The 144,179-nt window shown below is 33.8% G+C and overlaps 6 protein-coding genes across 7 annotated transcripts in view; 1 reads left to right on the top strand and 5 right to left on the bottom strand.

Annotated features, from left to right (window-relative positions):
* Nucleotides 1-10,205: 10,205 nt before the first annotated feature.
* Nucleotides 10,206-19,439, bottom strand: lgi2a (leucine-rich repeat LGI family, member 2a). The gene is made up of 8 exons (XM_073836819.1): nucleotides 19,146-19,439; nucleotides 18,898-18,969; nucleotides 15,343-15,414; nucleotides 14,216-14,287; nucleotides 14,055-14,126; nucleotides 13,727-13,896; nucleotides 11,741-11,905; nucleotides 10,206-11,669 (listed from the first exon to the last, which is right to left on the bottom strand). Exons 1-8 carry the CDS (start codon nucleotides 19,367-19,369, stop codon nucleotides 10,852-10,854), a joined length of 1,665 nt encoding a protein of 554 aa, XP_073692920.1. The 5' UTR covers nucleotides 19,370-19,439; the 3' UTR covers nucleotides 10,206-10,851.
* A 6,647-nt stretch (nucleotides 19,440-26,086) lies between these two features.
* Nucleotides 26,087-48,250, bottom strand: sepsecs (Sep (O-phosphoserine) tRNA:Sec (selenocysteine) tRNA synthase). Its single transcript, XM_073837255.1, has 11 exons — nucleotides 47,897-48,250; nucleotides 45,243-45,397; nucleotides 45,004-45,122; nucleotides 43,170-43,328; nucleotides 40,838-40,991; nucleotides 38,371-38,473; nucleotides 38,159-38,288; nucleotides 34,638-34,729; nucleotides 31,942-32,035; nucleotides 29,949-30,039; nucleotides 26,087-26,686 (listed from the first exon to the last, which is right to left on the bottom strand). Exons 1-11 carry the CDS (start codon nucleotides 48,008-48,010, stop codon nucleotides 26,440-26,442), a joined length of 1,458 nt encoding a protein of 485 aa, XP_073693356.1. The 5' UTR covers nucleotides 48,011-48,250; the 3' UTR covers nucleotides 26,087-26,439.
* A 4,757-nt stretch (nucleotides 48,251-53,007) lies between these two features.
* On the bottom strand, nucleotides 53,008-101,762 carry aco1 (aconitase 1, soluble). Of its 2 annotated transcripts, none has more exons than XM_073835596.1 (21): nucleotides 101,688-101,762; nucleotides 78,859-78,992; nucleotides 78,607-78,775; nucleotides 78,387-78,524; nucleotides 72,680-72,749; nucleotides 72,397-72,580; nucleotides 69,635-69,774; nucleotides 69,342-69,513; nucleotides 67,804-67,904; nucleotides 67,592-67,708; nucleotides 65,325-65,484; nucleotides 63,368-63,503; nucleotides 61,735-61,819; nucleotides 61,490-61,646; nucleotides 61,260-61,384; nucleotides 60,564-60,668; nucleotides 58,902-59,044; nucleotides 58,617-58,764; nucleotides 56,751-56,873; nucleotides 56,320-56,505; nucleotides 53,008-54,635 (listed from the first exon to the last, which is right to left on the bottom strand). In XM_073835596.1, the coding sequence occupies exons 2-21, from the start codon at nucleotides 78,953-78,955 to the stop codon at nucleotides 54,519-54,521; spliced, it is 2,673 nt and encodes an 890-aa protein (XP_073691697.1). In that variant the 5' UTR covers nucleotides 78,956-78,992; nucleotides 101,688-101,762; the 3' UTR covers nucleotides 53,008-54,518. The 2 variants fall into 2 exon arrangements, with proteins under 2 accessions (XP_073691697.1, XP_073691696.1); XM_073835595.1 differs by lacking the exon at nucleotides 101,688-101,762 and adding an exon at nucleotides 87,467-87,694.
* Nucleotides 101,763-105,642: 3,880 nt separating this feature from the next.
* Nucleotides 105,643-115,193, bottom strand: LOC141330934 (leucine-rich melanocyte differentiation-associated protein). The gene is given in 5 exon segments (XM_073835745.1): nucleotides 105,643-105,985; nucleotides 110,839-110,916; nucleotides 112,643-112,834; nucleotides 113,285-113,539; nucleotides 115,086-115,193. Coding segments are annotated over 4 exon segments (636 nt in total). The 5' UTR covers nucleotides 113,506-113,539; nucleotides 115,086-115,193; the 3' UTR covers nucleotides 105,643-105,840.
* Nucleotides 115,194-116,860: 1,667 nt separating this feature from the next.
* Nucleotides 116,861-122,357, top strand: ppp1r15a (protein phosphatase 1, regulatory subunit 15A). Its single transcript, XM_073837491.1, has 3 exons — nucleotides 116,861-117,048; nucleotides 119,363-120,191; nucleotides 121,921-122,357. The coding sequence occupies exons 2-3, from the start codon at nucleotides 119,376-119,378 to the stop codon at nucleotides 122,134-122,136; spliced, it is 1,032 nt and encodes a 343-aa protein (XP_073693592.1). The 5' UTR covers nucleotides 116,861-117,048; nucleotides 119,363-119,375; the 3' UTR covers nucleotides 122,137-122,357.
* Nucleotides 122,358-133,493: 11,136 nt separating this feature from the next.
* The window catches only part of acer2 (alkaline ceramidase 2), a 16,815-nt gene continuing 6,129 nt past the window's right edge, over nucleotides 133,494-144,179 (bottom strand). Inside the window, exons 4-5 of the mRNA XM_073835671.1 lie at nucleotides 137,795-137,932; nucleotides 133,494-133,751 (exon numbers count right to left, since the gene is read on the bottom strand). Coding sequence (XP_073691772.1) covers nucleotides 133,565-133,751; nucleotides 137,795-137,932 — 325 coding nt within the window. The 3' untranslated portion in view covers nucleotides 133,494-133,564. The remainder of the gene's footprint in view (nucleotides 133,752-137,794; nucleotides 137,933-144,179) is intronic.

Here is a 144,179-nt window from a genome sequence, read left to right as displayed (position 1 = left end):
CAGACAACGGACTAAGACTCTGCGTGTGCCTGAGGGCCGCCGAGTACCTCTCGCTCTGGCTGGCGACCAGACAGAGGAAGACTACCTATCCTCGTGTGCCCGAGGGCCGAGGACCACAGGGCCTTCTTGTCCGCGGAATGCTAGACAAGGGCTCCTTCTCTTTCCACCTTGTTTTTCCTGACACAGCGCAAGGTGTGGAAATTATGGGGGCGTTGGTAGTCTCGTTCCCCATAGCGTTTCCAGACGCGGCTCGAGTTCCCGGAAGGGAACGTCTCGGGTTACGTATGTAACCTTAGTTCCCTGAGGGAACGAGACGCCGCGTCTCGGACCATAATTCCCGCACCCTGCGGCGCTCGCTTCATTCCTTAAAGAGCTGCCGCGGGCTTCAAACGCACGTGCTTTATACTTCCCGGTCGATGACGTCACCGCGCCTGTGACGTCACTCCCTTCATTTCATTGGTTGTTAGACATGATTCAGAGTGCGGCCCGCCAATGGCTTTCCCCATAGCGTTTCCAGACGCGGCGTCTCGTTCCCTCAGGGAACTAAGGTTACATACGTAACCCGAGACGTTTTCCATTCATAAAAGCTTTTCCCCTCTGTGTATTTTTCAACAGCTTGAAGGAGCTCCTCATCAACGTTACGACAGTTCTCGACTTCTTTCTGGTTCCCCAGTTTTTTCAAATACTCCACTCTCCTGACAGGATTTCAAAAAATATCTTCAGCTGATAAAAAAATATTATCTAGATAGAATACAGTTTCCCCTTTTTTCCACTATAAAACTATAATTTGTAAGCAGTGCTAATACTCTCTGGCTTGTACCAAAATTTCAGATCATGAGTTTAATAAGGTCATGAGGTTGGTTAGTTTACAGTGATGAATATCATTGCCAGATCAATAGAGTATTTTACCTTTCATCAGTCCAGAAGAAGGGGTGTGCGAGGGTTTGCTCCACAGTTGGTCTCTTGTTTGGATCTTCATTGATCATCCACTCGACAAGATCCTTCGCTACATCATCATCCAGATGCTCCAGTGAGTATCTTCCTTCTAGAATGTTGACTTCACAACGTGGACCTTTACCAAACGGATGGTGTCCTCTAGAGAGAATGTAGTAGACTAACATCCCAGCAACCTTCAAACAGATTACAGTGTTACCAGTTTAGAATTTTCACCAAATACAATAAAAAAAAAAAAAAACGTATTTAAGTCAGCAGTCTGATTTAGAATATTTTAATAATATTTTTTAAATTAGTTGTAATAAACTACTGACTTAAAAGGAGAGGAGAGACCACCTGAATGTCAGAGCTCCTCTTGTACCCAGTGTTGACCTCCTCATCTATGGTCTCCTTTGCCTTCCAGAATCTAGTTCCAGCAATGCTTGTTCGTAAAGTGGTTTGGCTGAGGTTCAGTCGACGACTTATGCCAAAATCAGCCAATCTGGCTTTTCCATTTATGTCTAAGAAACAGGTATTTTAAACACTGTCATTTTAAAGAACAAACTTAGTTTTTATAAACTAATTAAACATGGAAAATTTGGTTTAACTCCTACCAATCAGAACATTTTGGGGTTTGATGTCACGATGGAGCACTTTGGTCTTCTGGTCGTGTAAAACCTGTAAACTGCAGAGAACTTCCTTCACCAGCTTTTTCAAAACCAAATTTCTCTCAGCGCTGTCATCTGGTAAATGATCTTGGATGTATTCCTCCAGTGTGTACTCACAAAGCTGAAGAACAAGGTATCCAAAATGGGCATCCTCTGCAAAGTCCACATATCGCACAATGGAGGGACTGTCAAGTTCTGGAAGTCGCAGAAATTCCTCCTCATTTCTAAGGACTTGGTAATTAGACTTAATCATTCGTTTTACAGCCACCTCAGTGCCGTCGTCCCTCAAACCAAGGAAAACTTCTGTTCCATCACTTCCTTTAGCAATCTGAAATTCATCAGTGAGTACAAGAGTAAGGTTTCCCAACTTATATGTCTTGCTATCGTCAATGTTAGCTAACTTCTGAAGTTTGGACCTCCAGCGACAGCTAAATTGAAGCCACCTTCTTGAGATATTTGGGCTTTCAGCAGGTTGTGTGAACGGCTGCACACTTGAATTTGATTCCTCAATGGATGTCACTACAGTGTCTTGATATGGTTCCTCTTTATCTTGCTGCTCACTTTCTTGTGATCCCATCTCTTGCTGGATTTTCTTCTTCTTCTTTTTCTTCTTCTTTTTCCTGCTCTTTTCCTGAGCTCCAGTCTCCTCACATAATCTATCTCCTGCTCCTGGAGGATGTTTAAGTGATATGTTCAGTTTTTGTAGCTTTTTGTTCATGGCTTCATCCTCTATCTCTGCAGCATTAAGTATTCTCTCTGGGACTGAAGACAATCCACACACTGCAACAAGTTCAGGAGCAATGTCATATATATGGGCAAAAAAACTATATGTCCACATTCCAATCAGACTTGAATAATCAAGACATGTGAGAGGCAATAGACTTTTGCACAACTTCTCATAGACAGAATGATTTATTCTTAGTTTCTGCTCAGATGTCTTCTGCATCATTACATTAAGTATCTTTAGTATCAGATGATTAATTTTTTCTCCTTGTGCATTTCCAGAGTTCTGAAGTCTGTTTGTAAGAATTGACACAAGATCACTGAATATCTGAGAAGAAACACTTTCACTGACACACAAAGCAACATTTAAGCAGTTTAGTACAATCAGCCAGTTTTCCTGTAGGATTCTTGGGAAGCGTTTGATGACTCCCTCAATGTATCTGTCAGCGCTCTTTGTATCTTTTAACCACTTGATGGCACTCTGATGAAACTGCTCTGCACCTTGACCAATGACACTAAAGTAGAGCTCAAACAAAATCAAGCGAACAAAAGGATCCTCTTGAAAGAAATGTTTATTATAAACTCTGTAAACTTCTGTCTGTTTTTGTGTTTGTACCGCATTAAAAAAAGAAAAAGATATGTATACTTTCTCAGACACTTCACCCTGTGAAGATAATTGATGAATCATTCTCTCCACTTTTTTATCAAGTTCTAAATTCACCCCATAGTTCATTATAGGTAAAGCTCCAGCCTCTATAAGAGCTTTCACAATGTGTTCACGGTCATGATCAACAGCACATTGTAATGGAGTAAACGATTGTAACTGATGTCCATTTGGGTCCGCTTTTGCTGTAAGTAATCTTTTCACGATACTCAGTGGAACTCCAGTTGTAAATGCAGCATAATGTAGAGGAGTTCGTCTATTTGTTGAGGGTTTGTTTGGATCAGCTGACTCTCCAAGTAGATAAGAGCAGATTTCTTCATTTCCGCATATAACTGCTGCGGTTAATAGAGTTACATCATCTTTCCATATTTCAGAAGGGTACAGTCCATTAATATCTCTGCCTCTAATTAATTTTCTAAGCCTGTCTGGCTTATTGTCTATGATGCATTTTACTAGAGGGTCTGTTTTTCTTGGTCCCACTGGAACCGGAACTGGAACTGGAATCGAAACCGGAATGTTTACTTGGATCTGGAATGCCATGGATCTTCAAAATCATCTCAAGCAATCTTCAAATCTGCTCAGTACAATCTGTGGAGAGACATTAATTACCACAATCTTCACAATCTCTTATTTCAATGTTTTTCTTTTTTGTTTTTAGAAGTAGTTGTAAAAAACAAAACAAGTAATAATGATGCAGTCACATTTATCATTGCTCTGCAAAATTTCATGAGAGAATGGTCCACTGATGCATGATGAAGAGGACATTCATAATAGGAATGTCAGGAGTTTTGTGTGAGGGCAAAAAAATTCCATTGGGTCATGTTCAAGTTAATTACGCGGATTTGACATGTTGACCAAAACAAAGCTGCTTTCTTTATTAACTGTAAAATTTCACTGAAATATTGTTGATCTGCCTGCAAAAGAGCAAAATTGTAAACGGTAATGTCCAAACATTAACCAAATGTTATTTTTGGTTACATTTGGATTTTGCCTTTTAATTGTGCGGATGTAGCTAAGGTCCAAAATATAATATATACTAAGTATATTGTGCTAAAGTCAAAATATTGCAAGCACACTTCAGGTGCACTTTAAATATCTTGCATTTAAAGACTGATATTATACAGATATCATACAATCCATATTAATACTGCATTTAAAACACATTTTAGGCATAATATTAAGAAATGTGCATTGTGCAATATGGAAATAGCCTACTCCAAATAAAGATTAACGATAATTTTATATCAGGATGTCTTAAGTGGAATGTCAATAAATATGTTAAAAGATTTGAAGTACTGTATATTTAGAATGAAATAAATGTATTTTAAATAAATTATGGCATATAGTTTTTTTTTTTTTTTTACTAGGTTGTTTGCCAACAAATATTGTAATTATTTAATTGTATAGATGTTTTTGTCAACATTTTGTTCAAATCTACCTTCATTAATTGACCCTTTCCTTTTGGAGTTCTATTGAAGTTTATTTTTTAACCAACACCTGTTTTACTGATGTATAGATAGAAAACTCCACACCCTGGAAATGAAACAATACGCCCTTCCTTGTTCTTACACTGAGCCAGATCATTTACTACAGGATCATGAACAAAACAATGTATTCGTCAGTTTGTTGAGTACAACCATACAGTACATTTACAACACAAATATTATTAAAAAAAAAAAAATGCTGAGCTCTTTACAATTGCTTACCTGCAGCTCAGTCAACTGTTGAAGCGTTAGGTGTTATAAACCTTCTCCTTAAGCAAAGTCTACGCACTGTAACAAACAAATCAGTTTTATCTGCAACACTAAAGAGATGTTTTAAAAGAATAAACTCGACAGAACCACATTAAAATTATACACAGTTTGATTAGAAAAGAACAGGGCTGAGTTTCTGTGGGAGCAGTTTTATTGTAAGATCTGTAAGAAGTGCTCAACAAACCAGTCCTATATAAGGGAAAAGCTATGAAAAGGAGATCCTGGTGACTGCTGGCACATCCGTGACCTCCTCATCCACTGTTATCAAATATTTTTGTTGGTATCAGCACCAGTTTACTATCAGCTAAAATTAGTATTATAATACTCTAAATAATACTACTTAATAGATCAAATCAAAAAACATGATTAGAATAGTTAAAACTGTTTTTTCTTTGTTGCTTTTAAGCCAATTCAGACAGCATTAGAGTACCCTCTACAAGTCATGACAATAACTCACTTTTGCTTCTCATTCTACAACATCCCATTTTTTCCATAATATACCGTTACACTATTACATTAGCCTACGATTACAAAAAAAACCATTACCGTTCAATTTTACAGTTTTTTCATTTCAGTGGTTATCTACAAATAATGTAGGCTAATCATTATTAGAGCGTTTCACGTAAATATAAAATTTATATATATATATATATATATATATATGTTTATAGTGCCTTAAGGAAAAAATCATAATTTTGTGTCATATTTACATCCATCACACATCAGTTTAACAGTTTAAATAAAAATAAACGAATAAACCATGCTTAGAAAAGCAAGAAACTGTACTCGAGATCAACGACAAATGAAAACAATAAAACTTAGGCTCAAGAGTCTGTTACTTTTTAGTCTACTTACAAAAACTCCCCACGGTCTTCATGAAAATGAAACTATACGCCCTTCCTTCCTTTTTCCTAAACGTCAGAATACGTCATTTCGTTCAGTAGTATCAAATACGGAAGTGCATTAAATTAAGGTATTCTTTTAGTAAGACAGTTATTTAATTCCAATGGGTATTTGTTGTTATATACTGAATTTTTTCAAAAATTCCAATTACCAATTAAACCAATAGAATTTGCTATTGTTCTTGACGCAATTCCAGAGTGTGACGGTACCTTTAAAAAAGCTATGGAAGTGTCTTACAAAATGCATGTTTTGGAAAGATTTGAGCTTAATATTTCACTGTGATGTTTTTGGCAGTGGAATTATTCAAGTGGAGTTATAGTGGTGCCTTCATAAAATTTTATAATTTTTTATACATTTCAAATATAAATATTAAATATAAAAATAATAATTACATCATAATAATTTGTTTGATTTAATTTCCATAGGTACACAATAACCTGAAGTATATGTAGCTACTGTATTTAAAACAAATACGTTTTTGTTTTGCAGTAAAACCATCATGAAACAAATGAACCCCCTTTTTGAAAACCAAGAGTGATACAGTTTTATAAATTGCATTTTACTTAAATTATGAGTTAACCATTAAATAATAATCAGTGTTCAAACGCATTTATTTAAAATTAGTATTCAAAAACATGTCTAACATTTAACAATGAAAAAACAAGTCAATGATTTACAAAAGACATTATATGATCAACTAAGTTGTTCTTTGTCATTTTTTTAATAGGACTTAAAGGAATCATGCTTTTGCAGTCTGCAGTCTGCAGTCAGCTGGCAAAACAGTATGGAAATGCGGTCCTTATTTTAATGCATTTGTTAGCTAAATAAGTCAGACATTCAACATTGATGTCATTAGTAAAGTAAAAAGCAAGTTTACATTGATTGCACAGAACAAAAAGAAAGAGTATTCAAAATCATTCACCTTGATTTCATTTCTCTTTTAATAGACATATAATGTTTTTAAAGGTTTGTGCTTTTGACAATTTCCCTGTATTGAAGCATAGATGATCTTTTCCATTCACAAAAGACTTAATTCATGAATTCAGTACATCCGAACACATAAACCCACACATTTCTGCCTAATGAATGCACAAATGAAATGTAAGTTTTGATTTGTTTCACTCTTAAACAGGTCCTGATAAATATGATAAAGGTGATTATTTTAATTGACTAATTACTTGACAGAACTAAGTCCGCTGACCAAAAGAGAGACACGATTTAAATAAATACTGAAAAACTGAGGTAACTATATGTCTCTAAACATGATAGGATTGCATGTCACCTGTATCACTATTTGTTCTGCATGCCTGCTCTGAAAATTAAAAAAAAAAAAAAAAATGTTGCAGACATCATGCATGGTATCAGCTGTTGCAGTATATAGGTACAGGTGACAAGTGCAATTCTTTTCTGCAGTCCATGCATCGTACGTTCTGCAGAAATGTCCTCTGATTCAGCAGGAAATGTTCTATTACAGGCCTACTATGAAGATCAAACCATTCTGAACATGTAGCGTGGAACAAAAGTTAATTTTGGATCAATCGTTACAACCCAGTTTAAGCCCTAGAACTAAACAGAATGTAGTGCTGCAAAAAAAAAAAAAAAAAAAAAAAATCAGTATCCTTCAGTAACCAATTCTTACATTTTTACTTTTGGTATTATTTGTATAAAACAATATTATTTGTATATAACAATTATTATTATTTGTACAAAAAGTACAAAAGAGTACAAAAAGGAAAAATGTGTAGGCTTATAACGGTGGAGAAAAACTTCTGCTTTAGCGCGCGCTTTTTGCTTTTATAGAAAAGGAAACTGAGCGGAAAATGCATTTCACAATGAAGAGAAAGAGAAAGAGAAAGTTTTCTCATGCACGCCTAAACACTTTTCTTTCAAGTAGCTATGCAGTCCATATCAGCGTGCTTATTCATGTAAATGTAACATTTAATATAACTGGTTTGTGTGACTTTGTGATTAAATTTATAGTTGTTAAAGACTGACAATGATCTGTGATTGCTATTGATAAATGTTCGGCCGAAGTCTGATTAAATGCTAAAAATTACGGCTGTCAAACAACATGTTTAATAGTTAAAATTACCTATTGTAGGCTACTCCAACACATCGAAGAACTTTCCATTCGTAGAAGCAGGTCTATCGTATTGGTCTCTGCATCGTTGAGGTTGACCTTGATACTAATCCGCTATCCGATGAAAGAGTGTTATAACTTCCTTGTTTTTGCACTTTGTACACGTCATCCACCCACACCTACTTCAACTTATCAACACCGTTGATGCAACCCCAAACAGCATCCTAAAACTAGGTGACGATGCAAGGTTGCTTAGCACTGCAAATACTAAAGTACAGACTCAAACTTAATGTATGTGGCCAATCCAATCGATTTATCTGTACCCAGTATTGTTATTCAATTTTACTTTGATAATATTAAAATCACCCACTTTCCAAACCATCTTAATTTCTTCATTCTTTCAAAACTGTACATTTTGTCAGAAACCAGGGGCCTCATTTATAAAACTTTCTTACGCACTGATTTGATCTTAGAGTGTTCGTACGATCAAATCCACGTCAAAGTACAGATTTATAAAAACCGTCTTTGACGTGGAAAAGTACTTATCTCCACGTCAGATTCCAGCTTGGCGTACGACCGTTTCCTTGTGGTAATGCCTGGTATTGCTGATAGTTCAGCCTCACTATAATTTGATTTCTTGCACTCCTTTTTACTTGCCATTGTCACAGAGTTTTTGCTTTAGGAATGAGCTCATTTTATATGTTAATTAATTAAGCAGGGGCGTTTCGACGGCGGAACATTCAGCTGCACACAATTCCACGATCATTTGTGATTTATAACCGAATGACTGGCGGACGCATGGATTTCGTGGTACGTTCGTTTTCTCTGAATCGCTCTTACGATCAAATCAGAAAAGTTCTTAGATAAAATCAAGGATGGTTTCTACGCAAGTCTTTATAAATGAGGCCCCAGGTGTTATGAATCAATAACCAAATGATAATTAGTGTTCATAAGCATTTATTCACATTAGTATTCAAAAACATGTCTAACATTCAACAAATGAGAATAAAAACAATGATTTACAAAATTAAAATTCTATTTTTGCATATCAGATTAAGCTAAAACCATTATGAATAAGGACATTATATGATCAAGTAAGAGTTCTTTGATTTTTTTTTGTAAGATTAAGGTATTGAATATTAATAGCTGAATATCATGCTTTTGCAGGCTGCAGTCATTATTTAGGGTTGTGTTGTTCTTCTCTTCGTATCCCAGCTTGCAAAACAGTATGGAAATGAGGTTCTTATTTTAACACACTCAATATCAAAATAAGTCAGACATTTAACATTCGTCACTAGTACTTGAAATAAAAAGCTTTTTACATTCATTGCACAATATATCTCCAAAATCCACATTTTTAGTTAACCACATTCTTGAAGTTGTATTGAGTAAGATTAAGTCACTTTCTGTTTTAACAGACGTATGATCATTTTAAAGGTTTGTGCTTTTGACAATTTCCCTGTATTGAAGCATAAATGATCTTTTTCTTTCACAAAAGGCTTAATTTTTCGATTTCATTACAACCGACCACATAAACACACATTTCCTAAAACCATACAACTGAAATGTAAGTTTTGATTCTGTTCATTTAAACTCTGAGATGGTCCTGATAAATATGATGGAGGTTAATTATTAGACATTACAACTTAGTCCACTGACCAAAAGAGAGATATGATTTAAATAAATATTGAAAAATGAGGTAAAAATGTCTCTAAAGATAACAAGACTGCATTTGTCACCTGTATCACTATTTGATCTGCATGCCTGCTTTGAAAATTCTATTTTTTATTTGTTGCAGCCACATCATGCATGGTTTCAGCTGTTGCATCCAGAGTTTTAAAAGGCTCTCAGAGTTAGTATATATTATTATGTAGAGTGATTTAGGTAGTTACAGGTGACAAGTGCAACTCTTTTCTGCAGTCCATGCACTGTATGTTCGGCAGAAATGTCTTCTGATTCAGCAGGGCTGAGGAAAATGTTCTATATGTTATATAACGATTCTAATATATTAAAACAAATGTCAAGGCTCTCCCAGAATCTATTTAAAACTACACAGATGCATGATGTAATACTTATTACTGTGAACCTGATAATGCCATATCACTTCCCAGGCCTTTCCAGCAAAATGTCCAGCTGCTAAAGAAGGGGCTGCTGACGTGCCTTAAAGGAGTAGTACACTTTCATAACAACAATGCACAGATAATGTACTCACCCCCTTGTCATCCAAGATGTTCATTTCTTTCTTTCCTCAGTCATAAAGAAATTATGTTTTTTTGAGGAAAACCTTTCAGGATTTCTCTCTTTATAATGGATATGGATGGCGCCCCGAAGTTTGAACTTCCAAAATGCAGTTTAAATGCAGCTTTAAAATGCTCTAAACGATCCCAGTCGAGGATGAAGGGTCTTATCTAGCGAAACAATTGGTTATTTTCTAAACAAATTGACAGTTTATATACTTTTCAACCTCAAATGCTCGTCTTGTCTCATCTCGGTGCAGCCGAAGTCTGTGTGATTCGGGTAAATACAGTTAGGGTACGTCTAAAAACTCCCATCTCGTTGTCTTCCCTAACTTCAAAATCGCCTTAGATCGCTGCAAAAAGGTGATAGTGTTTACAAAGTGAACATACAAAGAAACTCAAACGCCCTTTACAAAAGAAGGTAAAAACCGCATTGTAGGACGATTTTGACATTGAAGACATAAACGAGATGGGAGTTTTTAGACATACCCTAACTGCATTGACGAGGATTATATTGACTACACATTCACTGCGCAGAGTCGAGACAAGAAGAGCATTTGAGGTCAAAAAGTAGATAAATTGTCAATTTGTTTTGAAAATAACCGATCGTTTCGCTAGATAAGACCCTTCCTCCTTGGCTGGGATAGTTTAGAGCCTTTTGAAGCTGCATTTAAACTGCATTTCGGAAGTTCAAACTTCGGGGCTCCATCCATATCCATGATAAAGAGAGAAATCCTGAAATGTTTTCCTAAAAAAAACACAATTTCTTTACGACTGAGGAAAGAAAGACATGAACATCTTGGATGACAAGGGGGTGAGTACATTATCTGTGCATTGTTGTTATGAAAGTGAACTAATCCTTTAACTGCGACTGTGTCCTAAACAGCACTCAAAGACTCAGATCAATGATGATATGCTCATAGATCTGTGTGCTGCCCTTAAAACTGGAGGCAAATAAGAAGTCCCTCCGGTCAGTGGAGACCACAGTGAAGGAACGTGGAGCCTGGATGTAGACCTCCTTGAAACGCTCAAAAACCTTCTCCTCAGCATCCCACAGGTAGACCTGCGAGAAGGTGTAGTCGCTTCCCAGAGCCAGGTAGTACCTTTCTTTGAAGGTAAACGGCTGCAGGATCATGGACCCTCTTGAAGGAAGGGCCTGAATCTCGGAGAACTCCTTAGCAGTCCAATGCAAGACTTTGGAGTCGCCGATGTATCGGGTCATGGCCAGATAAAGATCCTCCTTGATCCAGAAGGCCTTGACAGCGACTACATCTTCCATGTTTGGGATCTCCCCTTGCAAGGCAAACTTCTGAGTGCTCCTGCTCCACTGGTAGATGACTGGTACTTGGGAACGACTCGCTAGGATAAGATGGGCCTTGCCGTCCAAATTGACGAACTCTGCATCGGTATCACGAAACCATTCGTGAAGCGACTGGTAGGAGTAGAAACCCTTGTCGTTCCATTTGTAGAGGGTGGAAAGACCAGCCTTCGAGCTGTCAGCGATGATGAAGAACCATTCGTTGCCGATCTGAAAGGCCTCGATGTCATTCGGCTTGGAAATCTTGGAGACCTCAATGTCTTGGAACTTTGTGAACTTGCTTTGGTCTTCGTCAAACTTGTAGATGTGGGAGCCACCAAAGAGTTGCGCAACGATGACAAACACCTGGTCCTGGATGATCACAGACTTGCAGCCAACTATGGACTGACCTGAGATTAAAAGAAAACACATTGCATGAGAATTTTTTGGCCATACTTAATCCTTATCAGCATGACTGTACCTGTGATGTTGTCGTAACTCCTGAAGTTCATCTCGATGTGGTCCCACTGGAGCACCATGCAGCTCTCTATGTTGGGAGCAGCGATGGCCACGTACACGTCGTTCTTGTGGGAGAACGTGTCCACAGACAAAGACTCCGTAGCCACAGAGTGAAGAGGAATGAAATCTGGACAATACATGGTAAAAAACACATTACTAATTCTGTTTTGCATCTCATCACTGTTATGCTGCATGAAAACACTAAAGAGATATAAATAGGTTCAGATACAGTATCTCACAAAAGTGAGTACACCCCTCATATTTCTGCAACCACTTTAGTATATTTTGTACATTGCTCTCCAGCAAGATTGCCAAGACTATTAGAGGTTCAGTAACACCCTGAAACCGAGTTACACTACAGTGGTCAGAGTCATACAGAGGTGTTTTAAGATGGGTTCTATTCGGAACAGGCCTTGCAAGGGTTGATCAACGAAGTTATGTACTCTTTCTATGTGTCAGGTTCAAAACCTGGCTTCACAAAAACAGATGCATGAGTGCAGCCAGTATTGCTTTAAAGGTTGCAGAAGTAGAAGGTCAGCTTGTCAGTGCTCAGACCATACGTCGCACACTGCAACAAGTCGGTTTGCGTAGGCGTCATCCCAGATGAAAGCCTCTTCTAAAGCTGGCTCACAAAAAATCCCGCAAACGGTTTGCTGAAGACAACCTGTCTAAGAGCATGAATTACTGGAACCATATCCTGTGGTCTGATGAGACTACAAGATAAACTTGTTTGGCTCAGATGGTGTCCAGCATGTGTGGCGATGCCCTGGTGAGAAGCACCAAGAAACTTGTGTCTTGCCTCCAGTCAAGCATGGTGGTGGTAGCATCATGGTCTGGGGCTGCATGAGTGCTGCTGGTTCTGGGGAGCTGCGGCTCATTAAGGGAAACATGGATTCCATTATGTACTGTACATTCTGAAGCAGAATATGATGCCTTCCCTCCAGAAACTAGGCAGAACGGCAGTTTTCCAATAACCACCCCAAACACACCACCAAGTTGACAACAATAATGGCTGTAGTGATCTTTGTTTTGATTTTTTGTGTCATCCCATAAAATTGCCATTACCGTAACTGTCACTAACGAAACATTTGGTAGCGTTTCGGCAGTAACATCTTTGGCTTTTTGGGGTGTTATCCCATAAAATTGTCACTACCGAAATATATGGTGCCTTTTCGGTAGTAACATCTTTGAGTTTTTTGGGTGTCATCCCATAAAATTTTCACTACCTTAACAGTCACTACCTACCGAAACATTTGGTGCCGTTTCGGTGACATCTTTCACCGAAACATGTCATCATTGTTTTGGTAGTAACAAAAAGTAACATTATCTGAAATATTGTTAAAAATGCAATTGTTATATTTTTTTTTTATAAAATAGCAAAAATATATATTTACAATGTAGGTGTCAGCTAAATCTTAATAGGTCAATATAACCCTTCTTAATTAATTATGCATTTCTGTAGTGACAAATTTGAGGAAAGGACAAATATTCCAAAACCTGAAAATACAATATGAGAATTAACTGCACAATTACTAGAAATGTGTACCTTGGATATTATACAGTTTGAGTTTGCACACATACACATTTAAAAAAAAAAAAGACATTTCCAACTCTGACTTTGGACCAAGTCTGTAGAATGGCCCATATACAAGATATATGCAGATATACGAAATGCATCAGATCTTTTCTTCCATATTGTGATGTGCATCTGAGTGTAATCAGAATGTATCAAAATAAAAATAAAAACTCATTGGTTGTTGATTTGATTCATAGATATTCCACTCAAGTTTAAGCAAACTAAATGAGTCAACAGAGAGAAGTCATTTGACCGGACATTTTCATTAAATATCACAAGGTCAATAAAAAAAAAACAGCTATAAATAATAAACAAAATGCAGTGAATGGTATTTATAGTCTGCACCCAGCATGCACATGCTCATTCACATACCTGTAGAGATGCATTCGTTATGTAAGCTCGCCATGTCATTGAGCCGTTTGCCCTTCATCTCCTCAGGACCGGCGCAGAGGACGTCTGATACAGTGGCGTTCGTGCTCTTCAGCCACAACATCAGCCACTTCGCTCGACAATCACACTCAAAAACATTGCCCCTCAGGTCTCTGCAAGGAAACGTACATGAAAACATCAATAAGCATTGAACTTCTTATACAGTGTACATTTCTATAGGCTTAAAAAGACATTTTATCATATCATATTCGATGCACTCTACTATAATACAGTTATTGCTAAGTAAGCAAATACAGAAGCCTAGACTCACAGCTCTATCAATGAGTCCAGATCAATGAAAAGATCTCTGGGCAAAGCTTTAATGTTGTTGTTTGCCAAAGACCTGTAAGGGATACAGCAACACTTTAGAGTAAAGCAAAATAACTGGCAAATGTACTGTACATCCTCTTAATATGATAAAAAGTAACGTACAGATGAGTCAAATCCCTAAGTCCTCTGAAAGAGTATTTTGATGTTGTTTCAATCTTGTTGTTTTCTATAAACCTGCAGAGAGAAAATTAAGAGTAGAAAGTAAATAATTGATGATTGTCAGTGTATAGTACATGAAAAGGAGCCATTAGGATTAACTGAAACAACCATTAAAACATTAAATGTATTCATTTCAATTGAAAACATCTAAAACTGAAAAGATATTTCAATATGTAAACATTCAAAATCAGAGCTTCCCAATATATTCTTCGCTTAAATTAAGAGTTTACTCAAAGATGTACTATCCAAGATGTGAATGAGTTTGTTTCTTCAACAGAACTGATTTGGAGAAATATAGCATTACATCATTTGCTCACCAATGGATCCTCTGCAGTGAATGGGTGCCGTCAGAATTAGAGTCCAAACAGCTGATAAAAACATCACAGTAATCCACAAGTAATCCACACCACTCCAGTCCATCAGTTAACATCTTGTGAGGTAAAAAGATGCATGTTTGTAAGTAACAATTCCAACATTAAGGTGTTTTAACTTTAAATAGTCACTTCTGGCTATTATTAAAAATATGAGTCCATAATAAGTCAAAAAAATGCTCTCACATTAAAATCCAGCCACATATTTGTTAATGTTAATGTTAAGACCTTTTTCGCTTGTAAACAGTGCTTCATCTGAGCACATTTCTCTCCTGTTTCAGACAAGACTACTTGTTTTTTTTACAGTAGAAAGAACATTATAGATAGAGGACTCTTGTTTTAGCCAGAAGCAACAGTTTGATATTAAAAACGTCTTAATGATGGATTTATTTCTTACAAACATGTTGCTTTTCACTTCACAGGATGTTAACTGATGGGCTGGAGTTGTGTGAATTAGTTGTGATGTTTTTATCAGCTGTTTGGACTCTCGTTCTCACGGCACCCATTCACTGCAGTGGATCCATTGGTGAGCAAGTGATGTAATGCTACATTTCTCCAAATCTGATGAAGAAACTAACTCATCTACATCTTGGATGGTCTGCGGGAGAGTAAATATTTGCATTTTTGGGTGAACTATTTCTTTCATCTATAACATAATGACTTTTTTAAAGAATGAAATAACAATTAAACAAAACTCACAGATACTCCAGGTGCGGGAGGCCAGAAAATGCATCGTCTCTTATTGTGGTGAGGGCATTGGAGTTCAGCAACCTGTCAGAGTTTACAGCCACAATCATTCCCAAAAATCATTATCGTTGTAATTATACCAAGCCAAGGCTGTGTGTTTACATTGCAGTGCAATGCACACAGATAAAAAGTGCCCCGTCACTGTCAGTGAGTGCCGGGACAGGCACATATTTCTCTATATCTCGACGTCAGTGTATCAAATCGCTGACATCCTGCAATACGCCAATGACAGCATGGAAAAGTCACTAGAGTCACTGTGTTCTCAGTGTCAAGAAAACCGTCACTATCTGGAAGCAAATGTGCCCTGACTTATTAAATAGCTAGGGGGGGGAGTGAAAAAAGCCTTTCTATTTGTCATCTGTCACCTTCAACTGCTTCGTTGAGGAGTACACTGGATTCCAGTGCTAAATAACTGAGGACAAAACACGTTTGAAAAAATAGTTCAACTAAATTTCTACTTAATGGCTAAATGCATTATTGTATAGATATGCCCTATAGACCAGTCCCTGTTGTGCAAAACTGGATCGTTTTTGGTAGATTTTGTAGATTTTTGGTAGATATTTTGGTAGAACTGGCCTAATCTGGTAGGTGTTTTCTTTTTGCAATACCATGCAAATGCACACAAAAAAAATTGTGACTCTGGACAACAAAGTAAGAAATTAGCCTGGGTATATTTGTAGCATTGTGTTAAAAATGATCAATTTTTCCATAATGGCAAAAATCATTAGGATATTAAGTAAAGATCATGTTCCATGAAGATATTTCCTACTAAATATATCAAAACTTGCATTTCAAACTTCATTTGGACAACTTTAAAGGTGCCCTCAGCTTCCAGATTTTCAAATAGTTCCATCTCAGTCAAATATTCTCCTATCCTAACAAACAATATATTAATGGTAAGCTTGATTATTTAAAAAACAAATTGACCCATATGACCAGTCTCGTGGTCCAGGGTCACAATTATTCTCCAATTGTACATTAGACAGCTAATTTAATCCCAAAAGCTGTCTGTTTTTGAGGTTATCCAACACTGCTGTGCAAAACTGGACATTTTTGGTAGAATTGGTGTAATTCTAAGACGCTTTCTTTTTGCAATACCATGCAAATGCAAATTTGTGACCATGGACTACGAAACCAGTCTTAAGTTGCATGTGTATATTTGTAGCAATAGCCAACAATACATTGTATGGGTCAAAATTATCGTTTTTTTTATGCCAAAAATCACTGGGATATTAAGTAAAGATCATGCTCCATGAAGATATTTTGTAAATTTCCAACCGTAAATATATCAAAACTTAATTTTTGATTAGTAATATGCAGTGCTAAGGACTTCATTTGGACAACTTTAAAGGCAATTTTCTCAATATTTAGATTTTTTGCACCCTCAGATTCCAGATTTTCAAATAGTTGTATCTTGGCCAAGTATTACAAACCATACATCAATGGAAAACTTATTTATTCAGCTTTCAAATGATGTATAAATCTTAATTTACAAAAAAGAAAGCAGTCTGTTTTTGTGGCAATCCAACACTACTGTGCAAAACTGGACTGTTTTTGGTAGATTTGATAGAATTTTGGTAGAATTGGCATAATTTGGTAGGCGTTTTCTTTTTGCAATACCATGCACATGAAAATTTGTAGCGATAGCCAACAATTGTATGGGCCAAAATGATTTTTCAAAAATCATTAGGATATTAAGTAAATATGTTCCAAGAAGATATTTTGTCAATTTTTTCAAAACTTAATTTTTGATTAGTAATATGCATTGCTAAGGACCTCATTCGGACAACTTTAAAAGCAATTTTCTCAATATTTAAATTTTTTTTTTTTTTTTTTGCAGCCTCGGATTCCAGATTTTTAAATAGTTGTTTCTCGGCCAAATATTATCCTATCCTAACAAACCATACTTCAATGGAAAGCTTATTTATTCAGTATGAATCTCAATGATTTACCCTTATGACTGGTTTTGTGGTCCAGGGTCACATTTATTAAAACACTCTTCAGTATAAATTAAATTGTTTTTAATCCACATTTTTTCTTTTCAGTTCAAATTAAAGATTTTGGTTTATGCAAATATGACTGAAAACCCCAGAGCAATTTAATCTACGAAACATGATCAAATCTATAAATTGTTCTACAAATGCAAAGTTTACGAGAATATGCATTGCTAAGGACTTCATTTGGACAACTTTAAAGGCGTTTTTTTTTTTTTTTTTTTCAGATTCCAGATTTTCAAATAGTTGTAACTAATCCAAATATTGTCCTGTCATAACAAACATCAACATGTATCAGTGGAGAGCTTATTTATTCAGTATGTATACATTTCAATTTAAAAAAAATGGCTGGTTTTGTGGTTCAGGGTCACATTTATCAAAAAACTCTTTAGTATAAGTTTGTTTTTAATCCACATTTTTTCTTTTCAGTTCAAGTGGAAGATTTTGGTTTATGCAAATATGACTGAAAACCCCAGAGCAATTTTCTTCTGTGACACATGATCAAATCTACAAATGCCAAGTTTACCAGAAGCACATATTCCAAAGTGAATCAATATCATGTCATACACATTTGTGATCCTGGACCTCAAAACCAGTCTTAAGTAGCATGGCTATATTAATAGCAATAACCAAAAAACACACTGTATTGATCAAAATTATCAATTTTTCTTTTATGCCAAAAATAACTATTAAGTAAATATATCAAAACTCAATTTTTGATTAGTAATATGCATTGCTAAAGACTTCACTTGGACAACTTTAAAGGCGATTTTCTCAGATTCAAAATTTTCAAATAGTTGTAGCTCAGCCAAATAGTGTCCTATCCTAACAAACATCAACATGCATCAGTGGAGATCTTATTTATTCAGCTATTTATATATAAAAAGACCCTTATGGCTGGTTTTGTGGTCCAGGGTCACATTTATCAAAACACTCTTTAGTATAAATTAAACTGTTTTTAATCCACATTTTTTTTCTTTTCAGTTCAAGTGGAAGATTTTGGTTTATGCAAATATGACTGAAAACCCCAGAGCAATTTTCATCTACGAAACATGATCAAATCTATAAATTGTTCTACAAATGCAAAGTTTACGAGAATATGCATTGCTAAGGACTTCATTTGGACAACTTTAAATGTGATAAATAGTTGTATCTCAGCCAAATATTGTCCTGTCATAACAAACATCAACATGCATCAGTGGAGAGCTTATTTATTCAGTAGGCTATGTATAAATTTCTATGTAAAAAAAAAAAAAAAAAAGGCTGGTTTTGTGGTCCAGGGTCACATTTTTCAAAACACTCTTTAGTATAAAATTGTGTTTAATCCACATTTTTTCTTTTCAGTTCAAGTGGAAGATTTTGGTTTATGCAAATGTGACTGAAAACCCCAGAGCAATTTTCTTCTATGACACATGATCAAACCTACACATGCCAAGTTTACCAGAAGCACAGTTCCCAAAGTGAATCAATATCATGTCACACACATTAGCTTAGTCAGATGAGCTTCACTTACAGTAACTGTAAGGATGGGATGTGTGAGAACATCGCCTCCTTGACCTCAGAGAAGGTCCCATTCACAATACTCCTGCAAAACACCAGTCATATGAGACAATCATGACAAGCCTGACACAAAACGAGACCCTGTTACATACATTAGAATAGGAATATAACAGCAACCTGGTGCTGAAATGCTATATTTCCACCTTCAAACACATGTGCAGCCTACTAAGTGATCTAATGCAGAGGCTTGTGGAGACTTACAGTGAACTGACATCGTTGGGAATGAATCGCGGGACATACGAAGACCCGACGCAGATAATAGACTCCTTGGAGCAGCTACACGAGGACGGGCATCTAAAAACCTTTTTCCCCGCGCTCCCTAACAAGGCTAGGCATAATACCAGCGCCGATATGATCAAGACAGTCCGCATGTTGTTCGTCAGGCTCGCATGTGTGAATCCGGAGCAGATCGCCGTCGCCGTCATCCACCCTGCAGCATCAAATGCAGCACTGAAGCTCCTGACATCAGCAGTTCGGCTGCAGCTCTCTCCTCTCAGGACTTATTTATTTATTAGGGCGCCCAATAACGGCGGATGCTGGTTAAACATCCTCGATGATGATTACTGTTATACCTACACTATGTAGCAAATGTTCAGTCAGGAATGCTGATGTATATGCAGTTATTCTAAAAAATAAATACATTTCTCTTCCATTTTAGAGAATGGAGAGATTTTTTCTTCTTGTAAAATTTGAGGAGCATCATCAAAGTCCACATGAAATCACTCGCAGTGCAGTTTTTCTTTTCTGTGTTAATGTATTTCCTGCTGAGACAGGATATTGAGGTATACAGTATATGCAATCCTTCTGATAAACATAAAGACATTTTCTCTTCTATTTTAGAGAATGGAGAGATTTTTTGTCTTGTCAGTTTTGAGGAGCATCATCAAAGTCCACATGAAATCACTCGCAGTGCAGTTTTTCTTTTCTGTGTTAATGTATTTCCTGCTGAGACAGGATATTGAGTATATGCAATCCTTCTGATAAAATTAAAGACATTTTCTTTTCTATTTTAGAGAATGGAGAAATTTTTTCTTTTTGTAAATTTTGAGGATCATCGTCAAAGTCCACATGAAATCACTCACAGTGCAGTTTTTCTTTTCTGTGTTAATGTATTTCCTGCTGAAACAGGATGTTGAGGTATATAGTATATGCAGTCCTTCTGATAAAAATAAAGACATTTTCTTTTCTTTTTTAAAGAATGGAAAGATTTTTTGCTGTTATTTTGAGGAGCATCATCAAAGTCCACATGAAATCACTCGCAGTGCAGTTTTTCTTTCCTGTGTTAATGTATTTCCTGCTGAAACAGGATGTTGAGGTATACAGTATATGCAATCCCTCTGATAAAAATAAAGACATTTTCTCTTCTATTTTAGAGAATGGAGAGATTTTTTGTCTTGTCAGTTTTGAGGAGCAACATCAAAGTCCACATGAAATCACTCGCAGTGCAGTTTTTCTTTTCTGTGTTAATGTATTTCCTGCTGAGACAGGATATTGAGTATATGCAATCCTTCTGATAAAATTAAAGACATTTTCTTTTCTATTTTAGAGAATGGAGAAATTTTTTCTTTTTGTAAATTTTGAGGATCATCGTCAAAGTCCACATGAAATCACTCAGTGCAGTTTTTCTTTTGTGTGTTAATGTATTTCCTGCTGAAACAGGATGTTGAGGTATATAGTATATGCAGTCCTTCTGATAAAAATAAAGACATTTTCTTTTCTTTTTTAAAGAATTGAAAGATTTTTTGTTTTGTTATTTTGAGGAACATCATCAAAGTCCACATGAAATCACTCACAGTGCAGTTTTTCTTTTCTGTGTTAATGTATTTCCTGCTGAAACAGGATGTTGAGGTATACAGTATATGCAATCCTTCTGATAAACATAGACATTTTCTCTTCTATTTTAGAGAATGGAGAGATTTTTTGTCTTGTCAGTTTTGAGGAGCAACATCAAAGTCCACATGAAATCACTCGCAGTGCAGTTTTTCTTTTCTGTGTTAATGTATTTCCTGCTGAGACAGGATGTTGAGTATATGCAATCCTTCTGATAAAAATAAAGACATTTTCTCTTCCATTTTAAAGAATGGAAAGATTTTTTGTTTTGTTATTTTGAGGAGCATCATCAAAGTCCACATGAAATCACTCGCAGTGCAGTTTTTCTTTTCTGTGTTAATGTATTTCCTGCTGAAACAGGATGTTGAGGTATATAGTATATGCAGTCCTTCTGATAAAAATAAAGACATTTTCTTTTCTTTTTTAAAGAATGGAAAGATTTTTTGTTTTGTTATTTTGAGGAGCATCATCAAAGTCCACATGAAATCACTCGCAGTGCAGTTTTTCTTTTCTGTGTTAATGTATTTCCTGCTGAAACAGGATGTTGAGGTATACAGTATATGCAATCCCTCTGATAAAAATAAAGACATTTTCTCTTCTATTTTAGAGAATGAAGAGATTTTTTGTCTTGTCAGTTTTGAGGAGCAACATCAAAGTCCACATGAAATCACTCGCAGTGCAGTTTTTCTTTCCTGTTTTAATGTATTTCCTGCTGAAACAGGATGTTGAGGTATACAGTATATGCAATCCCTCTGATAAAAATAAAGACATTTTCTCTTCTATTTTAGAGAATGGAGAGATTTTTTGTCTTGTCAGTTTTGAGGAGCAACATCAAAGTCCACATGAAATCAATCGCAGTGCAGTTTTTCTTTTGTGTGTTAATGTATTTCTTGCTGATACAGGATGTTGAGTATATGCAGTCCTTCTGATAAAAATAAAGACATTTTCTGTTCTATTTTAAAGAATGGAGAGATTTTTTGTCTTGTCAGTTTTGAGGAGCATCATTTAAGTCCAGATGAAATCACTTCCAGTGCAGTTTTTCTTTCCTGTTTTAATGTATTTCCTTCTGAAACAGGATGTTGAGGCCAAACCTGTTTATACATTATATTGCAAATGTTCAGTCAGGAGTCCTGATATATATGCAGTTCTTCTAAAAAGAAATACATTTTCGCTTCCATTTTAGAGAATGGAGAGATTTTTTCTTCTTGTAAAATTTAAGGAGCATCATCAAAGTCCACATGAAATCACTCGCAGTGAAGTTTTTCTTTTCTGTGTTAATGTATTTCCTGCTGAAACAGGATGTTGAGGCAGGACCTGTTTTTTACATTATATGGCAAATGTTTAGTCAGGAATTATATATGCAGTACTTCTGAGAAAAATGATATATTTGTTCTTCCATTTTATAGAATGGAGAAATTTTTCCTTTTGTAAATTTTGAGGAGCAACATCAAAGTCCACATGAAATCACTCCCAGTGCAGTTTTTCTTTCCTGTTTGATGTATTTCCTGCTAAAACAGGATGTTGAGGCAGAACTGTTCATGAGAAAGCTAATACATTAAATAGCAAATTTTCAGTCAGGAATATTGAATTATATGCAGTCCTGATAAAAATAACAAAAATTCTCCATTTTAGAGAATGGAGAGATTTTTCCTCTTATTTTGAGGAGCATCGTCAACGTCCACGTGAAATCCCTCGCAGCACAGTATTTCTTTCCTGTTTTAATGTATTTCCTGCTGAAACAGGATGTTGAGGCAGAACCTGTTCATTAAGAAAAAAGCTATGACCTTACAGCCATAAACCACAATTTTTAGATATTTTTGCAATAGCATAAAAATATAGCCAGAAATACAGCTTGAAAGCTGCAGTCCATAACTTTTGGCGCTCTATCAGTTAAAAATCAGAGCCGCATGCATCTTGCAGAAAACACCGGGCTACTCCAGAAAGGTTCCTACCAGAACCAGTCAGAATATAAAAACTTATTATAGATGCACTCACAATACATTTTGTAAATTTTTAGCACAAAATACCAGCTTAAGTATGAATGCAACTGAACATTACATTTAGGGGACTGCAAGATTAAAATTATTTAAAATACAAAATACATTTTTAAAATGATTCAACACTTAAAATGCAAAAATACTCTTAAATTAATTGCCAAATTTTATTTATATTAAATAATTGCTTTTTTTCTTTATTTTCTTTTTTTATTATTATAAATGACTGCATTTGAAGAACTTCTGTGGCATCAAGAAAACTGCTTTGCTATATTTTATTGCTTCCTTTCTTTTAAAAAAAGTACAGTGAAAAAAATGGTGGTGAAAGAATTTTCAATCAGAAATTGCAATTTTGACAAAGAATTATTAAGTAATAAAATAACTTATTAAATTAAAAGGCACATTTTGAGGTAGAAAACTAAAATTTTCTTGTAAAACAGTAATCTTTTTTCAGTTTTAGCTACAACTGTAAAATAGAATTTTTTACAGTTTACAAAAATATCGACATTAATCAATATTAGTTATTTAATTCATTGTTTTATTTTATTTATTTATAAATTAATTATTATAATTAATTGGTTAATTTGACTATTAATTATTTTATTTTTATTTATTTACTTAGTTTCTATTACTAAAAATGTGGGGCTTTATGTGACCCTGGGCCACAAAACCAGTCATAAATAGCACGGTTATATTTATAGCAATAGTCAAAAAAATACATTGTATGTCAAAATTGTCAAAATTATCGATTTTTCTTTTATGCCAAAAATCATTAGGATATTAAGTAAAGATCATGTTCCATGAAGATATTTTGTAAATTTCAAAATCAAAACTTAATTTTTTATTAGTAATGTGCATTGCTAAGAACTTCATTTGGACAACTTTAAAGAAGATTTTCTCAATATTTAGATTTTTTTTTGGCCCCTCAGATTCCAGATTTTCAAATAGTTGTATCTCGACCAAATGTTGTCCTATCAATGGAAAGCTTATTTATTTAGCTTTCAGGTGCATATATGAATTGCAATTTCATAAAACTGACCCACTGTATTACCTAACCGTAAATGTGTGGAAAACACATGAAACATGAAAGAAAGCATGCTATTCTGCCCTACAAAGCAAAAAGGCAGTAACTGCATTTTTGGTCAAAAATGAGTTATTATCATTTTCATGACATTCAAGGCATCCTTTGTTATGTGACAAAATATCTTATCTCAAATGTGTGATTTCGCGGCATCCTCACGGGACGGTTTTAACATTGGATAACAGGCTGGATGACAGGATAACTTTAAAGTCATTTTTCTCAGTTCTGCACTCGGCGTAGTTACTGCCTTTTTGCTTTGTAGGGCCGTTTTATGGGTATGTTTTTTTTATCTAAAAGAGAAATCCCAATTCAGTATTCAAATATGTAAGTTAAGGGTAGATGTGATTGATGATGAGAGGAAGTGAATAAGTGTAGGCTAAGAGGTTGGTAAAAGCTGCATTAGCAAAACAGTTAGATAAACAGTAAGAGGAGAGTTTATTACTAAGAGAGTAAGCGCAGGAGAGGTAGAGGACTGAGACAGAAGGCTTGCAGAGAACAGCAGAGGCTGATCTCACATAAATCATGAGCAGAAATGCTGCTGGACTGCATTAAATGCTTTACAGTGAGCTGATTCAACACCTCGCACGCGAAAACAGACACTGTGCACCTTCCTCTGATACGTCACACAACAGATGTTATTAAAAACGCTGCACTATTGTCTTACTGAGTTTGCACTTTACACGCTCCACTGAAAGTGATCGCTTTATAGCTTTAATGTCCAATCTTTAAAAAAAAAAAAAAACTTAATGGAAAATATTCTCACCTGAAGGACAAGAATAGGAAATGCTGGTACAGTTTAATAGATTTATTTCTATTGAATGGAATGGTTTGAAAAAGGTAGTAGAAAAAAAAATATTGAATGCATGCATTAATGAGCTTTTACTTTTAAATAATAATATAATAAAAATAAATAAATTAATATATATAAACATGTAATATTTTATGCAAGTCAAACATGTGTCCTGAAATAAATTAAATAAATACATTTATAAATAAATAAATAAAATAATATATTTGCAATACTATTTAGGGTCCTGAAAAATAAATGATCTGATATTTTTAACAAATAAACAAATTAACTAACAAAATATAAAGCGCAAATATTTTGCAGTATTTAAGGCAAGCTAAAATGTTTTTTTTTAATAAATAAAAACAAATTTCAACAAATCAAATTAGCTAATGTTTTATACTGTTTCAAATCAAACACGTGTCATGAAAAAATTGTAAAATACATTTGTAAAAAATAAAAAAATAATAATTTGCAATACTATTTTAAATCCTGAAAAATAAATGATCTGATATTTTTAAATAAACAAACTAACAAAATATAAAGTGCAAATATTTTGCAGTACTGTTCAAATAATCAAATAATTGTCCTGAAAAAAAAAAGCTTTTTTTTTTTTTAAATGTAAGCTAAAATTTATAGCTATTTTTAAAATAAAAACACACTTTAACAAATCAAATTAGCTAATAGCTGTTTTTAAAATTAATAAATAAAAATTTTATATTTTATACTGTTTCAAGTAAAACGTGTCCTGAAAATAAAAACTAAATAAATGTATAAAAATAATTAAGAATTTACGATACCAGTTTGAGTCCTGAAAAATAATAAATAATAATAATAAATAAACAAACTAACAAAATATAAAGTGCAAATATTTTGCATTACTGTTTAAAGTCAAATATATATCCAGAAAAGTAACTAAATAATTAAAAGCTATTTTAAAGCTAAAATTTAAAGCTATTTTTAAATTAATAAACGAACTAACAAAATAAAGTGAAATATACATGCTGAAAAAATAACTAAATAATGAAAAGATATTTTAAAAGCTAAATATTAAAGCAAAATATTTTTACTATTTTTGAATGAATAAATAAATATAATACAAATATTTGTGCAATATGGTTTCTGAAAATAAATAAATAATTAAAAGTTAATAGTCTATTGCAAGTCTTGCAAGGTTTAACTAAAGTTTATTAGCATACTGCCTAATATATACATGCACACATAAATATATATATTTTTTATATCTTAAGGACAGTCATTATTAGCACTAACTTGTCTCCAAGTGCCTGATTTGAGATTTTGTATATCAAATCATTATAAATATATAAATTGTAGGTAGTAATCGTAGGGCTTCATATTCTTTTGATATCATTTAGAACAGAGAACTCCTCTTCCTCTTTGCATTTCCTATTCAACCAATGAATAAAAAAGCAACAGCTCCAGACAGCACTTAAAATAATGAAATAATGTGTATTTATTGTAAGGGTTGCAAAGGCATGAAAATTCCGGTAAAGTTCCGGAATTTTCAAAAATCCCTGGAAGATTCCAAAAAATCCTGGAAAGTTTCCAAAATTTCTGAAATGCTTCTGAAATTTCCCCACATTTTTGCAACCCTATTTATTGTCAGTCAGGTCAAACAGCGTTCAAACACTGGTCAAAACTCTTCAGTTCAGCATGGAGAAAAGAAACAAATGCATTTGTGGCCATATGTTAATATATCAAACATTCTCACGCAAGGTTATTGCCACAAATTCAAATTATGATAAAATTATTCCTATGTATTAAACACTTTCACCCAGAGCATCAGGGTACGGTTTGGTCCTCCACATTTTCAGCAGCTGATCCTGACTCACTCTTCTCTGCAGAGGCTTCTTTGCTAAGGCTCTTGAGGCATTTATCGAGTCTCTTGATGCACAGTGTTATATCATCTTTGGTGATTCCAATAGCAGAGGCTGCGTTGAGGTACGGGCACGGATAGGCGTCTGCGTGGGACATGAAACCACGAAACGCGTGTCCGCTCACGGTCTGCTCCACACCCAGCGGGACGACCCTGCAATGAAATAATACATTATACTTCAAAAGTATATTTTTGAAAAACTACTTGCATATAATATAACATCAATGAAATAAGAGGCCAATTAAATGACTTAAAGCGAGACACTGCAGGTGAATAGGGTGAACAAATTAACTAATACTTATGACCTTACATAGCCAGTTGATTGATTACATTGATAATTGCAATTTTTTGCATCACGTTTTCTAAAATGTTAGGTTTAAATATGCCAATGAACTATTATTTAATGAAATATGCACTAATTTGCATGCATTTCTAGTACAAAAATCTAAACAACTGGATGAAGTCGGTTTCAAAATTCTTAATTTTTTTTTTACATATTAGAGTCAAATATTTTACAGAGGGGATGTTGGGCATCTCTTTTTATCACTTCAAGATTTTTTTTTTTTTTTTTAGCATTTATGTGGGTAGAAAGAAAGACATGAACATCTTGGATGACAAAGGGGTGAGTTAATTATTGGGAAATTTTAGTTGTGGAAGTGAACTAATTCTTTAAGCACACTTTAAAAAAGTGCACTTTGTAATAATGCAAACATTTCTGCTTTAAAATAATTTAGCAGACTTTTGATGAATGCACAGTCAACCTGGTGTATAAACCGAACTAAGATGTACTTTATCTAAGGGTTTTTCATTCGGACAATGAAAACAATGTTCGAAATTAATTCCGCCATCCTAATATTATCACTACAATGATTAATTTCTAGCCAAAGATGATAAATGAAACTGGTCCTCTAAAAGATTGATTAGGGCAAATAGAGTTGTCCTCATTATTACGCCGAAACAGACAGCGGTTATTTTCCAGCACGGTTCAGAGTTTTCTTTGCTCTTTCTAAATTCACCGCAGACACTTGGTTCAGTCTTTTATTCTTGTGTCATATTTATTCACGGCAGATTGACTGCATCATCTGTGACAGACTAAAAGGAGGTGGAGAGGATAATGCTACAGGAAAAACCCTTGAGAATGAAAATGACTTCCATTTAAATAATGAAAGCAGACAGCAGAAAGAAGGTTTCATCAATATTACAGCAGGTCAACTAGTGTCCAGCAGAACTTATTAAAGGAATAGTTCAGGCAAAAATGAAAACTTGCTAAATATTTATGAGTTTGAGTGGATGAGCTTGTTTCTTCATGAAAACAGATTTGAAGAAACGTTGCATTGCATAATTTGCTCACCAATGGATCCGCTGCAGTGAATGGGTGCCGTCAGAATGAGTCCAAACATCTGATAAAAACATCACAATAATCCACAAGTAATCCAAACCACTCCGGTTCATTAATAAACATCTTGTGAAGCCAAAAGATACATGTTTCTTAGAAACAAATCCATCATTAAGGCGTTTTTAATTTCAAACCGTTGCTTCCGGCTTAAAACACTGGTTCATAATCCACAATAACGCTTTCTTCAATGAAAAAGTCATCTTGAATAAATCAGGAGTGACATCTGCACAGATCAAGCACTGTTTATAAGAGAAAACAGTCCAAAACGGCTCTAAAACAAATATGTGGGTAGATTTTGATGTGAAATATGGATTATGGACTCACATTTTGGACAAAAGCGACTATTTAAAGTTAAAACACCTGATGGATTTGTTTCTTACAAACAAGAAGCTTTTAACTTTACAAGATGTTAATTGATGGACTGGAGTGTTGTGGATTACTTGTGGATTATTGTGATGTTTTTATCAGCTGTTTGGACTCTCATTCTGACGGCACCCATTCACTGCAGAGGATGGAATGCTACATTCCAACAAATCTGATGAAGAAACAAACTCATCTACATCTTGGATGGCCTGAGGGTAAGTACATTTTCCACAATTTTAATTTTTTTTAATCTTTTTAAGATGAAAATGACATGAAATTACCCATATAACCAGAAGATGGCAGCAGAGGATCAATCATTGGCTGCAGCTGCCATTTTAACTCCCTCGTTTTTTCAAAACGTATTGCTTTTTGATTTATTATAAAATTATTAGTGTAATAAATTGTAGTACTTTTACTGCACTGAAGTATATAGTATAGCAAGTGCAGAAAGTCATTAAAATAAATAAATAAATAAGCTAAGACACAAACAGCCTATAAAGGGTGAATTATTTATACTTATATATAGCTTACTACAAATTAAATAAGTCAAATATTAATGGTATCAGAAATAAATAAGGCACTCGATATGAATTTGAAATATTTTATATAATTTAATAACTACATCTTTTAAGCTGTATCTTGAACTGTAAAAGCTATTAAATAGCCTATATGTGACCCTGGACCACAAAACCAGTCATAATGTTAAATTTTACAAAACTGAGATATATACAGCATATGAAATCTCAATAAATAAGCTTTCTATTGATGTATAGTTTGTTAGGATAGGACAATATTTGGCCGAGATACATCTATTTGAAAATCTGGAATCTGAGGGTGCAAAAAAATCAAAATACTGAGAAAATCACATTTAAAGTTGTCCAAATTTAGTTCTTAGCAATGCATATTACTAATCAAAAATTACATTTTGATAGGTTTACATTAGGAATTTTACAAAAAAATCTTAATGGAACATGATCTTTACTTAATTGTATAATGATTTTTGGCATAAAAGAAAAATCAATAAGTTTGACCCATACAATGTATTTTTGGCTATTGCTACAAATATTCCCCAGCGACTTAAGACCCAGTCCAGGGTCACATATTTAACCAACACAAACTTGTTACTGCTGTAGTTTTGTTACTCTGAATTTAGTCTGAATCATTTAATGCACAGCTCTTTTTTTGACATCAGCTTGTCCGATGTTTCGTCCGGTTATTACTGTCAATCACAGCAATGACTCGCGCATATTTAGCCGATTTACTTGCACATTTTTTAAACTTGTGTTTGTCATTCTTTAAACGGGATACATGGACATTTGATCCTCTTAGACAAACAAAACTTTTCTTCAATTGTGAATGGATTATGTAGAGAAAACGAGCAAAGTTTAATAATGCATTAGTAAATGCTGAAATTGACATTAACTAAAAATAATAAATGCTGTAGAAGTAGTGTTCATTCTTAGTTCATGTAAACTGATGTAGTTAACTAGTGAACCTTATTGTAAAGTGTCACCAGTTCTCTACTTAAACACCTGTGTGAACTTGAAGAGACTGTGTTCACATCCACTAAACTTTTTCTCATTTTTGCTTTGAGGTTAAATTAGAGGTCAACAAATACTGATATACAAACAGGTGAGTGTGTGGTCAGTAGCTCACCTGGCTCCAGACACCTGTCTGGTGAAGAGCATGGAGCCCAGCTGCGTGACTGCTGCAGTACTGTGTGTCTGGAGATGGTTCAGAGACATAGCTGGAGAGCACAGGAAAATGGAAAAGAAGTGCACTTTAGCATAGTTTTAAAAATAATACTTAAGTGCGAACTGAATTTAATATTTTCAGACACTTATTTGCATGTTAATTGCAATTACATTAAAAAAAATGTATTTGTTTAAATTTACATTAAATGCAAATAGCTGAACTTTAAAGAGTTTTTGACACGTTTGAGTAGGACTTAAGCACATCTTTATAGGCAATTTCGTAATTATTTCTTGGAAATATGGTAAAAGTGTACTGCAAAGTGTACAAGCATTTATAATAAACTAAAATATAGTTTAATGTCATTTCTGTTGAAATGTGTATGTCATGTATTTTAAGTATATTTGTAATTACACATATGTAATGATGAAATTGCATTTAAGCACAATTAAAATATATTAACTTTAGATGTAATAATAAATAACACTATAGCTAAGATTATAATCAAGTTATTTACGTGGACTTTAGTATGCTAATAAACATACCCAGGTGGACAAAAAAGTGCACTAAAAATACTTTATTTCAGTACAGTTAGTACACTTTCAGAATGTTCTTAAAGTACGTAATAATTATTTAGTACTTCTTAAAATAATCTTAAGAACATCTAAGTGTACTCAATTGTGCTATTTTGGGACTCAAAGAATATGAACTAAATGTGCTTTTAACATACTATATCTGTATTAAAAAAACAATCTTTCATACACAAGCGTTAACTAATTATTTATACAGAATGAGTATATTAAAAACATTTTAGTTTATATTCATGGTGTCTCAAAATAGCAGTTAAATGTACTTTTAACAAATATTAAAACAATAATTTAAAATGTACTTCAAAGTAAAACTTTAACTTGACATTATTGCAAAGTGCACTTTTTAAAAGTTAAGAAACAATCATGAAAGTGTCTCTCTTTAAGTCACTTAAGTGCACTAAAAAAAACACTATTTCAGTACACTTAGCACACTTCCATAATGTACTTAAAGTTCTCTATTATCACACACTAATTTATCACTCAACATACTTAAAATTACTTAGTACTTAACACCGAAGAGTACACAACTGTGCTATTTTGGGATTCAATGAATATGAACTGAAATGTGCTTTTAACATACTATCTCTGTATTACAAAATTTATTCAGTCACTTAAACCAATCTTTCATACACGACTACACTTAGGTGTACTACAAGTGGTAACTAAATTCTTTTTTTTTTTACAGAGAGAGTATATTAAAAACATTTTAGTTTATATTCATGGTGTCTCAAAATAGCACAGTTGAGTAGACTTAGAGAGATTATCTTAAAAAGTCTTAGAATATTTTTAGCAAAGATTAAAACAATTTAAAATGTAGTTTAAAGTACAACTTTAACTTGACATTATTGCAAAGTGCACTGTTTAAAAGTGTACTTAAGTGTGTTAAGAAACAGTCTTGAAAGTGTCTTTCTTTAAGTACAGTAACTTAAGTGGCCTTTTATTGAATTAATATAGTATTTTCTAAAAGTAGTTTTTAAAACGTATAAACTTTTGATTGATTGGCCAATGGCACCACATAAACGCTCACAGTCCAAAGAGATTGAGAGAGATATTCTCACACTGAAACTGCCCAAAAGTTATTGAAAATGCATTTTAAACGTTGCTTGCACATGTAAACAAATATATTCGGTCAAAATACATGACCGTGTTTGAACAGTCATTAGTAGAGAAAGATGCTCTGCTTGGCCAGATGGTGTAATTACAGGATCTGCCAACAGGGACTAACAGGCTCATGCTCTTGGGCCACATGCAAAAAATTATTTTTAGAGCCATTTTCATTACAGAGAAAAACGTAAATCCGTGACATCCTTGTTTATTGAACTCTTGCTCATATGACATTGCACTTTACATTATGCATGACTTCTCACCCAGTGATATTGGATTGTGTGGCGTATGCAGCAGTCTCTCCCCATGTCTCTCGGCTAGAGCGCTCAGCTCCTCCGCCAGGTGACCGTACAGCTCCTGCGGGCCGTACAAAACTCCAGTTATAAATAGCTCTCCACACTCCACACTCACAGCATTTTTTCTGTCGCACATTCTGTTTTTTTGCTAATGTTGCATTTCTGTGTCTGCTGGCCTACAGTAAACCCAGCACCTGCTTTCCCCTCCAGCCACTCAAGCTTTCTCCTCTCCAGGCACAGATGCGATCTGCAGCCTGCTTTCCCATCTGAAGCTTTAAGATAATTGCATCACAGAATCAGCTGTGCTGGCAGAGCTGCGTTCCACCACTGGGATCAATTACAGATGAACTGTAGGAGCCCCTCAGGTTATGGGCACCTATTATGATGCTGTTAGTAAGACGCCTGAGATCTACAGTATGAAAACAAAGAGACAATAACCTGCTGCCCCTGACGGTTCGCAACATGCAGAAGCTCAGATTACGCAAATGAAAAAAAACTGTTAGAAAATAAAGTAAAAATACAGTTTACTTTAAATAAAACCAAGCTTGTGAAAATAAAGTGTGCTTAATTGTACTGAATGTGCACTTGTAGTGTACATCAAATCTCAAAAGGAAATTTTTAATGTGAAATGCACAGATATAATATCAATGAAATAAAAGGCCACTTAATTTTAGTTAGTGACACTTTCATGACTTAAGTAAACACTTAAGTACACTTTGTAAAATGACTGTTTACTTGATGTAAAACTAAACTTGTGAAAATGAAGTTCTTAATTGTACTGAATGTGCACATCAAATCTCAAAAGTACATTTTTATGTGCAACGCACAGATGTACTATCATTGAAATAAAAGGCCACTTAAGTTTAGTTAGAAACACTTTCATGACTTAAGTAAAAACAGATACACTTAAGTACACTTTGTAAAATAACTGTTTAATGGATGTAAAATAAATCTTGTGAAAATGAAGTGTGCTTAATTGTACTGAAAGTGCACTCAAGTGTGTACTTAAGTCATGAAATTGTCTCTCACTACACTTGAGTGGCCTTTTATTTCAATAATATAACATGGCATGTTTTATATTAAAAAAATTACTTTTAATATTGTATGTATACTACAAGTGCACATTCAGTACAATTACGTACACTTCACTTTTACAAGGTTGGTTTTTACAAAGTGCACTTAAATGTACTTAAGTGTGTACTTGCTCATTTTATATAGAAAATGTACTTTTAAGACTTGATGTACACTACAAGTGCACATTCAGTACAATTAAGCACAGTTAATTTTCACAAGGTTGGTTTTACACCAAGTAAACAGATGTAATATCAATTAAATAAAAGGCCACTTAAGTGTAGTTAGAGACTTTTGTGACTTAAGTAAACACAACTACACTTAAGTGCACTTTGTAAAAATACAGTTCACTTGTAATTTTTTTAAACAAAACGTGCAGATATATCAATGAAATAAAAGGACATGTAAGTGTAGTTAAAGAGACACTTTCATGACTTAAGTACACACTTAAGTTCAATTTGTAAAAATACTGTTTAATTAGTGTACATTTTTAATATAAAACACGCAGATGTAATATAAATGAAATAAGGCCACTTAAGTGTAGTGATAGACACTTTCATGACTTAAGTACACACTTAAGTGCACTTTATAAAAATACTGTTTACTTAGTGTAAAACCAACCTTGTAAAAGTGGAGTGTGCTTAACTGTACTGAATGTGGACTTGTAGAGTACATAAAATCTTAAAAAGAACATTTTTTTAATATAAAATGTGCAATGTAATATTAATTAAATAAAAGGCCACTTAAGTGTAGTGAGGGACACTTTTATGGCTTAAGTACACACTTAGGTGCACTTAGTAATATCACATTAAACATTTTACTTTATATACATTTTAAATAATAAATGTTGACTAAAATCAAAGTATTTAATTTTGTCAGTACATTCAACAGTACTTAAACCACTTTTAAATAACAATAGAAGTAATTATAAAACTACATATAAAGATGTACTTAAGTCCCACTTAAGTGGGTCAAAAAAGCAGCTAACTGCATTTAATATAAATTTATTTACATGTAATTGCAATTAGCATGCAATTAAATGTCTCAAAACATCACATTCAGTTCACCATTAAATATATTCTTTTAAAATATATTATTTTACTAGTACTCTTTTTAAAAGTATGCTAAGGTGTACTTCTTTTCACAAGGTTACAGTCCAGAAAATCATTCTCCTTTAGCTAAAACATATTAGAAACTGACTCTGACCACAGAGAGCATCCCATCTAGTCAACAAAAGCTGTAAATTATTAATAATCCGGATGCATTAGTGAATCAATAAGCTCCGTAAGTTTCTTATCACATGAAAGCTAATGGTGTTTTCCTGTATATACTCTTAGTCTCATTGGGATAATGTGCCCACCTGCCTCTATACCAGCAATTCTCAACCAGGGGGCCTCAGTAAACTTCCAACAGGCCTCAGAATGACTTACAATTATTTAAATAAAAAATAAAATTTAAAAAATGTAAAATGTGAAAAAAATCAATTCAAAACATGAATAAAAACTATAAAATTGTAAAAATAATAGTAAACTAACACTGCTACCTACATAATTTGAATTGATGAAGAATTTTGAGTTTCAAAAATGTTTCACCTTTCTCTCAGCCAAGAGTTTCTTGTAGCCATTGGCTCCCAGTGTAAGCAGCGTAATGAGAACATCTAGAGACGGGGATGCAGAAGCTCGACCTGCACAAAACACATAATCTCAATCCCTTTAAAATCAACAGTTTACAATAATACTGGTCAAGCAAAACTGTAATGCATTAAAATGTCATTGTTAGACTTCACAGCAGTTCATTGAGAAGGTCAAGAACAACTATAAGAATGCATGATACATCAGTACCATAACAGGGGATTTTATACGAATTTTGCATTATTGGCTGATATTGGATAACAGTTATCAGATTTTTAAAAAGTTTCTTAGCTGTAATCACTGATGTTGCATTTTTAAGCATGCTTATAGTTGCATTTATATAAGTATTTAATCTTTAAAAGCACAAATTATTTATTAACAAAATCTAAAAATTTATTTCACTTTTTGCTCATCCTGTACAATATAACATTAATCAGATTTGTTTTTAAGAATTCAGTGGTATTTATTGTATGTTTGTGCATGCTTATATTTGCATTTAGATATGCATCTAATGCTTAATCTTTAAAAAATTATTTAACTAAATATCACAATGAATATTTTTTTATCTTGTATAATATAATAGTTCAATTAACAATCTGATTTTTAAGACTTTTAGCAGTAATAAACGATGCTGCATGTTTGTGCATGCTTATTTTTGCATTTCAATATGCATTAAATGCTTCAAATTTAAAAGAACAAATAATTTATAAACAAAATTTCAAAATTAATCACTTTTAATTCATCCTGTACAATATAAGAGTTATCAGATTTTTTTTAAAGAATTTAGCTGTATTTATTGCATGTCTGTGCATGCTTATATTTACATTTAGATATAAGTCTAATGCGTAATCTTTAAAAGCACAAATAATTTAATAACTAAATATCAAAATGAATAGTAATTTTTTTTTCATTTTGTATAATATAACAGTTAACAGATTTTTTTTTTAAAGATTCTTAGTGGTAATGACTGATGTTTCATATTTATGCATGCTTATATTTGCATTTAGATATGCATTTAATGCCTAATCTTTAGAAGCACAAAATATTTACAAACAAAATCTCAAAATTAATTTCACTTTTTAGTCATCCTGTACAATAAAACTGTAATCAATTTCTTTTTAAGAATTCAGCAGTACTTATTGCATGTTTGTGCATGCTTATATTTGCATTTAGATATGCATCTAATGCTTAATCTTTAAAATAAACAAATAATTTAATACCAACATTTTAAAATTAATCACTTTTTATTTATCCTGTACAAAATAAGTGAGCTGTATTTATTGCATGTTTGTGCATGCTTATATTTGCATTTAGATATGCATCTAATGCTTCATCATTAAAAGCACAAATAATTTATTAACTAAATATTAAAATGAATAGCAATTTTTTATTCGTTCTGTACAATATAACAGTTATCAGATTTCTTTTTAAGAATTCAGTGGTATTTATTGCATGTTTGTGCATGCTTATATTTGCATTTTGATATGCATTTAATGGTTAAACTTTTAAAAGCACAAATAATTCAATAACAAAATATCAAAATTATATTTTTTTAATCTTGTATAATATAACAGTTTAATTAACAATCAGATTTTTTTAAAGACTTTAGCTGTAATAAAAATGATGCTTATATTTGCATTAAGATATGCATCTAATGCTAATTCTTTAAAAGCACAAATACTTTAATTACAAAATGAATAGCACTTTTTATTAATCTTATTAATCTAAATTAACTGCTATTATTATATTATTTTAAAACACTAAAGGTTATCATCCATAACAGCTTATTGCTGTCAGCCTGAATTTTAATACTGTTGCATCCCTGAGAGTACTTTGATTTGAAAACCTCTGCAGTAAAATCCCTTCATTAGCAGTACTCACATTCTGTTTAAGAGTAAAAGAGCTGAAAATGAGAATCAGAATGTATTTTAGTAAACCATCATCAGGCATTGTAACAATGGACCAAATTATAAGTGCAACCCCCTGTCTAACTCTCTCTAGCGCACCCAGAGAATCAATAGTAGTAGGAGTGTTTGGGGTTTCCTCTGCAGTGCAGAAAAAGGTGGGAGGGATACAGTATGCAGGACTCACTGACTGCAAACAAAACACACGGCAAAACTCTTCCTACAGTAGATCTCTAGAGACAGCTTATGCAAGAGAAAATACATGATGGAATATTACTGTATAATATCATTGAGACAATAATGATAAAACAGCTCAGAAAACAGCTGAAAAAGGGTTTTATACATTTTGTAGCATTCGTTGATTAGGCTTTGTCTAAAAACAATAGGAAAACATAAGCTGTGACAGTTAATATGCAATTTTATGTGTAGTCTTTTTAAGAACTCAGCTGTATTTATTGCATGTTTGTGCATGCTTATATGTGACCCTGGACCACAAAACCAGTCATAAGGTTAAATTTGACAAAACTGAGATTTATACATCATATGAAAGCTCAGCAAATAAGCTTTCTATTGATGTATGGTTTGTTAGGATAGGACAATATTTGACTGAGATACATCTATTTGAAATCAGAAATCTGAGGATGCAAAAAAATCAAAAAGACTGAGAAAATCACCTTTAAAGTTGTCCAAATTAGGTTCTTAACAATGCATATTACAAATCAAAAATTACATTTTGATATGTTTACAGTAGGAATTTTACAAAAAATCTTCATGGAACATGAACTTTACTTAATTTCTTATTGATTTTTGGCATAAAAGAAAAATCAAAAATTTTGACCCATGCAATGTATTTTTGGCTATTGCTACAAATATACCCCAGCGACTTAAGACTGGTTTTGTGGTCCAGGGTCACATATTTGCATTTAGAAATGCATTTAATGCCTAATCTTTAAAAGCATGAATTATTTAATAACAAAATCTCACAGTTAATTTTACTTTTTACTCATACTGTACACTATAACATTAATCAGATTTAAGAATTCAGCTGTATTTGCTGCATGTTTGTGCATGCTTATATTTGCATTTTGATATGCATTTAATGTTTAAACTTTTAAAAGCACAAATAATTTAATAACAAAATATCAATTTAATATTTTTTAATCTTGTATAATAACAATTAACAATCAGATTTTTTTAAAGACTTTAGCTGTAATGGTGTTGCATGTTTATGCATGCTTATATTTGCATTAAGATATGCATCTAATGCATAAACTTTAAAAGCACAAATTATTTAATATCAAAATTAATAGCATGTTTTATTCATCCTGTACACTATAAAGTTGTGATGCCTAAATTCACAGCATATAAATGAACTGATTTCATTTAGATGCTGTAGTGTTTACGCACATTTAATGTGCAAATGTTAATTTAATATATAAATGTTACAACTAAGAGTAGAGGATGTATTTTAGGACTATATTTCAGACTCGCAGCTGCAACTAAATACATACAGATTTCAGAAATTAGGTTTGTATAGACTCATCTATAACATTTGCTGTTTAAAGAGATTTTGCATACCTGGGTACATCTTACTGATGTCCTTAATGAAGTTCTCATCGAAGCCTGCGATGATAGCTCCACCAACTGGGACCATAAAGTTTTTATCAAGACTTTGGACAAAGGCATCGATTCTCCCAACGCGAGCCCCCTATGAAAACACTTCATAAGCAATTCGGTTTTACTGAAATAAAGTAAATCCTTTACACAATTTAAAAAGGTGGAAATGTTACCTGCTGAATGAGGTGCATGCATTTGGATGACTGCATTCCGTAGGCATTATTGACTATATGGGGAATATCATGCTTTGCACACAGAACAGCAAGTTCCTCTAGCCTGTAAAAAGATAAAGGAAATTAATGGACTTTTAATAAAATAAATTAAATGATTAAACTACATTAAATTAAGTTACAAAATAAATTTAACAAAATTTTAATTTAAATTAATTTATTTTTATTTTCTTAATTTTTTTTGTCTAAGCCCTCTATTGGTGAATCTCAAACAGTGTTAATTTCGTTGACGAATAATTTGTAATTTTTCGTCAATGACATTTTTTCAGACGAAAACGAGACAATAACGAAACGAAAACTCGCAGACACCAAAGCAGCGCCTCTCACACAGCACACAAAATTATGTCAAATTGTCCGTTTTGATGAGCATTGGAAAAAAAAAAAATGCTTTTCTTACTTAGATTTTTTTGTCTTGTTTCCAGCCAAAATATCTAAAAATTCTTAAATCAAGAAGGATTTTCTAGACAAGTAAAAATTATTTTCTTGTTTCCAGTGATTCTTTTTTTTTTTTTAAGATGTACCAATGTTTGCGTTTCAACAACGAATAATTTTCTTTCAGAAGAGTCATGTAATGGTTATGCATTACTTGTAATTATCTTCAGACTGAAATGCAAAAGAAAATGTAGTTTAAATCAAATATTGCATGAGGTAAATCCATTTAACAGCTGTCGAACATCTTAGGAAATGATGAAAGTGCCTATATTTTCACATATTGTGTGTATAATCAGTTTGAAAAGCCTGTGCATGTTTCATTCCAGTTTGCATTCCTGTGCAAAGCGACTGAAAACAAAAAAACATCCGATTTCACTCCTTGAAATCTAAAGACATGGTGCTTGGAAACAGGTGTGTGTTTGTTTTGAGCATAAATTAAGCTGTCGCTGTACTTGATTTCAGACGCATTCGCTCTCACTGCAAAAAAATGCTTTTCTTACTTAGATTTTTTTGTCTTGTTTCCAGCCAAAATATAAAAAAATTCTTAAATCAAGAAGGATTTTCTAGACAAGTAAAAATAATTTTCTTGAAACTTTCGTTTTTGCTTGAAACAAGCTAAATAATCTGCCAATGGGGTAAGAAAAATAATTTTGTTTTCTGTTTGAAATAAAAAAAAAATTCTTGTTCTAAGCAAAAATGCACTTAATTTTGACTTGTTTTTCCTGAAAACAAGATTTTTACTCATCTAGAATTTTTTTTTGATATTTTGGCTGAGAACAAGACAAAAAATCTAAGTGAGAAAAGTTCTTAGGTAGACATAAACAGTTGGGAGAATATCAGATGTGTATCAGTACATTGCATCTGTGCATTCAGTTTTAAAGGGACAGCAGCCTAATTTATTTGCTATTGTCTGTGGCACTTTAGTAGCCCTAATAAAGATTAATCTCAATTTATTTATATAAATATGTCTGCTTGAAAGAATGAAGAACGTTGTATACTAGTTATAAAGAATGCATAATTAGCCTGTATAACCATTGCTATTTCACTGAAAAGAAGACCATGTTCTTGTGTCTTTATGAAAAGTGGTTTAATTCAATTTTAATATAAAGGCGTGTTGTGTACCACAGCAGTTAAGTCTATTGATTAACCTGTAATATCAAACATATGCAATGAGTTTGGTAATATTAGGGAAATGCTTAATAAATGTACACATTACACTGTAACTAAACCCATTCGATTTTAGCCGACTAAAACAAGACTAAAACTAAAACACATTCAGATGACTAAAATATGACTAAAACTAAATGGCATTTTAGTCAAGAGACTATGACTAAGACTAAATCAAAACTTGCTGGTCTAAAAATAAATAAAGATAAAAAATATAAAAAAGAGAGAAAAACATAATATGCAAGAAAGCAATGACTTTTTGGGGGAAATATTCTTTTATACTTTACCTATACATGTTTAAGAAAACTTACTGTATATGTGACAGTGGTCCACAAAACCAGTCATAATGTTAAATTTTACAAAACTGAGATGTATACATCATATGAAAGCTCAATAAATAAGCTTTCTATTGATGTATGGTTTGTTAGGATAGGACAATATTTTTTTCAATATTTCTATTTGAAAATCTGGAATCTGAGGATGCAAAAAAATTAAAAGACTGAGAAAATCACCTTTAAAGTTGTCCAAATTAAGTTCTTAACAATGCATATTACTAATCAAAAATTACATTTTGATATATTTATAGTAGGAATTTTACAAAAAATCTTCATGGAACATGATCTTTACTTAATTTCCTAATGATTTTCGGCATAAAAGAAAAATCAATAATTTTGACCCATACAATGTATTTTTGGCTATTGCTACAAATATACCCCAGCGACTTAAGACTGGTTTTGTGGTCCAGGGTCACATATGATCAAATATTTATAGTAAAGAAACAATGTATTTTTTCTCAGTGGGTTTGACCTGCCTGTCAGGGACACGTGGAGCAAAACAGGAAGTTGTGGAATGGACACACAGGATGTTCTCAGCTCCCAGCTCCTCAATCTTCCTCTCCACCTCCTCCAGGTTTGTTCTCAGCTCATCTCCTTGCAGCACATTCTCGATCACCACAGGCTCAAAACCTTTCAAAACATGGAAAACATTTGATATAAGATCCAACTACAACTGTTTTTATGGCATTTCTTTCTAGTAATAGTAACTACACACACAAAAAAAAGTGCAGAAATTTCTAGTAAATTTCACAATAAATTACAAAGAAACAAAGTAACACTGAATTAAATGTGAAATTTTAAAGCAGAAAGACTTAAATAGTATTTGCTATAAAACATGCTCCAATAATCATTGAAAAAATTGAAAAATAGGTTTTACAGTTTACTAGTGAGTGTGATTATTATTTGGCTACACTTTAAGAAAGATGTACATATAGTCATGGCGTTATATAATGGCTAAGCTTCAGAAGTATGGCCCTATGATTTCCCGCAATGCAGAAAATGCAAACAAAATCAAGAAATCCAGTCATAAAAATGATCTAAAAGTCACTTTGTGAGCATTTTACTGTTTCTTTTGAGAAAAACTATTGTCATAAAGGTCTTCACAGCAACCCGTCAAAATAAAAGTTCGGTTTAACTTGAAGAAATTGTGACAGAAATTATTACTTAATGTAATGATAGTACTACTACTACTACTAATAGCATTATTAAAACATTATTTTTAAAGCAATATTCAGCAGAGAAATTATTCATCCGAATTTGTTTACTAGAAAACTGTAAATACACAACATAGTATTTTTGGGAGAAAAAAAGAAAGAAATGAAATAATACATACATTTTTCATCAAATCAACTAATTGGAGATGCTTTTTATTATTAAAATTTGTGCTGTCAAAGGATTAATCACAATTAATCACATCCAAAATAAATGTAAACGTATGTATGTATATATAAATAAACAGTTGACAGTTTTTTTAAGATTCTTAGTGATAATGACTGATGTTTCATGTTTATGCATGCTTATATTTGCATTTAGATATGCATAACCTTTAAAAGGAAAAATAAATGTTTTTTTTTTTTTTTTTACAAAATCAACTAATTAGAGATGCCTTTTGATTATTAAAATCAGTGCTGTCAAATGATTCATCACGATTAATCAAATCCAAAATAAAAGTTTTTGTTTACGTAATATATGTGTGTATACTGTGAATATTTATTATGTATATATAAATACACACACATACAGTGTATATTTTAAAAATATTGACATAATATATATCTATATTTATAGAAATGATATTATATATAAATATTCTTAATTAATAAAAATAATATATTTTTCTTTAATATATACAGGTGTTTGTATTCATTATACATAATAAATACACGATTAATAACATATGTGATTAATCGTTTGACAGAAACCATTAAAATTGAATCCAGAAAATTAATGGGAAACACAGAATTTGGTAAAAAAAATAAAACTGAATTTGAGGAAAAAAGTTAAAGCCTTAAAATGTGATTTTTGTTAAACTTTTAATAAAATGATTTCAATTCATTCAACATGCTTTTTATTAATATTTTTAATGTAACCATTAATACAGAGTCTAGAAAAAATTTAAACTAAAAAAATGGAATCCAGAAAAATTTAAATATAATAATAATAATAATAATAAAATGGCTTCCATAGAGCCCTACAGAATTAAATCAATACTGTTTTTGTTTTAACATAACATAATTTAACTTTTTTGTCAATTTAACAAACTAATTTAACTATATTGTTGAAGTTAAATATACATTTTCAATGAAAAACTTAAAAGAAAATGAGAAATGTTGCTTTTGCAACATTTTAAGAACTATACTGCCCTCCAAAGGCAAAGCGCAGTAACTACACATTTGGTCAAAATTGAGTTAAGGCTTAAAATGGACTTTGTGACAACTGTTTTGTCTTGTGGCAAAGTCTTCTGGTTCAATTTTGTCCCGTTTCAGAGAAACGTTCAGAGAAATGAGAGTGTCAACATGTTTAACTAGCTGTTGTAAAAACTTTAAAGGCATTTTTCTCAGTTTCAGTGTTCGCGTAGATACTGCACTTTGCCTTTGGAGGGCAGTATAATGGCTAAAACTAAAAGTAAATTAAAGATTTTTAAAAAATGGGGAAAAACAATGATAAAGTCACATAAAAAAAAATAATTCTAAAAATTACAACAGAAACAAATACAAATATAATAATTTAATAAATACTATAATAGTGAATAATTAAGAGCTACAATAATAGTGGCTTGAAAGGACTCTGGCCTTCAGTGGATCTTACCAGCAGTCACCATGGATTTAAAGCAGGACTTCTGGTCAATGCGAGGCCAGAGGATGTAACGCGCTCCAGGCCTCCTGTGCCTCAGTGTCAGGAAACACAACGTGAGACTCATTCCTGTGGCCATGGGCACCACGAAGCACGAGGACACGCTCCTAACACCTGAGAAAACAGACACAGACGTCCCCAAATCTGGGTTATTACCACTAACTGGAACTAAAACCATAAATAAAACCAGATAAAAAAAGTTTGTCAAGACAAACTTTAAGTTGGCTTAAGAAATCCGGTGTCATGAAAAAAACAGTCCCCACCCGGAATCGGGTCTCCATTAGGACCCAGAGTGATCTTATTGGTTCAACTGACTTCTAATGTGTATTATTTTTAGCACCTGATTACAATTCCTGCAAAATTACGTTTTATTTTATATAGTTAAAAATGCGTTATAATGACCATTAATGTCTTTTATATTGCATAGTAGAATTATGTTTTTAAAACATAATAGAACAGTGTTACAAGAATTAAGTTGTTTCTGTGTTCCAAAAACAAACCACACTTTTCATTCAAATTTTACATCTAAAAATGCAATTATTTTGTTACCTATTAGTCCACGTGCTGATTTTGTGGGGTAAATGTTTGTACTCAACACAAGTGAATTATTCTCGTTTTCTGAATATATATTTACCATGAATACAATGGATATATTATAAATAAATTAGCATTTATTGATCTTTAATATCGTCTCCTAACTGTAAGAATAAATACAGATGCAATGCTGAGGCAAGATATTACAGCAAATTAAATTAAAACCATTTAAAAATTGATTTACTCATGCATTATTTATCAGACGTTATAGTGCTATAGCATTTAACAGTTTTTTCCATAAATAAAGTATTGTGGATAATTACACATTTATAAGTTATTGAATTACTTTTTAATAGTATAATTACATCATTGTATTATATGTATGTTGCTTTTTATAAAAGAATAAAACATTTGTGACCCTGGACCACAAAACCAGTCATAAGGTTAAATTTGACAAAACTGAGATTTATACATCACATGAAAGCTCAATAAATAAGCTTTGTATTGATGTATGGTTTGTTAGGATAGGACAATATTTGGCTGAGATACATCTATTTAAAATCTGGAATCTGAGGATGCAAAAAAAATCTAAAAGACTGAGAAAATCACCTTTAAAGTTGTCCAAATTAGGTTCTTAACAATGCATATTACAAATCAAAAATGACATTTTGATATGTTTACAGTAGGAATTTTACAAAAAATCTTCATGGAACATGAACTTCACTTAATTTCTTAATGATTTTTGACATAAAAGAAAAATCAAAAATTTTGACCCATGCAATGTATTTTTGGCTATTGCTACAAATATACCCCAGCGACTTAAGACTGGTTTTGTGGTCCAGGGTCACATTTTTGATCAGGCATTACCATACCGGACCAGAAAGTTTAAAAAGTGTCAAAAGTTTTAATTAAGTTTGAGGGTTTTCAGTCTGAAATAGTCTAAAGTTTAAAAGCAGTTTTAAAAGCATAAAGTTGCCATATTGCTAGCATGATTAGCATGTTACTAGCATGTTGTTAACATGATTCTAGCATGATTAACATGTAACATCTAATTCTGTAAAATCTAATACAGCTATTAATTATATATATTATTTATATAGTTAATTAATTTAATATATTAATTAACTATAATTATCTAAACATGATTCTAAAACAACACTGGCACAAATGCAGTAAGAAAATAATCGGTTTGTTCTGCTTGGTGATGTTTCCCATTGCCAAAGCGTGTCGTTGTATAAAACCTAACAGACAGCACCTGTAAATTTCAGCACATCCAGCACGACTGAATTAGTGATTTTATTCAGGAGGCTTGAACCGGCAGCTTTGGGCTGAACAGCAGCAATGTCCCCCGACCGGCCGATGCCATGGATCAGTCTGACAGGAAAGACACCAAAGCCTTATATTACAAGACAGGTTATTGTAGACTGTTCTGTTTATTAAATGTAACTTCTTAAATGTAGAGATGTAGAAAACCTTCCAGCGACTGCATCTCACCTGTAATGTCTCCTGGCCACCAGACCGGATGCGACTCGTCCCTCTCTCTCTCCCACACCACAGTTCCCTAAGAAGTTATTGCTGTCCATGACTGCCAGCTCATTCAGAAAGAGCTCAATGGTGCTCTCACTCCATCCCTCCTCTGGACATTTGCCCTACAAGAAACCAGAAACCTGACCATTATAAGTGGAAGTCAGTTGGAAAATGTACCTTAAAACACACTTGAAACTTTGGTTTCACCATAAATCTCCACTTCAGTAGCACTTGCACACACCAAACTTTACATTTTCATTCTTGTCTATATCCTGAAGTTTTTTACAGAGGGATTTGTTCATATATAATTTGCTTGATTTTATACAATATTTTATTTAAAAAAAAAAAAAAAAAAAAAAAAAAAAAGAGTCAAGCCCGAAATTATTCATAACCTTGGCAAATTCTGACTTAAAGTTACTTTTATTCCACCTGCAAGTTTTTTTTTTATATTAGAAATGACACAGACGTCTCCCAGAAGATAATAAGACGAGGTACAAGAGGCATCATTGTGGAAAATATTATTACTCATCTTTTATTGAAATTTGAACAAAAAGTGTCAATTTCCAAAATTATTCATACCCTTCTCAATAATCAATAGAAAAGCCTTTATTAGCTATTACAGCAATCAAACGCTTCCTATAATTGCTGACCAGATTTTTGCATGTCTCCACTGATATTTTTGCCCATTCATCTTTAGCAATGAGCTTCAACTCTTTCAGGTTGGAGGGTCTCCTTGCCATCACCCTGATCTTTAGCTCCCTCCACAGATTCTCAATTGGATTTAAGTCAGGACTCTGGCTGGGCCACTGCAAAATGTTAATGTTTTTGTCTGCTAACCATTTTTTCACCACTTTTGCTGTGTGTTTTGGCTTGGTTTAATGTGTTTGTGCTGAAATGTCCACTGGTGCCCAAGGCCAAGTTTCTCTGCAGACTGCCTGATGTTGTTGTTGAGAATTTTGATGTATTGCTCCTTTTTCATGGTGCCGTTTACTGTGATTAGGTTCCCTGGTCCACCGGCTGAAAAACACCCCCAAAACATTAGGTTCCCACCACCATGTTTGACAGTGGGGATGGTGTTCTTAGGGTTGAAGGCTTCTCCTTTTTTACGCCAAATGAAGGCTACATCATTGTGGCCAAACAATTACATTTTTGTTTCATCTGACCATAAAACAGAAGACCAGAAGCCTTCTACTTTGTCCAGATGAGCATTTGCAAAGGCCAAGCAGGCTTTTGTGTGCCTTATCTGGAGAAGTGGTGTCCTCCTTGGTCTGCGTCCGTGGAACCCAGCAGTGTACAACATCCATTGGAGTGTCTGCCTTGAGATGTTGCCACCAGCAGAGCCCAGATTCATCAGGATGGCCTTGGTGGTGATCTCCCTATCCTCCTGGCCAGCACAGGTGACACTTTTGGCTTTCGACCACGTCCTCTGAGATTTTTCACAGTGAGGAACGTCTTGTATTTTTTAAATAATACTTTGCACTGTAGCCACTGGAACTTCAAAACATTTAGATATGGTCTTATAGCCCTTTCCTGACTTGTGAGCAGCCACAATGCGCAGCCGCAGGTCCTCAGTGAGCTCCTTTGTCTTAGCCATGACTGTCCACAAACCAACAGCAGAGAGCTTCTGTTTTTGACCTGTTGAGTTGATTAAAACAGCTGTTCCCAATGACTCAGAGTAATTAGGATGCTTTAGAACAGCTTGGACTATTTGGAATGGTATAGAACTTTGGATTTTCCCATAGACTGTGACAGTTTGCAAAGGGTATGAATAATTTTGGACATGCCACTTTTTGTTCAAATGTAAATAAAAGCTGAGAAATATTTTTTTTTTCACAATGATGCCTCTTGTACATCGTCTTATCATCGTTTGGGAGAAGCCTGTAGCATTTCCGATTAAGAAGAAAAAAACTTGCTGGTTGAATAAAAGTAACTTTAAGTCAGAATTTGCCAGGGGTATGGATAATTTTATAGTTTTAAGTATTTTCTGAATTATGGAGTGCCAAAATGAGAAAAAAATAAACAAGAATTTGAAACAGTGTTTACATTTTTTGTACTAGAAATGTATTCAAATTAGCGCATATTTAATTAAGTAATGGCTCATTTGCATATTAAAAACATTTTAGAAAGATTGTAATATAAAAAATGTAATTATCAATGCAATCAATCAACTAAGTAAAGTGATAACTATTAGTTAGTTGTATTTTTTACTCCATTCACCTGCAGAATCTCGCCTTAAATGTACCAAACTGCACCATCATTATTAAAAAGGTGTAATTACAAATATTTTTAAATGCATGACATACAAGTTCCCACAGAAATGACATTAAAGTACATTTTAGTTTACCATAAAAGCTTGTCGGTACATTCAGTAGTACTTTAACTATACAATTATTAGACGTAATTATGAAATTACATATAAAGACAGACTTTATTCCTACTTAAGTGGGTCAAAACCACTCTAAACTTCAGATAATTTTATGTAATATATTTTTTGACTGCATTTGTAATTCCAGGCATTAAAAAAAAAAGAGTTTCATAGCATTGATCCAGGTCTCCTTCCTGCAATGAAGCGAGCACATGTACAAATATAGTCCTCAAACATGTCAATTAGTCATTATTACCTGCTGTAAAAGCAGTCGGATGAGCTGCTCATGGCCTCGTCGAGCCTGCAGGCCCTGCCGCACATATGAGGACGAGACCAGCTTCTCACTCAGGTTGAAGTTTTCGTTGTTCATGTCCTTTGAGTCTCTCAGAAGCTCTGCAGGTGTCAGTATTTGTTGTTGTCAGTGACAAGCACGTGATGAACGATGTGTCTGCTGCTCGACACCGCTGTTTATCTGTCAATAATGTCTCCGCTTTACTAATGTGCCTGCGTGATAGTTGGACTACGGATAAGCAGATGTGAGGTTAAACATTTTCTAATATCTGAGTCAGCACGAGTTTCAAATCGATCAGCTTCTAACTGTACTGTTTACTTCCAGGTCGAAACTCCTCCTCTTAATTGCGTTTCAAAATAAAAGTCCCTGCGTCCCAATTCGCTTATACTATGCCCTAAAGGTATGTAGTCTTTTTGTGAAGAAAAAGTACATACTTTTGAGTGTGTAGCAGAATAGTAGGCAAGCTTTGGGACATACTACTTCGTCATAACTGCTTCTTTAACGGACGCTTTGTTGCTTAGTAACCTGAGTCCTGTCACTGTTTAAACCATAGATATATATATAGAATGACTAGATGTCTCGTCTGCGTTGCTGGCCAACGGAGTCGAACGTCCGCATATGGCGGCCATCTTACCACAGGCTGCTCGCTCACCCAATATATTGTGTTGATAGTAAAACATGTCATTTTTAAATAGCCATAACGTGCTCAATTTTTAATAGATTTTCGAATGGTTTGATTTATTATAAACGTCAAATATGTAGTTATGACACTGAATACTTTTTAATAATTATCTTATGTTCTAAAAAATAGAATAATGTTCTAGAATAGGTAGACTAAGCCTACAAGATTTCCCTTAATATACATCAAGAAACGCTGCATGTTGAAATCCCCACCTTGTACAGTGATGACAATTAGCCTTTTTCACACTTCCGTGTTTCTGGCTTCAGGATTGGTGCTCGCAGGGTAAAAGTTTTTCCGGTGACAGCAGCGGCCGTACTTAACATACGTCAATTCGGGAATCTAAGTCTATTTTTACAAAATAGATAGTATGATACTATGATATATATACCGGGGTTTTACTCTAAAAATAGCAAACATTTTTTCAAAAACTTTGTGTCAGCTTCTGGTCATCACAAATAGGCCTACTATGTTTATTTAATTATCAATGATAGCACTTATAATACAGTACAGTTTTGAGTTTTGCCGTTCTGTCTATTTGGTGCTGGCTGTGCATTATGAGTCTTCACGTCAGTTTTTTTTCCACGATTATTAATGTTGTTATTATTATTAAAGTAATATTGTATTTTCTACTTGCTTTGCATTATTCATTTTACGGTGTAAATGTACGTTGCATAATGTGCCCAGGGATATACATAATAAAATAATATAATACTAAACAAGACAATACTCCAATTAATGGCTTTATTCCATTTGGATCTGGATTACATTGCTGTATTGAGTTTAGGAATATAGAAACTATAGCTTGCGCTGTTGCGCATATAATATTGAGGAGTCAGCGGTCCGAGTGACCATATAAATCACAAACAAGTAAAAATGTTGTTTCTTTGTTGATTATATAACAACAACTTGGAAAACAAAAAAGGTAAAAGGCATTATTTGAGACAAGAGCATATTAATATAAAAGGCGCAGACCTGTAGCGAAACTGACTTTAACTCTGCGCTGAGGTAATTTACGATTTTTGTGAAAAAGGCTTATGACACAGCACAAAGAACTAAAGTCCGTATTTCCAAATTGTTAATAAAAATATTTTTACACATGAAATGGTAGTAAACCAGTTTTTTTAAACATTATAAAGGCACTTTTCAAAGATTTTTGAAGATTTATTAAAATCAATGTTTGGACAGAGGTGTTAGCCCTGCTGAAAAAACAGCATATGCTGGTTAGGTATGTTTTGGTGCTGGGATGCTGGTTTTAGCTCGATATGCTGGTCCTTTGCTGGTTTATGCTGGTCATGTTACTGGTCAAGGACCAGCATAAACCAGCTAAAACCAGCATCCCAGCACCAAAACATACCTAACCAGCATATGCTGTTTTTTCAGTTTTTTTTTTTTTTTACATTTTCATTAAAAATTTAGCAAAGTAACGAAGGTGCCCCAGTGGTGCTGGTTCCGTTCCTCATCTGGCTGGGCCTGATAAGTGATGATGAAGTGACAAGTGAATAGGTTGGCAGGTTGTGGGTCGCTAGGCTGTGCAGGCCAGGAAGTCTGGACAAGGGGACAGCAACAAGAGATGGTAGGGCAGTCGTTGGGTTGGGACTTCAGGTGCGATGAGGGCCAGTGGGACATCAAAAACAAGGATGGCTGATGACTGGAAAAGGTTTACCTCACAAGTGAGGTTAAGAGGGGAAGAAATAGAGTGGGTTAGCATTACTATAACTTCAGTAATTCAGCTGTGTAAATTCAGTTAAATCATGTTTATAATGTGTGTATTATATTGAAAAGAAAGCGTAATTCTGCCTCGCCCCAAATTACTGGGTAGCTTGTAGCCTAGCTAGCCGTAATACACAACTAAACTGCACGATAAGGTCAGTTTTTTGAGGAGAAAAGCTGCAATTTCAACATGTTCAAGCATCCAGAATTATAACCACGTTAATAACGTTTGTAAGAAAACAAACAGTTTGTAAATCTGTCAAGATTTCAGCAAGTTAAAAGTAATGTTATTAACAATTGTGCAGATCACTCACCTTAACTTTACCTCAGGATACCTAACAGTTAGCTAGCCGTGATAACGTTACACAACTAAACTGCATGATTAAGTCGTTTTTTGTTTTGTTTTTTGAGGAGAAAAGCTGCGATTTCAACATCTTCAAGCATCCAGAATTATAACCACGTTAATAATGTTTGTAAGAAAACAAACAGTTTGTAAATCCATCAAGATTGCAGTGAGATAAGAGTATTAACGTTTGTGCAGGTCACTTATCTTACCTCCGTTTACCTCAGGGTCGACTGATTACGCCAGAAAGCCAGCCTGTGGTAAGATGGCCGACCTGTGCGGACGCTCTAGACCTCGACATAACACATCTAGTCATTCTATATATATCTATGGTTTAAACTGCCCTGTCAATCATCACAGTTAACATTATCTACATTTAGTTTTTTAATATCCTACCGTATTAGAGAGAAATGAAGAGGCACTTTCTTTCACGAGTCTTTCATGCCGAGAACTCTGCTCTTGTGTTTGCAAAATTATGCATTTAAATGTTAAAGACCAACCCTATCATTATAAAAGTTCATAATGTTGCTGCACATGCAATATAACACGGATAACATTAAATAAATGTATTTTTATCAGGTTACACATTGATTATTTATCACTCAAACCCCTTTCTCTATCTGTCCGTTGGTCGCGCATATCCTCCATATTTGTAGTATTTTAACACTTTTTATGCGTGTTTGTAGTTCTAATCGAATCCTCGTTCACCGCGCAATGTGTTGTGGGCAATATTAGCCGTTAGAGTGTGCATTGATCCGCACTTCGAATTCTGAAGTCAAGTAGTAGACCATCCGGGAATCTTTGGAATACTTTTTTAAGCATACTACGATTTGGGACATACTAATTCTATTTTCGAATACTATTTAGGACGGATAGTATGCGAATTGGGACGCAGCAGTGGAAATGCAGCCATCAAATAGGAACAAAGTTAAATAATAAAAGTAATAATAATTTTTAATTATAATTATTATTGAAATCTGCAAACTCATTGACATCTGCATCTGAGGTAGCCTGAGGGTGAGTATGTTTTCAGCAAATTATAATTTTTGCATAAACTATTCCTTTAATAGCAATTAACGATAAATTAGAAGTAACTGAAAAAGATGAGTAATTCCCAAACCACATTCAGTGCAATTAAGTGCACGTTTTTTTAAGTTTAATAGTCTCTTAAAATATTTAATAATTGTATTTGTTTATAACAGGAAAAGTCTGGTTGTTAAATCGTGACGAATTACTATGAATTCCAGGTTGAAACTCCTCCCTGTTAATGGTGTCTATATTTCAAAATAAAAGGCCGCTTTTATTTCACGTAAACGTGGGCGTGGCCATTTCTACATTTTATGCATCCAGCTATTTTGAGCTCTTCAAAACAGCTCCTTTTGCTGCTTGATATTGCAAATTGGTCTGTCAGACTGTATTATTTTAATATATTATCCAAAGTTTGTACAGATACTGTAAATTTAATTCCGAGACTGTCAAGAACTATCCAAGCACTTTTTCTTTTTTTTAAGGACTTAAAGGTGAGACACTGCAGGTGAACAGAGGTGAAAAAAAAATAAAAAATCTAATAGTCATCACCTTAATCAGTTGATTGATTACATTGATAATTGCAAACACTTTGTTGTATCACAAGTTTTCTCAAATGTTGTTTTAATATGCAAATTAGGCATTATTTAATGAAATATGCACTAATTTGCATACATTTCTAGTACAAAAATCTAAACACTGGATGAAGTCAGTTTCTATTTTTTTTTTACATATTACAGTCAAATGTTTTTACAGATGAAAATCTCATTTTGTCACTCAATAATTCAGAATATATATATATATTTCTGGAGCATCAGTGAGTGTTTGAACCTTCTGTAATAGTTGCATATGAGTCCCTCAGTTGTCCTCAGTGTGAAAAAATGGATCTCAAAATCATGCAGTCGTTGTTGGAAAGGGTTCAAATACACAAAAATGCCTCAAAACCAAAGAATTTGTGGCACCTGAAGGATTTTTCTGAAGAACAGCAGTCAGTTTAACTGTTCAGGACAAACAAGGGACTCATGAACAACTATCACTAAAAAAGACACAGCTGTGGATCATTTAGGTAACAACACAGTATTAAGAATCAAGGGGGTGTAAACTTTTGAACAGGGTAATTTTTATAAATTCAACTATCTCAATTCAAATTCAACCTCTTTTATGTGAAATATATCTTACTCAGGTCAGTACTAAATAAAAAATAAGATACATTTTGTATGATCCCTCTTATTTTGGTAAAATAATTAACATTTTTAATAATCCTGAAAGGGGATGTAAACTTTTGACCTCAACTGTAACAGATGAAAATGACAATTTTCCCATAAACCATTTATTTTTGCTTCCACAAAAACTATAGATGTGAGTGTCTTTCTTAAAACAGAGGTCAATCAATCTGACTCCTGAAGTATAAGAGCGGCCGTTTTACAAAATCACTAAATAGCCTTGAAACATTTCCTAAAGATTACTGACAGTAATGCATTTCAAATAAGCTCCACATTATAAAAAATTAGCGATAGGACTCGTTTGCACTGGAATAAACTGAAACCTTTTTAAGTAGGTTTCCTAATTATGACTTTCAAAAACATCCATAATGACTTACAAAGATGGACTCTGACAGATGAAACTCTTTTTCTTTGACATACTACATATTTTAAATATGATTTTGCCCTTGTTTCCACTCTCTCTGTGCTTTAACATACATACATTTATGTTTACACAGTACAGTAGCACTGCAAAAACTTCTCGTCTTGTTTCTTAAATCAAGAAGGCTTTTTTGCTTAGAACAAGCTAAATAATCTGCCAATGGGGTAAGCAAAAAAATCTTATTTTCAAACATTTTCTCACCCCATTGGCAGATTATTTTGCTTGTTTTAAGCAAAAATGCACTTAATTTTGACTTGTTTTTTTCTGAAAACAAGACAATAATGTTTACTCGTCTAGAAAATCCTTCTTGATTTCAGATTTTGTAGATATTTTGGCTGAAAACAAGCCAAAAAGCATTTTTTGCAGTTAAGAGTGAATGCATCTGAAATCAAGTGACACCTGACATTATTTCCAAGCACCACATCTTTATATTTCACAGGGAGTGAAATCGGATGTTTTTTTTTTTCGTTTTCAGTTGCTTTGCACAGGAATGCAAACACAGAAATCTGGAATGAAACATGCACAGGCTTTTTCAACCGATAATACACACATTATGTGAAAATACAGGCACTTTCATCATTTCCTAAAATGTTCGACAACAATTAAAGGGATTTATCTGATGCAATATTTGTTTTAAACTACATTTTCGTTTGCATTTCAGTCTAAAGATAATTACAAGTAATGCATAACCATTACATGACTCTTCTGAAAGAAAATTATTCATTGCTGAAACACAATCTTCTTAAAAAATAAAAAAAGAATTACTGTGCATGTTTATACTATTATATTTAATTGCACACATGAGCAGATAGCCTGTGTCAAAGTTTAGTTTAAGTACAGTAATGAATACGATAACGGCGATGAAGAATGCTGAGGTAGGATTAGAACGGAGAAGGTTAAACTTGTACTTGTAATTAAAATGTAATGCTTTCCCCTTCAATCCCACTGAACATCCATCTACAGCATCTGAAGACACTACTGATTTGAAGAATTTTACAATGTAGTACGTAAAATTATGCGTCATATTTTGATGTTGACAGCAAACGTTACAGTACTGTACAGCAAAACAACAGATTAGTTGGTTCTTAAAAGAAAAACAAAAACACTGAAGGGGACCAAACAAAGCTCCAGATGGTGGATAGTATGTGCGTTTCGAGTGGAACATCCTGAAGATGTTCGTCTTAGTTTTCGGACATCTTGCGGATCATGTAGTTGAGGATGCCGCCGTGGTGGAAGTAAGTGAGCTCCACGTCTGTGTCAAACCTCATCTTGGCCTGAAATGTTTTGCCTGTGTCCAGCTGCAGAGAGGAAAGTAGGAAATGAAGACATTTCATCATATGGAACATCTTTATAATCACTTTTTTTTATTTTTGAAATAGGCTAAATGTGCAATTGACAAGCATTTATGGTAAACTAAAAAGTGCTTTAATGTCTTTTATATTGAAAATTGTATGTCAAAAATGTATATTGAAAATATATTTGTAATTACACATTTGAAGGTGATATTGCCTTTAAATGTAATATAAGTGATCAAATATTCAAGACTGTGTTATTTTAGTATTATTTATATTGTATTTTAATACCATTTTGAATAATAATAAACTATACTTTAATGTCATACATATATATATATATATATATATATATGTATATATATATATATATATATATATATTATATATATAATATATATATATATATATATATATATATATATATATATATATATATATATATATTACATATATATATATACACACACACACACACACACACACATTTTTGAACTTGAACTTTTTTATCTTTTATTTCAGTTAGTTGCTAATGTGACATTTGTCATTTTGTTATGCGCTTTTGTCTTTTTCTATATTTCTACAGTTTTATTTAAATTTTAGCTTCAGTCATTTTCGTACTTTAACTTATTTTTTTTATTTCAGTTAGTTGCCAAAGCAATATTTCAGTAATTGCGTTATATGTATGTATGTATGTGCAATATATTTCTATATAGTTTTAATTTATTTTTATTTCAATTTTAGCTTCAGTCATTTTTGTACTATATCTTTTTTTTTTCAGTTAGTTGCCAATGTGACATTTTAGACATTTTGTTATGTGCTTTTGTGTCATTTTCTTATATATTTATATATAGTTTTAATTTATTTTTATTTCATTTTTAGCTTTTTTTTTGTTCTTTTATTTCAGTTGTGTCGTTTTATTATACGTTTCTATTTTAAATGTTTTGTTTTCCAATTTTAGCTTCAGTAATTTCCGTACTTTAACTTTTTTTTCTGTTAGTTCCCAATGTGACATTTTAGTAATTTTATTATTTTCCTTTGTCATATTTTAAAAACATTTCCACATAGTTTTAATTTGTTTATTTCAATTTTAGCTTCAGCAATTTTCATACTTTAACTTATTTTAATTTTCTATTTCAGTTAGTTGCCAATCCGACATTTCTCATTTTAACTTTAAGATGAAGTTTTCATCTAATATTTTTATTTCATTATTTTCAGATTTATTTAAATAAATAAAACAATTTTATATAGTTTTAATTTTAGTTCAATTTTAATATTTAAGAAATTGGTTCTTAATCCGACCTAGGTTTAAGTACGTAAAATAAAATAAATAATGTGAAAGAAATGTGTTATATATTCTATATTCAATTCTTTTATTATGCACATCCATAATTCACTGTTGGTTCTTGTTTGTTGTTGCACTGTGGGACAAGGTACTAAGACAAAAGCATTTATTACATTACATTACAGCATATGTACACAATACATATGTGATAGATAAAGATCCTCAAACCTTGTTGCTACAAAATGTTATATTAATAACAGTGGCCTGATGCAGTTCTCTTTAATATGAATGCATATCAGCTGTTTGATTTACTGTTGCACACTTGTATTGAGTGGCCACTTGATGTACAATATTTCCTGAAAAGAAGGCAGTTGAGAACAGTTTGAGGTGCAATCATGCATCTACCTTGATGTCGACAGTCATTCTGGGCGTGAGCTGTGGAGGAATGATCACGGTGTATCGCTCGCGGCCGGTGAGCCCGAGGCTTTCAGCGCTGTCACCCGGCAGATACTCCAGAGGAATGACGCCCATCCCAACCAGATTACTGCGATGGATGCGCTCGTAACTCTCCGCCAGCACAGCTTTGATGCCCTGAGGGAGAAAACCAACATCAGCACGACTAAATGTACAATACAGCCTTTCTGTCATATATCCAGAAACTGACAGTGTCAAGAACACTGAAAAAAAAATAGCTAAATTTGCTTAAAATATATGTGTGCAAAAATGTGCAAAATAAAAAATTAAGTAAAATTCAGTTCAATTTAATTGAACCAAACCAAGTATAAAGTCTCAGCATATGATTTTGTCCATGCACTAAATGATGTATTAAGTCTCACCAACAGGAAGGGCCCTTTAGCTGCCCAATCTCTGGAGCTTCCTGATCCATACTCCTTGCCAGCCAGAATCAAGAGAGGATGACCAGCCTGCTGGTATTTCTCTGCAGCATCAAACACATCCATCTACCCAAAAATAAAAAAACACACAAATAAATTGTCAACACTGCTATGGTACAGAATATCTCACATTATTATACTACTATAATAGCAAAATGTATTATAATTATATAAATTACTAGCTAAAGCTAAAACTAAATATATAAAGTTAATAAAAACACACTAATAAAAACAGCAAATGCAAAATTACTAAAATTAATTAAATAAAAGGCCACTTAAGTGACTTAGAGTTTCTTAACACACTTAAGTACGCTTTTAAAAAGTGATCTTTTCTACTTAAATTTTAAATGTAAACTACATTTAACTATTTAGTGTTTCTAACATAATAAAGCACATTAAAAGTACTTGATTTTAAATTTGAGTGTTGTTTAATATTACATTTAAAATATTTTAAATATACTGAATTGCAACTTCATCACTACAACCACATTTTAAAGACAATAGTATAATTATGAAATTACATATAAAAGATATATAAATAAATATAAAGTTAATAAAAACACACTAATAAAAATGACACATGCAAAATGACTAAAATTAAATAAAAGGTCACTTACGTGACTTAAAGAGAGACACTTTCATGCATGTTTCAACACACTTAAGTACGCTTTTAAAAAGTGATCTTTTCAAATTAAATTTTAAATGTAAACTACATTTAACTATTATTTTCATGTGTTACTAACATAATAAAGCACATTCAAAGTTCTTGATTTTAAATTTGAGTGTTGTTTAATATTACATTTAAAATATTTTAAATATACTGAATTGCAACTTCATCACTACAATCAAATTTTAAAGACAATAGTATAATTATGAAATTACATATAAAAGATATACTAAGAAGTTATACTTAAGTGGGTCAAAAAAAAAAACACTTAAGTTCATCTCACTTCATTTTATATAAAATTTAACCTATAATACACTTCCATTTTATTGCAATGCAATTACGTGTCCAGAACTGAAATAAATGTTCAAGTTGAAAAACAAAAAGAACTAGCTAAAGCTAAAACTGAAATAAATATAAATGAAAGTTAATAAAAACACACTAATAAAAACAGCAAATGCAAAATTACTAAAATTAATGAAATAAAAGGCCATTTAAGTGACTTAAAGAGTTTCTTAACACACTTAAGTACGCTTTTAAAAAGTGATCTTTTCAAATTAAATTTTAAATGTAAACTACATTTAACTATTATTTTCATGTGTTACTAACATAATAAAGCACATTCAAAGTACTTGATTTTAAATTTATTGAGTGTTGTTTAATATTACATTTAAAATATTTTAAATATACTGAATTGCACATTCATCACAACAACCACATTTTAAAGACAATAGTATAATTATGAAATTACATATAAAAGATATACTAAGAAGTTATACTTAAGTGGGTCAAAAAAAAAAAAAAAACACTTAAGTTAACCTATAATACACTTCCATTTTATTGCAATGCAATTACGTGTCCAGAACTGAAATAAATGTTCAAGTTGAAAAACAAAAATTACTAGCTAAAGCTAAAACTGAAATAAATATAAATTAAAGTTAATAAAAACACACTAATAAAAATGACACATGCAAAATTACTAAAATAAATGAACTAAAAGGCCACTTAAGTGACTTAACGAGAGACACTTTCATGCAAGTTTCTTAACACACTTAAGTACACTTTTAAAAAGTGAGCTTTGTAATAATGTACTGAACTATAACATTAAAATGTAATATAATTCTATAAATACTAGAGTGTCATACCGTCTCCTCAGTAGGAAGGTAGATGGTAGATGGCGCTTGCTTGTTTATAAACTTGTTAAAAAGGCGGATGTTGGCAAACGTGCCTCGAGCCATGACTGCATCGTTCCCTCGACGAGAGCCATACGAGTTAAACTCTCTCGGGGTGAGTCTAGGAATAGAAACAATAATTCATTACACACACTGAGTCGTATCTCATTTTAAAGAGAAAATAGAACCTTTTTGCATGCAACTATTTATAGCACACCTATTTACAGTACACCAGATCACACAGAATCAACGTCTTACCCGCGGCCAGTCAGGTAGCGTGCAGCAGAACTGTTACGAGCAATGTTTCCAGCGGGCGAGATGTGGTCCGTGGTCACAGAATCTCCCAAATTGAGCAGTACATACGCGTCTGTTATGGACTTTGGTGTCTGCAGCTCCCGGGTCTAAGAATATAACAGCAGCAAAACAACTTAGGTTTACAGTTTTTGACAAACCTTATGAAAAAGAAGTGTGCTTAACTGTATTGAATGCGCATCTGCAGTGTACTATAAATCTTAAAAGTATATTTACAACACTGTACTTGCAGATAATATAATATTAATTTAAAAAAATCACTTAAGTGACTTAAAGAAAGACACTTACATGCATGTATCTTAACACACTTTGTAATATTATGCATAAAATATTATGCTTAATGCCCAAAACTGAAATAAAAGGTTCAATTTGAAAAAATTAATGAAATAAAAGGCCACTTAAGTGACTTAAAGAAAGACACTTTCAAGCATGTATCTTAACACACTTAAGTACACTTAAAAGTGGCCATTGTAATAATTTACTAGAATTTAGAATTTAATTTTACTAGAAACTAAACTAAAACTATTGAGAATCATTAATTTTGGCTTTGTTACTTGAAATAAAGCTGAAATAAAATACAATTATTATGAAAAAATTAAAATAAAAAATTACTAAAACTACTTCACTAAACTGTACTTACCCTAAAATAAAATCAAATGAAAGTCAAAGAGAAATAAGAAAAGCCAAACTATTACGCTTAATGTCCAAAACTGAAATAAAAGGTTCAAGTTGAAAAATTAAAATTACTAGCTTAAGCTAAAACCGAAATAAATATAAATTAAAGTTAATAACACACGAATAAAAATGACAAATGCAAAATTACTTAAATAAAAGGCCACTTAAGTGACTTAAAGAGAGACTTTCGCGCAAGTTTCTTAACACACTTAAGTACACTTTTAAAAAGTACCTTTTGTAATGATGTCAAATTAATTTTTTCTGTAAACTACATTTAACCATTATTTTCATGTGTTACTAACATAATAAAGCACATTCAAAATAATTAATTTTAACTTAATTGTGTGCTGTTTAATATTACATTTAATGTATTTTAAATTTACTGAATTGCAACTTCATCACTACAACCACATTTTTAGGAGAAAAATGTAATGCATTTAATATATATTTAACCTAAAATACACTTCCATTTAATTGCAATGCAATTACATTTCCAAAACTGAAATAAAAGGTTCAAGTTAAAAAACTAAAATTACTAGCTAAATAAATATAAATTAAAGTTAATAAAAACACTAATAAAAATGACAGATGCAAAATTACTAAAATTAATAAAATAAAAGGCCACTTAAGTGACTTAAAGAAAGACACTTTCATGCAAGTTTCTTTTAAAAATGTACCTTGTTAAAATAATTTTGAATTTTACATAAAAAAAGCAGTTTTTGTACAAAAACCCATTAAAAAAAATATTTATGAATTTATATATATTTAAAAAATATCACTAACCCACTGAAAACTGCACAAATGTAGAGTAAAAACTTTAATAAACAGAAAAATATACAGTACAGGCCAAAAGTTTGGACATGAATGAGGTGTGTCCAAACTTTTGGTCTGTACTGTACATCAATAAATAACTAAAGTAATAGTATACAATACCAGTCCATCAAAGAAAGGTGGGGATTTGATGTAAGTAGAATTGGTATCCCAGGTATACAGCTTGTCAGAAGGAGCTTTCAGAGAGTTCCAGCGTTCATTCACTTTCTAAATATGCAAAAAAGACAAACACTATGATTTAATTTATTATATGTGACCCTGGACCACAAAACCAGTCATAAGGTTAAATTTTACAAAACTGAGATATATACATCATATACAGCTTTCTATTGACATATGGTTTGTTAGGATATGACAATATTTGGCCGAGATACATCTATTTGAAAATCTGGAATCTGAGGGTGCAACAAAAAAAAAAAAAAAAAAATCACAATACTGAGAAAATCACCTTTAAAGTTGTCCAAATTAAGTTCTTAACAATGCATATTACTAATCAAAAATTACATTTTGATATATTCATAGTAGGAATTTTACAAAAAATCTTCATGGAACATGATCTTTACTTAATTTCCTAATGATTTTAGGCATAAAAGAAAAATCAAGAATTTTGACCCATACTATGTATTTTTGGCTATTGCTACAAATATACCCCAGCGACTTAAGACTGGTTTTGTGGTCTAAGGTTACATATACAATTTTACAATGAAGAACTGATGGTGTTTACAGAAGATAGACTCTTTTTGGCATCTAAACATTGTTTTGATTTACAAAAAGGGAGTTTTCAGAAGTCAGAAATACCTCAACTTTCTCATAGACCTCCTTAAACATGGCAGGAATGACAAACTGTCTCTCCACGGCCTGGATTTCCTCCCGTGTTGGCCAGATGTCCCTCAGGAAAACCTCTTTTCCCTCAGAGTTCACAGCTGGGTTGAGAAAGACCAAGAAACATTGGTGTTATTCATGTTTGAGGGAGAACAATCACTGGCATGTAAAACAATAAGATTAAATGCCTGGTAAATGTTTCTCACCTAAAGGCTCTTTTTCAAAATCTATTCTCACTGTGCCGGCTATAGCATAGGCAATGACCAGAGGAGGAGAGGCCAAATAATTGGCGCGTGTGTTGGGATGGACGCGACCCTCGAAGTTTCTGTTTCCAGACAGGACACCAGCAGCAACCAAATCACCCTGAGATAGAAAGAAATTATTAAAACCGTTTTAAATTTGGAAATACTAAACAAGAACATTATAAAGTGAAGAATAAAAGTGTGTTTACCTGAGTGATCGCCTCTACAACCTGCTCTGGAAGAGGTCCACTGTTTCCAATGCAGGTCATGCAGCCGTAACCAACAACCTCGAAACTGAAGATGCACAAGAAATAAATGAACAAGTGTTACTGTTACCTCAAATAAATTAAAAATCTGTCGTTTTGGCTCCGTTACTTGAAACAAAAGCTGGAATAAAATACAAATACGATGAAAAACAAAAACACAAAACTTAACTGAAATAAAATATATTCAGGTTGAAAAACTAAAAATACTAGTTAAAGCTAAAACTGAAATAAATATAAGTTAAAAGTTACTAAAAACACACTTATAAAAATGGCACGTGCAAAATTGCATTTGCAACTCAAAAATAAAAGCTTACTCAAAATATTATAATAATTTTCTCTAAGGCATGTTCATAAAAATTACTTAAATGTCTTAATTGAACTATGGCCTAATCCTGGTTTAGGCTATGCCCTGTCTATGAAACCAGGCCTAAAAGTCTCAACATTTTAGTCTAGTTTTATTTAAAGAAAACCTGAAGTATTTTAGTCTAGTTCTAGTTACTGAAAACTTGACACTTTAGCAATAAGGTTATTATTAATTAACCATACAACAGTATTAATTATGCCAGCCATTTTTCATTTAGTCTCACTCAATCATTTTAGTTATCATGTTTAGTCAGCCTTGTCCTGTTTTTGTTTAGTCAAGTTTAAGTCAACGAAATATCTGAGCATTTTAGTTAGGTTTTAGTCGATAAGATCTTAAAATCACATTGTCGTCAAGCTGTATAATTGGTTAAACTGCTAAAAATTGTTTTTGCTCGAAATTATAATCGTAATGATTTTTGTCATTTGAGAAATGTACTTTTGAATTTCCGGTACAAATCAATAGAATGTTTATCTAGTGTACCGATTTATTGTAGGCTTTTTATTATTTAAATTAATACCAAAGACTTATGCACTCTGGTAAAATGGTAAAGCAAATGAAAAATATTATAACTGTGAAATTCCTAATAGGAATTGCTGGCAGATTTAGTTTCATTTTTAAAGTCTCTTTTCAGTTATTTAAATCATTTAATATTTCTATATTCAAAATGTTATATTTAAAACATTAATCTCAACATGAATTGCCACCCCTGAGCCTCATTAAACATGAAAATACACCTACAAGCCACTTTTGTGTTCTTCTGTGTCACCTCTGTCTTACAAATTAATTGTTAATACTGATTATATTTGATTGGTAATTTATTCTTATGCTACTTGTTTTATTTAGAAATTTATAAAGCTTAAAAAATACATATTTTTTAAATGTGACGTTAAAGAGGAATGAAAAATTAAATGGTAAAAACTAAATTCCCCATGTAAATCACTTTATATAGTCAAATATCACCTCGTAATGGGAAGGCACATTTTTTTAAATCAGATATTTAGATTATTGTTTAGAATGTGCTCCTGAAATTTGACTGTGCTCCTAAATTTAAACAGAAGAGTAAGCGTAGTGCACTGCTCATGACCGGCCGAATGATGCTTTTAAAGATCGCTAAACTCCAGCTTGTTTGTCTGTGTTTTCAGATCATTTTCCATCATAGTTTCTGTTAACTAATTCTAAAGGCAATCGCTAGTCAGAGAGATTTTGGCTCACCCTAATTGTGAGAGGAAGTCCATGACTCCACTTTCTTTAAGGTAGTATGTGACCACTCCACTGCCTGGAGACAGACTGGTCTTTATGTACGGCTTCACGCTAAGACCAGCCTTTACAGCTTTCCTCGCCAAGAGACCTGATAGAAATAAAGAGTAGCATTACATTACCATAGAATACACAGTTGTAGGGTAACGAAAAAAATCCCAATAATGAATCACAGGTCTGTTCAGATCGGATTGGAGAAAACAGGGAAAAACAATGGCAAGTATAATTGTATAAAATTAAGATTACTAAACAAAGACGCTCAACCATAGCCTTTGTTACTCCACAGTATTTTGGATAATTGATAAAAGCTGCCAAATCGGGTTGCACAACGTGCCTTGATACTCAAAAACCATGAACAAAAATATGCAAGGTAAAAGAAAACAGAATCTAGATTACATTAAATAAGGGTTCGCTAAAAGCAAGATAAAAAAAATTATGCTTTGGTAAAATCTTAATCATGACATAAAATAGTTATTAAAACACTACAAAAGATGTTGCAATGTTATGATGAGCTAAGTCACAATTTTGTGACAAAAACTTGCCGAGATACGTCTATTTGAAAATCAGGAATCTGAGGGTGCAAAAAAATCACCTTTAAAGTTGTCCAAATTAAGTTCTTAACAATGCATTTTACTAATCAAAAATTACATTTTGATATATTTACAGTAGGAATTTTACAAAAAATCTTCATGGAACATGATCTTTACTTAATTTCCTAATGATTTTTGGCATAAAAGAAAAATCAAATTTTGAACCATACTATGTATTTTGGCTATTGCTACAAATATACCCCAGCGACTTAAGACTGGTTTTGTGGTCCAAGGTCACATATTCAAGTCATAACTGTACAATACAAAGTAGGCACTATGACAGAAAGTCATTTTATATCTATAGACTATATTGCAATTTTAACTCGTCAAAATTGTGAAATTTTGTCATACTTATTACATAAAAAGTAGAAACTATGACTTTATCTCATCTTATGTCATAATTATGACTTTTTATGTCAGTGTTTAACTTTGTCATAATTGTTTGTAAAAAGTTTGACCGCTTATAGTATATTATTATATTACTCTATATTATGCTTATATTTCTTATTCATTACATCAAAAAGCTTTCCACTGATGTCTCGTTTGTTAGGATAGGACAATATTTGGCCGAGATACAACTATTTGAAAATCTGAAATCTGAGGGTGCAAAAAAAAAAAATAAATAAAATAAAATCGAAAAACTGAGAAAATCGCCATTTAAGTTGTCAAAATGAAGTTCTTAGCAATGCATATTACTAAACAGAAATTATGTTTTTATACATTTACGGTAGAAAATTTACAAAATATCTTCTTGGAACATGATCTTAATATCCTAACGGTTTTAATGCTGAAGAGAAAAATCAATAATTTTCAAAATGTTAAAATTAACAGAATTCACTTGAAGTAAGAATAAACATGGTTGGTGTTGACCACAATGTATTGTTTGTGGTTGCATGAAAACCACTGAAATTCAAGAGACATTTAGAACTAAAACAAAGAAATTAAAAACAACAGAAAAAAAAATTCTATTCTCCTATTCACTTTCTATCATGTTAATAACTTTTCTCTTTGCACAGTTCATGAAAATATTACTGAATTTAAATGTTTAATTAAAATCTAAAAAAGTTTAATTTATTTTCCAAGTAATAACTTAAAAGACACTGAAATATGCAGGTCAAATAAAAATGTAAAATTATATCATTAAGAATTTAAAGAGTGACATGGACAACGTCTATTGTGATTTTTGAGCCCTATTTTCAAACACTTTTGAAATATGCAAAAGAGTCTCTGAAAACCATCCTTTTGTGATACAAAGTGCTTCAAGGCACATGCAGGTGTAGGTGAATTAAATTTTGATGGCATCCCTGTGGACAAACATGTACCTGCTCCCAGCATGACTGAGGGGTTACTAGTGTTGGTACAGCTGGTGATAGCGGCGATGACCACGGATCCGTGAGACAGCGAATACTCTGCTCCGTTATACTGGAATGGCACTCGAACATCATGGCGCTCAGGAGCCACCTGGAATCCTTTAAAGCCTTGCTGTAGACAACAGACAGTAATGGATGATTAATGTGCTCAAGAATGGATGCTTCAGCACTGCTTTAAAGAATTACTAGTTTTTTGACATACCCTAACGGTCTTGAACCAGAATACATAGAGTATGCATGCACATCACAGAGCTAGACAAGATGAGCATTTCTGGTAAGAAAATAACCGATCGTTCTGCTAGATAAGACACTTATTCCTCAGCTGGGATCGTTTAACTGCATTTTTAACCTTCACTCCATTCAGCACCATTGAAGTCCACTATAATGAAAAAAAATCCTGGATTGTTTTCTCAAAAAAAAATGTTTTTATTTCTTTGCAACTGAAGAAACAAAGACATGAACATCTTGGATGACATGGGGGTGAGTAAATCATCAGGGAATTTTTATTTTGGAAGCAGATTAATCCTTTAAAGAACCCATGAAATCTAAAAATATAAATCTAAATCTAAATGACTATTGTGGATTTTATGACATGGTTATCATGTCCATAGTTCATATGTGACCCTGGACCACAAAACCAGTCATAAGGTTAAATTTTACAAAACTGAGATGTATACATCACATGAAAGCTCAATAAATAAGCTTTCTATTGATATATGGTTTGTTAGGATTGGACAATATTTGGCCGAGATACATCTATTTGAAAATCTGGAATCTGAGGGTGGAAAAACATCAAAATACTGAGAAAATCACCTTTAAAGTTGTCCAAATTAAGTTCTTAACAATGCATATTACTACTCAAAAATTACATTTTGATATATTTATAGTAGGAATTTTACAAATTATCTTCATGGAACATGATCTTTAATTTCCTAATGATTTTTGGCATAAAAGAAAAATCTATAATTTTGACCCATACTATGTATTTTTGGCTATTTCTACAAATATACCCCAGCGACTTAAGACTGGTTTTGTGGTCCAGGGTCACATATATATTTGTTTTGAGGCTATCTTTAGTCTAGCAGCTCCTAAAAGTTAACTTAATTAACGTCAAAAAGTCAAAAATTAACATGCTTCATAATCTCATAATTTTTACTTTTAATGAAATAATTAGGAGTTTTATGTGAACTGTTTTGTCCTAAATTGAAATGAGTTTTTGTAATAATTTTGACCGGTTAAATTTGACTTTCCATATTATTGTTCAATGACTATCACAAATTGGACTTTTATATCATAATCGTGACTTTGTCATACTTATGTAAATCATTGGAAAAAAAATTGACTGTCATTAGGACACAAAAAATTCAATTATGGCTTTGTCTCTTTATCTTGTTCATAATTTTGTCATCAGGGTTCCCACACCTTGGTTAACTTCAAATTCACGGACCTTACAAGGACTTTCCAGGTCCAATACCTTCAAATTCAAAGACTTATTTTTTCTATTTATTGTGAATGCATGTAACAAATGTAAATGAAGCAAGCTTGTATGCATGGGCCACAAAGTGAGAAAACAATAAGGAATTTTTTCCAGAAAACTTTCAAGGACCTGTATCTATGTATGTTCATATTCGAAAACTTTCCAGGGCCTTGACATTTTTTTTCAGATTTACAAACTTTCAAGGATTTCAAGAACCCTTGGGAATACCATGTTATAATGACTCAATTTCAACTTGTGTTGCAATTATGACTACGCATTTTTTTTTTACTATTCTTTACTTTGTTTCTACTTGTTGTCCCAATTTTGACTTAAGTCACTTATTTTCAAGTTATATGAGTTTATTTCATAATTTTGATTTTAATAGTTTCCTCATAATTATGATTTACGTCATAAATGTTTTTACCAAAGTATGATTTTCTTTTCTTATTTAGCAGAAATGTCCTACCACAAAAACAAAACATCTGCCCATCATGTGATTTCATGAGGTTACTAATTTTCCAGTTTAGTGATTACAGTCACAGTCCTCAAAATACTGATTAAGTGTCAGTCGTGTCATACACAATATTATGACTTCACTAACAACGCACAAACTGGAAAAAAAACTCAAAATGTGTAGAGAGAATACTTGGGGATTCATTAGGGATTTTAATGCTGCATTATCTCTAGATTCAAAGGGAACGTGTTTCCTGTTTGCTTTCCCAGGTGTTTCTGTGGCATGTACCTTGGCCCCTAAACACGCTTTAAAGTCCTGCTTCATCTCTGATACAGCCACTCTGTCCTGCGGCCGCTTGGGACCACTGCAGCAGGGGACGACCGTACTGAGGTCCAACTCAACAACCTGCATGACAGAAAAGTGAATTAGAATGATATTTTGCAGAAAGGCTAATATACAGTATCTGTGAACAGCAGATGCATTGGGTTTAGATTTGGTACCTGAGTGAACTCTGGATCTTGAGCAGTGTTGCTGTAGTCTCTGAACATGCCCACCGCTTTCAGATACTTCTCTATGTAACTCAGCTTCTCTGTGTCCCTTCCTTAAAAACAAACAATGAGAGCTGTGAATGTTCAAACCTTCCTGACCACAGCAGAACATAGTTTCTCTTGTGAAAAAAGCGTGCTTAATTGTTTTGAAGGTGCATCTGCATTGTACTTAAGATTAAAAGTATTTTTTTTAAACTCTACTTGCAGATGATATACTATTAATGAAATAAAAGATATTTAATTTAAACTACATTTTCATTACACAGCACTGCTATCAGCATGCAAAAAAATGTCTGAAAAACATTACATTTAGTTTTCACTTAAAGAAGTTTACTTCCAAAAAAAAATTGACAGATTATGTATCCACCCCCTTGTCATCCACTGCAAAAAAAAGATTTTCTTACTTAGACTTGTCTCGTTTCCAGCCAAAGTATCTAAAAATTCTTAAATCAAGAAGGATTTTCTAGACAAGTAAAAATTATTGTCTTGTTTTCAGAAAAAAATAAGTCAAAATCAAGTGAGTTTTTGCTTAAAACAAGCAAAATAATCTGCCAATGGGGTAAGCAAAATAAAAAAAATTCAAGAAAAAAAATAGATTATTTTGCTTACTCCAATTATTACTTGTCTAGAAAATCCTCCATTAAAATTTTTTTTTGCAGTGTCCAAGATGTTAATGCCTTTCTTTCTTCAATCGTAAAAAAAAAAAAAATCTGTTTTTTGAGGAAAATGTTTCAAGATTCAAGAAGTGGACTTCTATGGTGCCCCAAGTCTGAACTTCCAAAATGCAGTTTAAATGCAGCTTCAAAGAGCTCTAAATGATCCCAGCCGAGGAAGAAGGGCCTTATCTAGTGAAATAATTGGTTATTTTCTAAAAAATAATTTAATCCTTTTTAATGCTTATCTTGTCTTGCTCTCCAGGTACTCTGTGTATTCTGGTTCATGACAGTTAGTGTATGTCGAAAAACTCCCATTTTCTCCTCCAACTTCAAAATCATCCTACATCGCTGCAGAAGTACCGACTTAGGGTTTACAAATTGAACATGCAAAGAAGGTCAAAAACCCTTTATAAATATGCGTTGCTTTGTAGGATGATTTTGAAGTTGGAGGAAAAAATGAGATGGGAGTTTTTCAACATACCCTAACTGTTTTGAACCAGGCAAGATGAGCATTTGAGGTTAAAAAGAATGTAAATTGTATTTTTTTTTAATAAAATAACCAATTCACTAGATTCCCTTCTTCCTCGGCTGGGATCATTTAGAGCCCTTTGAAGCTGCATTTAAACTAAAAGTCCACTATATGGAGAGAAATCCTGAAATGTTTTCTAGAAAAAACATAATTTTGTTACGACTGAAGAAAGAAAGACATGAACATCTAGGATGACAAGGGGGTGAGTACATTATCTGTTTTATTATCATTTTTGTTCTAGAAGTGAACTACTGCTTTAAGTATATAATGTCAATAATAAGTACTCTTTTTATAAGTTAACCTACCCGTCTGTTTCAGATATTGAATGCTGATGTGGTCGACAGGGAAGAAGGCAGCGGTGGCTCCATACTCAGGGCACATGTTGGCGATGGTGGCGCGGTCAGCGATAGACAGCTGGGCAACACCAGGGCCGAAAAACTCCACAAATTTCCCGACCACACCAACTTGCCGCAAATGCTGAGCAGAGAGAGCATTTAGTAAACATCCACTAAAGCATGAAGCTTGTTTTGAATATGGAGAATATTTCTATCATTTCTTTAAAGCAAACCATAATTGTCTGTTCTGGATAGCACCATACCTTGGTGACAGTGAGCACGATGTCAGTGGAGGTGATATATTTGTCGGGTGTCCCCTGTAGTTTGTAGCCAATGACCTCTGGCAGCACCATGCTGATCGGCTGACCCAACATGACCGCTTCAGCCTCGATACCGCCAACACCTGCTCCAAAACATCTGCGCTTAAACCTCAGCTTAACATTTGACACCGATTACTGAATATCTAATGTTTTTTTTTTAATAACAAGCCCAACAGTGATACACAATTATAAGTTACTATGTAATAATTGTAGGATAAAAAGTAAAATTTGTCAAATATGACATTCATAATGACATAAAATGTCAAAATTATAAGTTACTATGTAATAGTTGTGAGATAAAAAGTCAAAATTATCAAATGACAAGCATAATAACATAAAATGTCAAAATCATGAATTACTAAGTAATAATTGTGAGATGAAAAGTTGAAATTGTCATAAATTATATGCATAATGACATAAAATGTCAAAATGATGAGTTACTAAGTAATAATTGTAAGATGAAAAGTCAAAATTGTCAAATGTGATATGCATAATGACATAAAAGGTAAAAAGTATGAGTTACTAAGTAATAATTGTAAGATGAAAAGTCAAAATTGTCAAATGTGATATGCATAATGACATAAAAGGTAAAAAGTATGAGTTACTAAGTAATAATTGTAAGATAAAAAGCAAAAATTGTCAAATATGACATGCATAATGACATAAAATGTCAAAATTATGAGTTACTAAGTAATAATTGTAAGATAATCAAAATTGTCAAATATGACATGCATAATGACATAAAATGTCAAAATTATAAGTTACTATGTAATAATTGTAAGATAATCAAAATTGTCAAATATGATATGCATGATGACATAAAATGTCAAAATTATGAGTTACTATGTAATAATTGTAAGATAATCAAAATTGTCAAATATGATATGCATGATGACATAAAATGTCAAAATTATGAGTTACTAAGTAATAATTGTAAGATAATCAAAATTGTCAAATATGATATGCATAATGACATAAAATGTCAAAAGTATGAGTTACTATGTAATAATTGTAAGATAATCAAAATTGTCAAATATGACATGCATGATGACATAAAATGTCAAAATTATGAGTTACTATGTAATAATTGTAAGATAGTCAAAATTGTCAAATATGATATGCATAATGACATAAAATGTCAAAATTATGAGTTACTATGTAATAATTGTAAGATAGTCAAAATTGTCAAATATGATATGCATAATGACATAAAATGTCAAAATTATAAGTTACTATGTAATAATTGTAAGATAATCAAAATTGTCAAATATGATATGCATGATGACATAAAATGTCAAAATTATGAGTTACTAAGTAATAATTGTGAGATACAGTCAAAATTGTCAAATATGATATGCATAATGACATAAAATGTCAAAATTATGAGTTACTAAGTAATAATTGTAAGATAATCAAAATTGTCAAATATGACATGCATAATGACATAAAATGTCAAAATGATGAATTACTATGTAATTACTGTAAGATGAAAAGTTGAAATTGTCACAAATATGACATGCATAATGACTTATATATAAGGTTAAAAATGTAATTAATCATTGTAAGATGATAAGTTGAAATGGTCATAAATATGATATGCATAGTGGCAAAATGTCAAAATTATGAGTTACTAAGTAATAATTGTAAGATAAAAAGTAAAAATTGTCAAATATGACATGCATAATGACATAAAATGTCAAAATGATGAATTACTATGTAATTACTGTAAGATGAAAAGTCGAAATTGTCATAAATATATGCATAATGACAAAATGTCAAAATTATAAGATACTATGTAATAATTGTGAGATAAAAAGTCAAAATTGTCAAATATGATATGCATAATGACATAAAATGTCAAAAGTATGAGTTACTAAGTGATAATTGTAAGAAAAAAAGTTGAAATTGTCATAAATATGATATGCATTGTGACAAAATGTCAAAATTATGAGTTGCTATGTAATTATTGTAAAATTAAAAGTCAAAATTGTCATAAATATGACATGCATAATGACTTATATACAAAATGTCAAAATTATGAGATACAATAGCATAGTTGACACAAGTCAAAATTATGACACAAAAGTCGAAATTGTCATAATTATTTATTCAATATTATGACCTAACATAAATTGATACTAAGTTAAAAAGAAATAACATTTTGAAATGATGACATAATTATGATTTGTCAATTGCAATGTATCTATTATGACTTAATTTAAACTTTCATGGCTGAATGTTTTTTTTTACAAAACATGTCAATTAGTTCTACGTCAAATTTGTCAGATAAAGTTGAAATTATCATAAGCATTATAAGTATGATTATGAGTATTATGATCTCAGTTGACATTTTAAGCATTAAATAATATCTATGTTTTTTTAACTTTTAATGATCTGTCAAAACACAGTCTTACATAAATGTAAGTTTATACATAAATACATTTTATACATCGTACATTTTTGACATTTTAAGTCATAATTATGAAAGTCAAAATAATGACATAATTATGGCTTAGTATCTCATAATTTCAACATTTTATTTATATATCATAGTACATAATAGGTCATAATTATGATCATTTGAAACTTTGTATCTCATAATTATGACTTAAGGGCATTTCACACTAGGAACAATAACTGTAAAGATAATTAAATAATATTTAAAGCAATGAAACTTCCGATGATTCTCGATGAGTTTCACTCACCCCAGCCCAGCACTCCCAACCCATCAATCATGGTAGTGTGTGAGTCCGTTCCCACCAGACTGTCCGGGTAATAGTAACCATCCTGCTCAAACACAACCCTGGCCAGGTATTCCAGATTGACCTGATGAACTATTCCCGATCCCGGAGGAATGATCCGCATGTTCCGGAATGCTTTCGAACCCCACTGTGGATCCACACAGTTAACTCACACTCAATCATCATCCTCATGTCTTGAAGACCAAAACAAATATTGACCATGTCAAGCACAGAAAGTGAAAACTACCTTCAAAAACTCAAATCGTTCCCTGTTCCTTTCGAATTCGAGATCTTGGTTTTTCTGAAGGCTGTCAGACCTTTAAGAACGGAAAAGGTAATGAACTTTTGCATGGAAAAGTTTCAATTGTTACATATTTGTCACCAGAGAACAAATTCCAAGAAAAGAGCTTCAAGTGACATTTCAGTTTTAGATTTCATTTATAAGATGTGACAGTAACATTTTGGGAGTTCAAAACTATTTAAACAGCCATCCTTATGGAAAAGAAATGTGCACTTGTAGTGTACTTCCAATCTTTAAATTACATTTATATAAAATAACAAACAATAAATTGTTAATTATGGCAAATTTAAACTTTTAAACTTCCAAAAAGTAAAAAGTTTAAATGCATGATAAAGCATACTTATTTTTCACAAAGGGTGTCATTTTTTTCATGCCCTGCTGTCTATGATTAAGAACTTAAACACAAAGCACTCTGTGTTCTTGATTAAGACTAGAATTAAATAAATTCTCAATTATAGACGGTACATACACTGAAATAAACCAAGCAAACCCAGAAATTCACTTCCAGAACAAAAATTTACAGATTTACTTACCCCCTTGTCATCCAAGATGTTTATGTCTTTCTTTCTTCAGTCGTAAAGAAATGATGTTTTTTGAGGAAAACATTTCAGGATTTCTCTCCATATAGTGGACTTCTATGGTGCCCCGAGTTTGAACGTCTAAAATGCAGTTTAAATGCAGCTGCAAAGGGCTCTAAACGATCCCAGCCGAGGAAGAAGGGATCTATCTAGCGAAATCGGTTATTTGCTAACATAAATTCACAATTTTGACAAAATTGACAATTTATATACTTTTTAACCTTAAATGCTTGTCTTGTCTAGCTCTGTGAACATGCCAGCACTGTCACTGACAGCCAGTTTACTTTTCTTTTTGTTTTCATTTTGAAAAGCTTGTTAATTTTCTGCTTACTTCATGTTACGCTATGGAGGCTTTCATTTATTTTATTTATTTTTAATTTAATTATTTTACATTAATTATTATTTTTTAATTTATTTAATTTTGTTAGTAAACGCTATGTAAGCTAGTTTGTCGTAGCCTACTGTTTTATTGTTGTGCTAAGAATAACAATTATTCGATCTTTTAAGCATTTGTTTTAGTCTTAAAAAGTGAAAGGTGTATAGATATAAGCAAAACAAACAACTGTAAACAACTGTATTTCCTTGCAAAACATGACAAGATCGCGAATTCAAAAGTAAAAGCGTGCGAAGCCTGGCTTATAACACAGCAAAAGATGAACTCCCATTCACAAAATTAAAATCATAAGTAATACTACTGATGAAAAAGAACATTTGGTTGAATGTTAACCACTTTCATTACTACATGTGACCCTGGACTACAAAACCAGTCATAAGGTTAAATTTTTTTGAGATATTCATATGTTGTATACATTTGAGATGTATACAACATATGAAAGCTCAATAAATAAGCTTTCTATTGATGTATGGTTTGTTAGGATAGGACAATATTTGGCCGAGATACATCTATTTGAAAATCTGGAATCTGAGGGTCTAAAAAAAATCAAAATACTGAGAAAAATCACCTTTAAAGTTGTCCAAATTAGGATCTTAACAATGCATATTACTAATCAAAAATTACATTTTGATATATTTAGTAGGAATTTTACAAGAAATCTTCATGGAACATGATCTTGACTTAATTTCCTACAGATTTTTGGCATAACAGAAAAATCTATAATTTTGACCCATGCAATGTATTTTTGGCTGTTGCTACAAATATACCCCAGCGACTTAAGACTGGTTTTGTGGTCCAGGGTCACATATAAACTATGATACAAGTTCCTGGTGTCTGATCTTCTTTGCACATTCACTTTGCAAACACTGGATCGGTACTTTTGTAGGAATGTAGGATGATTTTGAAGTTGAAGAAGAAAATGAGATGGTAGTTTTTCAACATACCTGTAACATAACTGTATTAAACCGTAATATACAGAGTTCACACAGAGCTAGACAAAATCTGCATTTGAGTAAAAAAAAAAAAAAGTATATAAATTTAATTTTTTTTAGAAAATAACCGATCATTTTGCTAGATAAAACCCTTCTTATTCAGCGAGGATCGTTTAGAGCCCTCTGAAGCTGCATTTAAAGTGTTTCCCCTAGGTTTCCAGCTTTGGGGTGTGGGGGTTTACTGTTAAAATCAATACATGGAAGACAAATTATATTCAGTTTAAAACGTTTAATAATAATTGTAGTATTTTTTCTACAATTAAGTGGTTAATCTTGTTGTAATATTTATTTTGTATCATATATATTGTTTTATGTAAATTATTTAAATAGGAATATATAAACACCTACATTCTACTGTACAAAAGTAACACAAGACTAATATTGTTGTTTCATGTTAAACCGTACTTTTATTTTGACAGGCTGCCGTGAAGTTTCTGTCTGTAAAGTATGATATGATGCTAGTTTTCTCAAATGAAACGGCAAAAGTGACACTCACAGCAGCTTTGGAGATTGAGTTTATCTGTTCATTAGGGGTGGCACGGTTCACAAAACCCACGGTTCGGTTTGTATCACGGTTTTAGGTTCTGTACGGTTGTTGTTGTTATTTTTTTCTTTTAATCTTTAACACTCCAGAAATGTACTTCAGCATATGATTTACAGCTTAATTATACACAATTTAGGATACAGTATTAAAAAAGTTATATCATGTAATCATGCATAAACTAAATTTGACTTGACTTTAAGCACATTATTGGGACCATCTCTGAGGAAAGCTAGGAGAGATTGTCTGATACAGCAAGAGAGAAGACACTGATGACATGCTTTTCATTTATGTGGCAATAACAGGAGAATGTGTATTGCTATCTCTACAGGAATTTATGTGCTTTTTTGCACATAAAGATTGAACTGAAGAATTAAGGCCGTGTTCACACTTGGCGTCTTTAAGAAAAAGTTGACTAGGGCGTTTTTTGGGTAAAAAAAAAAAGCTGGCAGCGTTCTGTTACAAAAAGCAGCCGAGTGTGTCTTTTGTTGCTATAACAACAGCTGCAACAGTAGCGTAGTGCTGTGTGGTGAAGAAATGTCGAGAAAGAGCCTCTTTGTGATGTATATTATGATAGAGTTGTTTACTCATATCATACAACTCCTTGTGCTCCGAAACTAGTACGATAAGTTTATCTGCCGGCAACTTCTCCAGTTTTTCTTGTTGTTTTTGTTGTTATGGAAACGATAAGTCCTGCGACTCGCTTGTCAACGGTCAGCTGTCAAAAAAGCGCTTGACGTAGGGCGTTTTCTTCAAAAAAGTTCAACTTTTTTCAACTTAAAAAGACGCTCTGAGCTGCAAAAAAAGACGCCGGCGGTGGCGTTTGAAAAAAGCGCTAGGGCTTTTTTGAAAAGACGGTTTACTCCATAGGATTAGAATGTGAAACAGACGCTGGCAGTTTGAAACAGGACGGTAAGTGTGAACACGGCCTTAACTTGCATTTATCAAAGAGCCAACTTATGTGTAGCTCTTACAAAAATAGTATATTTTAAAAGAAAAAGAGAGGAACTCTTTAAGCTCTGTCTTTTAAAGAAGTGATTGGTTGGTTCATGTCATATGACCTGCAGTGCGCTTGTGGCAATGCTGAAAAGCTGAGATGTTTTTATCTCGATGCGGCGCAGACGCGCCTGGAAAAAACGAGCGCGTCACTTCCATTATGAGCGTGCATACCGCGCGTCCACATTTGAAATAACGAACATGAGCGTGCAAAAGACGCTACATGTGAACGGCCCCTTATACGACGCTGGCGCATCCTCCAACTCCAGGCAGCCTTCCTTATCTCTCCAACTTCCCATTTCAACATGTGACTTAACCTGCAGGACACCACTTTTACTGTCTGTATGTCCACACACACCTCTTATTTTGCGCGAAAAGGACACTCACTACGTGCACGAGGCTACATTGCGCATGCGTTGAACCGTGTGACGCACACACGCACCGAACGGTTCGGTTTTTTTCCATGTACCGTGCCACCCCTACTGTTCATGTGAGATGCAAAGGCCAAAAATTAGCAGGAGCGTCACGCTTGCTTCAGTATACATGTAGTAAAAAAAAAAAAAAAACGCGTCTCCTCCATTCATACATACAGAGGCAAACGGAACATGCAGGATTCATATTAAAACAGTCTTTTAGAATTTCAGTTTTCACAGACACTAGTCCATATCGCGATTTGAATTAAGACCAACTTTTGATTTATTAATCCAAAAATCGACGAAATTCCGTGGCATTCCACGCTATAGTAGATTCCGTTTTTATGAATGGAGTTCGCGATCCCGTCCGTGTTTTCGCTGAGGAGACACTGTAAACGCGCGACCATGTAGAGACAGAAATGACATGCCTTCTTGTAAATAAGATAAATAACATAAGGCAATTTACTTTGTTTAATAAAGGAACAATGTATAGACCTGTTCTATAGGAAAGATAACCTTAAATGACTTCTAGGGGTGCAACGGATCGTAGATGAACCGTGATCCGTACGGACCGGACTCCACGGTTCGGTACACATGTGGTTCGCGGATTAACTGTTAAGTTTAACCATCATAGAGTAAAAGTTTATAATTTGCACATGTTTTGTCTTGCCAATTTACTCATTCAAACTGTTTAAACCGCTGCAGCAAAAGAGAAGACACGCGCTGTTTTTTATGTATGTATGTTTTGTTTTGTTTTTTACCTCTGCCGCACACAAGCGAGCACGCGCACACACAGAGAGAGAGAGAGAGAGAGACAGAGAGAGAGAGACGCGCGATTTATACTGCGTGATTCACTGATTGATTCCTCTTCCAAACTTCTCTTAACATACATACAAAGTTATGTTTAAATACCCGTATTGGTATTCTGGTAAATACAGTCGTTTATGTCTTGAGTGAACTGAAACAGCTGAGAAAGATGCGTGCAAAGACTACAGAATACCAAATGCGTGCCAGTATTAGATACGTGCATTAGGGCTTAAAGAGACAGCATCCTATAAATACCTGGAGTGAGAAGCACTAGTTATTTTACAATTAATTATTACATTTCTGCACCTGAATACTAGTGTTATTGATTTTATTAGTAACTTTGTTGTATTCATCTACACTTGTAATTTGTGTAATTGTTCTTGTTTTGTTACCTACTTTATTAGTTCAGCTAGTAGTTTTTGCTGTGGATTAGAAGTACTTAGTTAGCATTCAGAAATTATTAAAAAACAAACTTTTTTTGTTTTGTTTGTTTTTTGCTGATCCGATCCGTGACTCAAAATCCGTGATGTGATCCGAACCGTGAGTTTTGTGATCCGTTGCACCACTAATGACTTCTATTGTGATCTGGCGCTATATCGAAAATAAAATGAACGGGCCGCCCCCCTAAGATAATGGTAGGGGAAACACTGATTTTAGGAGTTTAAACTCTCAGGTACCATAGAAGTCCACTATATGGAGTGAAATCCTGAAATGTTTGCCTCAAAAAACAATTTCTTTACGACTTAAGAAAGAAAGGCATGAACATCTTGGAGGACAAGGGGGTGAGTACATTAGCTGGAAATTTTTGTTTTGGAAGTGAACTCCTTCAGAACACTCCAGCATGAGAACTCAGTAAATGAAAACAGATTGACAGACAAACTACTAGACTATGCAAAACACTTTTACATCTCTGTCAACTACTAAAGACCTACTTCCTGTTGAAGTCAACCTGAATGGAATGATCTATGACAAGGTCTGCCGGACAGACTGGATTAATCTTCTCAGGGTCGCCCTGTAGTTTTTTCACCGCATCACGCATGGCTGCAAAATCAACCACTGCAGGAACACCCCTGTTTACAGAGAACGAACAATGAGACAAATATGAAACACTGATAAACAGCTCTGAGATATAAAGATCCAGTTAAAACCTACGTGAAGTCTTGCAAGATGACTCGAGCCGGTCTGAAAGGCACCTCGACGCTCTGACTCTGCGTCACCTTCCAGTTGAGGATTTTCTCCACGTCGTCCTTCTTCACCAGGAACTCATCACAGTTCCTCACCGCGGACTCCAGCAGCACACGGATGGAGAAGGGAAGCTGGTCTTTAAAGACATGAAGAACACAGTCATATCTCAGTCATATCTCCATTAATTCAAAAAGGCATGCATACAAAATACTGTCTCACTATATCTGGGGTCTTCAAGCTTTTTAAGGTTGAAGAACTTGTGGTCGGGCTTCTGGGGGTCCAGAGGCTCAATAGTGCGTGCATAAGGGTTCGTCATAATTAAAAACACACGTCCTCACTGCACACTCTTGAACCTTTAATTGAAAAGAAGAGAAATAAAATGTAAGTAACTTGGTGAATTTACTAATAAAACACTTTTTTGGACATGGTGCAATCAATGGTAATACCATGTTTTTGTACATGAGATTTTTTTGATGTATTGACTAACTCCAGGTTAAAATAAAGCGTACTTAAATACAGTACAAGCAAGTACATTTGTAGTACATTCTTATTTTTGTGCTTAATATAATTGTAAAAGCTATAAACTATAAATACACTAATTAAAAGTATATTAAAAGTATATGCTTCAGTGCAATTGCAAAAGTATACTAACTTAATTTTTAGTACATTGAAACAGTGTTGTTTTCGTCAACGATGACGATGACGAAATCATTTCGTTGACGCCACTTTTTTCCATGACGATAACGAGACATTGACGAGATAAAATTGGCTCATTGAAGACTAAAACATGACGAGACGTGTGTGAGTTTTCGTTGACGAGACGAGAATAGACGAAAATGTTAGTGGGTGGTCCGTCAGACGTTTAAAATGCATGACATTTCTGCTTATTGTGCATGCCAATTAAAACCGGAAAATATCTGACGCTATGGCAAGCCGTTTTAGCATTAAATTCTCTTAGCCATACTACTATGGCAAGCCGTTTTAGCATTCCATCCTTGTTTGTCTTTTATGTTTTAAAACATTCCTTCATTATTGTAATTATTAGTGAAAATAGTCGATCCGGAAGCTCACATTGTGTTGAACTATAGATCTGCTATTTTCAGAACTTATAAGTGACACTACCCAACAGCAAAATACTTACTGACCTACATTAATTTCTTAAAAGACTACTTTTTCCCCTTTTTTTGACTAAAACTAGACTAAAACCTTTTTGACTTTTCGTCGACTAAAATTGGACTAAAACTATCACATATAGAAGTGACTAAAATTTGACTAAAACTAATAACCATTTTAGTCCAAAAGACTAAGACTAAATCTAAGATGGTTGTCAAAAACAACACTGCATTGAAATAAAGTGTAATAAAGATGACTTTTATTAATAGATTTCTTAAAAGTGTGCTTTGAATGATTTAAAAATGTGTTCACTTTTATTTAGTTATCCTAAGTTCAAATTAGATTGATTTTATTTCAAATATCTTAGTAATTTAATAACCTAGTAAAAAGTAATAGATTTAAAATAAATGCATTTGAAATCTAAGTATAGTTCAAGTCTATTAACATATTTACTGACATATCGCTTGAGACTAACTGATATAAAAATTGCAATTCAACTTTATTTGGAGTACTACTTGTGCACAATGCACATTTCTTAATATTAAGCCTAAAATATGTTTTAATGTCACTGTTGATGAGGGTTGTATGCTCTTTAAATAATATCTGTCTTTAAGTGCAAAATATTAGAAATGTATCTAAAGTATACTTGCAATAGTTTCACTTTAGCACAATCAAACATACTTAAGTATATCTTTAGCTGGACTTCAGCACAATTAAAGCACATTAAGTACAACATTAGTTGTTCCAATTTAGCAACTTTTAAGTATGCAACTTTAGTATACTAAAAGTACAATTGCAGGGTATTTTTTATTAAGTACACAATATGTAAATATATTAGTAGTATACTTAGCATGAAATAAATGCATTTTAAATACATTTAAGTATATTTGTTTTCACTAGGGTAGTTAAAAGTACTTTTCCCAACTGTGCTACTTACTGTAAGTACACTTAATATAAATACACTGATTAGCACTTAACACTTAAAGTTGATTTTAAGTGTTGTCAGATGAAGTACACCAGAAGTGACTTACAATTACATAGCTTAAAAGTGTGTGTAGTAGAGTGAGGTATAGCCCCAGAATGATTGGCTGGTGTTACTCAAATTGGTTAACCAATCAGTGGTTGTATTTTGTTTCGATTGGTCATTTGTGTACGTTTCATGAGCCAATTAGTGTCCATGTTGTGAATATAAAAGAAGGAAGTGTTTGGCTGCTCGGGATGCATCATCCTGGGTACCGCCCCTTTGTGACATGTGGCGCTTTGAGGGCTAGCAGTTGGGTCATCCTCCTGAATGTTGTGCACCAGCCGTTGGCTAGTTTTCAGGTTAGTCTCAGTTTTAGAAAAAAGGCCTTTTTATCTGTTAAATGGAGATTTATTACCATAGTTGTTTTTAGTCATGGACGTGCAAGTAGCTGTAATCCGGTGTGGTGAGCGACCATGTGCATTGCAGCATTTCGCAGTTCTCTCGGTATGTATGACAAGTTAATTTGTTTTAACAATAGTTTCTATGAGTAACCTTTTCTGTTTAATGTCTGGCAGGTTTGATTGCACGTCCAGGGGTTTCCAATGATCTTAATTGAAGCCTAACAAACATCAAGCAACGTGACTGAACTGCTGCTCTGTTTTGTCCTTATTGTCAGTTTTTAAAGTATTGTCTGGAACTCAACTTGGTCCATTTATTATTTTTTGTTTTATTTTGTGGTTGAACACTGGCCCAGGATTGCGCTGTCTGCGCACAAGTTAGCTGGTCTTCAATGTGACAGGGGTTGGCCATGGTAACCTGTCCACATTGAGTGCTGTTTAACATTTTTCGTTTGGGGTTTCACAAGTGTGTTATGGTTGAGTGTGGGGAAGAATCTTAGGTCTCTGCCAGCCACCTCTCTTTCTTTAATTTACTATTGTACTGTATTTGTATGTTACTGGTGTTGTGTTTGTGATCTGAGTTGAGACGTTGTGTGACATTTGTATTGATTCTCTTTTTATTGTATGTTTAAATAAAGTGATTTGTTTATATTTGTTTACCTCTCAATGCTCACCCTGCCTTTGGCAACGAACCTGTGTGCCCTTGCATAGGGTTGTTATTCCCGGTGTGTGCCGGGTGGCGTAGTCGACAAATAGTTAAATTGTTTTTTTTATTGGTAAGCTCTGTACAACTAACCCCCCTTATGCCACATGTGCCACAATCATTTTAAATACAATTTTAGAGGATTTTTATATACTAAGTTCTATTTGGATTTTCATGAAAAATAATGTAGAAATGTATTACATTTCATTTACATCAAGGGATTTCATTTACAATAATTTTAATCAAACGTATCATTTCTAACAATCGAAAAATGGTTTCAATTCTACTACTACACTAAAAGGTAGTATGTTAAAAGCACATTTTTGTTCATATTCATGAGGTCCCAAACAGTTGAGTACACTTAGATGTTCTTAAGATTATCTTAAGTACTACAGGGCTCGAAATTAACTTTTTTACTTGGTAGCACTGGTGCTCCCAACTTTAAAAAGTTAGGAGCATCCCAAAAAATTTAGGAGCACCCAATTTCTTTTTAGTTATGCGCCGATCTTGATTCTTCATGGCCGATTCTGATTAACAGATTTTGATAGCCCAAAAATTAATTTAACTAGCCCAAATTAAAAAAGACATTTTTTTTTTAAATATAGAAAATCAGATAGGAGTCTAAATGTCAATCAAAAATGTTTTCAATACACAAATATAAACAAATATCAAGGAAGGAATTTTATTTCACCATTTAGTGTCGCTGCAGCATTTTAAAATATCAATTTAAGGCAATTTATGACCCCTTTTTTTTTAAAGAGCTGGGGTTGGACAATGTACGGTAGAATATTAAGCCATAAAATGACATGATTTATAATTCAGATACAGACACAAAAAAAAAATCTAATAAAATGGCATTTCAACCTTTATACCATTAAAAGGGATAAATCAAGTTTATAATTTCTTATATTTATATAAGATATATAACATTAGTATTACTTAATTGTTTAGATTTTTAAAAGGCACATTAAATTCTTTCACATTTACACATGGATCGATAATTGCAATAATTTGACCATAAACAGTTGAAAAAATGTATTAGAAATAAAAATTAATGTTTGTCACGAGGGGGCGCTTTAGGAGCGCTGAAATAATACGGTTTCCATGGTAACAGCTGTACACAAACCAGCCTTAACGCAGTTTTATCAGACATGAATAGACGTTATGCGCAACATTCTGCCGGGTTCTACAAAACAGCCTTAACTACTTCCGGCCGTCCGCTACTGGTACAGCGAAGATAGGGACGTTCTAAAACACTTAACGTGAAAAACGCTTAACGTGGCTTAAAAAACGAACAGGAAACCCCAAATTTATGTCAAACCTTACTTCTAACAAACACTAACTACTGTCAAAAGAACGAGCCCTTATTCCACAGATAAAGTGAATAATATCACGTTAAGCGTTTTCTCCCCCATTGAAGCCCATTATAAGGAAACAGCTTAACGTGGGTTTACCTCAATAGCGATCAGGGAAGACCAAATTTATGTCAAATGTTACATATAATAAACACTTGCTGCTGTCAAAAGAACAAGCTCTTATTCAGCATATAAAGTAATCGCTCCCCTATTCCATTACAAAAAAAGCTTAACGTTAACGTATCTTAACAACGACTGGGGGAAAAAAAAATTATGTCAAATGTTACATATAATTAACACTTGCTGCTGTCAAAAGAATGAGATCTCATTCAGCATATACAGTGAATAATATCACGTTAAGCGTTAATTCCCCTTCCTAGAAATAACAAAAACAATTCGATGCAGTGATGTCCCTCTCACCCTGCTTGGCAGCAGAGTTTAAAAATAAATCACCGCAGCTCCGTTTTTGTGTGGTCGATTGTCCCAATAGAATAGAATGAATATTTTATTTTTTTCTCTACCGTAAAACATTAAATATCTGGAGAAAATGTGATGGCACGCAAAGTTGGTCCAAATTCATGACTTCTTTATTATAAGTAAAATTTGACAGAAGACGTGGTTAAAGTACGCTAAACCAGGCTAAGCTGAGTCCTTATAATGGACTTCTATGGGGAACGCGTAACTTGATATTATTCTCTTTATGCTGCTCGTTCTTTTGACAGCAGAACGTGTTTTTTTTTTTATATATATATATGGGGAATAACGCGTAACATTATACGCTGAATAAGAGCTCATTCTTTTAACAGCAGCTTATTTTGTAAGAACGAGCAGCATAAAGAGAATAATATCAAGCTACGCGTTCCCCATAGTGCATGGACTCAGGCTGGTTTAGCGTACCTTCTGTCAAATTTTACTTATTATAAAGAAGTCATGAATTTGGAGCAACTTTGCGTACCATCACATTTTCTCCAGAAATTTCTAATGTTATATACGTTAAGCCACGTTATTTCCTTATCTATGGGGGACGCTTAACGTGATATATTCACTTTATATGCGGAATAATAGCTCATTCTTTTGACAGCAGCAAGTGTTTATTAAATGTAACATTTTGACATAAATTTGGTCTTCCCTGATCGCTGTTGAGGTACGTTAAACCACGTTAAGCTGTTTCCTTATAACGGGCTTCTATGGGGGAGAAAACGCTTAACGTGATATTATTCACTTTATCTGTGGAATAAGGGCTCGTTCTTTTGACAGTAGTTAGTGTTTGTTAGAAGTAAGGTTTGACATAAATTTGGGGTTTCCTGTTCGTTTTTTAAGCCACGTTAAGCGTTTTTCACGTTAAGTGTTTTAGAACGTCCCTGGCTGTGTCCAAATTCAGGGTCTGCATCCTCCTTAGGATCCTTCCTACCAGGTCTTCGGAGGAGGGGTCCTCCGAAGACCGCAAAACCTGGAAGTAGGTGTCAGTGAATTTGGACAGCCTACCCTTCTTTCAGTTCCCTCCCTTCCCCGTTGCTCGTATCCTATCGCCTAGCAACCGTGACAGCGCTAAGCAAAAAGTAAGGTTATCTGTACTGCACAAAACAAAATAACTGCTCTTTCGTCCCAAAAAGCGTTAAAAACAGCTTCAATCACTAACAAGAAATTAGCTGTGTGTAAGGGGATATTCACACAGGCAGTAAGAAAGAAGCTAGTTTACAAAAGTGATGTTTTTTAACATATAAACATACAAATGTAAAAAAAAAATAAGTTTAACGCTAAAACCAAAGGCCTAACTAGACATCCGCTGTAAAAAAATATTTTTTGAAACGCCAGTTTTTTTAAAACTTGCATCATTACTACCGCTCGTTTTGTCCGCCATTATTTGAAGCGCTCTGCCGAAAGGAATTATGGGATAGGTAGGACGGGAAAGGATCCACCAGACCCATCCTTCCAATTCGGGGAAAAGGAGGACGTATTTGTGGGCCGCATTTGAAGGATCCTACGAATTTGGACAGCCTTCGTCGCGGTGCTGTGACGTAACATCCTTCAAATGAGTCCTCCGAAGGATGTAGACCCTGAATTTGGACACAGCCCCTATCTTCGCTGTACCAGTAGCGGACGGCCGGAAGTAGTTAAGGCTGTTTTGTAGAACCCGGAAGAATGTTGCGCATAACGTCTATTGACAATGCAAACGACACGTTTCTGAGGACAGTCGGTTCCCTTCAGATACATTCATATAAAGACATCCGTGCCGCGTTTTGACTTTGAAACGTACAGCTTGCATATTTATTCAATGACATCATTGCCTTTTTGAAGATTTATCCAGCCCTATCGCGATCGACTTTCCGTCTCTTAAACTTATACGTTAATCAAGACTTTTCTTACACCATTTTACATGTTTATAACTTTTTATGGCCTTGCATTTGATACAAATAAATTGAGGAGTTTTAAGGACATGCAGAAGTCCTCTACTTCACGATAGTACGTCTGACAGTCCGGTGAAACATTCTGGTAGCCTTACTGGAAACACAAGAGCCCAGGGACGTCGGGCTAGCGATTTTACGAGCCCTGCCGGCTAATATCTCAAATCTGCATTTAAGGTAATAATGTGAAGATTAACTTAAATAGTTATGTAATGTTGGAGAAATCGGCCAAACCGTCACTGTATCAGCTCACAGCAGTCTGTGCAGTAAGGATAGCGACAGTTTTGAAATCGAGTCGCACCACAATCATTTCTCTCACTCGCACAAATGCTTCCAAATATAATTTGAGGTCGCACAGGTTAATTTTTGGTCGCATATGCGACCAAAATGGTCGCAATTTCGAGCCCTGTACTAAAGAACAATTTTTAGTATATTAAGTACATTTTAGTATATTAAGAAGTGCATGAAAATAGAGCACTTTAAGTACATTTTAGAGTGTATTTTAGTGCATTTCTTTCCCCTGGGACATACTAAAACACATGTAAAACACTTGATTATAATTAAAACTGTAATGTTTTAATATTATATTTAAATTTTAATTAATTAATTTTAAATGTACTAAATTGCAAATGTGTACTTAAAAGATATTTAAATATATAAATAGTTTGGTCCCACTTTAAATTAGGTGTCTTTAACTACTATGTACTTGAGTCAAAAAAAAATGTAATTGCTAGATACAATATACCCATTGTGTTCATGTTGAATTGCAAAACACTTCTGCTGCTATTGAGGTGGGATACAGGTATGGTTAGAGACAGATCTGCTGCTATGGTTAGGTTTAAGTGTGGGTTAAGGTGTAAAATTACAGATATAACTACAGGAAGGTATTTTTAACAATATAGTACAATAATTGCATTGTATCAAATGATTAAGTTAAATGTAAGCACATAGTATTAAAAAGTGGGTCCAATAGTTTAACTATAGTGTGTTATTTAATATTGCATTTGAAGTTAATGTATTTTATTTAACTTTATCATTACATATGCGTAATTAATCATTCTAATATGCCGATTTGCTGCTCAAAAATTACAATTATTGAAATTAATACTTTTATTTAGCAAGGATGCTTTAAATTGGTCAAACGGGATGATAAAGACATTTATAATGTCACAAAAGATTTCTGTTTCGGATAAATGCAGTTCTTCTGAACTTTCTATTCATCAAAGAAACCTGAAAAAATTCTACTCAGCTATTTTTAACAAATGTTTTTGAGCAGAAAATCAGAATATTAGAATGATTTCTGAAGGATCATGTGACTGGAGTAATGGTGCTAAAAATCAGCTTTGAAATCACAGGAATAAATTACATGTTTAAATATATTTAAATAGAAAACTGTATTTTAAATAAAATACTTCACAAGTAAAAATATTTCACAATTGTACTGTTTTTGCTGTACTTTGGATCAAATAAATGCAGGCTTGGTGAGCAGAAGAGACTTCTATAAAAAAAACATTAAAATCCTACAAACATTTAAATACATGACATACAAGTTTCAACAGAAATTACATTAAAGTACAATTTAGCTTACCATAAATGCTCATTCAGCAGTACTTCTTTAACCATGTTTCAAAGAAACAAAATTATGAAATGACATAGACATATGTACTTAAGTCCTACTTAAGTGGGTCAAAAACACTCTAAAGTTCAGATAATTGCATTTAAAATAAATGTAAACTAAAATACATTTTCATTTGATTGCAATTAACATGCAATTAAGTGTCCAAAAACATTACATTCACACTTACAATGAGTATGTCCGAAGTGGAGGGTTAATAAATGTATCTTTAATAAGCTATTAAATAAAACAATTAAACAAATTATAAGCACACCTTTGATCCAATGCCGAACAGCAATATAATTTCCACAAAAATCCAGTAAATCTCCAAAATATCAAGATATCTTTTCCTGGCTCTCAGCTCTTGCAAATGAGAGCTATGTCTCGTTCTCCACCTCTATTCAACACCAAAGGCTCAGGAACTTCCCAGAATTAAGAGAGGCTGGTACGTGACAGACGGGACGACACCATCTGAAGCCGCTGCCAGCACCAGAGATCAAGAAGGAAATACTTTATCACTGGTTTATACAGAAGCCGCATGTTGACAAATCTACAGTTTCACAGCCCTGATATCAGCTGGAGCTTACAGAGATCAGTTTCACGCAATGAGATAAACATGCTCCTCTCCAAAAATGTCACAGATAATGAACGCTATGGTATTTGCCTTGGATTCAATGCAACAGTCAAAAGAAAGTCATTGCATGGGTCTGGAGATGTGGAAACGTTTGGACTGGCTGTGATGCATCAGGTGAGCGCTCAGGCCACAAGAGTCAGAAATAAAGTGTTTCCTAATGTTTCTAACAGACAATTATTAGCTGACTAACCCAGCTGATACAGTATGTCACAAAAGTGAATACACCCCTCACAGTTCAGCAACCATTTTAGTATATCTTCTCAAGGGACAATACTATAGAAATGAAACTTGGATATATTTTAGAGTAGTCAATGTGCAGCTTGTATTGCAGTATAGATTTACTATCCTCTGAAAATTATTCAACATACAGCCATTATTGTCAAAGTAGCTGGCAACAAAAATGAGCACACCGTAAGTGATGTTGTTTAACCATGCAAAGCCACATGTCCTATTCATCATGTTTATGTTTTTGTCTGCTTGACAGGACCATACAAATCTGTGTATCTTGTATTGGAGCAGTTAAAATTTGGTGCTTTAAGTACCATTCTCTCATACTGACCACTGGATGTTCAACATGGCATCTCATGGCAAAGAACTCTCTGAGGATTTGAGAATTAAAATTGTCGCTCTCCACAAAGATGGCCAAGGCTATTAGAGGTTCAGTAACACCCTGAAACCGAGTTACTCTACAGTGGTCAGAGTCATACAGAGGTTTTCCAAGATGGTTTCCATTCGGAACAGACCTCGCAAGGGTTGATCAACAAAGTTCTGTGCGTCAGGTGCAGAACCTGGCTTCACAAAAACAGATGCATGAGTGCTGCCAGCATTGCTTTAAAGGTTGTAGAAGTAGTAGTAGAGCTGGGCGGTATGACCAAAAATTTATATCACGGTATTTTTCAAAATTATACGGTATCACGGTATATGACGGTATTTTTTTTATTTTTTTTTCATGCATGACTAGGTGTTAACCACATTTCCTAATAAATTAGAGAATAATTACTGCAGTATATTGGCTTACATTGACCGGACTAGTATTAACCCAGGTTTGATTGGTCTCACAAAATGCTGCTCTTCACAAAGAAGTGACAGTGGCACTCATAATTGTAATGAGGTGAAGAAATCAGAATTCATGATTTGCAGTCAAAATACACAACACTTTATTGTGCATTCTTCACAAGTTCACATTTACAAGTCTACGCGTTTCTCTTCCAGCAGGAGGCGCTGTCAGAATGGTAGTATACAAAGTAGCGCAACAAATGATTTTGAAACGTGCAGCGCTCATATTTATTCAATGGATAGCCTTTTGAAGTTTCATCGCAATTCTTGTCTTTCAGTCCCCACATTTTAGACCACCTGAAATCATAATTATGACTTTCATAACCCCCTAATAACACTGCAGTCATCAATGAAAATTAAGAGCTTTATTTAAGACTTTCAAAAACAAACCTTACACAAAATACGTTTCTTTTTTATTTTTTTTCCCCACCATGTTCGGGGCACAAGAAAAATATTAAGGGACTAAATTAATATCAGCATATGAAGTATAATCGTCTCTCATTGTCTGAAAGAATGCACATCAGATGCTGAAAGTCAGTTTTTACTTTCACTTTAACATATTGATCAGTTTCCACGTTGCTTGTGTGATATCCATTGGCTTTAAAACATAAATATTAATAAAAATACAGTATATAGAAAAGACATATCTTTAAAATATTGCGACATAACACCAACGTAAAGCCATTGTTTTTCTCTCACTGAAAGCTACATCTGTCTGCGCACAATGCGCCGATCTCTGCTCTCATCACTGCAGACACACCCCCTCTTGAAATTTCGGCAAGTTTTGCAAATCGCTAACCCTGGGTCTTTCTCAGATATACTGAAATACGTCCACACCTCAGATGTGTTGCTTCAGACAAGCACGTGCAAGCTGCGGTTTCTGTTTGCGTCAACATACGTGTTCCTAGCGCTTTGTACACACACACACTCACCGGTATTGGGGTATATGAAAAATTAATATCATAAAAAAAAAAACACCGGTATTCGGTATGAAAAGGTATATCGCCCAGCCCTAAGTAGTAGGTCAGATTGTCAGTGCTCAGACCATACGCCGCACACTGCGACAAGTCGGTTTGCATAGGCGTTGTCGCAGAAGAAAGCCTCTTCTGAAGCTGGCTCACAATAAAGCCCGCAAACAGTTTGCTGAAGACAACCAAGAGCACGAATTACTGGAACCATGTCCTGTGGTCTGATGAGGCAATGGGGCTGGGTAAAAAAATATCGATTCTCAGTTAATGCGCATGCTTCACGTAAGAGGATATGAATATTCACCTCTTGACCTGAAGGTGTCACCATCAGCTGCTTTTTTTGCAGAAAAATCTGGTGATCAAAAATGATTAGGCTGTAGTTAAGATCTGTTAGTTTTATGGACAGTTAGAATGTTTTGTATCCGCAGACAAGGGCTTTATGATGGGCCTGTTTTGAACGTTTTGAATTTAGAAAAATGTTTTATTTCTCAAACATGTTTGAAGTTCTTAATAGATTTCACTGTCGCACATTTACAGTCTTTTTATTTTTTTAACAGTATTGTGCATTTTGCAGTTTGTTTACATGGTGTACAATGGATGCACATATTTATGATTTCTTGTTACAGTTTTCACTTAAAATAAAAGTTGTTTAAAATAAACAACTGTGTGCACCCTATTATTAATGTAGATGTGTATTTCAGTAAGCAACTTAAGTAGGAGAGTTTCAGTTACCAGCATTTATATCAAAATATGGATCTCATGTCTGCAAAACTAACATTTTAAATGAAATATTGATAGCTAATCGATATCGAATCGAAACCATAAAAATAAGAATCGAATCGAATCGCCGAATTGGTCACAATACCCAGCCCTATGAGGCTATAAGATAAACTTGTTTGGCTCAGATGGTGTCCAGCGTGTGTGGTGATGCCCTGGTGAGAAGTATCATGAAAACTGTGTCTTGCCTCCAGTCCAGTATGGTGGTGGTAGCATCATGGTCTGGGGTTGCATGAGTGCTGCTGGTTCTGGGGAGCTGCGGTTCATTGAGGAAAACATGGATTCCAGTGTTTCCCACACATAGACGAATCTGTGGCGGTGCGCCACAGATTAAAGGTTGTATCAGCGATTTCTAGCCTGAAACATAAAGTGTCAAATTCAGCTGTCCTTTCATCACGATCCGCTCGCTGCCTGCCCCATAAATTGTCTGTGAAAAAACCGCGTCTCTCTGGTCAGCCTAGGGTCCGAGATATGCCAACCTTTCCACAGATAAACAAACAGTGTTCCAACCAATCAGCGTCAGGGGTTTGGTGTTGTGGACTTTCGCTCCGCCTCCCTCACATCCCAGCACCAGTAGGAAAGTCCACAACACCAAACCCCTGACGCTGATTGGTTGGAACACTGTTTGTTTATCTGTGGAAAGGTTGGTAGTGCCGATTGTTTTTTTGGCATATCTCGGACCCTAGGCTGACCAGAGAGACGCGGTTTTTTCACAGATAATTTATGGGGCAGGCAGCGAGCGGATCGTGAAGAAAGGTCAGCTGAAATTGACACTTTATGTTTTAGGCTAGAAATCGCTGATACAACCTTTAAATTCCTACCGCCACAGATTCAACACCGACCAAAATAATAATAATAATAATAATAATAATAATGATAGAGATTCAAAAATTAAAAAACCCACGCGATCATTTGTAAATGACAACGATTCCTCATGTCTGTTAAACCTTTAAAAAGACTTACCGGAACATTCAAATCTATATTTGCACTGCCGCTGACAGAGAGAGCGGTCATCATGTTTATGTTAAAAAAAAAAAAAAAAAAAAAAAAAAAAAAAAAGCTTTTTGGCAAAACAGCTTCACAAACAGTCTTTTCAAATACCCAGTCGTTAATATTATCACAGCAATATTCTGATTAAAGGTCATAGTTTGGATATAAACACTGATGTGATGTCTATGGTAGAGATATCAAAACAGAGCACACATCAATTTTTGAAAGTAATTGGCGCTTCAAGTAATGTTTGTGTCGATTGCTTTGTTTCACCACTAGATGGAAACAACTGTTAAAAAATGTATTTGTCATTGACTACTAGAGATTGATTCAAAAACGCAGGTTCATCCAGTTATGTTTTTGTGAGCGAATCATTTTTTCATTCAAACCACTTTGAACACATATTTTGTCTCACATTATTTTGCTTAGTTTAGAATTGCTAGGAAATCGTGATCTCTATTTAAAATAAAACGAATTTAAAAAAGCAAAACTAAATTAACCTTGTTCGGAAGCCCCGCAAAATAAGGTGCCCTAACAAAAGTTTTAGACTGTGCAGCAAGTAGGCTGTTGTATATGGTGCTAAATTAACGTAATAAAGTTCTGTGTAACCAATTATTAACCGTTTTTTTTAATTATTAACCTTTAGGAACCTTTAGGGGATCCAATCGTATCCCCTATCCAATCGTTCTTTTCATCTGTAAACCCCCCCCCCAACCCACGGACAAACATCTAACCACCTCATAGACCCCCCGGGCTGACCACCACACATTGCCTTCAAACCTGTGGGAAACACTGGATTCCATTATGAACTGTACATTCTGAAGCAAACCATGATGCCTTCCCTCCAGAAACTAGGCAGAACGGCAGTTTTCCAACATGATAAGGATCCCAAACACAGCAAGATCACAACTGCCTTGCTGAGGAAGCTGAAGGTGATGGGGTGGCCAAGTATGTCTCCAGACCTGAACCCTATTAAGCTCCTGTGGGGCATCCTCAAGCATAAGGTGGAGAAGCACCATGTGTCTAACGCCCAGCAGCTCAACAGTGGAAGAGGATCCCAGCAACAACCTGTCCAACTCTGGTCAATTCCATGCCCAGGATGATTAAGGCAGTGCCAGATAACAATGGTGCTAACACAAAATTCTACAGTATTGTCCCTTGAGAAGATATACTTAAAATGGTTGCTGAAATGTAAGGGGTGTACTCACTTTTGTGACATCCATCAATGATTAAAGGATCAGTTTTGTGACATCCATCCAAAAAATTGACAGATAATTTACTCGCCACCTTGTCATCCAAGATGTTCGTAAAGAAATTATGTTTTTTGAGGAAAACATTTCAGAAATGTTTTCCATATAGTGGACTTCTACACTCTTAAAAATAAAGGTGCTTTAAAAGGTTCTTCACAGCCATGCCATATAAGAACCATTTTTGGTATCACAAAGAACCATTCCGTCAAACCATCTCTTTCTTACTATTTTATGATCTGAAGAACCTTCTTTAGCCTCAAAGAACCTTTTGTAAAACAGAAAGGTTCTTCAGATGTTAAAGGTTCTTTATGGAACCATTCAAACAAAAAAGGTTCTTCTATGGCATCGTGAAGCACCTTTATTTTTAAGAGTGTTAGACGGTGGGCCGAGGGTCCGTATCTGCTTTACTTTTCGAAATGGATGATCCCCATGGAGGGAGAACCTGGATTTGTAAAGTTGGGACGGTTGTTTTATTCTAAACGATATGAAAAGTGTTGCCACTCCCATTTATTGCACATTTTCCACGAAATCATAATTCGCGACCCGTAAATATGCAGGCAAACGCGGTTGCCTACTATATCAGTTGAGCCAATAGCGCGGCAAGATATTGACACTAGGGCTGCAACGATTCGTCGACGTTGTCGACAAAAATCGATAATAGAAATAGTCGACAATGAATTTCATTGTCGATGTTGTCGCCAGACAACCGAGTGAGGCATCTTACTGCCGAGAGTCGCACATACGCAGCTTCTATGCTGAGCGATAACATACAGAAATGGCGGCGTCCAACGCAGCAGCTGCGCGTACCAAAACACGCCCGTTTCACACATACTCCGTCTGCAGTGCGTTTTTTTTTTCCACACCCATGTTAACGGATTTGAACGTTCACAATGTACGGACTGCAAACGCGTTCTGTGTGAAAGCAAAACGAGTCTGTGCTGCTTCTTCACCGCATACGTAACGCACACGGACTGTAGACGCACTGCAGACTGAGTATGTATGAAACAGGCGTAAAGTTTGGGAGCATTTTAGCCTGCTACGGCGAATTAAAATATTACCTGCATGGTTTGTAAAGCAGTCCTTGCGCATCACGGCAGCACCTCTGTGATGCACGAACATTTAAAGAGAAAGCACGTCGGACAGTTGAATGAAACGGAGTTTGGCTGGCCTCGGTAAGATTTAAATAAAAGCCAATACGTTTTGTTTTGGATATACATTTTTGTTTACTGTTTTATTGCTGCTGATGGTTTACAGGAAGAAAATGTTTACTTGATTTTAATTTATTTTTTTCTTAAAAAACAAATGTGCCTGTCCATTAAAAAAATTATAGAGTTTCTTAATTTATGCATTTATGTCTGTACTGACCGAGCACTGTGCCTAATTGGTTTTAGACAGGGCATTTTTATTTACTTTTAGTATGAATTGGCCTATCAGCAGCAAAATATGCATTTTTCATTGAAGTACCCCCTTCTTTCTTGTGTTTACTATAATTTTCCACATAATTAAAGCAATCTCATGCTAAATTTGAGAAAAATTGAATAATTATCCAATTAGTCGACTAATCGTTTCAATAGTCGGTGACTAGTCGACTATTAAAATAGTCGTTAGTTGCAGCCCTAATTGACACGGGATTATTATTAACCAATCAGATGTAGTTTATTTAGAACAGCTGTTACACGGATGATTTAGCTATCAGACACGAGCAGCAGCGCATTGATCATCGTCAAGGACATTCTTTGTGTGATTGGAAGTATTCATTTAATTAGAATATGATATCTATATAAATTGTTTGTTTTGTACACTGTGTTGTTCAAACGTGTGTAAGCGTCTCGTTAGTGTCGTTTTAGTAGGGTAACGTTTCAGTTGGCGAACTAGTAGTAGCCATAGCCGTTGTAGAATATCATATTTAATATCTATTTAATATTTACTATCATATTTTACTTTCGGGCTAGGCCTTTTCAAGCCAATGTAAAAGTTTGCCAACAAATTTTGTGTAGTTTTTTGTACTAATCTTATATTGTTACTGCAACTACACTGCACATATCTGTATATGTTGTTCATACTGTATATCTATTCTGCTCTTATACATAATATATTTAATTTATATTACTGTAAACCATACTATCTTAACTGTATACTACTGTCCATACTGCACTGTACAGTACAGGTCAAAAGTTTGGAAACATTACTATTTTTAATGTTTTTGAAAGAAGTCTCTTCTGCTCATCAAGCCTGCATATATTTGATCAAAAATACAGAAAAAACAGTAATAGTGTGAAATATTATTACAATTTAAAAGAATAGTTTTCTATTTGAATATACTTTAAAAAGTTATTTCTGTGATGCAAAGTTGAATTTTCAGCATCATTACTCCAGTCTTCAGTGTCACATGTGACATCCAGTCTATCACATGATCCTTTACAAATCATTCTAATATTCTGATTTATTATGAGTGTTGGAAACAGTTCTGCTGCCTAATATATTTGATGAATAAAAGGTTAAAAAGAACTGCATTAATTCAAAATAATAAATAAAAAAATTCTAATAATATAAATCTTTACTATCACTTTTTATCAATCGAACACATCCTTGCTGAATAAAAGTATTGGTTTTATAGCAGCAGAACTGTTTCCAACTTTGATAATGAATCATATTAGAATGATTTCTAAATGATCATGTGATAATGATCCTAAAAATTCAGCTTTAAATCACAGAAATAATTTAAAGTATAATAAATTGAAAATCAATCATTTTAAATTGTAATAATATATAACAATGTTACATTTTTTTTCTGTATTTTTTTTTATCAAATAAATGCAGGCTTGATGAGCAGAAGAAACTTCTTTCAAAAACATTAAAAATAGTAATGTTTCCAAACTTTAGACCTGTACTGTATGTCTAATACTGCACCGCCTGTCTATACAATATAATACCAACCTTCCTTTGCAGTTTCTTCAACTAATACTGCCTTCTCTCTTCTCCTTTGTGCTCGTTTTATCTTCGTGATATTTGTGAAATGGCTGTAGCACTCCCTGTGGTAGCCAGTGTTAGCTGGTTTGACTAACTGGTTTGTAGGTTCATGGCTTTGTAACTTGTACGCCTGTACTGCCTCTTCTGCAATGATACCTTCTCTGCCCTCAAGGTCTTTCCACAGAAACACTGATTTAATCAATTTCTCCCAACTTATTTCTTCCAAGTAAACATGGGCGGAAAAAGAGTATTGTCTGTCTCGTTTTTTCATGACGTTGTGTTTCCAAGCAATACCATTGTCAAATGTGTTAAATCAGAAGGGTGTATTTATTAAAGACTACAAAGAAATGACAGGACCTCGTATGACAAAAGGTGATTACATAAAATAAAAACAGTACAAATGGATACGTTACCTCTACGTACTCATTTTGTGTCAAACTGAATATGTAGCAAAATTAGGTAAAATAGTTCTTATCTTAAATAGCACAATCTTAAATCCTGGGTGCGAAGCCCGCCAGTGTGTTCACAAACGCGTCACCAACACCGACACTTTCCATGCACGCTATACGCCTTATTCAGCCCGCTGCCATTTTGAATCGAAAACGAGGCTGTGAGGGATAGTAGTCCAGCAGCGCCCACTGTGGCGCATTGTTGCGTACCGGGATGTAGATCGTATAGCCGTAAAATAATAGGTTATTTCACATTTTTCCACAGGACAAAGCGCTCCAGAAAACGTGGATTGTTCGACAGGACATATAACCTAACTTTCAGGTAACAATATTGCATTTTTTTTGAGAAAATGACTGTGGAAAGACTGCTAATTTCTAATGGGAGCATGTTTATCTTCCTTTAAACGCTTACACAGAGTTTTTCAAATGATGTTATATAGATTAAAATGCTTAATGGTTTGTGTTAAGAGCCTGCAGCTAGGTCATAAGCGTCTTCCCGACCTTTATTATGAAATTACGATAAACATGACATTTTCCTTGTCTAAAGCAAGACAGAAACAAAAAAATAATGTTCTGAATATCATTTTGCGATTTTAAAAGGGGTTGACATCAAACACTACATGGCAAACTAATAAATAAATGTTATCTTTTGATCTCTTTGCATAAAAATAAACTTTCAACCCACTGTTTTTTGTATGACTTAACATGTTGTCTGAAAGAGGCTTACGATCTAACTGCAGGCTCTTAACACAAACTATTAAACATGTTAATCTTTAAAACATCATTTAAAAAGAATATCTTTTTCATTTACAATCGCAAGGTTTTCTTTTCGTGAGGTCTTAGAGTCCAGGTAAACACAGACGGAGCTGAACCCTCCTTAAGCGTCCTAATTCCAGTCAGTGTTTTTGAAAAACAATCCTGAGTAAAATGTTGAGCACTCTTGTGTTCTTTGTAATCTATTTAGTTTAGTTGTTGTAGTAATACATCACATGTTAGCTCTGCGTAAACGTTTAAAGGAAGATAAACATGCTCGCATTATAAATTAGCAATTAGCCAACCGGCTAGTTTCCACAGTCATTTTCTTAAATAAATGCAATATTGTTACCTGAAAGTTAGGTTATATGTCCTGTCGATCAGTCCACGTTTTCTGGAGCGCTTTGTCCTGTGGAAAAATGTGAAATGACCTATTATTTTACGGCTATACGATCTACATCCCGGTACGCAACAATGCGCCACAGTGGGCGCTACTGGACTGCTATCCCTCACAGCCTCGTTTTCGATTCAAAATGGCAGCGGGCTGAATAAGGCGTATTGGATGAAGGCATCAAATACGTCATGCAGGTCGGACCCCGCACGTAGTTGCTTGCGCTATTCGCCGGGAAAATAACCTAGAGAAAGTTATCGATATTATAGTAATGGACAAAGTGTGTGAGTGGCAACAATTTTTATTTACTTTGTTGAAAAGCGTAGCGGTTACATATAAAAAACTGGGTTATCCCTCACCACAGATCGTTTGAAAACACGAAATCTCCACTCGGCCCACCGTCTATGTATGGTGCCTGCGAGTTTGAACTTCCAAAATGTAGTTTAAATGCAGCTTCAAAGAGCTCTAAACGATCCCAGCCAAGGGTCTTATCTAGCGAAACAATTGGTTATTTTCTAAAAAAAAAATTACAATTTATATATTTTTTAACCACAGATGCTCATCTTGCCCATCTATGTTTGCGAGAACTGTATTCCGGTTCAAGACAGTTAGGGTATGTCGAAAAACTCCCATCTCATTTTCTCCTCCAACTTTAAAATCATCCTACATCGCTGCGTGCAAAGAAGATCAAACGCCCTTTACGAAAAACAGTAAAACAGCGATGTAGGGCATTTCGACATTTCAACATTTTTTTTTTTTAGAAAATAACCGATCATTTTGCTAGATAAGACCGTTTTTCCTCGTCTGGGATCATTTAGAGACCTTTGAAGCTCCATTTAAACTGCATTTTGGAAGTTCAAACTCAGGGGCACCATTGAAGTCCACTATATGGAGAGAAATCCTGAAATGTTTTCCTCAAAAAACGATTTTTTACGACTGAAGGAAGAAAGACGTAAACATGTTGGATGAGAAGGGAGTGAGTACATTATCTGTACATTTTTGTTCTGGAAGTGAACTTCTTACTTCTACTACAGGTATTCATTCATTTTCATTCAGTGATTGATTGCTCATCTTTAACCATTTCTGATTTTGCAATAAATCAACATTACTACAGCAAGGACTTCAAGAGGGAAAATGAGGGCAAAAGGGCCCCTGAGGGCCCCAACGTGCCTCACCCCAGCAGGTCTCCTCATGCTGTCATGTTAACAAGTTTAACTCAGTTCTCTTGGGACATGAGAAGGCAATGAGGCCAAGCTGTGAAGCAGGCAAAGTGGGTTTTTTTCCTGCTAGTATTGTGCAACACATCAAACGCAAGACAAGACGACAAGACTGAGAACCGACTGAGCAGGGAAAACAACTAAACCCTGCAGCTTAACCAGCCTGAGGGGTAAGCAGATTTACAACAAATGAATTGATTGAGGAACTGATAGACACCATTATTAAACTAAAGCTTTTCAATCTTTTAGATGCCACAGAGCCCTATATATGATTATTCTTGTGCGAGAAACCACCATCCTAAAATTTAAAAGGGATCTTTATGGATTCTTTCATAAAGAGCCAGTTTACACTGTGAAAAAAATAGTATTATAAATATGGCTAAAATATTATTCAGGAAAATATGTAGTTTCTATGACGTTTATGTTTATTTGTTTGAACCTAAAGAATTATAATAAAAAAAATATATAGATAAAAATAAAATATATACACAATAGCTTCATTCGCTTAATGTACATTTCTTAAAATTATTTATAATAGATTTTATGTATTTATTTTATTAAGTAATGTATTAACAATTTATTTATTTATGTGATTTGATTGAAATAAATACACTGACATAAATAATATCTAAAAATATTTGTTATAAATTGCTTAAATTACAATATAATAAATAGATTTTATGCATTTTATTTATTTATTTTTTTTTAATTTTTTAATTATTTGTGTGATTGCTTGAATCTAGATAAATAAAATTGACTGAAATAAACGCACTGACATAAACGATATAAAAATATTTATAGTAATTTACTTAACGTAAACTGCTTAAAATAAATTATAATATAAATAGATTTTTATGCCTATTTTTGAATCATTTTATTTATTTGTGTGATTGTTTGAATCCAATTAAATAAAAGATGTATTGAAATAAATACATTGACATGAATAATACATACAAATATTTATAATAATTAGCTTAATGTAAATTGTTTAAATTAAATTAGAATAGGCTATAATAAATACATTTATGTATTTAATTTTTCTTTTTTTTTTTATAAATTGACTGAAATAAATACATTGACATAAATAATATATAAAAATATTTATTATAATTTGCTCAATGTAAATTGCTTAAAATAAATTAGAATATAATAAATAGATTTTTACGGATTTAATTTTTAATTTATTTGTTTATTTGTGATTGCTTGAAACCAAATAAAATAAAATTGATTGAAATAAAAACACTGACATAATAATATACAAATATATTTATTATAATTTGTTTAATGTAAATTGCTTAAAATAATTATAATATAATACATTGATTTTTTTATGTATTTACTTTTTTATTATCTTTTATTTATTTGTCTGGTTATTTGAATCTTAATAAATAAAAAAAATGTATATATTATTTTGAATATATATATATATATATAAAATATAATATATAATATTTTGCTTAAAGTAAACTGCTTAAAATAAATTATAATATAATACATTTTATGCCTTTCATTTTTAATTATTTTTTATTTGTGTGATTGTTTGAATTAAAAAAATAAAATTGATTGAAATAAACACATCCACATAAATAATATATAAAAATATTTATTATAATCTGCTCAATGTAAATTGCTTAAAATAAATTATAATTAATTAAATAATTATAATTGTATTTATTTATTTGTTTGTGTGATAGTTTAAATCTAAATAAATAAAAAATGTATTGAAATAAATACATTGACATGAATAATACATACAAATATTTATAATAATTTGCTTAATGTAGATACATTATAATAAACAGATTTTTATGTAATCAATTTATTTATTTGTTTATTTGTGATTGTTTGAATCTAAATAAAAACAATTGACTGAAATAAATACATTGACATAAATAATACATAAAATATGTATTATTATTTGCTCAATGTAAATTACTTAAAATAAATTATAATACAACAAATAAGATTTTTTTACGCATTTATTTTTTTCTTCATTTATTTGTGATTCTAAATAAATTAAACTGATTAAAATAAATAAACTGACATAATATATAATATACGTATTATAATTTGGTTAATTTGCTTAATGTACAATTTAATAGATTTATGCATTGCATTTTTTGTTTTATTTATTTGTGTGTTTGTTTGAATCTAAATAAATAAAAAAAAATGCATTGAAATAAATACATTGACATGAATGATACATACAAATATTTATAATAATTTGCTTAAAATAAATAGATTTTTTTTCCTATAAACAATTCCCAAATTTAAACAGTTAGACTTTGCTAAAGTCACATAATAAGAAATGTAAGTCCTCTGCAGCAGTTTATACATGTCTCTGTGATTTAGAAACACAAAACACCTCACAAACAAAACATATCTGACTGCAAAATCACCAGGAAGCAGTTCTAAGTTACTCTGATGAATCACAGTCTGATATCTGAAAGTATGAGACTCAGTGCCAAGCATAACAGACTGAATGAAACCTAATCTGTGGCAATATCTGTGCATTTCCACCCAGTCTTGTGACCCAATGCCATTTTCCACAGTAAGGTTGTGTGTAATAGACTCTGGACTATGAAATGAGGCTCTGTGTTTCTCAGTCTTCCAGGAACTTGCTTAGAGAATGATTTACTGAAGCCAGTGGACGATTTCACTCCCTTTGAACGTATAAAAGTCCATTTGCACTAATCTCACATCAGTAAATACAGCTATTAGCATGTGCAATAACAATCCTTTCATTGTCAATGAGCAGCTCTAGCTAGCTAGCTAATGTTAACTCACCCAAATACGAGCTCAAAACTGTTGATATTTAACATAAACACATTTCAGATGCCATAATACTCGTGCTAATTACTTTAACTGCATGTTTTTAATGCAATAGCCATATCTTCACGATATTAGCCTGATAGAAAACATGCATGAACTATGAACTCCAGCTCCGTAAACGTTAATATGAGAGGAAATGTAGGTGTAGCATGCAGTAATGTTCATAAAGCACTATGTAAGTGTATAAAAGCTGGTTTAATCTGCTTACCTCGTAGTGATAGTAGAGTTGAGAGCCGCTGTCACTAGATGTTCGGCCTCTTTAACTCTGACTGAGAGCGGCGTTGATGCTTTTACCGTAATTCCTCTAAATGAGCGGCATTTACACCTGCACCTACACGCTTATTAAAGTCACTTTTCGACCTTTTGAGTTATAAAATATCCGTGGAAAGCTGTTTTAACAGTTGTATCTATTTTTACCTTAATAGCAGGCCTATGTGTTTTAATTGTTAGTAAATATTTTGAAAATTTAATGGCTCTGGCTTCCGGTGTCATTTTCTTATGTCGCTATTTTTAGCTGTACAAAACGTAGCATAAGGTAGTAAAAAAAATCAATATTTTGAGAATAAACTCAAAATTATGGGAATAAAGTAACAATGTGATAATAAAATCTAATTTTTTGAGAATAAAGTTGTAAAAACTGGAATATTATGAGAAAATTTATTACTACTTTATTCTCAAAAAATTTGATTTTTATCACATTGTAATTTATTGTAAAATTCCAGTTTTTACTACTTTATTCTCAAATAATGAGATTTTATTATCACATTCTTACTTTATTCCCTGAAATTTAGATCTTATTCTCAAAATATTCCTTTTTTTTCTTACTTTACTCTAAAAAATGTATTTTATTATCACACTGTTACTTTGTTTCTGTAATTTTGACTTTATTCTCAAAATATTCCAGTTTTTACTACTTTATTCCCTAAAAATTTGATTTTATTATCACATTGTTACTTTATTCCTGTTATTTAGATTTTATTCTCACAATATTTCTTTTTTTTCCCTACTTTACTCTAAAAAAATGTATTTTATTATCACATTGTTACGTTATTCCCCGTAATTTAGATTTTATTCTCAAAATATTCCTTTTTTTCCCCTACTTTACTCTAAAAAGAATTATTTTATTATCACATTGTTACTTTATTCCCATAATTTTGACTTTATTCTCAAAATATTCCAGTTTTTATTACTTTATTCCCCAAAAAAGATTTTATTATCACATTGTAACTTAATTCACATAATTATGACTTTATTCTCAAAATATTCCAGTTTTTACTACTTTATTCCCAAAAAAATAGATTTTATTATCACATTGTAACTTAATTCACATAATTATGACTTTATTCTCAAAATATTACAGTTTTTACTACTTTATTCCCAAAAAATAGATTTTATTATCACTTTGTTAATTAATTTCCCATCATTTTTACTTTATTCTCAAAATATATATTTCTTTGCCACTTTACTCTCAAAAAAATGAGATTTAATTATCACATTGTTACTTTATTCCCATAAATTTGACTATAATCTCAAAATATTCCAGTTTTTACTACTTTATTCTCAAAAATGAGATTTATTATCACATGCATGTAATAGCATAGTATTGACTGATTGCTTGACAATATTCTGTGTATTACGGTAATGATTCAGCGCTTCTGCGCCTGTTTCTCTGCTCTGTTATGAATGTGTGTTAAAGGTCATAGTTAGTTCATTGCCACTGTAGGCTTATAAACACTACAGAGCACATATTTAACATCCGTTTTCATACTTCCATAATTTAGTTGACATATCTGATTCATGTGCATGCATCTGGTAGCCTATAAAAATATAATCTGCTGCCTTAGAATCCAATTTCAAAACTTCCTTTGTAGGGTATCAAATGAGAAGAGGGATCTGTCATTTGATTTCAAGAACATACTGTACATGAAGATGCTCCAGCATCACAGCTGAGATAAATATAGTACATGTGGTTCTGTGAAGCATTATCAGAGGTTCTGAAGCGGAGAGATACGCCTTATCACAAAACCATACAAGCCATTTTTATTTGCTATCAATAAATTTGCTTTAGCAGCAGTTATATCAGGGCAATAAACTAGACTGCCGTGTCATTAGCTTATTGCTTTTTTTTTTTTTTTTTAAGGGGAGACAGTGCAGGCAAAAACGCTGTTTTGCACCTGTCAAGTTTGAGATTTTGGGCTTTTTTGGTGTTTCATAAATAGTTTTTTCAGACTAGTGGAAAGAAAACATCCAAAAGACACTGTTAAGTGTTTCTATCAATAGTACTTTATTTATTTGTGTCAATAGATTTCAATTACAGTCCATATTTTATTTTAAAGGCTGTTTTTTTATGAGTTTTTCCTCCTACACTGAGCCCTTAAATCTCCACTTACGCACACCAAACTTTAAATTTTTATTCCTGTCTATATCCTGAAGGTTTTTTACAGAGGGATTTGTTCATATTTAATTTGCTTGATTTTATATATTTTATCCCTGCAAAACTTTTTTTAAATATATTGTTTTCTGTCTGTTTTAAGGATTTTCTGAATTATGGAGTGACAAAATGAGACCCAAAATCCCCTCTGTAAAAACATTTGACTCTAATATGTCAAAAAAAATTAAACAAGAGTTTTGAAACTGACTTTATCCAATATTTAGATTTTTGTACAAGAAATGTATGCAAATGTGTGCATAATTATTAAATAATGCCTCATTTGCATACTTTACCCTGACATTTTAGAAAACTTGTAGTATATAAAATGTTTGTAATTATCAATGTAATCAATCAACTGGGTAAGTAAGGTGATAACTATTATTTAATTTATTTACCCTCTTCACCTGCAGTGTCTCGCCTTATGGTGCAACCAGTGTTGAGAAAAGTAATGCATTATTGCATTATTCCCTAAATTCCCTTATTGTGTTACCTAGTTACTTTTTATGGAAAGTAATGTGTTTGCATTGCTTTTTCTCATCTGGGCTGGGCTTCTGTAATTGTTTTTGTTATGTTTAATATAAAAAAATATTTTTTTTGCCAAATGTAAAAGCCCTATCACACCAAAAGTGAATAAATGTTGTTATCTGTCGTTACAGTAGATGACGCAGTCTCTTCCACTCACCATGCATGAATTTATTTGATCTGAAGCACAGCAAAAACAATAAAATTCTATTTTTTTGTGCTTTTTTAAATAACTGTTTTCTATTTGAATATATTTTAAAATGTATGTTTTCCTGTCATTTCAAAACTGCATTTTTGGCATCATTACTCCAGTCACATGTTCCTTCAGAAATCATTCTAATATTCTGATTTGCTGCTCAAAAAAACTTTAATATTACTATTATGTTGAAAACAGGTTTCTTTGATGAATAGAAAGTTCAGCATTTATCTGAAATATAAATATTTTGTAACATTATAAATGTCTTTATCATCAATTTATGATCAATTTAAAGCATCCTTGATAAATAAAAGTATTTATTTCTATACTTTCTTTGCCAAAAAGAAAGAAAAACAATGATACTGACTCCAAGCTTTTAAATTACAAAAGCTTTTTTATTTCGGATAAATGCTGATCTTTGGATCTTTCTATTCATCAAAGAATCCTAAAAAAAAATTTACCCAACTGTTTTTTTTAAATAGCGATAATAAAAATAAAAAATGATTTCTGAAGGCTCAAGTAACACTGAAGACTGGAGTAATGATGCTGAAAATGTAGCTTTGATCACAGGATTAAATTAGATTTTAAAATATATTCAAATAGAACGCAAGTATTTTAAATAGTAAAAATATTTTACAGTTTTACTGCTTTTGCTGTTTTTTTTTTTTTTTTTTTTTTTTTGATAAAAAAAATGCAGGTTTGGTAACCAGAAGAGACTTCTTTAAAAAAAAAAAACATTAAAAATCTGGTAGTGTATAAATCAAATTACATGCAATATTTATTTAAAGCGGCTTCATATGTGGCTCATCCCATTAGAATTTATTGTTTTATTAAAATATATCTCTTAAATGCGTGTGTCAATTACTGGCTGCACATTAATATGTTTTATATATTAATTTAATTTTTTATTCTCCTTGCTGTAACACTCTCTCACACTCTCTATAGGCCTATATATTCTCTATATTCTCTATAGGCCTATAAAAAAGAAAGAAGTAAAAATATTCTGTTGTCATTTCACATTTATTTGCTGTAGCTTAAACATAAAAACTGAAACAAAAATTATATCACATGTTCTAAAACGAAAGAAGATAGTAATTTCTTGATGATTTTGTGCATGAGTAAATTCACTTCCTGTCAGCAGGGTTTGAAGCTCATGAAGACTAGAAGAGTGCTTTGGTTGTTCCCAGGGGGGAACGTGTGACATGAATAGTGTTAGCGATGAAGCTCCTTCCTCCTCCTGCTGCCTTCTCTGATTCTCTGCAACCTGTAGGTCTTTCGGGCCACTTCACGCTCTTTCTCCTGCACCTCTGTGTCATCCAGCACCTCCAGACTGGGGATCTGACTGATCACATACTGCCTGTCATACAGAAATACAGCAGTTAGGATGGACTAGAATATAGTATATATAGCCTACCCCTGGTTTCACAGACATGTCTTAAGCCTAGTCCTAAAATGTAAATCTGAGCTGTTTCAACTGAAAGAAACTTGCACTGACTGATCTTACAATATAGCAGTGCCAAGATGCACAGGAGTAATGTTTTTTCTAAGGCACGTTTATATGTCTTAATTGAACTATGGCCTAATTCTGGCTTAGGTTAAGCCCTGTCTATGAAACCGGGCCCTAATGCATAGAGTCTAGATTGTTCAGATTCAAACTTACTGACACAAATATTAAAGCTCAGCTTAAGATATTGTACTGAAATCTGCTTTAGCAAACCATGACCACTAGATGGTAGTACACCTTTTTGAAGAAGAAGTGTGCTTAACTGTACTGAATTTGCACTTGTAGTGTACTTCAAATTTTGAAAGTATAGATTTAGAAGTTTGTATTTGCAGATATTATATGTACTCAATACTTGGTAGGGGCTCCTTTTGCTTTAATCACTGCCTCAGTTCGGCGTGGCATGGAGGTGATCAGTCTGTGGCACTGCTGAGGTGGTATCCCATGTGAAAATAAAGTGTACTTGAGTGCACTAAAAAAATACTTGGTAACACTTTACAATAAGGTTCTTTAGTTAACATTAGTTAACCACAATAGCTAACATGAACTAATAATGAGCTGCACTTATACAGCATTATTGTAAAGTGTTACCAAATGCGTAAATTCAAGAAAGTACATTATGTCACGGGTGAGAAATCACACAACAAGGTCGCTCGGTGAAATAGCCCCGGAGGGTGGATTTATTAAATACTTTTTAAAAGTGAAGGAAGAAATAAGGGTGAGTGCTGCTTCGTGGCTGGTGCTCCTGTGAAATCCTCGTGCTCATGAAGGTGGGTGTCCAGGCGTGCTCAATCGGGCTGTCGGTCACTCGCTGCCTTCTGTGTTACGAGAGAGAAAAGGTTAGTTCAGCATGAGACAGTTGTCTGTCGAAGTGTGAACGGTGGCGGCTTTTCAAGCCGCTTGATGGCGATCGGCAGCTGTGACCGATCAGCCCGTGATGAGGACGTGCAGGTGTGCTGCGTCTGTTGCCAGGGCGACGCTGATGAGCCCAGAGAGACTAGTCACATCCCCCCCCCCAAGAGTCGCTCTGGCCCTAGGAACGAGAGGAGACAGTAGGGGTGAGATAAGGGGTGGGTGGGGAATGACCCCTGACAGACCTGCAAAAGCTGTCCACATCCGTGAGAGTCCATCGGTATTGGCGTTGGCGGCCCCGGCCCGATGTCGCACTTCAAAGTGGAAGTCCTGGAGCGCGAGGAACCAGAGGGTCACCCTGTCGTTGGTATCCTTGGCCCGGGCCATCCACTGTAGTGGGGCATGGTCGGTCACCAGGATGAACTTACGGCCGAGGAGGTAATAGCGCAGCTCCTGGACTGCCCACTTGATGGCCAGGGCCTCCTTCTTGACGGCGGCGTAGTTCTTTTCAGCCTTGGACAGCTTCCTGCTGCTGTAGATAATAGGATGCTCCTCACCTTCCTGAATCTGGGACAGGACGGCTCCTAGTCCGGTATCAGAAGCATCCGTTTGCAGCAGGAAGGGGCGGCTAAAGAGGAGAAGTTGGGGATAAAACAGCGATAGTACCCCGCCAACCCCAAAAAGGCTCGTACCTGGGACTTCGTCTGTGGTTTCGGAGCGGTCCGGATGGCCTCCACCTTCTTTTCTTGGGGCCGGATGAGGCCCCGGCCAACCTGGAAGCCCAGGTACTTTGCCTCGGATAGCGCTAGGTGGCATTTGTGGGGGTTGGCAGTCAGTCCAGCCCGCCGGAGCTCCGAGAGCACCCTCCGCAGATGTTCCAGATGTTCATCCCATGCCTCGGAATGGACCACAATGTTGTCCAAATAGGCGGCCGTATAAGCTTGGTGGGGCCTCAGGATGATGTCCATCATGCGCTGGAATGTTGCAGGCGCTCCATGCAGGCCGAAGGGGAGGGTCCGGTTCTGCCAGTGGCCACTAGGGGTAGAGAAAGCAGTCTTTGGTTTAGCAGAAGGTGAAAGTGGTACCTGCCAGTATCCCTTGGTTAGGTCCAGGGTAGAGATGTACCGGGCCCTCCCCAGGCGGTCCAACAGCTCGTCAACCCGAGGCATGGGATAGCCGTCGAATTCGGAGACTTCGTTGAGGCGGCGGAAGTCGTTGCAGAAGCGGAGGGTGCCATCCGGCTTGGGTACCATCACAATGGGGCTGGACCATGGGCTGCGAGATGGTTCGATTACCCCCAACTTCAGCACTTCCTGGATTTCCTCCTCAATAGCCTGCCGACGAGCTTCTGGGACTCGGTAGGGTCGTTGCCTGACGATCTCTCCAGGGGGCATCCTGATGTCGTGGTGGATGACGTTGGTCTGCCCGGGCCTGGAGGAGAACACATCCGTAAACTGACTGACCAGGTGTTGCAGCTCGGTCTTCTGGGCAGCCGACAGGTGGGGATTCATGTCGACAACCACGGGATCGGTGAGACTGAGGGCAACGACCTGGTCTCTGGTTCCTTGCCACCTCTTCAGTAGGTTAATGTGATATAACTGCTCTGCTTGTCTTCTTCCAGGTTGGCGCAGGCGGTAAGTAACCGGTCCAACCTCCACGACGGTATAAGGGCCTTGCCATGATGCCAGGAACTTACAAGCAGAGGTGGGGACCAGAACCATGACCCTGTCTCCTGGCTGGAACTCCCGTGGCTGCGCTGCCCGATTATAGTGGCGTTGTTGGGCCTGCTGTGCCTTGCTGAGATGTTCCCGGAACATGGCATGACATGGTCGATCCTTTCCCTCATTTGCTTGACGTGCTCGATGACCGTGCGGTGGGGAGCAGGCTGCTGCTCCCAAGCTTCCTGAGCAACATCCAGCAGCCCCCGTGGCTGGCGGCCGAACTGGAGCTCGAAGGGGATGAAACCAGTTGAGGCTTGGGGGACCTCACGGATGCCGAAGAGGACGTAGGGGATCATGAGGTCCCAATCCCGCTTGTCCTCCGCCGCAACCCTTCGGAGCATCTGTTTGAGGGTCTGATTGAAGCGTTCAACGAGTCCGTCGGTCAGCGGGGTGGTAGACGGTCGTCCTCAACTGTTTCACCCACAGCAGCCTGCAGAGGTCAGCTATTAGCCGGGACATGAACGGTGTTCCCTGGTCAGTCAGGATCATCCCGGCCGGCCAACAGAAACAGCTCGTGGGTGATAGCTTTCGCTTTGGCTTTCCGCAGGGGGACTGCTTCTGGATACCGGTTGGAGTAATACACGATGACAAGGATGTGTTCATGTCCTCGTGCAGACTTAGGCAACGGCCCCTCAATGATGGGTAAGGGAATTAGCGGACTGGGGGGAGGAGTCCTGGGGGCCGTGCGTTGGCAGGTCGGGCAGGCTTTGCAGAATCCCTTCACGTCGGCCTCCAGGCCTGGCCAGTGGAAACGATTCCGGATCCGCTGGATGGTGTTAGCCGCTCCTCGGTGACCTGCCATCGGATGTGAATGGGCTAACTCCAGGATGGTCTCCGTCTTCGTCCGTGGAATGAATAAGAGCTCCTTCTCCTCCCCCCTTTGGATGGAAGCCCAGGTTTCTTTGACAGTGGCCTTCAGCTCATCTTCATTTTTTGGTCTCTTGTTTCTTATTTTCCTATTCAATACCCCATAGATTCTCCACTGGGTTCAGGTCTGGTGAGTTTGCTGGCCAGTCAAGCACACCAACACCATGGTCATTTAACCTGCTTTTGGCAGTGTGAACAGGTGCCAAATCCTGCTGAAAAAAAATGAAATCAGCATTTTTTAAAAACTAGACAGCAGAATGAACCATGAAGTGCTCTAAAAGTTCTTGGCAAACAGCTGCAGTGGTCTTTAAAAAACTCAGTGGACCGACACCAGCAGATGACATTGCACCCCAAATCATCACAGACTGTGGAAACTTAACACTGGACTTCAAGCAACTTGGGCTATGAGCTTCTCCGCCCTTCCTTCAGACTCTAGGACCTTGGTTTCCAAATGAAATACAAAAAGAGGACTTTGGACCACTGGGCAACAGTCCATTTCTTCTTCTCCTTAGCCCAGGTAAGACGCCTAAGACATCATCTGTGGTTCAGGAGTGGCTTAACAAGAGGAATATGACAACTGTAGCCAATTCCTTGATATGTCTCGGTGTGGTGGCTCTTGATGCCTCGACCCCAGCCTCAGTCCATTCCTTGTGAAGTTCACCCAAATTTTTTAATCGATTTTGCTTGACAAGCCTCTCAAGGCTGCGGTTCTCTCGGTTGGCTGTGTATCTTTTTCTTACACACTTTTTCTTTCCTTTCTGTTAACATGCTTGGATGCAGCACTCTGTGAACAGCCATCTTCTTTGGTAATGAATGTTTGTGGCTTACCCTTCTTGTGAAGGGTGTCAATGATTGTCTTCTGGACAACTTTCAGATCAACAGTCTTCCCCATGATTGTGTAGCCTAGTGAACCAAACTGAGAGACCATTTTGAAGGCTCAGGAAACCTTCACCATATTCTAATTTGTTGAGAGAGTGAATTGGTGGGTTTTTGTTAAATGTGAGCCAAATCATCACAATTATTACTTCAGTCTGTGTTCATTGAATTTATTAACAATTTGAGTTGAATTACTGAACTTTTCCACAACATTATAATATATATATATATAATTTATTTAGATGCACCTGTAAGTAATTGTAAGTATTGTTTTAAAGTATATTCTTTCCATAATACATTTTCTTTGTAATAGTATGCTAAAGTGTACTTGTTTTTCACAAGGGTGTCATACGTAATAATATTAGTATTTCATACATCATGTCTTATGATTACCTGTAATCCATATACTGCGTGAGACTGCCTCCATTAAAGTAACTCGGTGCTGCTTCATTGTTCATCATACTGAGAATTCTACAAAGAAAACAAACAGATAAATCACTGGACGTGTAAAAAAAAACATTATTACTGTATGTCTACTGAGTTACAGTTGAGGTCAAAAGTTTACATCCCCCTTTCAGAATCTGCAAAATTCTGGAATCATACAAAATGCATGTTATTGTTTATTTAGTACTGACCTGAATAAGATATTTCACATTTAAGATATTTACCACAAGAGAAAATAATAGCTGAATTTATAAAAATGACCCTGTTGAAAGGTTTACATCCCCTTGGTTCTTAATACTGTTGTTTCCTGAATGATCCACAGCTGTGTTTAGTTTAGTGATAGTTGTTCATGAGTCCCTTGTTTGTCCTGAACAGTTAAACTGCCTGCTGTTCTTCAGAAAAATCCTTCAGGTCCCACAAATTTTTTGGTTTTTCAGCATTTTTGTGTATTTGAACAACAATGACTGTATGATTTTGAGATCCATCTTTTCACACTGAGGACAACTGAGGGACTCATATGCAACTATTACAGAAGATCAAACACTTACATTTAAACACAAACAAATTTTCACCGTTAGGCCTATTAAAACTATTATAAAGTGTATACAGAAAGTGACATTATTACCAACTTTGATCTATCGTGTGTTTAAGCACTCTAAAAAAGTGATTTATCGTTATAGACTCTACAGCTGCCAACACTGTGAATTGTGAAATGAATCTCTTATTTACATCCTATGTACATCTGCGCTTTGTTGTTTATGATGATGAGGGAATTCAAAAGTTGCTTGCACTTAACAAAACTGATGAGTTTCAGCAAAGACTCAGTTGAATGCCTCTGATTGGCCATTGCTTTCCTAAGCTCAACAGAATCGTGTGTGAATCGTTTACAATGCACAACAATGAAAAAATGCCTAAAATGGTGCAACATTAGCAGATCTTAATTTAATGCCGTAATCAACACTTTTTTTTATTTATTGTCACTTTGTTAGCAACATATGTAAAAGATTTAATTTGTTGTGCAGGGGCATTTTTGTCCAATTTAGTGTCATTTTTTTCCCCCAAGTCCGGGTAAATTTCATTTATTTTGTCTTCTGGGAAACATGAAACTATCTTCTGTAGCCTCTAAAGGGCAGTACTAAATGAAATATATATATATGATATTTCGGCAAAATAAGAAAAATGTACATGTCCATTCTGCTCAAAGTTTTCACCCCCGGCTCTTAATGCATGGTTTTTCCTTCTGATGCATCAGTGAGTGTTTGAACCTTCTGTAATAGTTGCATATGAGTCCCTCAGTTGTCCTCAGTGTGAAAAGATGGATCTCAAAATCATGCAGTCATTGTCGGAAAAGGTCCAAATACACAAAAATGCTAAAACACCAAAGAATTTGTGGGACCTGAAGAACAGCAGGCACTTTAACTGTTCAGGACAAACAAGGGACTCATAAACAACTATTAGTAAACAAATAAACACAGTATTGAGAATCAAGAGGATGTACATTTTTGAACGGGTCATTTTTATAAATTGAGCTATTATTTTTTATTGTGGACTATATGTGAACATCTTTTATGGGAAATTTCTAAATCAGGTCAGTACTAAATAAACAATGATATGCATTTTATATGATCCCTCTTATTTCAGTAAAATAATTAACATTTTGTAGATTCTGAGAGGGGGATGTAAACTTTTGACCTCAACTGTATGTATGAATGGATGTTCTTGGACCTCTACCGCAGAAAGCTGATGAACTCACTTGATATTTGGGAACTTGCAGCAGATCTCCTCCACAATAATGGGCAGGTTGCTGATTTTGTTCTTGTTGATCCACAGGGTGGTGAGGCTGGGCATGTAGGGGAATTTGACATGCGCGCTGTAGTTATTACAGTCCAGGATGAGTGTGCTGAGCTTCTCCAAACCGGCCAAAAGAGCTGGGTTCCGTTAGCAACTCGGTTAAGGGGAATCACACGAAAAGTTAACCCTATTTAATCATGACTGATCGCCTATGCACATTTCTTAGGCATCTAAATCATCAACATGATCAAAATTGTTGCACAGAACCTACTACATGCTTTCTGTCATCTGATTGATGTTCATAGTTCATAGTTTTTTAGCACATAAAAGTCCTTAAATATAATTGTAAAATTGTCCAACTTGTGATTCGTGCTTTTTTAATCTTGTAAATATTGTGAAATATTTTTACTATTTAAAATAACTGTTTTCTATTTGAATATAATTTCAAATGTAATTTATTCCTATGATCAAAGCTGAATTTTCAACATCATTACTCCAGGCTTCAGTGTCACATGATCCTTCAGAAATCATTCTAATATGCTTATATTTACATATAAGAAAATCTAGTTCTAGTTACACCCATGACAAAGATATCTGATTCTACAAAGGATACTCATCCAGCAGGTTGTAACTGAGGTCCAGAACCTCCAGAGATTCGTGTTGTAGAAGTATAGTGTCATAGGGAATCTCCAAGAGGCTCTGGTAGGCAAAAGAGAGTCTCTGGAGGCCCAAAACCACAGCAGGACCGCCGGGGGTGGAGGGCCCGGTCTCCATATCACCGCTCTCACAATCGTCACTACGGTCAGCAGTCCTCCACCACGGCATCAGGACACATTATGAGCTGATCCACCTCCCGACACTGTAAAAAAGATGTTTTTTTTTTTTCAGTTTATGTCAATAATTATGGGTACATTTTATTACTTTACAACTATTTATTAAATTTACTAGCAATTTCTGGGTGGAAATGGTTTCAAAGTAAATCCTACACTGCAAAAAATGCTTTTCTAGCTTAGATTTTTTGTCTTGTTTCCAGCCAAAATATCTAAAAATCAAGAAGGATTTTCTAGTCGAGTAAAAATTATTTTCTTGTATTCAGAAAAAACAAGTCAAAATTAAGTGAGTTTTTGCTTAGAACAAGCAAATTAATCTGCCAATGGGGTAAGCAAAAAAATCTTATTTTAAACAGAAAACAATAATATTTTTCTAACCCCATTGGCAGACTATTTTGCTTGTTTCAAGCAAAAATGCACTTAATTTTGACTTTTTTTTCTGAATACAAGACAATAATTTTTACTCATCTAGAAAATCCTTCTTGATTTAAGAATTTTTAGATATTTTGGCTGGAAAAAAGACAAAAAATCTAAGCTAGAAAATAATTTTTTGCAGTGTACTGACTTCTTAGGCTACTCCCAGAACTCTACTCTTTTCTTAGATTTATTGTCTTGTTTCCAGTCAAAATATCTAGGAATTCTTAAATCAAGAAGGATTTTCAAGACAAGTAAAAATGATTTTCTTTTTTAAAAAACAAGTCCAAATTAAGTGCGTTTTTGCTTAAAACAAGCAAAATAATCTGCCAACGGGGTTTGAAAAATATTATTGTTTTCTGTTTAAAATAAGATTATTTTTCTTACCCCATTGGCAGATTATTTAGCTTGTTCTAAGCAAAAACTCATTTCATTTTTACTTGTTTTTACTGAAAACAAGAAAATAATTTTTACTTGTCTAGAAAATCCTTCTTGATTTAAGAATTTTTAGATATTTTGGCTGAAAACATGACAAAAAATCTAAGTAAGAAAAGCATTTTTTGCCGTGATTTGGGGGGAGCCAGGAAAGGAACATAGTCATTTGCCTTATTATGAGTCAGTGTACCATCAGAATAATTTTTAAACTGATCTCTGTTTTATCATGAGAGCCAAATAAAGTAACACAACACTAAGGCCATTGAATTATATTAATGCATTGCTAATACATTATTCAAATAAAGAATATCATGTTGCTTTTGAAATCTGGTCTTTAAATTTTTTTTAGTATTTTTTTCAGTAGTTAAACTGTATGTTGTTCATCAGAATTTCCCACTTCCACACTTCAGAAAGAGAAAGCATGATTTCGGTGCATATGAAACTTGTGGTAAATACATATCAATTCATCCCCACTGACAGATAAAGATTCCAAAAGTGGGATTTCCCAGCAGTCATAAAAGAATCATTTTTGATTCAAGCAAGAGTCTTACAGTAAACAGTTCTAAAACAGAACCTTTTTTTTCTTAATGTAAAAAAAATTATTCACTATAAAGAACCTATGGATTTTAAAGTTTCCTTATGGAACCATAGGTGTCAACAGAGAGTTTTTCATACAGTCACAAAAACTGTATTTGTAATTCTATAGGTCAGAATCGTAACACTTACCAGGGTTTTCCAGCAGTATCTGCACTGAGATGGTAAGTGAGTCCGTCTGCATATACGACCCTTTCTGCACAAACAAAATACCTTCTTTCATGGCTGGAAATGGGATCACAAGATGGGATAATCACATTGCCTGTTAACCCTTGCCTTGGGGTTTACTTGAACAGGTCACAAAAATAGGTCAACAGCTTTTATGATTTAGCTGATGCTAATAAGTGTGCCAGTTTTTAAGCTCACCCTTTTTAAGATGATAGATAGATAGATAGATAGATAGATAGATAGATAGATAGATAGATAGATAGATAGATAGATAGATAGATAGATAGATAGATAGATAGATAGATAGATAGATAGATAGATAGATAGATACTGTTTTGTTTAGTGATAGTTGTTCATGACTGTCAAACTGTCCGCTGTCCAAACTGTTCATCTTTTCACACTGAAGACAACTGAGGGACTCATATGCAACTATTACAGAAGGTTCAAACGCTCACTGATGCATTGAGAGCTGGGGGTGAAAACTTTTGAATTTTAAGATCAGGGTAAATTTAACTTATTTATGTTCTGGGAAACATGTAAGCATATTCTGTAGCTTCTGAGAGGCAGTACTAAATGTAGAAAATATAATATTTAGGCAAAATAAGAAAAATGTCCACATCTCCATTCTGTTCAAAAGTTTTCACCCCTGGCTCTTAATGCGTTGTTTTCCTTCTGGAGCATCAGTGAGCGTTTGAACCTTCTGTAATAGTTGCATATGAGTCCCTCAGTTGTCCTCGGTGTGAAAAGATGGATCTCAAAATCAAACAGTCATTGCTGGAAAGGGTTCAAATACACAAAAATGCTGGAAAACCAAAGAATTTGTGGAACCTGAAGGATTTTTCTGAAGAACAGCAGGCACTTTAACTGTTCAGGACAAACAAAGGACTCATGCACAACTATCACTAAACAAAAAAAGCAACAACAATACAGTATTAAGAATCAATTGTATGTAAACTTTTGTACAGGGTCATTTTTATCAATTCAACTATTTTCTCTTGTGGACTAAATACCTTATTTAGGACAGTACTAAATAAAAAAATAACACGCATTTTGTATGATCTCTCTTAATTTAGTAAAGTAATTAACATTTTGCAGATTCTGCAAGGTGTATGTAAACTTTTGACCTCAGAAGATAGAGAGACAGACAGTGAAACATAGATTTGATGTGATTCGTCTTATTTTTGTTAAGTTGTGTATTTAATGTTACATTTTGTGTTGTTTAGGTTATGTCATTAGCATTATGGCGTTTCGTATGTGTTTATGGCACTGTTCTCTGTCAAAATAAGTTAACAGTATTAGTCACAGGCCACTTATAAGATACTTTGACCTATCATGTGGCATTCTGTTTTACTACTTCTATGATTGTACATGTTATCAATATATGTTATGGTGTAAGGAAAATGAAGGGTTGGTTTAAGCTTCCGTGTTTTCCATTTGCCTGCTGGATTTGACTTTAAAATGAAAATGTCGTCGCTAGGAAACTCCCCTTGTTTTTGTTTACAGATTCTCTCCAGATTGTTTTGTTCTAGGCTTCGCTTTCCATATTTTGGGTATGATGCAATCCGGTCTCAACCAGAAGCCGCGCCCACTTACTGGACTTTCTCGAAACGTAACGAAACGTGCCCTACGTGATTTCCCAGCGTAAACACGCAAGTCCCGCCCCCGCACGGAAACGTCATCACATCATATATAAGCGCTCGCCGTCAGTCACAACAGCATTTCTACTTACGGCACAGAAGAATGAAACACGTGAAATACAATCCGAGCGAGAGATGTTTATGAACAAAGCGATCATGGAGTATATGTTTGAATCGAAGTCGACTTATTGCTCAAAAAGCGTTTTTGAGTACGTTAGTAAGTTCAGCGTTGGAAAACTAAACGTTCATTGGAGCGACTGCCAAGCGACAGGTTGAACAAACGCACAAAGGTAAGAACGCCTAACGTTAGTTTTATGGCAAGCCGTTTTAACGTTGACTATGGATTTTTGATATCAACAAAATAATTTTCACTTGTTACAATGCTACCTGATATCAGGAATTAAATTTCAACTAGTAAAAACTATCATTCTTGATATCGGTAATTGTATTTTAGCTAGTTAAATGTCACAATAGGCTACCATTCAAATTCAATTGTTGGTATCATGAATTGATTTCTTACTAGTAGAAATTCTAAATGCACATGAGCTTCGTATTTCTTACTAGTAAAAATAAATGTATTGATATTAGTAATTACATTGTTAATTCTTCTTGATATCTGTAAATATTTGTCAACATGTTACGTTTGTTGTTCATGATATCTAAAAAATGCATTTCTGATATCAGAATATATAAAATACCTTTTTTACTGGTAACCATCACTTTCATGAAACCAGAAATTATTATTTATCTAAAAAATGAAAATTTCTACTAGTTAGCAATTCAATTGTCGGTATCAAGAATTAATTTCTTACTAGTTGAAATTCTAAATGCACATATGAGCTTTGTATTTCTTACTAGTAAAATGAATTTATTGATATCAATAATTACATCATTACTAGTAAAAATGCGAATTCCTAATGTCAAGAATTCAATTCAGTGTTAATTCTTATCTGTAAATATTTTTCAACATTTGTTGTTTATGACATCTGAAAATGCATTTCTGATATTTAAAATGACTTTCTTACTAACAACAATCACATTCGTGATGTCAGGAATTATTGTTGATCTAAAAAATGAACGTTTTTGTAATAGTTAGCAATTCAGTTGTTGATATCAAGAATTGATTTCTTTCTAGTTAAAATTCGAATTACAAATAAAACTTCTTATTAGTATAAATAAAGTTGATATCATTTAAGCAAATGTGAATGTTGATCTCAAGAATTAAATTGTTACTAGTTGAAATGTTAATTCTTGATATCCGCATCATATAATAAATGTATATTATCATGTTTGCTGTGTTTAAATTATTATATAACCAGTGATTCACTAAATTGCTTAACACATGAATTATTGGTGTATCAAATACAAATATTTAGTTTTTCAACATATCATGACTGTTTGTTGATACACTCTTAAAAACAACTAGTATGGCAAGCAATTTTGACTTTTATTTATTTGCAGGAGTTCTTGATATCAAAAATTACATTTTCACTAGTTAAAATGCTAATCGATGATATCAGGAATTAAATTAAGAACTATAATTCTTGATATCTAATTGTATTTTCACTAGTTGTCACCATTCTAATTTAATTGTTTATATCAAGAATTGATTTCTTACTAGCTTCTCACATATCAGAAATGCCATTCCTACTAGTAAAAATCTTATCAGATATCAGTAATCATGTGGTTGCTAGTGCAAATGTCTATTCTTGATTTCAACAATTGAATTGCCACTAGTAAAAATTCTTTTTTTTTTTTTGAATGCAGAAATTACTGTCTTAATTACTGATATCGTCAATACATTTTCAGATATCAGAAATAACAAATGCAACTTGTTGAAATGTATTTACAGATATCAATAATTAACATTTCAACTAGCAACAATTGAATTTGTTTTTTTGATTTTTACTAGTACGAAACACAAAGCTGATAAATGCATTTAGAATTTTCTCTAGTAAGAAATACATTCTTGATATCAACAATTGAATTCGAATGGCAGCCTATGTTGACATTTAACTAGTGAAAATACAATTACAGATATTAAGAATTATAGTTTTTACTAGTTGAAATTTAATTCCTGATATCAAGAATTGGCATTTCAAACAGTGAAAATTTAATTGATATAAAGTAATGTTGTTTCTAGTATCAAACATAGCCATTGTTACCAGTAAAAATCCATTTGCTAATGTTAAGAATGATCGATTTTAACTAGTGAAAATTAAATTGTTGATATCAAGAACTCATATCCTGCAAATAAATAAGTTAAAATGGCTTGCCATACTAGTGTTTTTTTTTTGTAAAAGTCCTGATATGTCGAAAAATTTAATATTTGTATTCGATACATTAATAAAACGAGTAATATGTTAAACGATTTATTGAATCACTTATTATATAATAATTGAAATACAGCAAACATGGTAATACCGCGGTAACTGTAGGTGTTTTTGTTGTTAGTAAAGTAAACCGCATGTTATGAAAGGCAGGGCTTGTCACATTGTTCTGTGTCATAGTATGTTGTAGCAACAATGCAGTTAACACCTTTTTTGGGTGACTAAGAAGCTTTTACTGGTTTAATAAACTATTGCATATGTTTGTTTTTTCCAGATTAAATCTGATTATGGCACCATTCACCATTTGCACGCATCGCCCGCTGCCGTATCAGTGCGGTTTACCTCAGAAAGCTTTGTTTTTGCAATCCAAGATGAGTCCTGAGCTTTTATCCGGTTCACCTGGAGTGAATGAAGATCTACCTCTTAGTCATTTTTGCAGAACGTCGATCATGAAGAAGATCAGAGTCCATCTGTGGCACGTCATCTGGAGAGTTGTGAACTTTTGTACGAGTGTGAGCGAGCTTTTCAGCTCCAAGATGTTTTTCTTCATCTGTGTGGGACAAAACATGACCATGAACATGATCAGCGCGTTGAAGAAGAACAGTGTGGAGGCCTTGGAGCATCCAGGCCTTGGATGTGAAATCAAGGATGAAGATTCAGAGGTCATTATGGAGCTTGATGACAAAGAGTCTGCTGCTGATGAGCAGGAATTGTTTGTGATTGATTGGGATGAAGAGGAAGAGGATGAAGCCAGGCTCTCAGAATGGGAGTCTGGTGAAGAAACTGATGAGGAGGAGGAAGAAGATGAGGATGAGGAGGACTGTCAGACCAAGGATGAGGATTCTGAATGGTCCGATGAGGATGATGATGATGAAGGAGATTCTGAGGCATCAGCAGAAAGTCTTGAGCTTTGGGAATCCTTCCTCAACAACAGTGACCCCTACAATCCTCTGAGATTCTGCTCGCCTGTCGGATCCAGAACAAACACTAAGAAAAACCAACAAACTCCCTGCTCACAGAGCAAAACTCAATCTGAACCAGCTGAAAGACTAGAAGAGTGTGAGCCAGAGCCAAAACCAAACTCAAAGGAGAAGGGGAAGAAGGTAAATATGGCATGGAAATCAGTCAATGCTATTTATGTTTTATATTTTTATTTAGATTTTCATTAATTTTTAGATTAAGTTTTAGTAGTTTTAATTTCTTATTTTAGTACTTAAACCTTTTTTGCTCAATGTTTTTTCTTCTTTTAGCCTCAAGACAATTTTAAATCAACATTTCTAATTTAATATTTATATTTTATTTCTGTTCTATTTCAATTAAAGATGAAAACAACTTTTAATTCATTTTAGTTAATAACTAACATTTTAAATAAGACTAAATTTTAGCTGTATAGAGAAAAAAAACTGAATCCAAAAATATAAAAATATTTAACATGAATTAAACAATATAAATAGTAAAATGTAAGACAGAAATAAAATAATAACCATAGAAACTTTGCATAGTATTCTAATCTATACACAATTCTTTAATTTAATTTAAATGTAATTTTTTTTTTAAGTGCAATATTTATATTTTGTTTTATTTCAAATGATTTAATCGTTTTTGTTTTGGTTAACGATAACCGCACTGATGGAAACAAATTTTATAACAAAACCAAAAACTCATAAATTAATAATATTATTTTAAACAGCGTTATTTTAATTAAGTACTTAAATTAGATAAATATAAGTGTATATATAAGTGAATAAACCATAATAAAACATTAGTATTGTGAATCATACTCAATAATTTTTTTTTAAATAATATTCTAAGTTATGCATACAATTTTATGCAACATTTATAATTTTCATTTAATTTAAATGTAATTTTTTTTTTAATGCAACAGTAATAAAATGATAAATAAACATAAACCCTATTTTTGTTATTGTGAATTATACCTAATTTAATTTTTAATATATACATAATTCTAGGCAACATTTGTAATTTTCCATTTAATTTAAGTTTACATTTTTTTTTTTTTTTTCTGTAGTAATTTTATGTTGTTTCAACCTTTTAAATGAACATGCATTTTAGTAGTTTTTGTTTTGGCTAACAATAACAGTACTGGAAACAATTTTTTTTATGTACAGACAAAAACAGAATCTAAATAAATGAATAATATTATTTAAAACAGTAGTCTTTTAATGAATTGCTTAACATAAATTAATAGTTCAAGTAAATGGTAATAAAATAATTAAGATTTTATATGTACAGACAAAACAACTATTAAAAAGCATTTGTTAATTAAATAAACGTAAATTAAATTAATTACAAAAAAAAACAAATATTTAAAACAGTAGTCTTTTAATGAATTACTTTAAAATAAAATAATATAAGTTAAAAGTAACAAGTAATAAAATTATAAAATATTATTTTAATTGTAAAATTAAACAAATACTTCAAATAGATAAAATAAGTTAATAAAATAATTAAATTTAGGGGGAAAAAACTATTTTTTTTGTACTGTGAATTATAATTCTTGAAAAAGAAAGAAAGAAAGAAAAACCCTTGGCAAAAGTGGCACAAGATTGAGCAACAGGCCAAAAATAATTTTAGATTTTTGTATGGTTCTAGATCATGGTTGCTACAATAAAGCTAAAAAACACAAAGTCATCTTCTCATGACAACAGCTGACAGCAGCTAGTAATCAAATGACTTTCTGTAACTCAGGATGTCACATGAGCCATGACTCACGCTCAATGACTAACATGCAGATGGTTTCTGCGGTCAGAGGTTGAACAAACTGCAGTGTGTGCTCTTCTGATAACATGGCTGTGTTTTCTTCTATTTCAGGTGTGTTTCAGCGATAAGGTGGCTGTGCACCCCCTGGTGGCGTGGAGTTTTGCGAGCAGGGCCGCGAGGGACGGCTCTTGTTGGATGCAGATGGCCAGAGACAGAGAGCGTTTCAGAAGAAGAGTGGAGAGCATTGAGACCGTCCTCAAGCCCTGTTTGACAGCTGAACACAGAGCCGGCGTGTGGGAGAGACTTCACAGCAAAACATCCTCATAACACTTCAGAATGTAGTGGTGTAATTTTCGGTGCTTTTAGTTTCGAAAACTGATTTTTTTTTTTTTTTTTTTTTTTTTTTTTATTGTGTAATTTACATTGTTACAATATTGTGGTGCACTTTATTTTTATTATTTCTTTTTTATGTTTTGAACAGGTGTATCTTGATTGTACTACTAAACACTGTAATACTTGGATAATTTATATGGCAGCTGAAAAATAAACTTTTCTGACATTTATCCTTTATTGTTTGAGGTAAATTTGTCAGTGCATGTGCATTTTTTATGCACTTAAAGGAATAGTTCTAAAACTAAAATGCTGAAAAAATACTACATTTTTACTACTATCACACTGAGGAGAACTGAGGGACTCATATGCAACTATTCCAGAAGGTTCAAACACTCACTGATGCTTCGGAAAAAACAATGCATTAAGAGCCGGGGGTGAAAACTTTTGAACAGAAATGAGGATATGTATATTTTTCTTATTTTGCCTATATATATATATATATATATATATATATATATATATATATTTATATATATTTATTATTATTATTATTTTTTTTTTTTTTTTTTTTTTTTTCATTTAGTACTTCCATTTAGAATCTACAGAACATACTTACATGTTTCCCAAAAGACAAAAATAAGTCAAATTTACCCTGATCTTCAAATTCCAAGTTTTTTATGCACTTAAAGGAAAAGTAAATAGCAAAAATAAAAAATGATGAAAAAGTACTATTTTACTACTATCACACTGAGGACAACTAAGGGACTCATACGCAACTATTACAGAAGGTTCAAACACTCACTGATGCTCCAGAAGGAAAAACAATGCATTAAGAGCTGGGGGTGAAAACTTTTGAACAAAATGAGGATATGTACATTTTTCTTATTTTGCCTAAATATAATATTTTTTTCATTTAGTGCTGCGATTTAGAAGCTACAGAAGATACTTGTTTCCCAAAAGACAAAAATAAGTCAAATTTACCCTGATCTTCAAATTCCAAGGTTTTTTTTCATGCACTTAAAAGAATAGTTCAACTAAAAATAGAAAATGCTGAAAAAGTACTACATAAAAAAAATACTATTAATGTACTGTACCATCCAAGATGAAGATAAGTTTGCTGCTTCATCAGATTTGTTGCATTCCATCACTTGCTCACCAGTGTAGTGAATGGGTGCCGTCAGATCTAAACAGCTGATTAAACATCACAATAATCCACACCACTCCAGTCTATGAGTTAAAATCTATCATTAAGACATTTTAACTTTAAACCATCGTTTCTAGACAAAATATGAGTCCATAATTCATAATAATGCTTCCTCCAGTGAAAAAGTCAATTTCCTGTTGTCATCTTGGATCAAAATCCACTCAAATATTTGTTTAGAGCCGTTTTGGTTTGTAAACAGAATGATTATAGACTCATTTTATAGCTGGAAGCAATGTTTAAAAGTTAAAACATCTTTATGATGGATTTGTTTCTTACAAACATGGCGCTTCTGGCTTCTCAAGATGTTAACTGATGGACTGGAGTGGTGTGGATTGCTTGTGGATTATTGTGACGTTTTTATCATCTGTTTGGACTCTCATTCTGACGGCACCCATTCACTGCAGAGGATCTGTTGGTGAGCAAGTGATGGAATGCTACAAATCTCCAAATCTGATGAAGAAACAAACTTATTTGCATCTTGGATGCCTTCGGGGTGAGTAAATTTGGAGGCAAATTTACGTTTTAGCTGAACTATTTCTTTAAATTGCATGCTTGGATGTCTACTACAAACATACAGCTGAAGTCAAAATTATAAATACACCTTGCAGAATCTGCAAAATGTTAATTGTTTTAGCAAAACAAGAGGGATCATACAAAATGCAAATTTTTATTATTTTTTATTTAGCACTGACCTGAATAAGATATTTCACAATAAAGATGTAGTCCACAAGAGAAAATGACCCTGTTCAAAAGTTTACATTCACTTGATTCTTAATACTGTGTTGTTACCTGAATGATCCACAGCTGTGTTTTTTGTTTAGTGATAGTTGTTCATGAGTCCCTTGTTTATCCTGAACAGTTCAACTGTCTGCTGTTCTTCAGAAATATCCTTCAGGTCCCACAAATTCTTTGGTTTTTCAGCATTTTTGTGTATTTGAACCCTTTCCAGCAATGACTGTTTGACGTTCAGATGCATCTTTTCACACTGAGGACAACTGAGGGACTCATATGCAACTATTACAGAAGGTTCAAACACTCACTGATTCTCCAGAAGGACAAAATGACACATTAAAGGGATGGTTCGGAGTAGATTTGACTTCCTTGCTATGCACTCCGAAGCCCATGTAAATACCCCATCCGAAGTTTTTTTTCTACCTCAGTCGAACATTGAGGGAGATATCAGAGTTTTTCGAATGGCTTGCTACTGCCATTCATGGTACATGTGATGTATCTCGTAAATTGCACCACTAAACGTGCAAGTAATCTTACCAAACTTCTACAGTAGTGTAAATAGGATATGTACTCACAAAACGCTGCATCGGAAAATTTGTAAGTCCACCATGAGTGCTTTAAAAACAACTTTTACCCGACCCCTACTAGTCTCAAAAACTACAAATGGCGACACATCGACGTCACTTCCCTGGTTTGGGAAAAGCATGTGAAAGTCCTCCTACAAGTTGACATGCACACAGATGTAGTAGGAGGACTTTTACGTGCTTTTCCCAACACAACACAATGATGTCAAATCTACTCCGAACCATGCCTTTAAGAGCCGGGGGTGAAAACTTTTGAACAGAATGAGAATATGTGCATTTTTCCTATTTTGCCTGAATATAATATTTTTTTTCATTTAGTACTGAACTTCAGAAGCTAGAAAAGATACTTACATTTTTCCCAGAAGACAAAAATAAGTTAAATTTTCCCCCGATCTTCAAATTCCAAAATTTTTCACCACCCCCCTGGATCTTAGTGCATTGTTTTTCCTTCTGGAGCATCAGTGAGTGTTTGAATCTTCTGTAATAGTTGCATATGAGTCCCTCAGTTGTCCTCAGTGTGAAAAGATGGATTTCAAAATCATACAGTCATTGTTGGAAAGGGCTTAAATACACAAAAATGCTAAGAAATGCTAAGAATTTTTGTGAAGAACAGCAGGCAGTTCAACTGTTCAGGCAAAAAAACGGACTATATGTAAACATCTTTAATGTGAAATATCTTATTCAGGTCAGTACTAAAAAAAAAAAATCATGCATTTTATACGAACCCTCTTATTTTGCTTATTAACATGCAGACTCTGCAAGGTGTATGTAAACTTTTGACTTAAACTGTGAAAACATTCTATTCAGCCATTCACAACAATCCAGCATAGTATCACTATATGTTAGAAAGTGTTTTAGAAGTGTTAGAACATATTAAGAAAGACATGCACGGTTCAAACGTGTTAATTCGTAGCATGTTTTTATTAAATAAGGTGTAAAAATACAATCAAACTCATCTGGTTACAAAATCATTAATCAGTGGTAGTTACAAAATTATTAATCGGTTACAAAGCGCAAAAATAAATAGTCTTTGTATACTTGGTCCTTGTGCTGCATCTGGGTCCGAAAACACACACCCAAGCAAACAAACATCACACATTTTCTCTCACATGTTATAGCCATTGCATTGGCTTACAGTACATATTTGTGCATTGCATGAGCAAAAACCTACACAAAAATACAAAGTCACACTGCTTTGAGTGGCAAAACATTAAGAGACCGAGACCATGCTCAGTTTCTCAGAAATACTGATGCAATTTTGTGGCATTGGAGGAAAGCTCCAACTGAACTTGTGTTTTTATTGCATAATGTACATAAGGTTTTTGGTACTTTGATTTTGCGGTACAAACGAACGATCCACTGATCAATGGCAATTTGTTCTTTGAGAAATTAAGATGCAAACTGGAAAAGGCATTTGTGCAGTGTTGTAAAAGTGTAGAAACACAGGTAAAATTGTTTATCTAAGAGAAAGCATTAGGCTATATATATATACACACACACACACATTTCTGAGTAAAGACATTCGTTCTTTCTCAAACGAGATTTCCTTTACATTCATTTCACCAAACGATCATCATGCAGCGTTTTGAAATCAGTGACTGCGTTCATTTCACAGTAGTGCGACAGTTGAGAATATCTGACCTACAGTTAAATATCGACATCATGACTCAGGATAGAGGTATTACGCTTTGGAAAATACATTTCCAATTTTTCCCTGTATTTTTTTCTGATGCTGGAGATGATTTTGTATCCTTAAAGGATAACTATTGCCAAAATGCAACCTGGGCTGTTTTTTTAACTGTAAATATCGATTTTGATGCGCTCAAAGTTATGCCCCTAGTACTCCCATTCACCGGCCACTGACCACAAAACGAAATCACGGTCAATCTCAAAAACGGCTCGTTTGTTGTAATTATGCTTTTAGATATAAGTTTGTCTCGTCTACAGTAAACAAAAAAACAGCCCAGGTTGCATTTTGGCAATAGTTATCCTTTAAAGGAACACTGCAGTTTTTTTTGGAAATAGGCTCAGTCTCCAACTCCTCTTGAGTTAATGAGTTGAGTTTTACCGTTTTGAAATCCATTCAGCCGTTCTCCTGTTCTGGCGATATCACTTTTAGCATAGCTTAGCATAGATCATTGAATCCTATTAGACCAATAGCATCGTGTTCAAAAATGACCAACGAGTTTCGGTATTTGTCCTATTTAAAACTTGACTCTTCTGTAGTTATATCGTGTACTAAGACCGGCGGAAATGCAAAGCTGCGAGTTTCTAGGCTGATAAGATTAGGAACTACACTTCCATTCCGGCGTAATAGTCAAGGAAGTTTGCTGCCGTAATATGGCCCGAAGCAGGAGCAGTAATACCACGCAACACAACGTGACCAACTGCATGCACAGGGAGCGTTCCTCTTTGGAAGTTACCCAGCTGGGAACTAATTTCAGGCGCTGCGTGATATTACTCAGCCTGCTTCGGCCTTATTACGGCAGCAAACTTCCTTGACTATTACGCCGGAATGGGAGTGTAGTTCCTAATCCTATCAGCCTAGAAAATTGCAGCTTTACATTTTCCGCTGGTCTTAGTACACGATATAACTACAGAAGAGTCAAGTTTTGAATAGGACAAATACCAAAACTCGTTGGTCATTTTTGAACGCGATGCTATTGGTCTAATAGGATTCAATGATCTATGCTAAGCTATGCTAAAAGTGATATCGCCAGAACAGGAGAACGGCTGAATGGATTTCAAAACGGTAAAACTCAACTTATTAACTCGGGGGGAGTTGGAGAATGAGCCTTTTTCCAAAAAAAGTGGAGTGTTCCTTTAAACTATTCACAAAAAGGGGCTCTAAGTAACTTTTACAACAAAATAAATTAATAGTACTTATGTTTGACATGATGCACCTTCACAAGATGCGTAATGGTGCGTTCACACCGGACGCGAATGAAGCGGAAAGCGCGAGTGATTTACATGTTAAGTCAATGCAAAGACGCGAATAGCCATCCTGCGGCGCGAAACGCGCGAATGAAGCGGCGCGCATTGAGCGTTTCAAGCGATTGCCGCGCCATTCGCGCGAAACGCGTGAGTTCAAAAATCTGAACTTTGGCGAAAATCCTCGCCGCGTTAACCAATCAGGAGCTTGCTCTAGTAGTGACGGAGGCAGAAATCCAAAACAACAATGGAGGACAAAATCACCGTTGCTGTCTGTGGTTACTCGGAGCTGTACGATACATCTTTGGACTTTTGTAGAAACAGGAATAAAAAGGATCTTGCTTGGAAGAAAGTGAGTGAAAAGGTCGGACAATCTGGTAAGTTTTAAAAAACGCTCTTTACTCAATTTGACCTACATATACATACATATTGAGACTACAAGCCAGCTAAAGCTGGCAAATTGAGCTCATTCACCTATTTTACAACTACTTTCCCGCTGACGAGTGGCAGAAGCCCCTCCCATGATGCGAATTCGCATCTGTTGTGAAGTAAATGTCATGCGCGAATGGCGCGAGTAAACTCAAATGTTCAAGCGTTCAACTACGCGCGAATAGCGCGATTTTTCCGCGCAAGTCGCGTCCGGTGTGAACGCACCATAAAACAAATCCTACTAATATTACAATAAATTATTTGTTAAATGGAATAAATGCATGTCAACACTGAAAACATTTCCTTATAGGTGTCAGTATGAAGACTAAGATCTTTGTTATATTAACCAGTGAAACTGAAAAATCACATTTTTTACCTTTTATAAGTATATACTGTTGTCCAAAAAGGCAAGTAACTAGTAGTACTACTGTGAAATAACATGCTTTGTGTTAACATAGTAATATTACACTCAATGTTTCACAATATTAGCATACAAACATAAGCATTGCTGTCCTCATGTTTCATTTCAGGCTCAATTGCTGGTGTGGAAATGTGTTTTAAAAGTCCTCTTCTCATTTTTGATTTATATGAACTACTGGTCAAAGGTTTGGGAGGCTTATCATTTCTTAAATTTTTGAAAGAAGTCCTTTATGCTTGATTAGAAATGCATTAAATATTATTATGAATTAAAACAACTTTTTCGACTTGAATATATTGTAAAATGTAATTTATTTCTTAATGCAAAGCTGAATTTTCAGCATCGCTACTCCAGTTTTCAGTGTCACATGATCCTTCAGAAATCATTTAAAGTATGCTAATCAATAATTATCAATTATAACTGGTGCTTTATTATTAATAATAGTTATTATTATGATCAATGTTGAAAGCTTTGGCTGTATGATATTTTTTTCAGGATTCTCTGATGAATAGAAAGTTCAATGAACAGTGTTTATTTAAAATAAAAATCTATTTTATATATATATATATATATATATATATATATATATAATATCCTTCCCGTCATTTTTGATCAATTTAATGCATCCTTGAAGAATAAAAGTATTAATTTGTTTTCTTTTCTTTCTTCTTCTTCTTTTTCATATTTTTTTCCTTACACAACTTTTAAATTGAAGCGTATAACAAATATATTCGGCAGAAAAAACAGCAAACACTGAAGACTAACGGAATAACGGCTGCTGAAAATTCAGTGTCGCATTAAAGAAATAAACTAGATTAAAAAGTTTGTCAAGAAAAAGCCGAACCAGAACGTTTAAAAGTTTTAAAAGACTTAAAAAGTTGATGATTTTAACATGATTAGCATGTAGCTAGCATGATTAGCCAGTGTTGTTAGCACGGATCTAACAATTAACAATTTGCTAGCATGTTTCTAGCATGATTAGCAAGTTGTTAGCATGTTTTTATCATGATTAACAAGTTGCTAACATGTTTCTAGCATGATTAGCCATTTGCTAGCATGTTTTTGTCATGATTAGCAAGTTGTTAGCTTGTTGCTAACATGTTTCTAGCATGATTAGCAAAGTTGTTATCATGTTTCTAGTGTGATGAAGTTACTAGCAAGTTGCTAGTCTGCTTCTAGCATGATTAGCATGTTGTTAACGTGATTAGCAAGTTGTTAGCATGATTAACATGTTGTTAGCATGATTAGCAAGTTACTAGTAAGTTTCTAACTTGATTAGAAGGTGCTAGCATGTTAAGTGTGTTTAACAAGTTACTAGCTTGTTGCTAGTCTGCTTCTAGCATGATTAGCATTTTGTTAAGTGATTAGCATGTTGTTAGCATGTTTATAACATGATTAGAAGGTGTTAGCATGTTTTAAGCGTGTTTACCAAGTTACTAGCATGTTGCTAGCCTGTTTCTAGCACAATTAGCATGTTCTTAGCATGATTAGCAAGTTGCTAGTACGTTGTTTTCATAATTGTAACATGATAAACAAGTTATTAACTTGTTCTCAGAAAGACTACTGTAATAGTTGCTAGCATGTTTCTAGCATGATTTACAAGTTACTAACATGTTACTAGCATGTTGTTGGCATGATTAGCAAGTTGCCAACATAATTAGCACGTTGCTAGTATGTTGATATCATATCTGTAACAAGATTAACAAGTTGTCATCATCTTACTAGCATGTTTCAACATGATAAGCAAGTTGCAAGCATGTTTCTAGTGTGATTAGCAAGTTGCTAACATGTTTCTAGCCTGTTTCTAGCATGATTAACATGTAGCTAACATGATTAGCCAGTTGTTAGTATGTAATCACATTTGTAACATGATAAACAAGTTATTAACATGTTTCTAGCATGAATAGCAAGTTGCTAGCATGTTTCTAACATGATTAACAAGTTGCTAGCATGTTGCTAGCATTATTCTAGCATTAGCAAGTTGTTAGCATGTTGCTAGCATGTTTAACAAGTTACTAGCATGTTGCTAGCCTGTTTCTAGCATTATCAGCATGTAGTTAACATGATTAGCCAGTTGTTAGTATGTTGCTAGCATATTTGTAACATGATTAACCAGTAACTAGCATGATTCTAGCATTAGCAAGTTGTTAGCATGTTGCTAGCATGGTTTACCAGTTGCTAACATGTTTTGATCATGATCATGACATGTGGCTAGGATGTTTATAGCCTGTTTCTAACATGATTAACAAGTTGCTAGCATGTTGCTAGCATGTTTAACAAGTTACTAGCATGTTGCTAGCCTGTTTTTAGCATGATTAGCATGTAGCTAGCATGATTAGCCAGTTGTTAGTAAGTTGCTTTCATATTTGTAACATGATTAACAAGTTACTAACATGATTCTAACATTAGCAAGTTGTTAGCATGTTGCTAGCATGTTTAACAAGTTACTAGCATGTTGCTAGTCTGTTTCTAGCATTTAGCTAGCATGGTTTGCCAGTTGCTAACATGTTTTGATCATGATCATGACAGGTTGCTAGGATGTTTATAGCATGTTGCTAGCATGTTTAACAAGTTACTAGCATGTTGCTAGCCTGTTTCTAGCATGATTAGCATGTAGCTAGCATGATTAGCCAGTTGTTAGTAAGTTGCTATCATATTTGTAACATGATTAACAAGTTACTAACATGATTCTAACATTAGCAAGTTGTTAGCATGTTGCTAGCATGTTTAACATGTTACTAGCATGTTGCTAGTCTGTTTCTAGCATTTAGCTAGCATGGTTTGCCAGTTGCTAACATGTTTTGATCATGATCATGACAGGTTGCTAGGATGTTTATAGCATGTTGCTAGCATGGTTTACCAGTTGCTAACATGTTTTGATCATGATCATGACATGTGGCTAGGATGTTTATAGCCTGTTTCTAACATGATTAACAAGTTGCTAGCATGTTGCTAGCATGTTTAACAAGTTACTAGCATGTTGCTAGCCTGTTTCTAGCATGATTAGCATGTAGCTAGCATGATTAGCCAGTTGTTAGTAAGTTGCTTTCATATTTGTAACATGATTAACAAGTTACTAACATGATTCTAACATTAGCAAGTTGTTAGCATGTTGCTAGCATGTTTAACAAGTTACTAGCATGTTGCTAGTCTGTTTCTAGCATTTAGCTAGCATGGTTTGCCAGTTGCTAACATGTTTTGATCATGATCATGACAGGTTGCTAGGATGTTTATAGCATGTTGCTAGCATGTTTAACAAGTTACTAGCATGTTGCTAGCCTGTTTCTAGCATGATTAGCATGTAGCTAGCATGATTAGCCAGTTGTTAGTAAGTTGCTATCATATTTGTAACATGATTAACAAGTTACTAACATGATTCTAACATTAGCAAGTTGTTAGCATGTTGCTAGCATGTTTAACATGTTACTAGCATGTTGCTAGTCTGTTTCTAGCATTTAGCTAGCATGGTTTGCCAGTTGCTAACATGTTTTGATCATGATCATGACAGGTTGCTAGGATGTTTATAGCATGTTGCTAGCATGTTTAACAAGTTACTAGCATGTTGCTAGCCTGTTTCTAACATGATTAGCATGTAGCTAGCATGATTAGCCAGTTGTTAGTAAGTTGCTATCATATTTGTAACATGATTAACAAGTTACTAACATGATTCTAACATTAGCAAGTTGTTAGCATGTTGCTAGCATGTTTAACAAGTTACTAGCATGTTGCTAGTCTGTTTCTAGCATTTAGCTAGCATGGTTTGCCAGTTGCTAACATGTTTTGATCATGATCATGACAGGTTGCTAGGATGTTTATAGCATGTTGCTAGCATGTTTAACAAGTTACTAACATGTTGCTAGCCTGTTTCTAGCATGATTAGCATGTAGCTAGAATGATTAGCCAGTTGTTAGTAAGTTGCTATCATATTTGTAACATGATTAACAAGTTATTAGCATGATTCTAACATTAGCAAGTTGTTAGCATGTTTAACAAGTTACTAGCATGTTGCTAGTCTGTTTCTAGCATTTAGCTAACATGGGTTGCCAGTTGCTAACATGTTTTGATCATGATCATGACAGGTTGCTAGGATGTTTATAGCATGTTTCTAACATATTTAACAAGTTACTAGCAAGTTGCTAGCCTGTTTCTAGCATGATTAGCATGTAGCTAGCATGATTAGCCAGTTGTTAGTAAGTTGCTATCAAATTTGTAACATGATTAACAAGTTACTAACATGATTCTAACATTAGCAAGTTGTTAGCATGTTGCTAGCATGTTTAACAAGTTACTAGCATGTTGCTAGTCTGTTTCTAGCATTTAGCTAGCATGGTTTGCCAGTTGCTAACATGTTTTGATCATGATCATGACAGGTTGCTAGGATGTTTATAGCATGTTGCTAGCATGTTTAACAAGTTACTAGCATGTTGCTAGCCTGTTTCTAGCATGATTAGCATGTAGCTAGAATGATTAGCCAGTTGTTAGTATGTTGCTATCATATTTGTAACATGATAAACAAGTTATCAACATGTTGCTAACATGATTAACAAGTTACTAGCATGGTTCTAGCATTAGCAAGTTGTTAGCATGTTGCTAGCATGTTTAACAAGTTACTAGCATGTTGCTAGTCTGTTTCTAGCATTTAGCTAGCATGATTTGCCAGTTGCTAACATGTTTTGATCATGATCATGACAGGTTGCTAGGATGTTTATAGCATGTTTCTAACATGATTAACAAGTTTGCTAACATGATTAGCATGTTACTAGCATGATTGTAGTTGCGATAGATCACAGTTATCACAGTTTTTACTGTAATTTTAATCAAATAAATGTTGAGCAGAAGAAGCTTCTTTCAAAGATCGTAATTATTCCAAGTGTTTGGCTGAAAGTGGGACACAATGTAAAGTTCTAACAGAAAATCCCTGGATCAAACCTAATTGACTCCAAAGTAAACAGAAATCTCCTATTTGTGCCGTTAATCTACTAAACACTGGTGAGTAACACTGATTGACCTTAACCTTCCCCAAAAACAAAGCCTTACAGTCCAGATGCAAAAGCAGGATCTCCTTCAAGTGAACATCCATCACAAAGCGTTTGAAGTGAAGTCAGATTCCTCAGAAAGCACAGCTCAAGTCACCTTGATAGAGGGCTTCCTGTGCACGCAGAGAAGAGTCACGTAGGGCACCCCGATGAAAGCCCACTTCTCACTGGGCCAGAATTTGACGACGGGCCCCTGCTCTGGAGCCTCTGACGCCGCGTCGAAATAAGCAAAACACACACATCCCAGATACGACCCCAGGCAGATGAGGATATGCCTGAACACAGGGATAGAGGAGCAAATGTAGAGCAGATAATCACCTCCAAAGGCAAAGTGCAGTAACTACGCCAACACTGAAACTGAGAAAAATGCCTTTAAAGTTTTTACATAAGCCAGTCAAACATGTTGACGCTTGCGTTACTCTGAACAAATTAATTGAACCAGGAGACTTTGCCACAAGACAAAACAGTTGTCACAAAGTCCATTTTAAGCCTTAAAGGAGTAGTTCACTTTCATAACAACAGTGTACAGATAATGTTCTTAACCCGTTGTCATCCAAGATGTTCATGTCTTTCTTTCCTCAGTCGTAAAGAAATTGTGTTTTTTTGAGGAAAACATTTCAGGATTTCTCTCTTTATAATGGATATGGATGGAGCCCCGAAGTTTGAACTTCCGAAATGCAGTTTAAATGCAGTTTCAAAAGGCTCTAAACGATCCCAGCCGAGGAGGAAGGGTCTTATCTAGCGAAACGATCGGTTATTTTCAAAACAAATTGACAATTTATCTACTTTTTAACCTCAAATGCTCGTCTTGTCTCATCTCTGCGCAGCGCATGCGAAGTCTGTGTGATTGAGGTAAATACAGTTAGGGTATGTCTAAAAACTCCCATCTCGTTTATGTCTTCAATGTCAAAATCGTCCTATAATGCTGTTTTTACCTTTTTTTGTAAAAGGAGTTTGAGTTTCTTTGCATGTTCACTTTGTAAACACTATGTCGGTACTTTTGCAGCAATTTAAGGTAGGGTTGTGCCGATAGACGATAGTATCGTGTATCGACGATAGTCAGAGATATCGCCTGTCGCTGATGCCTTTGACGATAGTTAGACGATTATTATTATTATCCGTCAACAAAGAACTTAACTTTAGCAATGCAGCACAGAGAGTCTGTTCTAGGATGCTTCAGAAACTTGCCGCGGTATAAACACACGCATAGAGAGGCCACAGCGCCTTAACGCACCTCGTGCAGTTAAAATGGGAGATTTTCATCATACAGTACGGTGGTAGATTCACTGATTCTAAAGGGAGTGTTATATTATATTTGCATTGCAGTCATTAGGATAACAGAGGTAGTAAAACCTGGTTCAGGCTGAATTAATTACGATGTATCATAATCAGTCTGTATATAGTAAACATAAACATTCATCTCAGTAACGTCTATAGGCGTTAATTAGAATTACGATGCGATCAAATGGCGCTAAACATACGCACGTGAATTACACGCGCATATCACTTCTCCGCATTCAATATGAACTGAAATACAACATCACCCTCATGATAACGGTCAGACATACAGCGGTAACATTATAGCAATATGATGGGTAAAGAAAGATTCATTCATTTACATTCTGGCACGCACATTTACAACTCACTCACTGACGATAGCAGAGAATGAAACCGAAAGTAACTTGAACAACTCCGGCAGATCTACAGTCAGCGCTGTACACGCACAACTTAATCATATGTCAAGAGAAAAGTCTACCTTTACAAAACGAATAAGGAATTTAGTACATAGATAATTAATTAAATTAGCACGATAGTATCGTGTATCGGCGATCTCTCAGGCTGACGATAGGGCGATATGAAAATTGAGCATATCGCCCAACACTAATTTAAGGTGATTTTGAAGTTAGGGAAGACAACGAGATGGGAGTTTTTAGACGTACCCTAACTGTATTTACCTCAATCACACTGACTTCGCATGCGCTGCGCAGAGATGAGACAAGACGAGCATTTGAGGTTAAAAAGTATATAAATTATCAATTTGTTTTGAAAATAACCGATCATTTCGCTAGATAAGACCCTTCCTCCTCGACTGGGATAGTTTAGAGCCTTTTGAAGCTGCATTTAAACTGCATTTCGGAAGTTCAAACTTCGGGGCACCATGCATATCCATTATAAAGAGAGAAATCCTGAAATGTTTTCCTCAAAAAAACACAATTTCTTTACGACTGAGGAAAGAAAGACATGAACATCTTGGATGACAAGGGGGTGAGTACATTATCTGTGCATTGTTGTTATGAAAGTGAACTAATCCTTTAACTCAATTTTGACCAAATGTGTAGTTACTGTGCTTTGCCTTTGGAGGGTAGAATATATTCAAATAACAATAAATGAATGACATCTTTTTCATCAAATGTAAATATGGAGAAAATGTATACTGTCTAACATTTCTGAGTTTTCATTTTTGAGCAGATTATTGGCTTTAATGTGAAAAAATGTTATTCGAATAAATGAAAAGGTCAAAAGTTTTTGAAAAGTAGAATTTTTAATGTTTTTAAAGAAGTCTCTTCTGCTCACTAAGCCTGCATTTTTTTTATCCAAAGTACAGCAAAGACAGTAAAATTTTGAAATATTTTGCTATTTAAAATAACTGCTTTCTATTTGAAATATATTTTAAAATGTAATTTATTCCTGTGATCAAAGCTGGATTTTCACTGCAAAAAAATGCTTTTCATACTTAGATTTTTTGTCTTGTTTCCAGCCCAAATATCTAAAAATTCTTAAATCAAGACTAATAAAAATTATTTTCTTGTTTTCAGAAAAAAACAAGTCAAAATTAAGCAGTTTTTGCTTAGATCAAGCTAAATAATCTGCCAATGGGGTAAGCATTTCAAGCAAAAACGCACTTAATTTTGACTAGCTTTTCTGAAAACAATACCATTTTTATTAGTCTAGAAATGTTAATTTTCTTGATTGAATTTCTTGATTTAAATTTTTTTAGATACTTTGGCTCGAAACAAGACAAAAAATCTAAGAAAGAAACACATTTTTTGCAGTGTTCAGCATCATTACTCCAGTCTTCAGTGTCACATGATCCTTCAGAAATCATTCTGATTTGATTTGCTGCTCAAAAAACATTTTTTATTATTATTCCGAATATTTAAAACAGTTGAGTGTATTTTTTTCTGGATTCTTTGATGAATAGAAAGATCAGCATTTGAAATATTGAAATGCAATTGCAATCAGCAATTGAAAGATCTGAAATAAAAACCTTTTTTAACATTATACATTATAGAATTTAAAAGATTGGAGTCAGTAACCTTTTTTTTTGGGGGGGGGGGGGGATAATAGAAATTAATACTTTTATTTAGCAAAGATGCTTTAAATTGGTCAAAAGTGATGATAAAGACATTTATAATGTTACAAAAGATTGCCATTTGAGATAAATGCTGTTCTTCTGAACTCATTTTAAAAAAATCTTACTGTTAAAAAAAAATTTGACTGGTAGTTTACTTTGGGAGGGAAAAAAACAAGGAATAATTAGCTTTATTAAAATTTATTCAGGATTCAACTGAATTAGTAACTGTAATAATTCTACAGCAATGATTTCCAAAAAATTTTTTGAGCTGAACCCCATAAAATATTAAAACTTTTAAGGTCATATTTTAATAATTTGACAATATGAAGTTGTCCAAATGACGTTCTTATGCATATTACTAATCAAAAAGTTTTGATATATTTAAGGAAGGAAATTTACAAAATATCTTTATGGAACATGATCTTTACTTAATATCTTAATGATATTTCAATAATTTGACAATACATTCATGGTTAATGGCAGTGTTATTTTAGTATCACTGGTACATTTGTTTTTGTTAATATTCTGAATTAGATTTCTATTTAATTTCAGGTAAAGTTCTATATAGTTTTAATTTTATGAATTAGTTTGAGTTATTTTAGTAAGTTAAACAAAGCAATAATGAGAAACGCAGAAATAAAGTAGTTTATTTGTAAATTTGAAATGCATTTCGGTTAACATTTTACTTCAAAGTATCAAAAATGTTTTTTTTTGTTTTAGTCCTAGTTATAGTTTACTTTTAATTGTCACACAAATTTTTATTTTATGTAATTAATGCTTTTGTGTTGAAAATTATTCATTTTCATGATTTTATTAGTTATTAGCTTTTCTTCAACTCGTGAAACTCAGTCTCATGGTCTAAGCACACCGACTAGATATGAAAAGAATAAAGTAAAGCTGCAATATCTTGTTTACTAGCTGCTGTATGTTGAGTGCACTTGATCAGAAGTGCGCTGCACTTACCAGACACAGTGTAGATACGGAAAGTTGACAGACGACCACATTTCACAGAAAATGCGATCACTGATCCAGCACATGAGGGCCAGAGTCCACCACAGACCCGACAGCAGACCCAGCTTAAACACACGCGGGTTTTCACACCTACAGACACACAAACACACAAACACTCATCACATAACAGGATTATTACAGTTAACTAAAACTAAATAAGAAAAGAATACATTTTTGGTACTCACAATAAAGATGAACTAAAATAAACGGGTCTACAAAACCAGTCACAAGGGTGATTTTTTTCCCCTGAAATTTAGATTTATACATCATCTGAAAGCTGAATAAATAAGCTTTCCATTGATGTATTGGAAAATCTGGAATCTGAGGGTGCAAAAAAAAAAAAAAAAAAACTAAACTGAAACAAAATATTGAGTAAATCACCTTTAAAGTTGTCCAAATGAAGTTCTTAGCAATGCATATTACTAATAAAAATTAAGTTTTAAGTTTAATTTTGTCCTACCATAAATATATTTACAAAATATCATAATTTCTTCAATATCGACTTTAAAGTTGTCCAAATGAAGTTCTTAGCAATGCATATTACTAATCAAAAATTTGTTTTGATACATTTACGGTAGGAAATTCACAAAATATCTTCATGGAACATGAGGTTTACTTAATATCTTAATGATTTTTGGCATAAAAGAAAAATTTTTGACCCATACAATGTATGTATATATATATATATATTAGGACCGGGACTTTAACGCGTTAATTTAGATTAATTTATTACACAAAAAATTTTTTTACGCATTTTAATCGCACTTATTTTTGCACCGTGGAACGTTTCTCACTGGATGAGTTTCGACGGACCGATTATACTGGAGCACCAACTAGCGTTCAGACAAAAACAAACCACAGTGAACATGGACAAAGAAGCTGATGAGACCGCTTTGGTTGGCCCTTTGAATGGGAAATTTTGTTATAAAAAACGAATGGCTGAAATGTAGGCTACTATATTTCTAAATATCCTACTGCTACACTTAATGGCAATATTGCACTGGTCTGTTGGAGTTGGTTGAACAAAAATAAACAATATTTTGTTGCTTAAGCTTATGTGTTCAGTCATTATTCAATGGTATACTAAAAATCCATATGAAAAAAAATTACTTCTCACTGTTCTCAGGTCAAATATTTGTATGCAATTAAAATGCGATTAATTTCGATTAATTCATTACAAAGCCTCTAATTAATTAGATTTTTTTTTATTAGATTATTTTTTTATTATATATATATATATATATATATATATACACACACATACACACACACACACACACACACACACACACACTATATATATAATGAACTAAAATATAAAAAAAATTGTTTAGTTAACTACTCTGAAAATACATCTGAAATAGTTAAGATAAAACTACACAGACATAAAAAAAAAAAAAAACTAATGATAAAAATGACAACAACACACAACAAAATTACTAAAACTTTGAATAACATAAAAAAGAAAACAACATGTAAAAATAAAAACAGTTTCCAAATATTTTTTTAAAAACACGATAGAATCTGAGTTACGTTTATCAATATTTTGAATTTATTTTTAAATTGTACATTTTCAGTTTTAGTACTATAGTTGTGTCTGTACTTTTTAGTAGATGTGTGTTTGTGTACGTCTATATAGTACAGTTTTTTTTTTTTGCTTTTTTGAATAAAAGTCCAAACTAAATTTAAACAATTGACAGTAACAAGACTGACTTAATACAATACTTAACAATAACAGTCATGAAAATGACGTTTGTCACCCCCCCCCCCCCCCCCAAAAAAAATAAATAAATAAATAAAAAAATAATAATAATAATAATAATAATATTAATAAAGTTAAGAAAAATTAAATGCATATTTGGGTTTAGTCACACCGTGTTTTTTTAAACGTTACATATAATCTTAAGGAGACAGAACATATTGACATTATACTTTCCTTTTTATACGATTTTCTCAATCAATGCAAGGAAAGAGCCCCATATTTTCATATAAAGATCAAGGCGTCCTGAGGCTCTAAATACTACACGTTCATAGCTAGCAATATTGGACATGAGTTCTAGCCACTCACTAAACGAGGAGGGCGTAATAGATTTCCAATGTCTCAGAATGACTCTACAGATACCATAGCTAAACGGCACCATTGCAGTTTTATTAATTTTATTAATTTTAGTTTCAGTAACTAAATTTAAATTTGAAATTAAATTTGGGATAAATAATTTTCGTTTCTACAGTTTGATTTTTAGTTTCAGTTATAGTTTTCGTTAACTATAACAATCCTGATCTCAATGCTACAATACTAAAACAAGGTTCCTCAAATCTTACCTTGGAGGGCCAATGCGCTGCAGAGTTTAGCTCCAACCCTGATCAAACTCACCTACTTTTGATTTTCTAATGATCTTGGTGTTTGAAATAGGGTTAAAGCTAAACTATGCAGTAAAGTGGATCTTGTGGGCCTCAGATTTGAGGATCCCTGTATTAAAATAACATGCATAACAGCATCCCACACGAACACTCATACGGCAGGCCTTGCTGAGGAGATATTGTGTACTGTTACTTTTGCAAGTGATTGCACTTATGATTATATCTAGTTCATCTGATTTAGCACTAGAAAAAACAGACTGTTTGCTTGAGATTAAAAAACTGTAAATGATGTTGTTCCATTTGAGAGTGACGTCAGTCACGATTTTTCACAGACGGGATCACGCTGATGATCACTTTCACACACCTGCCTACACACAGAAACACAATCTGTCTTGTTATCACAGTAAACAAACACAGCAGATATCAGATGAATGCTTCTTGCACAGCCATAACTGCTGACATCGATGACAGAGATGTTACTGTTTACTGTTTGCGATATTGCATTTTTCAAAGGCATAACGATTAACGATTGTACATTGTGCGATATTCGTATCATGCGATAGAACTCTTCATTCTGGACAAATTTGCCTCTAGAACCACTGCTGTTAATAAAACCATTTGTTAAATGATTGAAAAGATGTCAAAAACCTACTTTTGCGAACTAGTCCTAGGTTTTCGCTCACTGCAGTACAATCCTCTAAACTCTCTAGGTCAATGATTATCAAACTAAATGTTGAACTTTACCCTTTGGGAAGCTACAGTCGTGGCCAAAAGTTTTGAGAATTACATAAATATTGGAAATTGGAAACGTTGCTGCTTAAGTTTTTATAATAGCAATTTGTATATACTCCAGAATGTTATGAAGAGTGATCAGATGAATTGCATAGTCCTTCTTTGCCATGAAAATTAACTTAATCCCGAAACAAACTTTCCATTGCATTTCATTGCTGTCATTAAAGGGCCTGCTGAGATCATTTCAGTAATGGTCTTGTTAACTCAGATGTGAATGTTGACGAGCACAAGGCTGGAGATCATTATGTTATAACAGGGTTGTTTAGAAAAGGGGCCTGTCTGAATATAACAAAAATCCTATAAAGCCTAAAGAAAAACTCAAAACTTCACAAAACCTGCTAAGCACATGACTGGTGATCCTAAACAAGCATGCACATTTTTAAGGAGATCAGACCATAGCTGATGCTATAACAGTTATAAACGTAAAAAATATCATTTGTGACCTTGGACCACAAAACCAGTCTTAAGTCGCTGGGGTATATTTGTAGCAATAGCCATAAATACATAGTATGGGTCAAAATTATTGATTTTTCTTTTATGCCAAAAATCATTAGGAAATTATCTAAAGATCATGTTCCATGAGTATTTTTGGTAAAATTCCTACTGTAAATATATAAAAATGTAATTTTTGATTGGTAATATGCATTGTTAAGAACTTAATTTGAACAACTTTAAAGGTGATTTTCTCTGTATTTTGATTTTTTTGCACCCTCAGATTCCAGATTTTCAAATAGATGAATCTCGGCCAAATATTGTCCTATCCTAACAAACCATACATTAATAGACAGCTTATTTATTGAACTTTCATATGATGTATATATCTCAGTTTTGTAAAATTTAACCTTATGACTGGTTTTGTGGTCCAGGGTCACATTTTTCAATGGCAAATTACCCGTATTTGCCAAAAAAAAAAAAAAAGAAAAAAACTCAATCATTGATTAGGTGGTTACAGACTTGCTAAACAATATGTCTTTTTCCATATTTGCTTAAATGCCTTTTAGCGTTTGAACCCCAGTAATCGCTGCTTGCAGCTATATATCACAGATTAGTGGCCAAAAACACTTAATATAGGCTCTATAATACAAATGTCATATCTTTTAAGTGTTGAAACAATGATGTTGCCACTGTGTTGAGAATGGAAATAACTAGGGCTGGCAGAGGAGGAGGAAAAAATAGTGTGAGAGAGAAGGAAGAGAGCGAGAGATATAGAGAGAGACAGGAAGTGAGACACTACAAGAATTGCAAACTGTTAGTCAGACAAACTGATAAACAAAAAGCCTTGTTCCGCTTCCAAGGTGTTTGTAATTTGTCACTTGTGAACAAGATGTACACTAGCTTCTTAAAAAAAACTACTTATGACGGAAATAATACACTTCAAAACTGCAAACTGAATGTAATATAAATGCATTTTAGGTTAAATTTATATTAAATGCAATTAGCTGAACTTTAGAGTGCTTACGTAGGACTTAAATACATCTTTCTATGTTATTTTAGAAATACTGCTATTGTCAGTGACATATGGTTAAAGTACTGCCGAATGTACTGACAAGCATTTATGATAAACTAAGGGTAGATTTTTTTTTAAATTGAGAGTTGTACATCGTATAAAGGCTGAAAAAACAAGCTTTCATTGATGTATGGTTTATTAGGACAGGACAATATTTGTCTGAGATACAATTATTTGAAAATCTCCAATCTGAGGTGCAAAAAATCTAAATTTTGTCCAAATGAAGTTTTTAGCGATGCATATTACTAATCAAAAATTTGTTTTGATATATTTATGGTAGGAATTCTTACTGCGAAATATCTTAATATCCTAATGATTTTTGGCATAAAAGAAAAATCAATAATTTTAACCTATGCAATGTATTTTAGCCTATTGCTACAAATATATCCGTGCTACTTAAAACTGGTTTTGTGGTCCAGGGTCAAACTTCTATTGAAACTTGTCATGCATTTAAATATATTTGTAATTATGCATTTTCACACATCACTCCAAAAAGGAAACATCGTGTTGTTTTTTAGGTTAACAACAGCATAAAGTAATATCTATCTATTCACAGTTTCACTTCCTGTAAACAGACACAAGTTTTACTTTGTGCTCAGAGATGTCACAGGCTCATTCATTGTTAGTCTCTCTCGTAATGAGCTCACAGTGAGCCTTTGTAAATAATCACTAAAACTACAAACATATATTGTTTGCTGTAAGATAAAGCACATATAACTGGTCTGAACGCAGAGAGAAGCGCTATCAGGAAACCACACCAGCGCATCTCGTTTTCAGGAAGCCGCTGATAAGCCCATTTCTTCATCTACAGAGCGAAGCAAATGAAGTCTATGCACATCTGGACAGCTAATGGGATGGCTTTCCTGACACCAGAGGATTTCAAGCATGTGTGCTGAAGAACAGATTTCTCATTGACTCTCATTGAGCACAGAAAGTATGAGTTTAGTGTCTGTCTACTTAGTTTACTTCACTTACATGACTAAACATTATTACAAGAGCTTCTTGAGAGAAAGGCTTCCCATCTGTAAATGCTTAACGTTCAAAAACATTTTCATAGTATGGGGCTAAGATTTTAAAAGGGACATCGGATGCAAATTTCACTTTTACATGGTGTTTGCATATAAATGTCTCTGCAGTGTGGATACAACCATCCTACAATGATAAAAACTAGAGATGAATGTTACGAAGTGTAGTACCACTGGATTAACTGGTGACAAGGCAGAAATGCTTCTCTTTATCAAGAAAAATTAGCTATTAATGCCCAAGTAATTGCATTTAGTACTAGCATTGGTATTTATACCTGTTTGAAGACACAGTGCACGTTTTGTTATTAAAGTTATTGTTGTGAGATGATCCTGTAATTAATGTTTTAAAAAAAAATCCATATAAAATTAATTGAAGAAAAGTAGATTTTTGTATGCCTGCTTTGTTACTTATATTTTATTTGTAATGTTTTCAAGGCTCAGAGCACTTTATTTTGTTAAAGTCATTTTAATATGAGAAGATGCTGTAATGTTTATGCATTTCTTTTATTATAAAATAAAAAAAAACATTGAGGACAAGATTTTTGCTAGTATAACTATATACTGTGTTAGTTACAGGAACTAATTGTATACCTTTTTCAAAGGCACAAAGCGCTTTTTTTGTTGTAAGAAGATCCTGTAATGTTTAAAAAAT

The sequence above is a fragment of the Garra rufa genome, chromosome 3, assembly GCF_049309525.1.
Source record: "Garra rufa chromosome 3, GarRuf1.0, whole genome shotgun sequence".
In the NCBI taxonomy this organism is placed as follows: domain Eukaryota; kingdom Metazoa; phylum Chordata; class Actinopteri; order Cypriniformes; family Cyprinidae; genus Garra; species Garra rufa.
Note: the sequence above shows the minus strand (reverse complement) of the source record. Positions and strands in the feature narration are given on the sequence as shown.

Excerpts from the sequence above, each read along its gene's own strand:
- lgi2a (XM_073836819.1), bottom strand. The coding sequence starts at position 19,369 with ATGACGGCGACGGCGATCTGCTCCGGATTCACACATGCGAGCCTGACG. Across the intron at positions 15,415-18,897 it reads ATCCCATCCTTACAGTTACT|GTTGCTGAACTCCAATGCCC; the intron begins GTAAGTGAAGCT and ends AAACTCTGACAG. Across the intron at positions 11,670-11,740 it reads GAGTTACGACAACATCACAG|GTCAGTCCATAGTTGGCTGC; the intron begins GTACAGTCATGC and ends TTTTAATCTCAG.
- sepsecs (XM_073837255.1), bottom strand. The coding sequence starts at position 48,010 with ATGAACAACGAAAACTTCAACCTGAGTGAGAAGCTGGTCTCGTCCTCA. Across the intron at positions 38,289-38,370 it reads GCATGCACCTCATTCAGCAG|GGGGCTCGCGTTGGGAGAAT; the intron begins GTAACATTTCCA and ends GTGTTTTCATAG. Across the intron at positions 26,687-29,948 it reads AGACAGGTGTCTGGAGCCAG|GGTCGTCCCGCTGGGTGTGG; the intron begins GTGAGCTACTGA and ends ATTTCATTGCAG.
- aco1 (XM_073835596.1), bottom strand. The coding sequence starts at position 78,955 with ATGACGAACCCTTATGCACGCACTATTGAGCCTCTGGACCCCCAGAAG. Across the intron at positions 65,485-67,591 it reads AAGCGTGTTTAGGGGCCAAG|CAAGGCTTTAAAGGATTCCA; the intron begins GTACATGCCACA and ends TGTTGTCTACAG. Across the intron at positions 61,385-61,489 it reads TTTTGAAAAAGAGCCTTTAG|CTGTGAACTCTGAGGGAAAA; the intron begins GTGAGAAACATT and ends TTCTCAACCCAG.
- ppp1r15a (XM_073837491.1), top strand. The coding sequence starts at position 119,376 with ATGGCACCATTCACCATTTGCACGCATCGCCCGCTGCCGTATCAGTGC. Across the intron at positions 120,192-121,920 it reads CAAAGGAGAAGGGGAAGAAG|GTGTGTTTCAGCGATAAGGT; the intron begins GTAAATATGGCA and ends CTTCTATTTCAG.